This window comes from Brienomyrus brachyistius, chromosome 7 (genome assembly GCF_023856365.1).
Source record: "Brienomyrus brachyistius isolate T26 chromosome 7, BBRACH_0.4, whole genome shotgun sequence".
In the NCBI taxonomy this organism is placed as follows: domain Eukaryota; kingdom Metazoa; phylum Chordata; class Actinopteri; order Osteoglossiformes; family Mormyridae; genus Brienomyrus; species Brienomyrus brachyistius.
The window spans coordinates 20,286,454-20,429,540 of NC_064539.1; the positions used below are offsets into that span (position 1 = coordinate 20,286,454).

General features: G+C 45.9%; 7 protein-coding genes across 8 annotated transcripts; 2 read left to right on the top strand and 5 right to left on the bottom strand.

Annotated features, from left to right (window-relative positions):
* Positions 1–14,613: 14,613 nt before the first annotated feature.
* LOC125746905 (protein crumbs homolog 2-like) lies at positions 14,614–32,061 on the bottom strand. Its single transcript, XM_049021522.1, has 14 exons — positions 31,975–32,061; positions 26,808–27,491; positions 25,496–25,691; positions 25,093–25,232; positions 24,536–24,715; positions 24,322–24,435; positions 22,953–23,897; positions 21,552–22,117; positions 21,255–21,420; positions 20,073–20,934; positions 19,867–19,980; positions 19,555–19,681; positions 18,149–19,281; positions 14,614–14,781 (listed from the first exon to the last, which is right to left on the bottom strand). Exons 1-13 carry the CDS (start codon positions 32,042–32,044, stop codon positions 19,060–19,062), a joined length of 4,386 nt encoding a protein of 1,461 aa, XP_048877479.1. The 5' UTR covers positions 32,045–32,061; the 3' UTR covers positions 14,614–14,781; positions 18,149–19,059.
* Positions 32,062–40,177: 8,116 nt separating this feature from the next.
* On the bottom strand, positions 40,178–56,570 carry LOC125746025 (uncharacterized). The gene is given in 19 exon segments (XM_049019560.1): positions 40,178–40,786; positions 41,604–41,681; positions 42,346–42,648; positions 43,152–43,370; positions 44,275–44,352; positions 44,960–45,262; positions 45,766–45,892; positions 45,894–45,985; positions 47,021–47,098; positions 47,773–48,075; positions 48,579–48,705; positions 48,707–48,798; positions 49,885–49,962; positions 50,692–50,994; positions 51,390–51,539; positions 51,633–51,710; positions 52,778–53,005; positions 53,632–53,658; positions 56,458–56,570. Coding segments are annotated over 19 exon segments (2,856 nt in total). The 5' UTR covers positions 56,477–56,570; the 3' UTR covers positions 40,178–40,613.
* Positions 56,571–58,289: 1,719 nt separating this feature from the next.
* Positions 58,290–60,434, bottom strand: LOC125746027 (tubulin beta-4B chain). Its single transcript, XM_049019563.1, has 4 exons — positions 60,257–60,434; positions 59,779–59,887; positions 59,572–59,682; positions 58,290–59,458 (listed from the first exon to the last, which is right to left on the bottom strand). Exons 1-4 carry the CDS (start codon positions 60,311–60,313, stop codon positions 58,398–58,400), a joined length of 1,338 nt encoding a protein of 445 aa, XP_048875520.1. The 5' UTR covers positions 60,314–60,434; the 3' UTR covers positions 58,290–58,397.
* A 2,979-nt stretch (positions 60,435–63,413) lies between these two features.
* Positions 63,414–67,591, bottom strand: cdk9 (cyclin-dependent kinase 9 (CDC2-related kinase)). The gene is made up of 8 exons (XM_049019564.1): positions 67,503–67,591; positions 67,208–67,321; positions 66,869–66,950; positions 66,580–66,670; positions 66,312–66,478; positions 65,429–65,600; positions 64,757–64,905; positions 63,414–64,418 (listed from the first exon to the last, which is right to left on the bottom strand). Exons 1-8 carry the CDS (start codon positions 67,541–67,543, stop codon positions 64,053–64,055), a joined length of 1,182 nt encoding a protein of 393 aa, XP_048875521.1. The 5' UTR covers positions 67,544–67,591; the 3' UTR covers positions 63,414–64,052.
* A 446-nt stretch (positions 67,592–68,037) lies between these two features.
* On the bottom strand, positions 68,038–75,942 carry fpgs (folylpolyglutamate synthase). Of its 2 annotated transcripts, XM_049019562.1 has the most exons (15): positions 75,687–75,933; positions 74,947–75,075; positions 73,870–73,923; positions 73,713–73,777; positions 73,093–73,207; positions 72,920–72,997; positions 72,464–72,525; positions 71,844–71,946; positions 71,658–71,735; positions 71,393–71,540; positions 71,234–71,317; positions 70,906–71,056; positions 70,694–70,769; positions 70,452–70,518; positions 68,038–70,373 (listed from the first exon to the last, which is right to left on the bottom strand). In XM_049019562.1, exons 1-15 carry the CDS (start codon positions 75,858–75,860, stop codon positions 69,994–69,996), a joined length of 1,764 nt encoding a protein of 587 aa, XP_048875519.1. In that variant the 5' UTR covers positions 75,861–75,933; the 3' UTR covers positions 68,038–69,993. The 2 variants fall into 2 exon arrangements, with proteins under 2 accessions (XP_048875519.1, XP_048875518.1); XM_049019561.1 differs by having other exon boundaries at positions 71,234–71,540; positions 75,687–75,942.
* Positions 75,943–85,163: 9,221 nt separating this feature from the next.
* Positions 85,164–119,637, top strand: LOC125746656 (uncharacterized). Its single transcript, XM_049020915.1, has 24 exons — positions 85,164–85,256; positions 86,119–88,281; positions 88,468–88,494; positions 89,114–89,320; positions 90,504–90,581; positions 90,675–90,824; positions 91,222–91,524; positions 92,386–92,463; positions 95,574–95,729; positions 96,668–96,970; positions 97,652–97,729; positions 98,507–98,662; positions 99,247–99,549; positions 100,231–100,308; positions 101,077–101,232; positions 104,394–104,696; positions 105,378–105,455; positions 106,231–106,386; positions 106,971–107,273; positions 107,955–108,032; positions 108,800–108,955; positions 109,540–109,842; positions 110,524–110,601; positions 119,087–119,637. Exons 3-24 carry the CDS (start codon positions 88,488–88,490, stop codon positions 119,257–119,259), a joined length of 3,681 nt encoding a protein of 1,226 aa, XP_048876872.1. The 5' UTR covers positions 85,164–85,256; positions 86,119–88,281; positions 88,468–88,487; the 3' UTR covers positions 119,260–119,637.
* Positions 119,638–128,611: 8,974 nt separating this feature from the next.
* On the top strand, positions 128,612–131,882 carry zgc:55461 (beta-tubulin family protein). The gene is made up of 4 exons (XM_049020510.1): positions 128,612–128,787; positions 129,158–129,266; positions 129,363–129,473; positions 130,724–131,882. Exons 1-4 carry the CDS (start codon positions 128,731–128,733, stop codon positions 131,782–131,784), a joined length of 1,338 nt encoding a protein of 445 aa, XP_048876467.1. The 5' UTR covers positions 128,612–128,730; the 3' UTR covers positions 131,785–131,882.
* The last annotated feature ends 11,205 nt before the right edge of the window (positions 131,883–143,087 follow it).

The window sequence follows — 143,087 nt, forward strand, 5'->3', positions numbered from 1 at the left end:
ACTGCATTATTTTCCTCGGGAAAACTGAGTTTTTACTGCTTTTGTAGTCATGGGTGTGTGTTTTATAATACCAAAGATAGGAATAACGTCTATTATCTTGGGAGTCAGATTTTATGGCCGAACGGCTCATCCGTTTCCTCTTTCGTATTTTCACTCAGATAATGGAAACGATTTCTCTGGACTGCTAATTTCAGAGCTCTGCATTGTAATTATACGTGGTGGCGCCATTCCCTTCTGCTCTTTCAGTGTATTTACTGTTTTGAATTTATTCTCTGTACGAACTGTGTTAATGTTATGTAAACAAAGTGCCTTTCATTAAGTGTTGCCATGCACTTATTAGACAACCTTTTATTTGAACAGAATGTTTACAAACCGGCAAATTCTGCCTTTAAAAGCCAAGTCTACCTCTTGCTGCCTGGTTATCACTTACGTAAAGGGGAGCGGCGTGGATTGAAGACAGGCGCTGAAATTTGGGCACAGCGATAAAAATAGTTGCTCAAAGGGACCACTAGCATCGCCTCGTTCGTACCAACGAGCTATAAAATAACCAGCATTTTAAAGTAGCACCAATCAAAAAAACTTGTCCACTAATAAATACATTAAGGAAGCGTCTTCGTTGCGTACTGCATTAGAAATTTTATTGGAAAATATATTTTGTGGTTTGCATAGCTGTCCAATTTACCTATTTTGTGTGTTTTGAAATAATCTGCTGTAGTATGGGGCGCCGTTTGTAAAGATAGCAAACATTTTTGTACTTGCCACTTTTTCAACATTTAGTGCAATTTTCTGACATTTAGCTAGAAGTCAATGGTGTTGTGGATCATCAGGTTTTTTTGCTGTGTAAATTATGTTCAAAATTGTTCATCATATGTAAATATAAATGGCTTGTCTATATATAAATATTAAATGTAAATGTTAAATATAAATGTTAAATGTAAATATAAATATAAATGTTAAATATAAATGTTAAATGTAGACTATGTTGAGAACGTATGCAAATTAGCCACGCCCATTTGCGTAAAATGGGCGGGTACCGACGAGAGCGCAGGTTAGGGCTGATGCGGGACAATATGGCGAATTCCGCTCACTTAGAGGCCATAGAATGTGCAGTTTTGGCAGTTGTTCGCGCTGCGTTACATGGTATTGCTACACAGCCGGGAGCAACATCATGTACACCTTCCACTGTGACATCGGGAAGCTATGAATGTATTTTCGCCATATTGTCCCGCATCAGCCCTAACCTGCGCTCTCGTCGGTACCCGCCCATTTTACTGAAATGGGCGTGGCTAATTTGCATACGTTCTCAACATTTAGAGTCTATATTTAACATTTATATTTATATTTACATTTAACATTTATATTTAACATTTACATTTAATATTTATATATAGACAAGCCGTTTATATTTACATATGAACAATTTTGAACATAATTTACACAGCAAAAAAACCTGATGATCCACAACACCATTGATTTCTAGCTAAATGTCAGAAAATTGCACTAAACGTTGAAAAAGTGGCAAGTACAAAAATGTTTGCTATCTTTACAAACGGCGCCCCATACTGTAGCTGCTCAGCATAGCCTACCAGCAGAACCAGGCTTAAACCAAGATGTAGAAATGCAGATTTGAATGGTCTCAAGTTCCCAGAGCTGTTAATTCTGTCAGCTTGGTGAACTACTGAATGAGCAAGTCATGAAGTTACTGATCTGTTCATCACTAATGAACCATTACATCTATCAAGTAGTAACTATTTGTTTGACTTGCGCTATAGTAACAGAAGTTGTGCCTTGTGTAGTTTTAACCCTTCATTTACATTAGGTGTGGACCGATCCACATCAGATTCAATCCAATTCCAATACACATTCACCAATATCGATTGTTGCAAGAACTGATACAGTATGACTTGCATTTTACAGGTGGCACGATGATCTCCCCCCAGTCCATAAACATGCTGAAGCTGATTGGCAACTTACCTGTTGACATGCTTGTGCAAGTGAATGTTATGCAAGTGTCCTGTGATGGGTTGGTACCCCAGCCTAGTTGTACAACCAAAATGTATGCAAAAGATTCCTAGAAACAGACTCATGTACATCTTAAGCATTGTTGGGGTATTTGCAGTTCAACTTGAACATCTTCCAAGAGAATATACCCAAATAGTAAGCATGTTTCCTGCCACCGCACCACTTCATTGCGATTGCAGCCCCATGTGACGAACCATGGCAGGCTCGAATATGCATGTTTTGGTCACTGATCTGAGCCAGATGTGACCCAACCTGGATTTGAAGCAGCTTAAGGATTACAGCAGACACCACACCGAAGAGGAAATGGTATTCAGCAGTTTGCAGGCAATTCGACTCAGGTGGGCAGTTTTGGAACAGTTATGCAAGGTTCTGTAAAAGTGACCACAAATGAATTCAGATTACATTAAACCAGGAAGTCTGCATCCACAATGAAGGACTTCTGCAGTTAAATGGCACAGATCACACACACAAGACAGGGGATGTTCAGGAAAATGTTTAATAGGTTCAAGTTACAATACAGCAGTCCGACACAGCATCTTAAGGAGCTTGGCAGGCGTGCTATGGGCAGGGCGTGCTATGGGCAGGCGTTGCTATGGGCAGGCGTGCTATGGGCAGGCGTGCTATGGGCAGGCTCGAGCGTGCTATGGGCAGGCGTGCTATGGGCAGGCGTGCTATGGGCAGGCGTGCTATGGGCAGGCGTGCTATGGGCAGGCGTGCTATGGGCAGGCTGCTATGGGCAGGCGTGCTATGGGCAGGCGTGCTATGGGCAGGCGTGCTATGGGCAGGCGTGCTATGGGCAGGCGTGCTATGGGCAGGCGTGCTATGGGCAGGCGTGCTATGGGCAGGCGTGCTATGGGCAGCGTGCTATGGGCAGGCGTGCTATGGGCAGGCGTGCTATGGGCAGGCGTGCTATGGGCAGGCGTTGCTATGGGCAGGCGTGCTATGGGCAGGCGTGCTATGGGCAGGCGTGCTATGGGCAGGCGTGCTATGGGCAGGCGTGCTATGGGCAGGCGTGCTATGGGCAGGCGTGCTATGGGCAGGCGTGCTATGGCAGGCGTGCTATGGGCAGGCGTGCTATGGGCAGGCGTGCTATGGGCAGGCGTGCTATGGGCAGGCGTGCTATGGGCAGGCGTGCTATGGGCAGGCGTGCTATGGGCAGGCGTGCTATGGGCAGGCGTGCTATGGGCAGGCGTGCTATGGGCAGGCGTGCTATGGGCAGGCGTGCTATGGGCAGGCGTGCTATGGGCAGGCGTGCTATGGGCAGGCGTGCTATGGGCAGCGGTGCTATGGGCAGGCGTGCTATGGGCAGGCGTGCTATGGGCAGGCGTGCTATGGGCAGGCGTGCTATGGGCAGGCGTGCTATGGCAGGCGTGCTATGGGCAGGCGTGCTATGGGCAGGCGTGCTATGGGCAGGCGTGCTATGGGCAGGCGTGCTATGGGCAGGCGTGCTATGGGCAGGCGTGCTATGGCAGGCGTGCTATGGGCAGGCGTGCTATGGGCAGGCGTGCTATGGGCAGCGTGCTATGGCAGCGTGCTATGGGCAGGCGTGCTATGGGCAGGCGTGCTATGGGCAGGCGTGCTATGGGCAGGCGTGCTATGGGCAGGCGTGCTATGGGCAGGCGTGCTATGGGCAGGCGTGCTATGGGCAGGCGGTGCTATGGGCAGGCTGCTATGGGCAGGCGTGCTATGGGCAGGCGTGCTATGGCAGGCGTGCTATGGGCAGGCGTGCTATGGGCAGGCGTGCTATGGGCAGGCGTGCTATGGGCAGGCGTGCTATGGGCAGGCGTGCTATGGGCAGGCGTGCTATGGGCAGGCGTGCTATGGGCAGGCGTGCTATGGGCAGGCGTGCTATGGGCAGGCGTGCTATGGGCAGGCGTGCTATGGGCAGGCGTGCTATGGGCAGGCGTGCTATGGGCAGGCGTGCTATGGGCAGGCGTGCTATGGGCAGGCGTGCTATGGGCAGGCGTGCTATGGGCAGGCGTGCTATGGGCAGGCGTGCTATGGGCAGGCGTGCTATGGGCAGGCGTGCTATGGGCAGGCGTGCTATGGGCAGGCGTGCTATGGGCAGGCGTGCTATGGGCAGGCGTGCTATGGGCAGGCGTGCTATGGGCAGCGGTGCTATGGGCAGGCGTGCTATGGGCAGGCGTGCTATGGGCAGGCGTGCTATGGGCAGGCGTGCTATGGGCAGGGCGTGCTATGGGCAGGCGTGCTATGGGCAGGCGTGCTATGGGCAGGCGTGCTATGGGCAGGCGTGCTATGGGCAGGCGTGCTATGGGCAGGCGTGCTATGGGCAGGCGTGCTATGGGCAGGCGTGCTATGGGCAGGCGTGCTATGGGCAGGCGTGCTATGGGCAGGCGTGCTATGGGCAGGCGTGCTATGGGCAGGCGTGCTATGGGCAGGCGTGCTATGGGCAGGCGTGCTATGGGCAGGCGTGCTATGGGCAGGCGTGCTATGGGCAGGCGTGCTATGGGCAGGCGTGCTATGGGCAGGCGTGCTATGGGCAGGCGTGCTATGGGCAGGCGTGCTATGGGGCAGGCGTGCTATGGGCAGGCGTGCTATGGGCAGGCGTGCTATGGGCAGGCGTGCTATGGGCAGGCGTGCTATGGGCAGGCGTGCTATGGGCAGGCGTGCTATGGGCAGGCGTGCTATGGGCAGGCGTGCTATGGGCAGGCGTGCTATGGGCAGGCGTGCTATGGGCAGGCGTGCTATGGGCAGGCGTGCTATGGGCAGGCGTGCTATGGGCAGGCGTGCTATGGGCAGGCGTGCTATGGGCAGGCGTGCTATGGGCAGGCGTGCTATGGGCAGGCGTGCTATGGGCAGGCGTGCTATGGGCAGGCGTGCTATGGGCAGGCGTGCTATGGGCAGGCGTTGCTATGGGCAGGCGTGCTATGGGCAGGCGTGCTATGGGCAGGCGTGCTATGGGCAGGCGTGCTATGGGCAGGCGTGCTATGGGCAGGCGTGCTATGGGCAGGCGTGCTATGGGCAGGCGTGCTATGGGCAGGCGTGCTATGGGCAGGCGTGCTATGGGCAGGCGTGCTATGGGGCAGGCGTGCTATGGGCAGGCGTGCTATGGGCAGGCGTGCTATGGGCAGGCGTGCTCTATGCGGCAGGCGTGCTATGGGCAGGCGTGCTATGGGCAGGCGTGCTATGGGCAGGCGTGCTATGGGCAGGCGTGCTATGGGCAGGCGTGCTATGGGCAGGGCGTGCTATGGGCAGGCGTGCTATGGGCAGGCGTGCTATGGGCAGGCGTGCTATGGGCAGGCGTGCTATGGGCAGGCGTGCTATGGGCAGGCGTGCTATGGGCAGGCGTGCTATGGGCAGGCGTGCTATGGGCAGGCGTGCTATGGGCAGGCGTTGCTATGGGCAGGCGTGCTATGGGCAGGCGTGCTATGGGCAGGCGTGCTATGGGCAGGCGTGCTATGGGCAGGCGTGCTATGGGCAGGCGTGCTATGGGCAGGCGTGCTATGGGCAGGCGTGCTATGGGCAGGCGTGCTATGGGCAGGCGTGCTATGGGCAGGCGGTGCTATGGGCAGGCGTGCTATGGGCAGGCGTGCTATGGGCAGGCGTGCTATGGGCAGGGCGTGCTATGGGCAGGCGTGCTATGGCAGGCGTGCTATGGGCAGGCGTGCTATGGGCAGGCGTGCTATGGGCAGGCGTGCTATGGCAGGCGTGCTATGGGCAGGCGTGCTATGGGCAGGCGTGCTATGGGCAGGCGTGCTATGGGCAGGCGTGCTATGGGCAGGCGTGCTATGGGCAGGCGTGCTATGGGCAGGCGTGCTATGGGCAGGCGTGCTATGGGCAGGCGTGCTATGGGCAGGCGTGCTATGGGCAGGCGTGCTATGGGCAGGCGTGCTATGGGCAGGCGTGCTATGGGCAGGCGTGCTATGGGCAGGCGTGCTATGGGCAGGCGTGCTATGGGCAGGCGTGCTATGGGCAGGCGTGCTATGGGCAGGCGTGCTATGGGCAGGCGTGCTATGGGCAGGCGTGCTATGGGCAGGCGTGCTATGGGCAGGCGTGCTATGGGCAGGCGTGCTATGGGCAGGCGTGCTATGGGCAGGCGTGCTATGGGCAGGCGTGCTATGGGCAGGGCTGCTGCTATGGGCAGGCGTATGGGCAGGCGTGCTATGGGCAGGCGTGCTATGGCAGGCGTGCTATGGGCAGGGCGTGCTATGGGCAGGCGTGCTATGGGCAGGCGTGCTATGGGCAGGCGTGCTATGGGCAGGCGTGCTATGGGCAGGCGTGCTATGGGCAGGCGTGCTATGGGCAGGCGTGCTATGGGCAGGCGCTATGCAGCTGCTATGGGCAGGCGTGCTATGGGCAGGCGTGCTATGGGCAGGCGTGCTATGGGCAGGCGTGCTATGGGCAGGCGTGCTATGGGCAGGCGTGCTATGGGCAGGCGTGCTATGGGCAGGCGTGCTATGGGCAGGCGTGCTATGGGCAGGCGTGCTATGGGCAGGCGTGCTATGGGCAGGCGTGCTATGGGCAGGCGTGCTATGGGCAGGCGTGCTATGGGCAGGCGTGCTATGGGCAGGCGCTTGGCTGCGCTATGGGCAGGCGTGCTATGGGCAGGCGTGCTATGGGCAGGCGTGCTATGGGCAGGCGTGCTATGGGCAGGCGTGCTATGGGCAGGCGTGCTATGGGCAGGCGTGCTATGGGCAGGCGTGCTATGGGCAGGCGTGCTATGGGCAGGCGTGCTATGGGCAGGCGTGCTATGGGCAGGCGTGCTATGGGCAGGCGTGCCTATGGGCAGGCGTGCTATGGGCAGGCGTGCTATGGGCAGGCGTGCTATGGGCAGGCGTGCTATGGGCAGGCGTGCTATGGGCAGGCGTGCTATGGGCAGGCGTGCTATGGGCAGGCGTGCTATGGGCAGGCGTGCTATGGGCAGGCGTGCTATGGGCAGGCGTGCTATGGGCAGGCTGCTATGGGCAGGCGTGCTATGGGCAGGCGTGCTATGGGCAGGCGTGCTATGGGCAGGCGTGCTATGGGCAGGCGTGCTATGGGCAGGCGTGCTATGGGCCAGGCGTGCTATGGGGCAGGCGTGCTATGGGCAGGCGTGCTATGGGCAGGCGTGCTATGGGCAGGGCTGCTATGGGCAGGCGTGCTATGGGCAGGCGTGCTATGGGCAGGCGTGCTATGGGCAGGCGTGCTATGGGCAGGCGCTGGCTGCTATGGGCAGGCGTGCTATGGGCAGGCGTTGCTATGGGCAGGCGTGCTATGGCAGCTGCTATGGGCAGGCGTGCTATGGGCAGGCGTGCTATGGGCAGGCGTGCTATGGGCAGGCGTGCTATGGGCAGGCGTGCTATGGGCAGGCGTGCTATGGGCAGGCGTGCTATGGGCAGGCGTGCTATGGGCAGGCGTGCTATGGGCAGGCGTGCTATGGGCAGGCGTGCTATGGGCAGGCGTGCTATGGGGCAGGCGTGCTATGGGCAGGCGTGCTATGGGCAGGCGTGCTATGGGCAGGCGTGCTATGGGCAGGCGTGCTATGGGCAGGCGTTGCTATGGGCAGGCGTGCTATGGGCAGGCGTGCTATGGGCAGGCGTGCTATGGGGCAGGCGTGCTATGGGCAGGCGTGCTATGGGCAGGCGTGCTATGGCAGGCGTGCTATGGGCAGGCGTGCTATGGGCAGGCGTGCTATGGGCAGGCGTGCTATGGGCAGGCGTGCTATGGCCGCTATGAGCGTGCTATGGGCAGGCGTGCTATGGGCAGGCGTGCTATGGGCAGGCGTGCTATGGCCGGCTATGGGCAGGCGTGCTATGGGCAGGCGTGCTATGGGCAGGCGTGCTATGCAGCGTGCTATGGGCAGGCGTGCTATGGGCAGGCGTGCTATGGGCAGGCGTGCTATGGGCAGGCGTGCTATGGGCAGGCGTGCTATGGGCAGGCGTGCTATGGGCAGGCGTGCTATGGGCAGGCGTGCTATGGGCAGGCGTGCTATGGGCAGGCTGCTATGGGCAGGCGTGCTATGGGCAGGCGTGCTATGGCGGCTGCTATGGGCAGGCGTGCTATGGGCAGGCGTGCTATGGGCAGGCGTGCTATGGGCAGGCGTGCTATGCAGGCGCTAGCAGCGTGCTATGGGCAGAGGAGGCGTGCTATGGGCAGGCGTGCTATGGGCAGGCACTAAAGCAGAGCCGTTCCCAGGATAATGTCCTGTGAAGCTAACAGGTGACTGAGGGGCCTGCACTACTGAAGAGGCTACAGCATGCAAAGCATTGGGTGGAACGCTCTCAAGAAGCTCAGCATTGAGGTCATGGAGATTACTACCAACTTCAATATGGCTGCTCTGGTCATGCAGCTCCCACATTCAGGAGAGACCCATGGACCTCAATGTCACTGCTGGCCGAGGCATTTGACGAAGCTTGCTGGACTCATGCACTTTCAGACTCTGGTAGCCACTGGAGCCTTGAGTAGATGCAGGAGGATGCCCTGTTGACTTCAGGGTCCATTTTTGTAGAGCATTTGCATCTGTGCCAGAAGGCCTCAGGAACCCTGTATGATATGGAGTTTGAGATTAATGAGCCAGATAACTTAAAAAAAAAAAAACCATAACAGCATCTTATAAAGCACAACTCATAATTATCTTGCGTGAAACAAGTAACTGAAAATCCACGAAGAGCATTACCTACCTTCATCAAACACAGAGTACAAAATAAAACAAGCAAAAACAAGCGCACTGCCCCTCATTTTCACCATCGACAACCCCCCGCACTGTAGCTCAAACAAAAGATGTTTTCGTATAACAAGAAAGCGTTATTATAAGATTCGCCAAACCGCCTCCTCCCCTATTAACAGCTGAAAAACATATCAACTGATTAAGAAGTAATCTCGTTGCGAGAAGTACTGGGGTGCATGATTCGAATTACGGGGGTACTGTACCCCCCGATCAAATCCCAGACCCCCCCCCCCCCCAACAAAAAGAGAGACAAAAGTACCATTTTCGTGGGTTCTTAACATTTTTCCTAACAGCATAACCTCACTTTGTAGGAAAATTTTATGTAAAACGATTTCAAACACCCCTAATGTGGACCGTACCATTTTAACCACCTCGGCGCTAGAAGCAGCTTAGCCTGTCGGTCGCGTCATTCATTCTCATTGAGTGATCTGTTCATTGTGCTCGTCTGTCATGGTAGTTTGTCGTGCATTGGTAAACGTAAGGAGCCAGCAGAAGTCTAGCCTGTTGAACATATCTTATTTTACAACCATAATTTATTCATTTAAGTGTTGCATCTACTAATGCAATCTGACGTCTTTATAAGTTGAATTACTTACCATTGCCCTTTTGAGGCCGGTACAAGTCAACGTTACTTACGTTAACTAGCAAGATAAGCTTATTTTATGAGGTAAAATCGATCATGGTCATTTTCCAAGGAGATTAACTCCCTATGTTTTCATTCTCATTTTATCATGAATAAATTGTGCGTTTCTGAAATTAATTCGCCACTTAGCCTGTGTGGTTTGTTATTAGGCTAATGTTAATGCGTAAGAAGGTCTTACGCAATGTTCTGGAAAAACATTATTATCAGTGAAACCTATAGGGGCAACGTGAAAAAACTACCTAGCAAATAATAAGCCCTATTATTTGAATTTTAGTGGTACTGATTCCGCATTCCACGATTTCATATTTATGGACATTCTTAGAAGCTTCATCTGATAGCCCAGATTCTGTTTTGTTAAACATAGATTAGATTTTATTCACAGACAAACAATAAGGAAAATGAAACACTGAGACATCAGACATTTTTTTGGTGGTAAAAGAAGAGTAATTAAGAAATACTAGTATTAAGAGCTACAGAACATTACACTAAAAGCATAGGTGCAGTTTTACAAACTGTTAATGTGTATGAAGGAAAGTGATCTGAGAAACAGGGAGTTGTGTCTTGACTCTTACCACCAGAGGAGTATTTTTCGTATATGGATTACTCGTTTAGCCGTACGTAATTGATGACGATTTGGCATGATCCTGGATCTGTTGGTTTTTCGAAACTCTTGCTGGATGTGTCGTCATAGCAGCAGATCCAGATCCTCAAACCTGGGAGGTATTTTCCGTACGTCGCTTAAATATATATATATATATATATATATATATATATATATATATATATATATATATATATATATATATATATATATATATAAAGAATTTCAAGAACTAATATGCACAAGGAGTAACACGGCAAAGCATCCCAAACCAGAAAAGACGACTGTCAAAAAGTGACCGACAAATTAAACGCGGACGTAGTGTTAATTGTACTTACTGAATGCAGCGTTTCATTTCCTATGTGTCAGATGAATTATTATTTAATTCAGTTAAATCCGGCCAGTTATAACGGACTTCAAGGCAAAACAGTCCGTTATATCCAAAGTCCATTATATCCAGAGTTTCTGTATGCCCAGAACACAACAGGACACCATTTACTGCCACACCCCAGCAGACACACTTGTGGTACAGATTAATATATTGTACATGTAGTAATCCAACTTTACCCGACCAGATGTGTGACTATTAATAATCCCGACTAGGTATCTGCGCTGGATATCACCGACACGCCACGCGCCTTGTACCTGGACCTGCATGTCCGTTATAGCGAACAAAACTACAGCTAAAAGCGTTTGTCCGTTATAAGCGAAATTCAGTTATATGCGAGTTCGCTATAACGGGATTTTACTGTATGCCATAATTCCAGATCAAAAATAAGCACAATGAGAGCATGGGAACAGGTTAAAGTGAAGTACAAGAATATACTTCAAACTGGTAAATATATACATACACACACACTCTTAAATATATACGTATATATACTTCGCCTAATTTGACTTTGAATATATGGTGCTAATAAATCTTTGAGGTACAATATTTCCCCTCGGCTGAAGCGGTATCTTTCGCAAAGAATTTCCTCCAGGAGCAATAAAGGATCTTGCCGATCGCGCAAAACCCTCTTTATATGAAATTCTCTTCTTATAATTTGCGCACCGATATCAATCGGTCGCTCATTCATGAATGGCGAATCCATGGCTGATTACATTTCCATGCACGGACAGTGATTACGTGTGCAAGCTAATCCAATTGTTTACGTAGAACAAACCTGCTCCGAGCAGGTTTGAGGATTTGGATGTGCTGCTATAACAACACATTTAGCAAGAGTTTCGAAAAACCGACAAATCCAGGATCATGCCAAATCGTCAACAATTACATCGAGTAAATGCATGGGTAATCCACGTACGAAAAATACCCCCAAGTCTCATCAACAGACTTCTTGTATATTTCCGATTGCTAGTAGTTAAATTTGTGTACGTTAAAATGTATAGGTTGTATCGTCTGTCTTGCTTAGGGGGTCAATTTTTTTAGGGCACCCATGCACTGACAGAAGCATTATTCGGCGCCTGTGTTTTCTAGTAGCAGTATACGTCGAAAATAAAACGTACAATAAAAAAAACATTGTGATTAGTAACTGTCTTGAAATTTTCACAAATTAACGATTAATTGTTAATCAGTTGATATAGTTCGCAGCTGTTATTAGTGGAGGGCGCGGTTTCGCGGATCCTTTATTAACACCTTTGACGCCGTTTTTTTCAATCGTACGAAAACGCTTTTTGTTTGATAGACGGTGTTTGGGCAGCATATAGCAGAAATGATGGGTCGTGTGTTGGTTTTTGCTTGTTTTGTTCTGTATTCGTTGTTTGACGAAGGTGAGTGATATTGTTCTTTGCTAATTTTTGGGTTTGCTATTCATATTGTAACTGACGTTTGTGGCTTCTGTGAAGGCTTTGTCTTCGAATCGGCTTATACTCAGTGTGGTGACCATAGTAATGCCTGTGTCATTCTTGTTGTACAGGGTTCCTGAGGCCTTCTGCCACGGATGGCTTACAAAAACGGACCCTGAAGTCAACAACAGGGCATCCTCCTGCATCTACTCAAGGCTCCAGTGGCTACCAGAGTCTGAAAGTGCATGAGTCCAGCCAAAATGTGTCTGACTCCTCAGCCAGCAGTGACATTGAGGTCCATGGGTCTCTCCTGAATGTGGAGCTGCATGACCAGAGCAGCCATGTTAATATTGATAGTAATATCCATGACCTCAATGCTGAGCTTCCTGAAGATGTTCCACCCGAAGGCTTGAATGCTGTAGCCTCTTCAATAGTGAAGGCCCCTCAGTCACCGGGTGCCATCACAGGAAGTCATCCTGATAACAGCTCCACTCCAGTGCCTGCCCATAGCACAGCTGCCCATAACATGCCTACACAGAGTGTGCATCCCAGTGGGGGCCATGTGTAGCTGTTAAAGCTTTGGGCTAATCTTGCTTTCCAATGACTAATAAAACTTGGTTTGTCCTGAACATTCAGTGTGTCCTGTAATCTGTGCTTGGATGAGGAAATGGAGGAGCTGCATAGCGTCACCTTTCCTGAGTGGTGAGGTGTTGACAATTCACAAGTGTGGTGTCTTGAATTGTTTAAGGGACCCTCTCGTAATGCCAGAAGCTTCGGCTTTCACGGATTGCATCGCCAAGTACTACCCCACTGACTGGTAGCATATGTAACTTCAGTTTTTTCCAGGATTTTAACTCGGTCGCATTTTTTGAGGGTTAGGGCTTGCCTGTTTTTAAATGCCTTAATGTTGTAACGCATATGGTTTCCTAATATTTTCCCGTAGTTTGAGCATTGACAAAGAAATAGATTAATCAATTGTTTGGCGTTGGCAACATGAACAAACACGACGTGTGCAACCCCAGGGGTACTGTGGTCATGTTAGTCACAAAGTCTCTGCACACAGTTTTATTTGTTCAGATGAACAGAACTTCAAAGACAGCAACACACATGCGTGGGGATCTTTATGAACAAGAACTTTGAATTAACATGGATGTGGCTTTGCAACACTGTCACAACTTTTTTTGTTACAATTTTTGTAAGTTCTAAACATACAGATTTCATATTTATGCACCATTCCTTATTGTGTAAGGAGTCGCTGAGCTGGGCAATGTCTCACAATTACGCACTTGTGCATCATTGCACCCGCACCAGTACTGCTGTACTACTGTCCGATCTTTTCCAGCGGTCCTTTTATTTCATGGAAATAAGTCCCGGCATGTCAGACTGCTTGAGAAAAGGTTAATTTAGGCGATTTACAACTCAAATGTTGCTTATTTTCCTTGTTTCTATTGAATACATAGAGATAAAACTGTACAAAAAAACAGAGCGGACACCAATCAGGTTCGAACGAAGTTCATCTTTATTTAGATTTCTGTCTAACTACCCTAATGCCCAGAACAGAACACTTCAGTTTTTTGCTAAATCATTACTGGTTTCAGTGTGCTACCTCCATACTGAACCGACAGAAACCCACCAACAGTAATGGGGGAGAAGGAGAATAAGCAGTAAGAAAAAACAAACAAAAAGAAGAAAACAATAAAAAAAAGAAGGAAATAGCAATCATTTTTACAAGAAGAAAATTAAATATATGAACTTCACCCATCCATCCACCCCTTTTCTGACACCGCGTGTCATATCCCAGAGGCTAAGGCCGCAAGGCAGGGAACAACACAGAGCGGGGCGCCAACCCATCGCAGGAGAAACTTTAATTATATCTCCTTTATATTGGCGATGAAATCACGCAGTAAAGACAGTAAGGGAGAGAGTTACATGGAATGTTTTATTAACTTTCCAGGGTGTTTGGCTTCACGTTTCACCTGGATTCACCTGCTTCTATTACGTTGTGATTCACTCGCACGCGAGCATGATAAGAATGGTGAGGAAAAACTACTAGAGTACCGCACAAAGAGTATGGCGGTATTTTCGAAGACAGAGATAAATTATTGTTCTGTCACAGTGTAACAAAATCTATAAACACACTGAGATGTTATACCTAATAAACGCTTCACGTCATACAACTACTGGCAATGTCTGATAAATGACATTAACGCCGTGCAACAATCGATTGTCCTACAGTCTTAAGATTGTTCGGAAAAAACAGTAGAGTGTCGCCAGAAGTCAGGAGCCTGTCCATAAATTGTCAGGACTTTTGCGTTGCAACATGATCATTCCGATTGTAATACAGACTTAATACGGAAGACTAATTGGTGGCGATTGAGTGAATGTTTCTCTTACTGGATCGGAGGTTGTGGGTTGCTTACGTGTAGTGTTAACATGAAGCACGGTGCAGCAAAGCTCCAGTTCAAGTTTAGCCGCTTCGCCTGCGTCCTTTATTTGATCCGCCCTACGCAACATAAGTTCCAGGCGAATCTAGCCGAACCTGCATGCTTATTTATTCTTTTCATTATTTGTTAACATTTATGTTCATTCCTCAAAACCAGGATCCTAATCCTGGAATTAAAACTGATTTTCTTCTCTAACTAGTGAATATTCCGGTAAAATTTTCTATGAACATCATCTGTATAAGAATCTATGAACACAATCATAGCACATTAAAATTGCATTACAAACATTGCTGTAAATATTTTTAAAAAGGTATGATAATTACGATACTTCATAAGCTCCAATAAAGCTCTCATATATAATGCACTATAGATACCTTCATAATGCAGTACAAAGCACCCGTAATTTTTATACGGACCATTATTATGCATTATGAAGGTATCTATAGTGCATTATAGATGAGAGCATCATTGGAGCTTATGAAGTATCGTAATTAACACTGTAATGTCTCATGACTGTCAATAGCAGATGCTGCAATGCTTTAGTAATTCTTATACTGAACGTTATAATGCATTATGAAGGTATCAATAATGCATTATAAACGACAACTTTAAGTGTTACCTGTCACGATCCGGAAATACTGGAGACGGCGATCGTGCGGGAAACAGGCAAGGGAAACCAGGTACGGGGAATAACGGGGTTTTATTGGAGTAACGGGGACTAGGGAGCATCGGACAGGGACTAACAAACATCCACAATGACGGACAAGGGTAACAGGCAAGACCAGGACTTAAAACAGGACAAGACTAAGCAAAGTAATCAGACAAGGCTGGAGACAATCAGGGACGCACACGCGGGTAATCAGGGGGTGTGGCACACACGAGGAGCCGACGAGCCGGGTCATGACAGAACCCCCCCCCAAAGGCGCGCTTCACCGGGCGCGCCAGGGAGGAGGCGACGAACGGGACACAGGAACCGGGACCGAGAAAAGAACAAAACTAACGAGAGACCGGAAACAGGACAGAGGCACAAAACATAGCGAGAGACAGAACGTAAGACACGACTCGACACAGGACCGGGAAAGCGGAGAGACAGACCAGGAAGGGAGAGACAGGAGGGACAGGCAGGACACTAGGAGCGGGAGTGCAAGGAGGGAACATCGGGAAACGAGGAGCAGGAAAGGGCGGAACAGACGGGCGAGGAACAAAAGCAGACGGGGCAAAGACATGAGGTACGAAGGCAGAGGCATAGGGCGAGAAGGAGGGGGTACCAAGGGGAGCCCGAGGGAGCCCCAGCGGGCGACGGGAGGCAGCCGGAGGGGCCGCAGGCGGCCGGGAGGCCGGAGCCGGAGGGGACCCCGGAGGGGCCGAGGAGACAGGGCGAGGGACCCGCGGAGGGGCCAGGGAGGGAGCAGGAGGGAGCACCAGGGAAGGGGACGAGGGAGTAGGAAGGGGCCAGGGCGAAGGCCCGGAGGAGGGGGGAGCCGCAGCAGGCGGCGACGTCCGGGAAAGGGCCGGAGGTAAGGGCCCCGCAGGCGACCGAGGAGCCGCCGTCGGGGAACCCCCAGGCGACCGACCAGGACCCAGAGAGGGGAGCGAGGCAGGGCGACGAGGCACCGGAGAGGGACCTGCAGGCGACAGCCGACCCGGAGGGCCAGGACCCGCAGGCGCCAATCGAGCCCCAGCGCAGGCGAGGGAGGGCGAGCCAGGGGGCAGGGCGGGCGGGACCCCAGCCCTGCGTCTGTGTCCCCTTCCCCTGCGGGACACAGACAAGCCGACCCTAGTTCGGGGTCGATCTCGCCGGGGCGAGGGACTAGGGGTTACGAGTTCTGTCCCCGAGGGGTCCCATTCCAGCTCCTCCACCTCCGAAGAGGGAGGAGCCAAGATGGAGTTGTCCAGGACCGCCTCGGGGACTAGGACAGGGACTGGAGCTGCTGCAGGCGGAGGGGGCGCCTCTGGAGCTGCTGCAGGCGGAGGGGGCGCCTCTGGAGCTGCTGCAGGCGGAGGGGGCGCCTCTGGAGCTGCTGCAGGCGGAGGGGGCGCCTCTGGAGCTGCTGCAGGCGGAGGGGGCGCCTCTGGAGCTGCTGCAGGCGGAGGGGGCGCCTCTGGAGCTGCTGCAGGCGGAGGGGGCGCCTCTGGAGCTGCTGCAGGCGGAGGGGGCGCCTCTGGAGCTGCTGCAGGCGGAGGGGGCGCCTCTGGAGCTGCTGCAGGCGGAGGGGGCGCCTCTGGAGCTGCTGCATGCCGCCGGGGCGCCGGGACAGGAACACGGTCAGGTCGCCGGGGCGCCGGGACAGGAACACGGTCAGGCCGCGGGGGGGGCGCCTGCCCGGGAACTGGAGCGCGGTCAGGAACTGGAGCGCGGTCAGGAACTGGAGCGCGGTCAGGAACTGGAGCGCGGTCAGGAACTGGAGCGCGGTCAGGAACTGGAGCGCGGTCAGGAACTGGAGCGCGGTCAGGAACTGGAGGTGGCTGCAGTGGGGGCGCCGGCCCGGGAGCTGCAGCAGGCGGCTGCAGAGGGGGCGCCTGCCCTGGAGCTGCAGGTGGCTGCAGTGGGGGCACCTGCCCGGGAGCTGCAGCAGGCGGCTGCAGAGGGGGTGCCTCTGCAGGAACTGGAGCGCGGTCAGGAACTGGAGCGCGGTCAGGAACTGGAGGTGGCTGCAGTGGGGGCGCCGGCCCGGGAGCTGCAGCAGGCGGCTGCAGAGGGGGCGCCTGCCCTGGAGCTGCAGGTGGCTGCAGAGGGGGCACCTGCCCTGGAGCTGCAGCAGGTGGCTGCAGTGGGGGCGCCTGCCCGGGAGCTGCAGCAGGCGGCCGCAGAGGGGGTGCCTCTGCAGGAACTGGAGCACGGTCAGGAACTGGAGGCAGTGGGGGCGCCTGCTCTGGAGCTGCAGGCTGCTGCAGTGGGGGCGCCTGCCCTGGAGCTGCAGGCGGAGGGGGCGCTTCCGGAGCTCTCCGGAGCTTGATCAGCCTCCGGAGGTCTTCAGCCATCCTCTCCAGATCCGAATACGGGGATTCTGGAGTGAAAGAGGCGAAATCCTGCCCCAGTTGCACTGCGAGCTTTTCCCCCTCCGGAGGGCCCTGTGGGGCCGGTTCTCCCATCACCCTCCAATACAGTCCCTGGAGGGTGAAGTACCTGTCAGCGAGGATCATGGGTGGCGGCGGCAGCGAAGACGGCTGCGCAGGCGGCGGCGGCCGCACGGGAACGGGGTCCGCCGGCAATGGCGGCCGCACGGGAGCGGTGTCCGCCGGCAATGGAGGCCGCACGGGAGCGGTGTCCGCCGGCAATGGAGGCCGCACGGGAGCGGTGTCCGCCGGCAATGGCGGCCGCACGGGAGCGGGGTCCGCCGGCAATGACGGAGGGAGGTCCTCCGTACGGGCGATCGCCGTTCTCCTCCGTCTCCCTCGCAGGCGCCTGGCGGTTGCGGGAGGCGGCGCGATGTCCGTAAAAACGGACGGTGGAGAAAAGGCTTCTGGCTCCGGGTAGTGGAAGGGCTCCTCGTCCTCGTCCTCACTTGAGAGCCAGTACTTCCACGCAGGATCGGGGACGCGTGTGGTCGGCCCCCGGGCTGGAGGTAGGGCAGGTACCTCCCTCTCGTCCTCCGCCGGAAGCCAAAGCCTGGAGAGCGAGCAGGCGCCGAGAGAGATCGGCTCTTGAGGGAGCCTCTTCCTTTCTCTCTGCTTCTTCTTTGGGTCCGTCATTCTGTCACGATCCGGAAATACTGGAGACGGCGATCGTGCGGGAAACAGGCAAGGGAAACCAGGTACGGGGAATAACGGGGTTTTATTGGAGTAACGGGGACTAGGGAGCATCGGACAGGGACTAACAAACATCCACAATGACGGACAAGGGTAACAGGCAAGACCAGGACTTAAAACAGGACAAGACTAAGCAAAGTAATCAGACAAGGCTGGAGACAATCAGGGACGCACACGCGGGTAATCAGGGGGTGTGGCACACACGAGGAGCCGACGAGCCGGGTCATGACAGTTACCAGTATTTCTTTTATATGTTTCATTTTTATATGCTGATTGGCAGGCTGATTGTCACTTGAATGTGCACCACATAAATAGTCATGTTTAAGCTGATAACTTCTTATACTTTCCTCATCTGACTATTGCCCTTTCATCCATATTTGCAATTTATCGAAGCTTTACAAAAAAATCACAAATTTGTAAAATGCATATCGAAAAGATCTCTACATTTCTGTAGCAAAACAAAATATACATACAGGCATACAGGATCAGAGGCTAGTAATTTTCAGAAGGGAGAGAGACAAAGAAAGTGAGAGAAATTGTCTGGGTGCCAGAGAATAGTCCTCAAAAATCAAAAACAGAACTCAGAACAGAACACAGAAAGCAGATAACAGATCTCAAAACAGAACTCGGAACATAATACAGAAAATAGAACTCAGAAAACAGAACCTGAGAACACAGAAAAAACTGAAAACAGAACTCAGAGAACAAACCTTAGAACAGAACGCAGAATGCAGAGAATAGAAACAAAAAAAAACAACTGAATTTAGATAATACAACCCAGAGAACTCAGAAAAACAGAACCCAAAGGATAGAACTCGGGTCATGGTGCCACTCCTGTCCTTTTCCAGGAGGCCAGGCAGTGTGAGGCACGCGAGTTGGCTGTCTCTCCAGGGCAGGCTTTAAGGAATGTGTTGTGTGTTCCTTTGTGTTTCTGCTCTAAGAGTCCGTGGCCCAAGTCAAAGGCTGCCGGCTCCTTCTAACGTAGTTCAAATGTCCTCTGTCAGTCTTGCTGGGTACCTGACTAAGCCAGAAAACAGACTGGGGCAGTCTGAACCCCTCTGTACCCCCCTAATCCCCAAACTCCTGCATCCTTTTTAGCAGAGTCATGTGGGCGCTGTTGTGGCTGCACATCCAGGATACTGGGGGCTCAAATGAGGCGCTCCTCCGGGGGCACCTTGAGCACACTGTCCATCTCCAGGCGCGCACCGGCCACCTCCTGCTGGCTGGGGCTATACGCTCCCTCCGACTGGCGCTTCTTGCGGGCCGTCAGCACGGCTAATGTCAGGCCGATGGCGGCCAGCAGGAGGCAGCAGCAGGCCAAGGGGATGGCCACCACCAACCAGGGGATGCGATCCTTCTGCTCCTGCTTCTACAGAGACAAGACAGGCCCCTACCTGAATGTCTTATGCTGTTCTTTGGCCCATAGATCCATTTTTTAATATATTTCATGCTTACATTTTGATCTATTTAGGACTGAATGTGAATGTGAACCAGGGGACAGGTCATCAGGTCTCAGTTACTCACCCTTGGAAGCTCACGTCACACTATAGAAGGCCAGTTGGTAGGATGACCCTGACCACAGTCACCCACACTGGGGGAAGAAGCCTTTCTGAATGGTGACCGAAGTAGAGGAGTGACTTACACTGGTCTCACAGTGGGGGCCCACGAAGCCAGGGACGCAAACGCACAGGAACTTGTTGAGTTGGTCCAAGCAGGAGCCCCCATGCTGGCAGGGGTTTGACTGACACTCATCTATCTCTGTCTTACACCTGGGATGAGGGGTCAAAGGTCGGGATACACACACACACACACACACACATTACAGTGAGTTGAGTTGAGTTCCATGCTTGTCTCCTTGAGGACAACAGCTCTTTGTTTATGTTCCGAGCCTCGATGATTGAGTTCCATTAATGGTCACATTGCTCGGTGATTGATGGGAGGGCGGGCTGCTCACCTCTCTCCTGTGTAGCCAGGGCTGCAGGTACAGTTGGCCCCCCAAAGCCCATCATTGCACTCGCCATGCACACAGATCACATCCGTGTCGCACTGGACTGGTGGGTAGCTCCACCTGCAGGAGAAGCACATTGTGAACACATCATGTCCCTTGTTAACATGCATGTTTGTCTGATCCTAAATCTCCCAGGAGACAGGGACACTCACTCGCACAGAGGTCCCCTGAAGTCGGGCGGGCAGATGCAGGTATAGCTGTTCGCTCTGTCCAGGCAGGTACCTCCATTCTTACAAACGTGTCCCTCACAGTCATCCAGGTCTTTCTCACAGATCTTCCCCCCATATCCTGGTGGGCAACGGCACTCAAAGTCTGCCAGCAGGTCGTGGCAAGTCCCGTGGATGCAGGGTCTGGACGCACAGTCATCCATGTTGTCCTGGCAGTACTGGCCCTCCCAACCGGGTGCGCAGACACAGTAGAACAGCCCAAAGCGGTCCTCGCATGTCCCGCTGTTCAGACAGGGCTGGGACAGGCACACCGGAGGTCCTGAGCATCCAGCCTGGGCGTCTCGACCTCCATGTCTGAGGAAGCGTGACCTCTGGGGCACTTCCAGGACGTCCATAAAAGGCAAGTAGACCCCACCCACCCTCACCTCCCGCAGGCAGCCCACGAAGCTGTCAGCCAGATACACTATGGAGTCGTTCAGGAAATCGAGGCTACCAGAGACTCCCGGGCTGCCGGTATCATTCTGCCGGTCAACGGTGATCACCCAGGGCGATGCTGTGTAACGGGGGTCTGCCATGGCTAGCTGCACGTGGTGCCAGTCGCCGTCCGCGACAGGTGTCTTGCTGGCGAAGCTCAATGGCTGCACACTGTCCCTGCTGTGCATTTCCACAGCCAGAGAGCCATTCTGCAGGCCCAGGCGGAAGAGCTGCGTTCCATTGGATGCTTGCAGCAGAAGGGCATCTTGGGCCCGTGTACGCAACTCCATGGAGATGTCGGTCACTGGGGAGACGAGGGAGCCCCCAGAGCTGTACTGCAAGGCATTGTTTTCAAACGTGGCTTCTGTGAGGCCTAGAAGGGACACATTCTGATTTAGAGACATTTCTCTAAGATCTAGAGGCGACAAAACTGCCTTTGAAAATTTTTTGTGAGGTCTAGAGGAGAGACAACTGCCTTTGACACATTCATGTGAGGTCCGGAGGAGACAAGGAAGGCCTGACTTGTGATTTAAGGCTAAGGTCATTGCTGTTTGTGTAAACCTATGTTATAGGTAAAACTTCTGTTTAAACACAGTGCTTAACTTAAAACAATGGACAGAAGGGTCCAGAAGACGGACTCATAATAATGGGTATGGGTTCTGGCTTATAGCACGGAAGGCCTGCCAAACTCACACTCATATCCATCGGCCATGTCCACACAGCGACTGCCAGTGGCACAGGGCATGCCGGCACACCACAGCCGAGTCTCACAGGTCTTCCCCGTGAAGTTTTCATTGCAGGAGCACACAAAGTCGTTCCACGTCACGAGGCACAAGCCATTGTTGCGACACAGCACCCCCTATGGAACGACAGCCGCATTACTTGACTGCATGACGGAGAGGAAGTGCTCTTATGTTTTTACTGTGATGTAATGGAAACCCACGAAATCCGGAAACACACCCTCCCCAAAAAAACAATGGCCATCTCTACCTGACAGCTGTTGTCACTTGTACAGCCTGGCTCTACATTGACGACATCGCGTGGGAAATAGGTATCTCTGGGGGCAGAATCCAGTGTGCCGTTCCACGTGTCCACCTCCAACCGCGTCCTGTCCAGACGCACGTCCCACAGGCAGCCCTTAAAGTGCCCCCCCCAGGCCTCCACTCCATGCCCCTGAGGCAGGCCCCCAATGTAGGCTACGTCCCCCGCCTCTGCCCACACCGTGGGGACACTCCCCAGGAAGTAGAGTGAGTTAGCATGGTTCAGAAAGACCCGGTCGTGCAGGAAGTCAACGGTGAGCAGCTGCCATTCGCCAGTAGTGATGGTCACCTTGGCGACGGTGGGCGGGGCTGGCGGGACGCTCACGTGCAGCTGGCCATCCCGCAGATATATGGTGAGGTAGGCTCCGCCCTCCCTCTGCAGCTGCAGCACCAGGCCAGCCTGCTTCCTCGAGCGCAGCAGCAACAAGACGGAGAGCCAGGTGCCGTGATTGGACCGGACGTCATAGGAGGCGTAACTCAGCGAGCCCTCATGGCTGAAAGTCCATGGGGAGTACTCTGTGGGGGTGGGGGGACGGGCATGGAGAGACTCAGACAGTGATCACTTAAGAGCAGAGGTGCCATGATAATCCAGGGGATGACATTCAAACCAGGACAGGCTCTGCTGTTGCACCCTTGAACCGGGTACCTGTTTTTGAACCAAGTCCTCAGAGACCCCCAGCCCAATTATATATATATATATACAATTTATCTTTATAAACTGGGATTTGCTATTAGGACTTCCTTTGCCAGCCTAGGAAATTGGGCTCCCCCTTTGGGTCTGGTTCCTCCCAAAGGTTCCTCCTATGCAGTTTTCCTTGCCAATGTCGCCTCTGACTTGCTCACTGGGGACTTTGGGCAGGAACAATGTAAAGCACGTAGAGAAAAGGTAATATTGTGAATATGCACTACATAAATACATTTAAATTGAATTTGAATTGAACTGAAAAATGTGGATTGTCTGGGGGTTGCCGAGGATGCACTGGGCACAGTAAGCACTGGGTAATCTCTCCATATTTCTTGGAGCAGATCCTAGGAAGCAATTCATATAACTGCATGTTTTTGCTTTTGGGGTGCGGGAGAATGTGGGGAGGCCATGCAAAACCCAAACACGCAGGGCCATGTGCTGGGAATCCATAACCCTGGGGCTGTGAGCCCACAGTGCTGCTTACATTTCTTTATTTAGCACAATGTACAAATGACTCAACAGGACCCTGGACTTATTGGGGATTAAGGACTGTTCAAGGGCCCAGCAGTGAAATCACTCAATTGACCAAGGGGTTTGAACCAGCGATGTTCCGATAATAAGCATACATCTCTACCCCACACCTGCGTAATAAATAATCCTTCTTACCCTCTGAGCAGTTGTCTCCATGATAGGGGCTGTAGCAGTCACAGTTGAAGGTGGCCCACATGTCTATACAGCGGCCGTGGCCAAGACAAGGGTCCGAGTGGCACCACTGAGTCCAGCTGCATCCGACCTCCAAGCCGTGGGACCGGTCCGGGGGGATGTTCTGCGGCAGGACAGTTTGCGAGTCAATCCGCAGGTCTTCCATGCAGCCCATGAAGCCCCCATTGCTCGCTGTGTTAACCAGGAGCTCAGGTGGGGCACCGCCCAGGGAGACACTGGAGAAGGAGGGTGGGATGCTGAACAGCCGCCAGGGGGCTTTGTGAAGCTCTGCCACGCAAGGCTCCCTGCTGCAGTTCGAGCTGGTCAGCCTCAGCCACAGCCCCGCCCCCAGGTCCACTCTGGCCTCGTGCCATTGGCCGTCATTGACAGGCCCAGGAAGAACTGCCTCCAACCGCTCAGCTCCACCCACAGCAGCCCTGGCGAGGAGGTCGCCGGTCACAATCTCCAGGGAGAGATAGTCCCGCACGTCACCGAGGTAGAGCATGACCACGTCGGGCAGGGTGGTGCGGAACCGCAGCATCACAGCAGATCCCAGGTCCTTCCGGGTCCCGTTGGCGGGGGTCACATCGATAAGTACAAACTCCGGGGTGGAGAAGGAGAAGGTGGTGGGCACGCTGCAGTGGTCGCCATGGAAACCCACGGGGCAGCGACAGGAGTAGCTGTGTTCCCCGTCCGGCCTGAGCAGGGGCACGCAGGTGGCCCCATTCTGGCACTGGTGCTCCGTGCAGCCCAGGAGCTGGATGTGGCAGTCGTGACCCCCCCAGGCCACACCCCCGGGCTCGGGCTCAGGGCAGAGGCAGCTGTACCCAGCCATGGAGTCCTCACACGACGCGCCATTCTGGCAGGGCTGGTTTTCACACTCGTCAATGTCCACCTGGCACTCTGGGCCTGTGGAGACCAACCTTTTCATTAATGATATGTTCTGAATCGATGAGTGACAGAGGGAGGGGCACCCGGCGAGCCAATCAGCTTTCAGCTGGGGCCAGTGACCTCGTGCTACCAGTCCCCTGCATTTGCAATATAATATAAAGTGCAATCACAAAATCGACAAATCACCACGAAGCCCCACAATCTAGGTACTAAGTTCACGTTCAGAAACTACAGATCCAGACCGAGGTCTTATTTTTATCCCACCAGTAGGAAATAAATAGTCACAGTCACAGAGTACTCAACTGGTTGGCTGAAACAAAGTCTTAGTCTGGATTTGTGCTTCTTGAACCTGAACTTTTCACCCCTGCATTCTGAGGGATATCAGAACAGGAGAAGGTCTGCAGGCCGAAAGCTCACAGAGCCCTGAAGGCGCGTCCCTCACCGGAGAAGCCTGGCTGACACTCGCAGGCATAGCCGTCAATCAGGTCCACGCAGGAGGCTTGGTTCTGGCATGGGTCCGACTCACACTCATCCGTGTCCACTGAGCAATTCTCTCCTGTTAGCAGCAGGGAGGGGGGGGTTGAAAACGGTGGAATTTTAGGAGCTGAAGTGCGGGCAACACTGCACTCTGAACGAGCGGCTCTGAGCGTGTTCACCTGTAAAGCCAGCGAGGCACAGACACTGGTAGCCGGCGGCATCCGCGTAGCTGAACTCCCAGCCGTCTGGCTGCAGCTGGCGGTAGCGCTGGTCGGAGCGCTGGATGCACTCAGCCCCGTTCTCGCACGGCTCCAGCGCGCACTCATCCAGGTCCACTTCACAGCGCTCACCCTCGTAGCCTGCCGCGGAGATGCCATTTTACCCAGAATGCCACATGCACCAACTGCTGCACAGGCAGACTGATAGGCTGTAACGTAACCAGATAAATCTCCCAGAATGCCACCATCACAGAACTAACAGTGAGTGAGTTTTTGAAGGACATCAGGGTGCGGCGAGACAGCAATGGTGTCGAATAACGTGTCATCTTCTGTACACTAGAGGGCAGTGCTGATCATTACAGTAACCTGTATATGCTGCATCTGGTAGTTTCCTGGCCCTACGGACGGACCTTTTATAAAAAATATACATTTATTTGGTTGTATGCAGAGACATTAGAGTGTTTTAAGTTTACAATGTGATTTAAGTAAAGGTGGGAGCCTAAAGATAGAGCCAGTACCAGGCCAACACTGGCAGGTGTAGAGATTTACTCCGTCCAAGCAGGTGGAGTTGTGCTGGCATGGGTTGGAAGCACATTCAGGAATGTTCTCCTCACACCGGGCTCCGGCGAACCCCGTGCCACCGCAGTCGCACTTGTAGCTGGGGGGACGACACAGCCAGGAGAACGGCCTCAAACATAAAGCTCACACTGCCATGATCTGAAGAGCTGAGGTGATTGAATGTCTGTAATCATTATTGGAACAAATATCCTATGAGAGAGACATTTCCATTTTGGGATTTTCATGGTACGTTGGTACACTGTGTAACTGTTTATCCAATCAGGGCTTCATTAATAACATTTATTATAATAATAATAATAATTATTATTATTACTATTATTAGACGATGCCCCTGTCCTGTACCTGTCCACCTGGTCGATGCAGGTGCCCCGGTTGAGACAGGGGCTGCTCTCACACTCATCGACGTCAATCTCGCAGTCCAGACCTTCGTATCCCGGGTGACAATCACATGTGTACAGGCCCAGGTGGTCGTGGCAGGTGGCGCCGTTCTGGCAGGGTCTGGAGGCACACTCGTCTATCTCCAGCTCACAGTTGACTCCTGAAGAATGCATGCACACACAGGGCAGGGATGAGAAGGGCCGACTCCCAGGGCACCATCTGCCACCTGCTGGCCAGCCTGTGGCACTGCAGTTGGGAATTTCACTTCCGAACAAGTTGCTGGTGTAAGACTCCAGAAGGGACCCTGCCAGTGACCCTTTGTGAAAGGTTCTTAACAATTCATTAGAAGTAGCTAAATACAAAACATATGCAAGATGCTATGGATTAAAGGGTCTGCTCTCCTAACGAAATCAGGTCTGCTTAGGAACATCTGCTAGATAAATAAAATATGGCATATAATCAGAATCAGCCTGGCTTAAATACAGCGTGATAAGCATGTGGAGGAGGGCATCATTTACGCCGCCATCCACAGAGAAAGCCGGTGAGCTGGCGGCATGTGGGAGTGACTCCGCCACCCGCTTATGTCCTACTGCTCAGGCACCTGACCAGCTGGGGGCGTGACGCTGACACGACCTTCAGCAGATGTGTCACCAGACAGCAAACTCAGAATGGCTAGAGGTGAGTATTATATAAATCCATCCATTTCTGCAACCCCTTATCCCATTCAGGGTCATGGGGGTTTGGAGACTGTGGGTCCAAGGCAGGGAACAACCCAGGATGGGGGGCCAGCCCATCGCAGGGCACACTCACACACCATTCACTCTCACATGCACACCAACGGGCAATTTAGCAAGTCCAATTAGCCTCAGCATGTTTTTGGACTGTGGGGGGAAACCGGAGTACCCGGAGGAAACCCCACGACGACATGGGGAGAACATGCAAACTCCACACACATGCGACCCAGGCGGAGACTCGAACCTGGGACCCCATGTTATGTAAATGTTATATTGATATGATATAGAGTCTTACCTGTTACGTATTTATACGTGTTATATAGGTGGCAAACAGAAATAGATGTTCTATGAATGCTATGTAAATATTATATAGATGTTATACTACTGTTATGTAAACATTATGTAGATGTTATATGGATGTAACGTGTATGTTATATAGATGTTATGTTAGGTTTTGACAGTGAGGCCGCTTTTACAGTTGGGATAGGAGAGTTATGGACCTTGTGGAAGCTCATGCAGGAGCTCTGGGCCCCGATGCGTACCTGCATATCCCAGCATGCACTGGCACAGGTAGCGGTCCTTCTCATTGACACAGGTGCCATTGTTCCTGCATGGCCTGGAGGCACACTCATTGATGTCAATCTCACAGTTGTAGCCCTGGAAGCCGGGAACGCAGAAGCAGCGATGGGTGCCAACGCCGTCCAGGCAGAGGGCGCCGTTCTGGCAGGGCCCTGACCAGCACTCGTCCACGTCCTCCTCGCAGCGCTCGCCGCGGAAGCCAGGGGCGCAGACGCACTGGAAGCCGTCGGGTACCTGCAGGCAGGAGGCGCCGTGGAGGCACGGCTGGTCAGAGCACTCCTCCACAGGGCTGGAGCAGTCGGCACCCCCCCAGCCACGCGGGCAGTGGCAGGTGTATCCGGCGAGGCGGTCAACGCAGCGTGAGCGGGGCGGCCTGCAGGGGGCGCTCTCGCAGTCGTCCATGTCCACCGAGCAGTCGGCACCGGTCAGGCCGGGGGGGCAGACGCAAGCGTGGCTCTCGGCGCCCGTGCAGTTGGCGCACGGCGGGGACGGGCAGTCATCAAAAAGCCGATCGCAGTCCTTGCCCATGTACAGCGGGGGGGCCCGGGAGCACAGGCAGATGTAGTCATCCTCCGCGTCGACACACGTGCCCCCGTTCTGGCATGGCAATGACCAGCACTTGCTGGACATCTCTGAGTAGCTCATCCCTGTGGAGAAGAGCAGCGGTAACATCAGCCATTTATGGTTATTTATATTCGTATTATATTTACCATCTTTCTGCAGTTTTCACGCTTCTGTATCTTTCACAAGGATGCAACAGGTGGCCCATCTGCTGGGAGCAAAATAGCTAACAGGCAGCAAGCTGCTACATGTCATCTTCATCTCAATCATCTCGTCATCATCGTCCTTATCGTGGCTGTCATGTAACATGTACCGTGTCATGTGACCATCGCCCCCCAATCTTCTCCCACCCTCAGTGGAAGCTGTCATTGTGGAGTCTTCTGTCCTTCTCTGTGTAACTTAAGCCACCATCCTGTTGGCTATGCTGTGTGGCCTTTTTTACGCGTCAAATTAGCCTTTATTGGTCTGAAGATCTTCACACTGTTTTTTTCAGATCCTTCTATTACAGATTATACGGTAGCGCTTCCGCACGTCACTCAGGAAGCAGTGCTCTACTCATATGTACTGTTGCTCAATCGACTGACCTGTCAGAAGTTTGATAAAAGAATCGCTGTCATGGACATAAGTCTCAGATTTTACTGCTGAACTTGCAGCAATGAAGCCATGCCTCCCCCTGGCCCCATATCAGTTATTTATAAGATGAGGTTTAGCCACCGTAGTTGGCTGCAGCCCAGTGCCTAATCATCACCCTCCCCTCCTGACCAGATACAAATCCAGAGAGTCTGCTGGCCTTGAGGGAGCCTTTTATTAATCCCTTCTCCATTGAGGAGTGACGACCCCCACCCCCCCCCCCCCCGATTCATTCATCTCCAAGGACTCCTCTGACACACCTCAACTCTCAAATAACGAATCGAGCCCCCTCATGCTTCACCCTGAATGTCTCACCCACCTGCCCCCCCTGAGTTCCAGGTGAGTTTGGCTGGGGTGGGTGAGGATGGTGGGGGAATGATCGCTCAGGCGCATCCCAGACGAGGCGACCGCCTTTCCAAGCACCCCCCGAGTTGTTTTCCGAATGAAGTACTGCAGATACAGCCTCCTCCCATGGCCCCCTACAGCAGGGTCCGGTGTTCTCCAGGCCAATAGCACCCCCCCACCCCCGCCACCGGAGCCCCCATCATTTCCTACACTCTTTGATCATGGTTCTGTTGAGAGATTTTTAATTCAGGCAGAAGATATTAATGACGGTTGGGAGAGACAGCGAGGAGGAGAGGAATGTGGAGCTACCATTAGCGTGGGGGCACCGTGCCCTCCAGACCCCGCAGGGGCAGCCAGCTCCTCCGCCCTACCCAGCCTCCCCTCCCCACCCCCTCTGCTGTCACATGACTACGGCTTGGAGATGTGACAGGGCTGACTGGAGGGAGGGGGGTTGTTTATGGTCACTCCCATTCACTCGCTACTTCACGTTGTTACTTACAACGGGTTTACGCATTTTTACTGCACTGCCCGGGGGTTTAAAACGGCCCCCCTGCTGCTGTAAATGCCCAGCAATGCACTGGATGGTCTGACCACCCAGAAGGGTCAGGAGGTGGATTATCTCACCATTAGAAAAAGGAGGAGGGACTGCTAAGTGAAACAGGACTCAAACATAGGACCCACCCACACTACTCCTGTGACCCCTGCTTTATCCAGAAAGAGGGATCTCCAGGAGGAGGGAGGATTTGTGTCTTTATTGGATTGCTGACCCCCCTCCTCCATCTAGATGAATTACAATGCAGTAATAAAGCATTTCACGACTTCATGCTTTACACCCACCCATCTTGAGGATCTTCCTCCTGATCGGGATTTTGTGTCTCCCCCTACTGGGCGGTGCCATGGTGCCCTTCAGGTGCACTTCTGAGTGCATGACGGGACTGCAGCCCCCCTTCTGCTGGAGAGCCGCGTTCCCCACCGCAATGGGACACCCCGTGGGAGATCATATGCACCTATGCATCCACCCTCATCTTTACTGTTTTGACCCCATGACCCAAGAGCAGAGAGTGAGGTGGGCAGGTTAAGATGACAGAAGAGCGCTTGGGTCACCCTTGAAGAGAACCTTATCTGTTTAATATGAACACCTCATTGGCCTGGAAGCATCCCCCCCCCAACTGGGCTGGGTGAAAGGTCAGGTGAAAGGTCAGGAGCCCTGACTGTGCTTTCTTTCATTCCTTAACTCTTGCACGCTTCCCTTAATTAAGCAAGAAGATTCTCGCTGTTAGCTGATTTCTCTTAATTTAATTAACAAAAATCACTAAAAACCACTGTTAAAAATGGAAAACTTCTATATAGTGCCATGACAAACATTCTTCATAAGATTAACTTGTAGTTGTTGTCTTGGGGAGGTGTGCTCGCTGTGTTCACCATACGGCCAATCACAGCGGGAGGCAGCCAAGCTGAAGGCAGTCTTGATTCTTGATTGTCCCTGCCCCTTGTCAATCAAAAGTTGCTAAGCAACCAGCAGACCATCAACGAGCGCTATGGCGTGACTCAGAGTTGGACAAAAACACCATCGTGATCAACCTCGGGAGGCCTATCAGCCTGCCTGTCAAAACAGCTGAAACTGGGATGATAGCTGATGTGTGCGAGCCTCATGCCTGAACACAGGATGGCGCCACAGAGGCGAGATGAACGTGCAATGGAGGGGGGGGGGCTGTAAATCCCCAGGTGTCTGTGGAGACAAACCAGACTCACAGGAATGCCCCCGCGTCTATAAGTCTGCTGCCATCGCTCTACCCTGATGGCTGCTCCGGTCTTAGGGGGGTACCATATTAGCAAAATGCCCCGTCCCCATCAAACACCTTTACCATCGTCACCCCATCCTACCTCCTCGGTACAGGTTTTTATTTTGTGCATTCATTCAGTGCATTGTCATTTCATCCATCCATCCATCCATCCATCCATCCATCCATCCATATCTTCCATAACTGCTTACCAGTCCTGGGTCGAGGTCTACCCCAGGAAGCACACACCATAAAGAGGATGTCTCTCGATCGTTGGAAATTTCTCTTCATTTCTTTTCAATTAACATTCAGTTCACAGATTTCTGTGGCCTCTTTTGTTCCATGCACATTACCAAACAATTACAAAATTACAGAGGCTTTGCTGCAGCCAGTAGGAGCTCCCAGCTTGGTTGTCTGTTGGCGCTGTTTAGACCCATAATAATGTGCATTCGGCTGTAAAACTGTTAACTAAGAGTATTTATAATCACGGAGAGAGACGTTTTTGTGCATGAAGGGAAAAAATCTCACCTGACCTCTAACCCCTATGGTGAGCCCTGACCTCTCTGTTGTGATGGGTCTTTACCCCTGCAGTGGCTTTGTGTTTTTCCGAAGGCCCGGTATGAAGTCCCTGAACGTGCGGCACGGCAACACAGATCACATGTCTGGTCATTGGTTTGTGCCAAAACCATTCAGTGGCAAACCAAGCAACCAAGAAAGCCCGCGTTTCAGACAAACAGCAGAATGCAGTTCTGCCCTGAATTATTTGTACTAAATTGTCACTGTAACTTACAGCTTATTCCTGCCAGCGCTTGCATATCTATCCCAGCAGGTGAGTAACGTGCTTAATCACTCCTATTTCAAGGGACACCTTACTAATGCCTCCGAAAGAGCACTAAGTGTTTTTCACATAGATCACGAGTGTTTTATTGTCGTCTGATTTTAACAAATCACATATCTTCTGTTTCCTTTGTCTGTAGTGGCCGGGGAGTGGTGGGACAGTTTGTTCATGCCCTCCGCGCTAGGGTGTTTAAGATAATCACCGTTTGATGGTTATTGTTATCACTCACAGCTGTAACATAAGGCAAGCCTCGCAAATCCAATTCGGCCCCCCGTCTCCATGGCGATAGGCAACAATGGCAACTGCCTCACTGACCATCCACTCAGCCATTCAGACACTCCTCTCAGACTGGGGGGGGCATAGTAGATGAAGGGGGGTGGAATATATTCCCCAACCCCCACCCCCTAAAAGCCTTCAATGTGGACTAATAAACAGCATCTCCCCCCATCAGATCCCAGCCCAGACCCAGGGTCAGTGTTTTAACATTATTTTCCAAATGATTACGGGGGCAGTGGCAGAGTCTGCTGTCACACCGAGAGCTGGAAGGGATCAGCAAGCTGGCCACAAGCGTCCAGCGAAAGAAAAAAGTCAGGGTTCAGGGAAAGAAAGTCAGCAAAAGCCGACGGCTGCGCTCTTGAAGGAAAGGCTAGTTCAGGAATCCAACTGAAGATCTACAAACCAAACGTAGGACATAAACTACGGCGACCTCAACAAGTCATTGGCCGCTGAATTATTGAAGTTCTAGATCTTTTTCTCAATGACTGTGGAGTCATTTCCACAGGAGAAGCAGAGAGAACTTCAGCGTCTGTCCATCAGGACCAGAGCACCTGTCGCTCTCTGGGACGCTCACTGATCCGCAAACCGCTAGCAGTTAACCGTACACGTCGGGGGTCCTTAACTTCACAAGAGCTTTATCCGAATCAGTCCGGCATGGGAAAGCGAAAATGGGGAATCCCGCATGGGACGGTGACTCACCCCACTTGAACAGCATTGCGATGAGCAGCAGCGTCCTGTGGACTGCCCTGACTGTTCTCCTCAGATCCATCGCATGGGGTAACGGGGGAGAAGTTCTCAGCCTGAAGACCGCTGCTCCTTCTGTGTGTTGCCCCCCCCCCCCACCCCGTCGTCAGCCACTCTGGATCCGATCGCCTGTCTCCCCTCAGCTCGGGCTGGTCAGACTCCAGGCTCACCACGGTCTGTGGCTCATGCAAGAGACATTAACTTCCGTGAGGCAGGGGGCTTAGCTTAACTAAGGCACAGTAATCGGCAGGGCAAGGAGGAGGTGTGGTGGGCGGGAAAACCCGGCCCGGACTTCATGACATGGACTTTCTTACCCTGTTTCACTTGGGGACTTTTATCCTATTATCTTGCGCCTTGCTCAGCTTTTATTCTGTGTGGCTTTTGATCCCTGGTTGTGTACAATGCACTTTTTTCCTCAGCAATATCTTTATTTCTTTGAATTCCCTTCAATCTAAAATGGCACAACATGAGCATATACACTGCCCAGCCGAAGAAAAGGTGGCATTTGAATTTATATCAGAAAATACTTATGAAGCCAATGACTGGATCATTATTACAGCTCAGCAACATTATGCAGCAATAAAGTGAAGTCAGCTGAGTACCTGAATCTACTGATTGGCCAGGTTACACCTCCGTCCATCATCAGTGGGTTTTTCTCTTCCCTGTTGGCACGGACATATTCCAGGACAAGGATGCCAAGATTCATTGGGTTTGAATTGTCAAAGGGCGGTTTAGGGGGCGTGAGGAATCATCATCACGCATGATTTGGTCACCAAAATAAAGGGTGCGATGTTGCATAATCAAAGCTAAAGGCGGCCCAACGAAAAATTCAAATGGCGATGTCTCTTTTGACTAGGCAGTGTACAAAAGTCAAAACAAACGTTTAAAAAGTGTTCGTCACTTTCTATCAGTCCGATCCATTTTTAAATAAAACAAACTAAAGTAGCATAGGTAACTCAATAAACAATTTAATCACTGAATAGCTACCATGTATACCCCGTATGTACCGTGTATACCCCATATGTATCATGTATACCCTGTATGTGCCATGTATACCCCGTATGTACCATGTATACCCCATATGTATCATGTATACCCTGTATGTGCCATGTATACCCCATATGTATCACGTATACCTCATATGTATCATGTATACCCTGTATGTATCATGTATATCCCATATGTATCATGTATACCACGTATGTGCCATGTATACCCCATATGTATCATGTATACCCCATATGTACCATGTATATCTTGTGTATACTGTAAAACCTCCAGATTGAGGAACAACTTCTTCCCAGAAGCTGTGACTCTGATAAACTCTGCATCTCAGAAAATCAATTATTAATAGGACTGCAATCACATTACTCACCAGGGCATCGCTGCAATTGTTGAATTCTATGCTTTGGCACTTTCTGTGAGTTCTGTGAATTCTCATCCGTGGTACAACACACCGCTATAAATCATCAGTTTCACATGCCAGGGCATTGCTGCAATAGTTAACTTCACTGCTGCACTCTATTACTGTGAATTTCTACGCTCGCGTTGCTGCTTCTACAGCCAGTGATGCACTGACTTTCCACAGACCTCAATACTTTTTTCTACAATTAACTTTATATTGTAATTTGGAGATATTCTCCAAATGTTATTATTTATCTAATGTTACTGTTGTAGGGGCGGCATGGTGGTGCAGTGGTTAGCACTGTTGCCTCACACCTCTGGGACCCGGGTTCGAGTCTCCGCCTGGGTCACATGTGTGTGGAGTTTGCATGTTCTCTCCGTGTCGTCGTGGGGTTTCCTCTGGGTACTCCGGTTTCCCCCTACGGTCCAAAAACATGCTGAGGCTACTTGGAGTTGCTAAATTGCCCGTAGGTGTGCATGTGAGAGTGACTGGTGTGTGAGTGTGCCCTGCAATGGGCTGGCCCCCCATCCTGGGTTGTTCCCTGCCTCGTGCCCATTGCTTCCGGGATAGGCTCCGGACCCCCCGCGACCCAATAGGATAAGCGGTTTGGAAAATGGATGGATGGATGGATGTTACTGTTGTTTGTTTTATCTTATGTTATTCACTGCATTATTATTTTGGATTTCATTTCTGTTTTGTCATTGCTACCTATAGCGGTACCTGAGCACCTGATTTCGTTCCCGTCATGTACAACATTTTGTAATGATAACGAAACATCCTTTATCATTTACGTACTTTTTTAATGACAATTTGATCCTGGTGGATATAACTGTTACCTGGGAAGTTACCTGGGTCGGCCTCTATACTCCAGTTTCTTCCACAGTTAATAGACATGCAGTTTAAGTGAACTGATGGTCGTTACATTAATATTACATTTGTAAATCTAGGCATGTGCAAGACTCTTATGAGAGGTGACCAGTCCTAATGTTCCACTCCCCCAGGAATAAGGTACAGGATAATAAAACACTGATTGGCTCATGGATGGATCATCTGACAGGATGCAGGGTAAGATTTAAGTGCCACAAACTATGTTGGAAAAACTTAAATGTGTGTGTGTGGGGGGGGGGGACAAGTCTTTCTTGTGGTTGTGTAACATTTTTGTTGCTCAGCAGAATGTTGGGGAACCTACATGGGCCAAATGATGGCGTCTTCTTCTAGGAAACCAGCTCTAGGTGGGAGCTCAGTCTGTAGCACACACTAAATAGGGAATCCACAGGTGGGGGAAAGTTCTGGGGTTTTTGAGCCGATCCAAGCCAGCCTGATTTCTTTGGGCTGGACTCGGGAACGAAAGTCCAGGCCAGGTTTTGGAAGGATTGCCATTAGGCATCTTAACGGCTCGTGGAGCCCTTTGTGAGCCCAAGACTTAGCATCCCAGCCACACAGCACCTAGCATTGCTGCTGCGCTCCACCTGTGCCCTACACCCACCCCAGCCACCCCACCCAGCCTCAGCCCACGGATCAGGTTTGGAAGGAGTTTAATTAAACTCCTAAGCACTGCCAGCGCAGCAGGGGGCCCCAGGATTGGACGGCCAGCGCGTCTGCCCAGATGGCAGGGATAAGCCCTCAAGGTGCTTGGATCACCAATCCTGCAGAGCCTCTGAACACGAGGACAACATGACTGGTACGTTGTTTTCTTAAACCGCAGAACTGGCCAGGCGCTGACACACGCGACTGGACATGCTGGAATACAGATCCCAGAGGAGCACCCCTGTCATCAGCCACGCCACCTGCAGTTCAGACTAGGTAATTCACTGGAAGTGAAGCAGGTTTGGACCTGCCCAGTACCTGGATGGGAGACCAAGTAGGAAAGCTGGAGTGCTGCTTGAAGAGGTGTTGGTGTGGCCACCAGGTTAGCCTGTCCTGTGGTCAGAGTGGATCCCAGTGCAGTGATAAGGACACTATGCTGTAAAAATGGTGCCGTCTTTCAGATGAGATGTAAAACTGAGGTTCTGATTGTCTGACATCATATAAGATCCCTGGTGGCTCCCTGTTGCTTCGGTAAAGTGCCTTAGGAGTTGAGAAAAGTGCTACATAAATGCAACACTCATTCATCCTGCAGTAGTACACACTCATTCATCCTGCAGTAGTACACACTCAATCATCCTGCAGTAGTACACACTCATTCATCCTGCAGTAGTACACACTCAATCATCCTGCAGTAGTACACACTCAATCATCCTGCAGTAGTACACACTCAATCATCCTGCAGTAGTACACACTCATTCATCGTGCAGTAGTACACACTCAATCATCCTGCAGTAGTACACACTCATTCATCGTGCAGTAGTACACACTCAATCATCATCTGCAGCTGCATTTGCCACACGAAGTCAGAAGCTGAATTGCCTTTAGGAGTGAGAGAGAAGATACCAGCATCACAGATGACAAAATCTATATATTGTCAATTTTTACCCAAAGAGTTTTACAATTAAACTCTTTATCACTTTAGGAGTACATCAGTGTTAATTACATCTCTTGGGGTAAATGATAAATGTTTGATCTCTCCTGGGAACAAGCAAATTTGATTACTGGAGCAACTTATCCCCATCATGAATTGAAACTACAATTAACTATTAGGCACAAATCAGTTCAGCTGTGTCATGATGAGAGAGAGAGAGGTTACCAAGAATTATGGGAGGAGCTTAAAGGGGTGTGTGTTATAACAACGCTATAGCTTATGGGCTGTGAAAGAAATGAAGAATTGTGTCCTGCTCTGTGCGAATCCCTTGTTCCCTTTTCCAAACCAGCATGGGAAAAACCCCCAAAGTTTCAGAAAGGAGGTGAGAGAAGCAGGAACCGATGTCAGGCAAAGATACTGTAGCCAACCAACCTACATTCAAATCCGAAGATTGTCTGCTTTGGTACAAACTTGAAACTGATTCTGTAATCGTACGAGACAATGGGATTTTGGAACAGAATTCCATCTGTGTTTAAAGTTAAAGGAAAACAGCCGACAGTTATGACAATGACCATGGAGATGAAAAGTGATTAAGGTGGAAGACACCCCAAGGCAGATCTAGGGAGCTTCAGAGAGATCTGCTTTGCTCTAGATGGATGGATGGATGAACGGACATGGTGTGAGTCAATCGGAACATAGCAGTCTGGTGATTTTTGGAGAAGACGTTTGCAGGTTGACATGCAACAAGGGAGTGACCATCATGCCCTCTATAGGACATTAAATACAATAAACTCTGAAGAACAATTCAGCTGGATAAGTGGGTAAAATTACAAGTTTAGATGACCTGAGTTTCTATGATGTTTTTCAAAGGATGCCCGTCATTTAAATAATGAGACGTTGTTGAGAGGGGTGTTCCCCAATTTACCCGCAATTTCCACTGCAGCAATTAAAATCGCACAGAGCCCCCACATAAATGCTCAATGGGTGGGTAATCACGCATACCCAGTGGGATACGAGCAGAGGGTCGGGTCAGTGCCGGCCTTTCGCACACCAATAACACCCTAATGACCATTCATTCTTAGCTGCCAAGCCATTTTATGGCTGCGATTAGGACCGATCTCTGATTTTTCTGGCACCGTTGACCATACAGGCCCGGACGGGTCGTGTCAGCGTGGGACCGGACTGAGTTACACTCAGTGTGCATCGGAAGAGCCGGCTCCCACGTAACAGGGTGGGGTTGGGGGGTAAAGGGGAGGAGGGCATTTGTGACCTGGAATCCTCTTAACAATGACATGAAATGACTGGCAGGATTACGTGCTTTGGTCACGCCATCTGTACGGCCCGCGGGCTTCGGCATCAGACTGGATCTCAGTTCTGGCTGCTGAGGACCAGAAAGCTCTGCTGAAGTCAGCAAAGACAATGTACAACAGAGGGCTAATTTCATAAGGGCTCCAACAATGCATTACATCAAGTGAACTTCCTCACAAACACACAAACCTGGTGAGACTGGATATAACATTTACATTTTTTTTATCAGATGCTTTAGTCCAAAAGTGATGTGCAAGTCAGACAAACAGCACATTACAAACATACGGCTGTCAGGGAGGCGATCAGGCAGGAGTGCAGCTCGGCTGATCCTCCAGTGAAAGTCCAGGTACACGTGTAAGCAGTATGGGAGCAGGAGCTGCACAACAGCTTCTAACCAAGCAAGAACCTAATAAGACTATTCACTGAGCAGAAAGGGTGACATAAAAGATTATTCTGGAAATATGGAGTGGAACGGGGCGAGTGGAGGTATTCCTGGAACAGATGGGTCTTCAGGTGTTTCTTGAAAGTCTGACTGCTTCTGTCACACTAACACTCTACACAGGAGGAGAAAATATGATTTACTCAAGGGCCCGATGTGCTGGGCTGAGTTGTGGTGGAACGGGGCGAGCCTGACAAGCAAATGGGTTGGTAATTTAGTAAATACTAATATGCTATGTGCAGTGAACAGACTCCTTTTCGGAGGAATTCTGAGATTAACAAGAGAACAAAGGAGGCTTCTACTTTCAGTAGTCAGTTTTCACTGCGAACATGTCTCTCCAAGTACGATTTCATCATTTCAGTACTAAACAAGATCGAAAACATTGTAAATAATTCAGTGTTTGCAAGAAATTCAAAGTTGCAGAGCAATAGAAACTACCCAGGTTATGTGGTTTTTCTCAGAAATTTGGGAAACATTAGGGGTTTTAATTCTGAGACGGATCTTAAGTGGAAGATTAAATTACTTGAAATTTACTTCAAAAATTCACACAGTCGTCCATTAATGGACATATCAAAATTACTAAAGATGATGAAAAAATGAATTTGAATCCCATCCATCCATCCATCCATCCATTTACCAAAAATGTACTGAATATGTAGGTCCAAGAAATAATAATAAAGAAAAGACTATTATTAATATTAATTTTAAAGTTAAGTCCTCTGCTAGGACTAAGGCTATGTCCACCGTCTCCCGAAAAATAACGGGACACCAGGCAGCGTGGCTATGACGCCCCCTAGCGGACAGGCGACTCGCACAAAAAGTGGTACTTGGGACGTTCAAGAATTGAAAAAAATTATATTATTAAATATTACATTTTACAAGATACAATATTAGAACAGTTAAAGATGCAAATGGTATTAAAATATGCCAGATAAGTGAATATTTTTTATGCAGTGTATATGTTTAACGTAGTTCATTCGGTGTGGAAGTAGCTTAAACCCGAAGTTTTGACGTTAATGTCTATGTGGGCTGCTGAGAAGCGATTGCCTGCATAGCACTGCGCTTCTCATCTGTGAAGATATTCGTTCTAAACATATCTCACAACGCGTTACATTGTGTCATTCATACAGATACACTGAAGTATAATTAAAAACAGAAAGAGTATTGCAGTATAGAATATAACTCGATGATCTATAGAAGGACAGAGACATGTCAAACCTTAGTATTATGGCGCCACCTGGTGGACGACAACGGGTGACTCAACTGAAGCCACCAGATGGATTTTTCAACTGAAAAATCTTTAGGGTGAGAAATTACTGTAAGTAGGTGGTACTGCACGTAAAATGTGTACTTGTCGCCAAGGGTTTTGGTTAGTAGATAATAATGACACATAGGCTAAAAAATTATTTCGGTTAGAATTCACGCTTGGTTCGTCCATCCAGCACATGTTTAGACTTCTATCATTAACTAAATTAAACAGTTAACTTAAGAATAACCGAACTGTCATCGTGTAATTTGTCTCTTGCAATTCTAAAAGTCTTCATTGATCAGTTGATGGGTCATAGCCAGCGTTCCCACACCCTTCAGTACCCCTGTGTTCATTCTCAGCTTCATGGGTTCGCGGATCTGGTTCAGTAACTCCCGACTCCGGAAATCCACGTTAGCGAGTTTTAATTTCCATTTAGGTTTCGTGTTTCATGCCTTTATTTTCATGTTAACTTTTTATTACTCTCTGAGTAATCGTGTGTTTTGGCAAGCTCGTTTCAAGCGGTTTCTCGACATATATCGAGAAAAACAGAACTCAGGCTGACAGTCACAGTCATCCATCATATTGAGGTCCAGAGTTGCTGTCTTTGTTTTCTCTGCAGAACCAAATATCCTGCATGTCAGTAAATGTTTCCCCTTATATTTTGGCAAAGAAGCATTTGAGATGGCTGAAAATCATTTGGATACACAATCATATGCGCATAAACTAGTGTTATTAGTATTGAGGTGACGTAAGAATCACAAATCAGCGAACGAGAAGGAACACGTGGGAATTGAATTTTCCGTAACACCTGTTACTCCAGTTAAGCGCCGTTGGCGCAGTACAATGACGTGTTTGGCTCATTTTGTACGTATGTTTTGTTCGTTGCAAAGTCTGGCAACTTGTTTATGACTATTTACACAAGTCATGAAGTGTTTGCACTTGAAAAAAAAAAACAAAGTACATTTATTTTCTAAAGCATTTTTTGGTATTTGGTGACGGATATGCATCCCTGCGTACTTTATTTTCCCTTGTTGACGGTTAACGAATGTCGACTATGGTTGACAAAAAATACGAAATGGACATCCCTAACTAAATGTAATAATCATTCAGAATATCATTTCATATAAGGAAGTGATACATTTCCAGTGGTGGCAGGAGTGTAGATTCACCTGTGCCTCCTTCCCTGTAACCACAGAAACTCCCGCCCCCTCCCCCGTGAAAATGCATCCCTTATAAATACCGCCCGGAAACAATAAACTTCACCGCAGCCAAAAACATTTGTTAGTTGAAGAACCGTAGTGGCTTTCATATTTTTAGTTTTATTGGGAAGTCCATGTTAAAAATGTAAAAATAGCACGCAAAAATATCAAGCTTTCTAAGTTCCATCACAGCTTTCATAAAGTAACAATGAAATGACAATGAATTTCGTTGGTAAATGTATCTATTATTGTAGCAATACAATGTCGCCATTATAGTATTGTAATGTCGCAAACGCCTGCTGTCCACTGGAGTGGGCATCTGGATGATTTTTAAAATATTACAGAGACAGAAAAATATTAAAATATGTTCTTTTTCCATGAAAAACAAAACAAGAGAGCAAATAAATTTGACTCATAATTCATGCATGAAAGGGTTAATTCTTTTCACCTGGAAGGCAATTACACAGATATTCCAAGTTACCAAGTTGAGAGGACAGATTGTAAGCAGAGCTTTACTAAGAGAGGGACTGAGTAAGTTAGTATGTCCCCTTACTCTGTGGTGGGAGGACATTTCGCTCATAGTAGCCAGGGTTGGTGATGTTCCCCGCTGGCCGGTACCGGGCTACTATAATCACCTTCCCCTTTCCGTCCGTCGCCATGCCGATGCCCATTTCCTGAGAGTCCTTCCAGACCACCTGAGTGAAGTGACCTGTGAGACAGAGAGCGTCAGCATCACCTCCTGAATCCGCACATGGAGTCACAGAGGACCTGCTCCTTCTCTGTCTGTTGTTCTCATTCCTGATTTGGGCAGCAGTTGAGGAATCATGTAACTGCATGATCATACATTTGCATACACTCATAAATCTCAGCCTTGGCTTTGTCAGTAAATAGGACTTTTTTATTCCAGTGATCCAGTGTGAACTGCCAGTATGCCTTAGCGCATGGCAAAACTCGGATGAAAAAACTACCAGATTTTCAATGTGGTCTTACGTATGCCCAAGCACAAATACCCAGTAATAAGTAAAGACAATAAATTTTTTTCTGTTTGCTTTTGTTTTAAAATGCATGTTATTTTGTATTCTTATTTTTGCTTAAATGTGACTTTTAAACAATTGTTGCTATTTAAACACGATGTAATTTAAGCTATTGCAAAAAAGATTCTGCATATGAACATGCAGACAGTTTAGTTATTAGGCCATGTGTGTATATAAAGTCTAGATAAAGGTGGGGGGTCACCAGGGTGATATTGAAACCTGCCCGCCCCTCATGGCACTGAACTTAATTACCTGTGGACCTCAAACAGCCAAGGATTTGGTTTCTGCTACCAAATTATAGTAAAATGGATCAGTGCTACTAGTGAGAGACTGAACACTGTGTGTGTCTGTATGAATGTGTGTGCGTGTGTGTCTGTATGTGTGTGTGTGTGTGTGTGTGTGTGTGTGTGTGTGTGTATGTGTCTGTATGTGTGTGTGTGTGTGTGTGTCTGTATGTGGATGTGTGTGTGTGTGTGTGTGTTTGCACTTCACCTGCTTTTTTCTGAAATCCAGACTTGCTGAAATCATAGTCCTTGATCTCACTGTACCAGGACTCCACTGCGTCTTTTCCTGCAAAATGCCAAAATGGTACCATTAAAATGCACTTAATCCATCAGCTTTTGTACATTCCCAGCTCTGCGCAATAACGTTTCACCATTTCCCTCAATAATAAAGGAAATGATAAGAAATTAAGTATTTCTAACTTATTAATTATTAAATGATATTGGAAATCAATGAGTAACGGAGTGACCTATCGCAATAAATGAATGAAATATACAGCATCTGTTTTCTTTTACTGAAATTCAGATTTTGCAGATTGTGCTACAGCCATAGCTAACATGCTATATAAACTGATATCAAATTAGGGTCACTATTCATGCTGGGTTCATTAGCTTCTTGTTTAATCGGGCAGAGACAAAGAACACAGCAGTTTATCCTGCTATCAGCATGTGGAAGCAGATTTTTCTTTTAGTTCTTTTTCAGTTAATGATTGCATAAAGTGAGCACTGACTAGATTTCATTATTGGATGGAGTTTATTCCATGTTACCCAATCAGGCTTTAGATCTTTTATGAAAGTCAATGTGACACATTAGCCTAACAATCCCACCCAAAGCCATGTCCTCTCTCCCCCCCCCCAGACTTCTGAACCTCCAAAACCACACCCACTGCATCAGAATAGCCCCCCCCCCCCCCCCCCCCAAAAGCACAGTCCCGCCCGCAAACCTGTCTCACCTGATACTGGAGCTTTATTGGATGTCCACTTATTAAAGATGTTCTCGCCCAGGTCAGTGTCGCTATGCTGCAAAGCGTTTTGCTGTACCAGGTGTTCGGCCCACTTCTGCGTCTCCCGGCACAGGCCCAGGTCCAGGCTGAGTGGGGGTGCCCTGTGTTGCTGCCGCCGAGCATTGTGGGCCTCCAGCGCCTCCTTCTGGAAGTTGGCGGTGTTTGCAGAGAGTCCAGTTGTCCCGGTTGGGCTGCTGGTGTCCTTGGTGGTAAGGGTGGGGGGCTTTCTGTCACCTCCGCTCCCTCCTCCTTCTGAAACCCAAGGAGAGGATTCCTTTATTTAGTAAGGACTTGTGGTGGGGGGCAGGTGGGGACCCCGTGAGAGGTTTATTCGAAAACACCCCATGACTGCATAACTGCATGCACATTTTCCCACATTTGCCAACATTTCAAATCACATCCACATCCTATTATGGTCATATGATGTTTAACAATTTTTTGTGGTATTTTTCTCTGTTTTTAACCAAATAAACTTGTATTCATTTACCTACTTTTCAATGGCTGGTGTTTAGTTTGTCACAGTAATTATTTATTTTCTCATTAAGTGACAGGAGTTATTTATTTACTTGTTCATTTATCATATAATATTATATTCAACCTGTGATATTTTCCACTTAGGATGGGTTCATCAGAACAGAACCCCACCCTATTTTGAGGAGCATCTATATAAAGTTCTGTCTTAAATAACTGCAGGTTAAAATGCTTTAATGGACCAACGTAGATGTGCAGATAGGAGAGTAAAATGAGCCATTTACGTCTGTCTTTGATGACCCACTTGTCTGGTTCGGTGGATGCTTGCTTCACACTTGTCCCCTTACTTTGTGGTGGGAGGACATTTCGCTCATAGTAGCCAGGGTTGGTGATGTTCCCCGCTGGCCGGTACCGGGCTACCATAATCACCTTCCCCTTTCCGTCCGTCGCCATGCCGATGCCCATTTCCTGAGAGTCCTTCCAGACCACCTGAGTGAAGTGACCTGTGAGACAGAGAGTGTCAGCATCACCTCCTGAATCGGCACATGGAGTCACAGAGGACCTGCTCCTTCTCTGTCTGTTGTTCTCATTCCTGATTAGGGCAGCAGTTGAGGAATCATGTAACTGCATGATCATACATTTGCATACACTCATAAATCTCAGCCTTGACTTTGTCAGTAAATAGGACTTTTTTATTCCAGTGATCCAGTGTGAACTGCCAGTATGCCTTAGCGCATGGCAAAACTCGAAAGAAAAAACTACCAGATTTTCAATGTGGTCTTACGTATGCCCAAGCACAAATACCCAGTAATAAGTAAAGACAATAGCATTTTTTCTGTTTACTTTTATTTTAAAATGCATGTTATTTCATATTCTTATTTTTGCTTAAATGTGACTTTTAAATAATTGTTGCTATTTAAACACAATGTAATTTAAGCAATTGCAAAACATGACTGCATATGAACATGCAAACAGTTTAGTTATTAGGCCATGTGTGTATATAAAGTCTAGATAAAGATGGGGGGGTCAACAGGGTGGTATTGAAACCTGCCCGCCCCTCATGGCACTGAACTTAATTACCTGTGGACCTCAAACAGCCAAGGATTTGGTTTCTGTTACGAAATTATAATAAGATGGATCAGTGTTACTAGTGAGAGACTGAATACTGTGTGTGTCTGTATAAATGTGTGTGTGTGTGTCTGTATGAGTGTGTGTGTGTCTGTCTGTATGTGTATGTGTGTGTGTTTGGTTTATGTATGTGTGTGTGTGTGTGTGTGTCTGTATGTGTGTGTGTGTGTGTGTGTGTGTGTCTGTATGTGTGTGTGTGTGTGTCTGTATGTGTGTGTGTGTGTCTGTATGTGGATGTGTGTGTGTGTGTGTCTGTATGTGTGTGTGTGTGTCCTTCACCTGTTTTCTCCTGATATCCAGACTTGCTGAAATCATAGTCCTTGATCTCACTGTACCAGGACTCCACTGCGTCTTTTCCTGCAAAATGCCAAAATGGTACCATTAAAATGCACTTAATCCATCAGCTTTTGTACATTCCCAGCTCTGCGCAATAACGTTTCACCATTTCCCTCAATAATAAAGGAAATGATAAGAAATTAAGTATTTCTAACTTATTTATTATTAAATGATATTTTAAATCAATGAGTAACAGAGTGACCTATCGCAATAAATGAATGAAATATACAGCATCTGTTTTCTTTTACTGAAATTCAGATTTTGCAGATTGTGCTACAGCCATAGCTAACATGCTATATAAACTGATATCAAATTAGAGTCACCAATCATGCTGGGTTCATTAGCTTCTTGTTTAATCGGGCAGAGACAAAGAACACAGCAGTTTATCCTGCTATCAGCATGTGGAAGCAGATTTTTCTTTTAGTTCTTTTTCAGTTAATGATTGCATAAAGTGAGCACTGACTAGATTTCATTATTGGATGGAGTTTATTCCATGTTACCCAATCAGGCTTTAGATCTTTTATGAAAGTCAATGTGACACATTAGCCTAACAATCCCACCCAAAGCCATGTCCTCTCCCCCCCCCCCCCAAAAAAAAAGCACAGTCCCGCCCCCAAACCTGTCTCACCTGATACTGGAGCTTTATTGGATGACCACTTATAAAAGATGTTCTCGCCCAGGTCAGTGTCACTATGCTGCAAAGCGTTTTGCTGTACCAGGTGTTCGGCCCACTTCTGCGTCTCCCGGCACAGGCCCAGGTCCAGACTGAGTGGTGGTGCCCTGTGTTGCTGCCGCCGAGCATTGTGGGCCTCCAGCGCCTCCTTCTGGAAGTTGGCGGTGGTGACAGAGAGTCCAGTTGTCCCGGTTGGGCTGCTGGTGTCCTTGGTGGTAGGGGTGGGGGGCTTTCTGTCACCTCCGCTCCCCCCTCCTTCTGAAACCCAAGGAGAGGATTCCTTTATTTAGCAAGGACTTGTGGTGGGGGGCAGGTGGGGACCCCGTGAGAGGTTTATTAGAAAACACCCCATAACTGCATAACTGCATGCACATTTTCCCACATTTGCCAACATTTCAAATCACATCCACATCCCATTATGGTCATATGATGTTTAACAATTTTTTGTGGTATTTTTCTCTGTGTTTAACAAAATAAACTTGTATTCATTTACCTACTTTTCAATGGCTGGTGTTTAGTTAGGCACAGTAATTATTTATTTTCTCATTCAGTGACAGGAGTTATTTATTTACTTGTTCATTTATCATATAATATTATATTCAACCTGTGATATTTTCCACTTAGGATGGGTTCATCAGAACAGAACCCCACCCTATTTTGAGGAGCATCTATATAAAGTTCTGTCTTAAATAACTGCAGGTTAAAATGCTTTAATGGACCAACGTAGATGTGCAGATAGGAGAGTAAAATGAGCCATTTACGTCTGTCTCTGATGACCCCCTTGTCTGGTTCGGTGGATGCTTGCTTCACACTTGTCCCCTTACTTTGTGGTGGGAGGACATTTCGCTCATAGTAGCCAGGGTTGGTGATGTTCCCCGCTGGCCGGTACCCGGGCTACCATAATCACCTTCCCCTTTCCGTCCGTCGCCATGCCGATGCCCATTTCCTGAGAGTCCTTCCAGACCACCTGAGTGAAGTGACCTGTGAGACAGAGAGCGTCAGCATCACCTCCTGAATCCACACATGGAGTCACAGAGGACCTGCTCCTTCTCTGTCTGTTGTTCTCATTCCTGATTTGGGCAGCAGTTAAGGAATCATGTAACTGCATGATCATACATTTGCATACACTCATAAATCTCAGCCTTGACTTTGTCAGTAAATAGGACTTTTTTATTCCAGTGATCCAGTGTGAACTGTCAGTATGCCTTAGCGCATGGCAAAACTCGAATGAAAAAACTACCAGATTTTCAATGTGGTCTTACGTATGCCCAAGCACAAATACCCAGTAATAAGTAAAGACAATAACATATTTCTGTTTGCTTTTGTTTTAAAATGCATGTTATTTCGTATTCTTATTTTTGATTAAATGTGACTTTTAAATAATTGTTGCTATTTAAACACAATGTAATTTGAGCTATTGCAAAAAGTGACTGTATATGAACATGCAAACAGTTTAGTTATTAGGCCATGTGTGTATATAAAGTCTAGATAAAGATGGGGGGGTCACCAGGGTGGTATTGAAACCTGCCCGCCCCTCATGGCACTGAACTTAATTACCTGTGGACCTCAAACAGCCAAGGATTTGGTTTCTGCTACCAAATTATAATAAGATGGATCAGTCTTACTAGTGAGAGACTGAACACTGTGTGTGTCTGTATGAATGTGTGTGTGTGTGTCTGTATGTGTGTGTGTGTCTGTATGAATGTGTGTGTGTGTGTCTGTATGTGGATGTGTGTGTGTATGTGGATGTGTGTGTGTGTATGTGTGTGTGTGTATGTGTGTGTGTGACTGAATGTGGATGTGTGTGTGTATGTGGATGTATGTGTGTGTGTGTATGTGTGTGTGTGTCTGTCTGTTTGTGTGTGTGTCTGTCTGTATGTGTATGTGTGTGTGTTTGTTTTATGTATGTGGGTGTGTGTGTGTGTGTATGTCTGTATGTGGGTGTGTGTGTGTGTGTCTGTATGTGGATGTGTGTGTGTGTGTGTCTGTATGTGTGTGTGTGTGTGTGTCCTTCACCTGTTTTCTCCTGATATCCAGACTTGCTGAAATCATAGTCCTTGATCTCACTGTACCAGGACTCCACTGCGTCTTTTCCTGCAAAATGCCAAAATGGTACCATTAAAATGCAATTAAACCATCAGCTTTTGTACATTCCCAGCTCTGTGCAAAAACATGTCACCAGTTCCCTCAATAATAAAGGAAATAATAAGAAATTAAGTATTTCTAACTTATTTATTATTAAATGATATTTTAAATCAATGAGTAACGGAGTGACCTATCACAATAAATGAATGAAATATACAGCATCTGTTATCTTTTACAGGTTTTACAGGTTTTGCAGATTGGGTACAGTCAAGGCTAACATGCTATATAAACTGATATCAAATTAGGGTCACCATTCATGCTGGGTTCATTAGCTTCTTGTTTAATCAGGCAGAGACAAAGAACACAGCAGTTTATCCTGCTATCAGCATGTGGAAGCAGATTTTTCTTTTAGTTCTTTTTCAGTTAATAATTGCAAAAAGTGAGCACTGACTAGATTTCATTATTGGATGGAGTTTATTCCATGTTACCCAATCAGGCTTTAGATCTTTTATGAAAGTCAATGTGACACATTAGCCTAACAATCCCACCCAAAGCCATGTCCTCTACCCCCCCCCCGCCCCAGACTTCTGAACCTCCAAAACCACACCCACTGTATCAGAATAGCCCCCCCCCCCCCCCCCCCCCCCCCCAAAAGCACAGTCCCGCCCGCAAACCTGTCTCACCTGATACTGGAGCTTTATTGGATGACCACTTATAAAAGATGTTCTCGCCCAGGTCAGTGTCGCTATGCTGCAAAGCGTTTTGCTGTACCAGGTGTTCGGCCCACTTCTGCGTCTCCCGGCACAGGCCCAGGTCCAGGCTGAGTGGTGGTGCCCCGTGTTGCTGCCGCCGAGCATTGTGGGCCTCCAGCGCCTCCTTCTGGAAGTTGGCGGTGGTGACAGAGAGTCCAGTTGTCCCGGTTGGGCTGCTGGTGTCCTTGGTGGTAAGGGTGGGGGGCTTTCTGTCACCTCCGCTCCCTCCTCCTTCTGAAACCCAAGGAGAGGATTCCTTTATTTAATAAGGACTTGTGGTGGGGGGCAGGTGGGGACCCCGTGAGAGGTTTATTAGAAAACACCCCATAACTGCATAACTGCATGCACATTTTCCCACATTTGCCAACATTTCAAATCACATCCACATCCCATTATGGTCATATAATGGTTAACAATTTTTTGTGGTATTTTTCTCTGTGTTTAACCAAAGAAACTTGTATTCATTTACCTACTTTTCAATGACTGGTGTTTAGTTAGTCACGGTAATTATTTATTTACTCATTCAGTGACAGGAGTTATTTATTTACTTCTTCATTTATCATATAATGTTATATTCAACCTGTGATATTTTCCACTTAGGATGGGTTCATCAGAACAGAACACCACCTTATTTTGAGGAGCATCTATATAAAGTTCTGTCTTAAATAACTGCAGGTTAAAACGCTTTAATGGACCAACGTAGATGTGCAGATAGGAGACTAAAATGAGCCATTTACGTCTGTCTCTGATGACCCCCTTGTCTGGTTCGGTGGATGCTTGCTTCACACTTGTCCCCTTACTCTGTGGTGGGAGGACATTTCGCTCATAGTAGCCAGGGTTGGTGATGTTCCCCGCTGGCCGGTACCCGGGCTACCATAATCACCTTCCCCTTTCCGTCCGTCGCCATGCCGATGCCCATTTCCTGAGAGTCCTTCCAGACCACCTGAGTGAAGTGACCTGTGAGACAGAGAGTGTCAGCATCACCTCCTGAATCCGCACATGGAGTCACTGAGGACCTGCTCCTTCTCAGTCTGTTGTTCTCATTCCTGATTTAGGCAGCAGTTGAGGAATCATGTAACTGCATGATCATACATTTGCATACACTCATAAATCTCAGCCTTGACTTCATCAGTAAATAGGACTTTTTTATTCCAGTGATCCAGTGTGAACTGCCAGTATGCCTTAGCGCATGGCAAAACTCGAATGAAAAAACTACCAGATTTTCAATGTGGTCTTACGTATGCCCAAGCACAAATACCCAGTAATAAGTAAAGACAATAACATATTTCTGTTTGCTTTTGTTTTACAATGCATGTTATTTCGTATTCTTATTTTTGATTAAATGTGACTTTTAAATAATTGTTGCTATTTAAACACAATGTAATTTGAGCTATTGCAAAAAGTGACTGTATATGAACATGCAAACAGTTTAGTTATTAGGCCATGTGTGTATATAAAGTCTAGATAAAGATGGGAGGCCACCAGGGTGGTATTGAAACCTGCCCGCCCCTCATGGCACTGAACTTAATTACCTGTGGACCTCAAACAGCCAAGGATTTGGTTTCTGCTACCAAATTATAATAAGATGGATCAGTCTTACTAGTGAGAGACTGAACACTGTGTGTGTCTGTATGAATGTGTGTGTGTGTGTCTGTATGTGTGTGTGTCTGTATGAATGTGTGTGTGTGTGTCTGTATGTGGATGTGTGTGTGTATGTGTGTGTGTGACTGTATGTGGATGTGTGTGTGTATGTGGATGTATGTGTGTGTGTGTATGTGTGTGTGTGTATATGTGTGTATATGTGTGTCTGTATGTGGATGTGTGTGTATGTGTCTGTATGTGGATGTGTGTGTGTGTCTGTCTGTATGTGTGTGTGTGTGTCTGTCTGTATGTGTATGTGTGTGTGTTTGTTTTATGTATGTGGGTGTGTGTGTGTATGTCTGTATGTGGGTGTGTGTGTGTGTGTGTGTGTGTCTGTATGTGGATGTGTGTGTGTGTGTGTGTGTGTGTCTGTATGTGTGTGTGTGTGTGTGTGTCCTTCACCTGTTTTCTCCTGATGTCCAGACTTGCTGAAATCATAGTCCTTGATCTCACTGTACCAGGACTCCACTGCGTCTTTTCCTGCAAAATGCCAAAATGGTACCATTAAAATGCACTTAAACCATCAGCTTTTGTACATTCCCAGCTCTCTGCAATAACATGTCACCAGTTCCCTCAATAATAAAGAAAATAATAAGAAATTAAGTATTTCTAACTTATTTATTATTAAATGATATTGGAAATCAATGAGTTACAGAGTGACCTATCGCAATAAATGAATGAAATATACAGCATCTGTTTTCTTTTATTGAAATTCAGATTTTGCAGATTGTGCTACAGCCAAGGCTAACATGCTATATAAACTGATATCAAATTAGGGTCACTATTCATGCTGGGTTCATTAGCTTCTTGTTTAATCGGGCAGAGACAAAGAACACCGCAGTTTATCCTGCTATCAGCATGTGGAAGCTGATTTTTCTTTTAGTTCTTTTTTAATGATTGCATAAAGTGAGCACTGACTAGATTTCATTATTGGATGGAGTTACCCAATCCCATGTTACCCAATCAGGCTTTAGATCTTTTATGAAAGTCAATGTGACACATTAGCCTAACAATCCCACCCAAAACCATGTCCTCTTCCACCACAAACTTCCCAACCCCCGAAACCACACCCACTGAATCAGAACAGCCCAACCCCCGAGAGCACAGTCCCACCCCCAAGAGCACAGCCCCACCCCCAAGAGCACAGCCCCGCCCCCAGAGCACAGCACCACGCCTAAGAGCACAGTCCCGCCCCCAAGCCCATCTCACCTGATACTGGAGCTTTATTGGAGGACCACTTATAAAAGATGTTCTCGCCCAGGTCAGTGTCGCTATGCTGCAAAGCGTTTTGCTGTACCAGGTGTTCGGCCCACTTTTGCGTCTCCCGGCACAGGTCCAGGTCCAGGCTGAGAGGTGGTGCCCCGTGTTGCTGCCGCCGAGCATTGTGGGCCTCTAGCGCCTCCTTCTCGAAGTTGCCGGTGTTTGCAGAGAGTCCAGTTGTGCCGGTTGGGCTGGTGGTGCCCTTGGTGGTAGGAGTGGGGAGCTTGCTGTCGCTTCCACTAACTTTTCCCGCTAAAAGCCAAGAATGAATTCCTTCATTTAGAAAGGACTTGTGCTGGAGACCCCGTGACAGGTTTATCAGAACACACCCCATAACTGCATATGCAGGCAGGAACTCCCCCGGACACTTATCCTTATCTCCTCCAATTCATGTTTGCCGTCATAATGCATATTCATTTCTTAGTTACTAGCATGGCTACAGTTACGTAAACCAATCAGAGCCTTAGTTTAAATGGTAATAAATACTGAGGCCCAGCTGAGTATAAAGAGACATAGTCACAGAGTACTAAACTGGTTGGTTAAAATACGATTTTTGCTTGGATTTTTGCTTTCTGGACCTGAACTGTCCACCTCTGGTTATTTCTCCATGCAAATATAAGGCAGGACCCCCTGCTTCGCAGAGCTACCTGATGGTAAGACATTCCTCTCAAAATAGCTTTGGACGTTCATGTTTCCTGGAGGCAAATACTGGCCAACCACGAAGATGGTAGTCCCGTCTGTTGCAATGCCCACCCCCAACTCCTTAGTATCCTTCCACACCACCTGGGTGAAATGACCTACGGGGGGTAACATGGGCAGTTACAGTATAGCGCAAAAGTCAAAGTCAGAGAAAATGATGTTCAGACTGGGACCTTCAGGCTGAGCGGTACCTGTGTTGGGTGCAAATCCAGGCCTGCTGAAGTTGTAGTCTTTGATCTCATTGTACCACTTTTCCACTGGCTGCTTCCCTGCAGATGCAAATATTAAAGTTACACCGCTGATAAATAATTGCTGGGAACCATCCAGGACGTTCGCACCTGATAGCCTCAACCCCTTTGGTTGAGCTGATTCAATTTCTCTTTGGTGGGAACATAATTTTTTCGCTAATAGCCAACTGGGGAATTTGAGTAGTGAATGGTGTGAGTGTGCCCTGTGATGAGTTGGCGCCCCATCCTGGGTTGTTCCCAATCTTACACCTGTAGGCCCCGGACCCCTCCTAACTCTGAAATAGGACAAGTAGTTTCAGAAAACTGATGGATTGTTGATTGGATGGATAGATGGATGGATGGATGGATGGATGGTATTTGAGTAAAAAATGTAGTCCAGCATTATATATTTTTTTACTTGCTGGGGAACTGGTGTTAATTTTATTGTACTTGCCCTTTATCCAAGGGCAAGTACAATAAAGACCTCAGGCAAATGAGTGAGTTTCATTTCCAGGCTTGATCTACCTGTAATTCAATAACTATGTATATTATTTTTCTGTACTAATTGCTCTAAAGAAATCTGTATTTATGGATATAAACATTTGAAAAATTATCTGAGGGGTTCAAAATCTTGGAAATGTGGATCTGGATCTCAGTGCATCGCAGGCTGATTCCCCTCCTGGCTTTGAAACAGTTTCTAGTCCCTGATAGTCCTAAGTATGCTGCTAACTGCTGCCCCCTGGTGGAGGTGTCCTTCATAGCTGCATGTTGGAGGATAAGAAAATCTGCAACTAAAAAAAGACTCAAGCGCCGGTTAATCTAGTGGCGAGGAAGTTTACTGGTTTCTACTTTAACCCGTTAATCGCTGGATTAAACGGTTCTGTTACTTCTTCATTACCTGATTTGCTAAGGATGTGTATTCAAGATACTATCAAGATATAACGACACTCATTTTTGCTAATGATCATTTTTAGTATTAATTAGTATTGTATTATTGTACAGTAATAATTGTGAAAAGGATTTTTTTGTTTGCCAAATCATGGCTTTTAGTTCAACATCATCATCTGCCCTTACCCTGCCCACCCACCGACCAAAAGTGGAGGTGTCACCTGAGATCTTCATGGGACTGGAGCTCTGCATACAGAAGATATTCTCGCCCTTGTCTGACTGGGGGTTGTGCTTCAGCATCCTGATGGCAAGCAGGTGATCGGCCCAGCTCTGTGCGGAGACACACAGCTCTCCGCTCAGCGTCAGTGGCGGTGCCCCGTGATCCTGCCGGTAAGCGTTGTGGGCCTCCAGAAACTCCCGCTCAAAGTCTGAGGAGAAGGGGAGTGTGACTGGGGGGGGGGGGGGGGGGGCGGGGCACTGAGTCCCAGTGCTGCCACACTCAAGCACCACTTCATCGCTCTCACCCAGATGGATGTTTCAAACCTCGACACATATTTTTAACTTGCAAACAGTGAAGGACAATGCTTGCTGTGCCTCACATTTCATATGTGCCAGTTAAATTGATTCTGAACTAAACAGAAGTACTTTTTAGAAAGGAACTACCATGGGCTACTAATGGTCAGGGAAGCACACTTGTAATTAAAAGGCTGCAGGTTTGAATGTCTGACCTGCAAGGCACCGTTGAGGTATACTGAGCCAAGTACTGCCCCCAAGCACTGCTCCCTGGGTACTGAATAGGCTGTCCCCATGCTATGTCACATAAGGGTTAAATTAAGAGGACACATTTCATTGTTGTGTGCCATGGTGTGTCAACACTGATCACTAAATCTTTTGAACTTTTCTTGAAATCTATTATAGATTTTTTCAGACACCTTCCTGCAGTCTGAGATCTTCCTGAATGGGACGAGTAGAGATCACGAGAGCAGGTGACTGATGCATCCAAATGTTGGCAGCGGATGAAATCAGAAAGCTGACAATTCAGCTGTTGAATGAACACAGAAGGAGAAGAACTCACCTGTCATATTCTTCCTCATCTTTGTAACTGGAAAACAAATAAAATACATACTTTTACTGAACGTTCACTTCTTCTGGAAAGCTTCTGCCTGCCAGTTTGAGGCGTTATTTTTAAAAACACAAGCTTAAGCAGTGGCTGACAGGGAAGCAGCAGATCCTGCACTGTTGTCATCTTCTCCTGAAACGCTGTTTAACTGCTCCGTGTGATACACACCTGCCCGCCTGTCCAAATGGCCTCCCGTCCACCGCTATGCACCTGTGGTCTGTTGCCGATCCTCTTTGTCTCGCTGTCACAAAGTTATTTATCGAGGCCCGGGAAGCCCCTCCCTCAGGAGCTGTTCACGATTCTCCTCGGCCCCATCCCTCCTTTCTCGCTATCTCTCTCTCACACACATGTGCGGACTGACACACCCCTGTGCATGTGCTCAGAGAACGGCCTGGTGAGCGTCCCCTTCTCAAAACCAGTTCAGCTTCTGAACTTCCAAAGAATCTGGATGCCTTTGTTTTCAATATTGTTTCTCCATGAAGCATTTTGACAGCGGCAAACATGTGTCACTCAGTGATTGATGTGTCATCAGACAGTCAGGAATGTGATGACAACGGTGATATGAACAAGTAGCTATAGCGGTACGGAGCCGAAAGGCCCAGTCAGATGATTTTATTTATCACACGGACCTTAGTGTGCAGCTTAGAGCATCACCTACCAATACCAGAGTAGTAAATAGGTGATGGTGTAAAGGCTACAGGGTGTGAACTACTGTGGTACTACTGACTCTGCACAGAATTTAACGGAAAGAAAACTCAGCCAATACAGAATGTGACTGGTAACTAATGTAAGTAAGCGATTGTGTCACACCTGTCCCTGGTTTGCTGATCAGGGAAGTGAGGATGCTCTGGGCTGGGTTCAATTATAGCCCAAACTTATCATCATTGCCGCATAGGGCTCAGTTGCTTCCTGTTCAGAGGTTTGTCTTATGGGGCTTGGTGGTGACCTGTCTTCTGGCTTTTCTACATGTGTAGTCCTGTTTCTTCTGTGCCTGTCAGTAGCCAGCAGGTACTGGTTTGGTGGTGAGAGTGGCTTGGGGTTCATGGTGCTTGTTGACTGACATTTTCCCTTGGGGATTCTGGTTAGTCTGTTTCTATGTTGGGGGTCCATGATTCCAAGTAGCCAGCGTCCCACAGCTATTGTGCTGTCCTGCTGATGTCCTTCTTTGTGGGTTTTTAGTGTGTTATTGGGTTTGTGGTTTTGCCCCTTTTAGGTTCCCAGGTTCCTGGTCTGGGTTCTGCAGTCTTCTGTGCTTGAGTCTACCTTCTGATCACCTAATCCTGGAGGCTGTCCATCTAGTTAGCAGCCCAAGTCCCCCAGCTTCCCTGTTTCCAGCAGTTTTGGGACTGTTGGTCTCGGGGGTTAGGGGGCAGAAGACCTGGCATGATCAATTTGGCAGTGCAAGTTGAGCCCTGGGGCTGCTGTTAAGTGGCTGTAAACTTTAACACACAGCCACCTGCCAAACAAGAACACGGTAAACGGACACTCCTCAATGAGACCGGCTTCTGTGATTGCATCCTGCCCACACAGACTGACTTTGGCTTAGCCTGGCTTATGGCTATTACAGTTTTTCTCGATTGCTTTTGAGCATTTCTCAAATGACTATTAAGATTTCGCAAAACAACAGTGTAATCCCTACTCCATAATTACATTTCTGCACACAGAACATCATTTCTCAATGCATCACACAAATTTTCAAATGTTACAGTACATATATGGAAATGGTTTTGTACAAATTTCATCGTTTGTCACAGTTTTCAGTTGCCTGAGTACATTCTATAAACTGCAGCGATACAGCATTTTTGTGTTTTTGGTTCATAAATTACATTTTTATTTTCGTTTTGTTGTTCTTGTATTGCTGACAATGAGAATGTTGGAACCGACTATCGTTCAGCATTGTGGAGCTCAGGAGCAGACTTACACTGACACACTGACAATATATCCAAACATTTTGACTCTCATAGTTAAAACGATGCCGATTGTACTTTTCATTTTGGTGTCACTGACTAATTCATTGGTGGAATTATTTGCTATTCAGGCGTTAGTTAATTGTTTTGCATGAGTTATAGGGTTTTGCAACTAAACCATAGTGTTGTGCTAAACGCATGTTTTGAGAAATACTCTGTAGTCTTGAGAATATTTCATGAAATGTGCCAAAGCAATCGAGAAAAACTGTATTATCCTTCAAGAACACTCAATGACTGCAAAGTCTCTACGACAACTGTTAGCTAGTTTTACTTACACGTCTATCCATCATTGTCCTCAATGTGAATCTGGTTGGTAACTTCGATGCTAAGCTGATGGTTTTTGTAAGGCTTCCCGAACATTAAGAAAGACGTCTTGCTGAATAGCTAATGGCAAAACTGTAGCAAACAGTGCTGCAAAAGCAGCTGCAACGCAGCTCATAGCGCATTAGCAGTGGCTGGTAATGCTGCCCTCCTTTTCCAAGAAAGTTTAAAACATGGTCTTTAAGGAAACCTTTAGTAATAATGGGATTTGCCTCAACTGTTAAAAATACTATGACAGGGGGCATAGATAGATAGATAAATGGATGCATACTTAAATATAACTTTGTCAATGGTCAAATACATGTACAAAAACAGTATCATGTGGTTCAGCATCTAACAGAAGTGCAAAGAGTAACACAGGAAGATGAGCAGAAACCATTCGTACCATTTGGGGTTTTTTTTCTCCTGAGGTTCATGCTCTTTCCATACCGCCTTGATCAGACCTGAGAAATAAGACTTCAAACGATCGTGCCGGGTGAGGACTACCACTCACCTGAAATGCGGAAGGCCATGTCGTCACTCCGGTGTAAGATATGCGCCACAGGCCAGCTTTTCGTGAATGCCAATGGAGCTGTCACACAGGAAGTGAACTCTATGGCGAGTTCCTGTCTGCGGCCCCAGATATAGAACCCAGAAGCATGAGAGACAAGAAAAAACAGAACTGCTGCCTGCAGGGAGGCATTGCGCAAGCGTAGCGCGTGCAGAGTCGCGTCAAGATTTAATGATTAATATCAGTGCTAACATAAATCCCTTACCTGGCAGCGCGGGGACTCAGTGAGTCATGCAACTGCAGGGCTATGGGTTTGAATCCCAGATCCAATCCGTGTATGTGTGTGTGTGGAGTGCTCTGTACTCCACTGGTATGTTTGTCTAAGAACATGTGTTTTATGCAAACTAGTGTCTCAATATTGCTCAGTGTGTGACTATGTGTGTATGAGTTTACGCCTTGCAATCCCATCCAGGGTGTCCCCTGTCTTAAAAGATATTTGGAATTAGGTACTTAGTCACATGTCTGTGGGACTGTGAGCAGGGCCCCCTACCCCCAGTTCCAGGGCTGCTGTACACTGGCTGACCCTGTGCTCTGACCCCCCAAGCTTGCTCTCACCAGCATATATGCAGGTGTCTCATGGAGAGCAAGATGGGGTCGGCGAAGAGACACATTCCAATGTACTTGTGCAAATGGTGAATGAAGCACTATTTCATGTTGTGTAACTCCTGCCCCAACTGGAGCTCAGCCTAGTCAACTCCCTGACAGCCATGTTTTTGTAGCATACTATTTGCCTGTCATGTGTATCACTTTGGACAGAAGCATGTGATAAATAAAAGTAAATGTCCTTTGCCTTACGGTCTTTGCTTGGTGGCAGAGGATTCAGATTCAGCTTTGTCTGAAACTTCCTCAAAGGCCCCAAATGTTCACAAAAAAATAAAACAAATCAATGAAAGAGAGTACCGTGTATGTGTGTATATATATATATATATATATATATATATATATATATATATATAGACACACTTCAATAACTGGATTAGATTATGGTGGAGTAAAGAAACCTTCAAAGGTGTAAAACTAATTTGACAGTGTTTGGGTGTTCTTGGGTTAAACTTGACAAGCCTCACACTATTCAGCCATTCTTCTCTGTAGATCCTCTCATGCTTTGTCAGGTTGGATGGAGACTGTCAGTGGACAGCAATCTTCAGGTCTCTCTGGAGATGTATCAGTTCAGGCTCTGAGTCACTCAAGAACTTACAGAGTGGTGCCAAAGCTACACCTGCATTATCATTGCTTTGTGCTTACAGTCATTGTCCTGTTGGAAGGTCTGAGGTCCAGAGCATTCTGGAGCAGGCCGTCTCTGTACTTTGTTATCTTCATCTTTCCCTGAACCCTGACTAAGTGTCCCTGCTACTGAAATAAACCCTTAAAAACTAAATGAAAGATTATGATGTCGCCGCCCTAATTCATCATTGGGAAACTATTGGCCATTTTAATTGCTTCCCCCCCAATGGCAAGACGGGACGTGGAAGCATCAACATACACACCAAGGTCTTTCTCATCGTTAGCTTCTTTCATTCCAGTGGAACCCATAAAACATCTGTATTTTATATTTCTGTTGCCCATATGGATTACCTTGCATTTGTCTACATTAAATTTCATCTACCAGCCCAGTCACTAATTCAATCAAAATCCCACTGTAGTCTGTGCAGCAGATGCTGAACTAGCTGCACACCAATATTTAATTTCAGCATCCACAAACTACTCATTGGATTAAGAAAGTGTAGCAACTGTGCAAGACAAGGTTAAAAACAATTTTTTCAGGATTCACAGACTGAAATGCAATCCATTTTATTAAACTTGTTGAAAAAGGTTGACAGTACATAAAAGGACAGAAATAAATTGGGGGGAAAAAAAAAAAAAAAAACAAAAGCCAGATTCCTTCATGCCAGCTCCTCCTCACCCTCCTCCTCAAACTCCCCTTCCTCCTCAGCAGTGGCATCCTGATACTGCTGATACTCAGATACCAGGTCGTTCATGTTGCTCTCCGCCTCAGTGAACTCCATCTCATCCATTCCCTCGCCAGTGTACCAGTGCAGGAAGGCCTTGCGCCTGAACATGGCGGTGAACTGCTCCGAGATGCGCTTGAAGAGCTCCTGGATGGCCGTGCTGTTGCCGATGAAGGTGGCGGCCATCTTCAGGCCACGGGGGGGGATGTCGCAGACAGCAGTCTTCACGTTATTGGGGATCCACTCCACAAAGTAGCTGCTGTTCTTGTTCTGCACGTTCAGCATCTGCTCATCCACCTCCTTCATGGACATGCGTCCACGGAAGACCGCGGCCACAGTCAGGTACCGACCGTGACGTGGGTCACAGGCCGCCATCATGTTCTTGGCATCGAACATCTGCTGGGTGAGCTCAGGTACGGTGAGGGCGCGGTACTGCTGGCTCCCCCTGCTGGTGAGGGGCGCAAACCCAGGCATGAAGAAATGCAAACGGGGGAATGGGACCATATTGACAGCGAGTTTCCGCAAGTCAGCGTTCAGCTGGCCGGGGAAGCGCAGGCAGGTGGTGACGCCGCTCATGGTGGCCGACACCAGGTGGTTGAGATCCCCATAGGTGGGCGTGGTCAGCTTCAGCGTGCGGAAGCAGATGTCGTAGAGCGCCTCGTTGTCGATACAGTAGGTCTCGTCAGTGTTCTCCACTAGCTGGTGCACGGACAGAGTGGCGTTGTAGGGCTCGACGACAGTGTCCGACACCTTGGGGGAGGGCACCACGCTGAAGGTGTTCATGATGCGGTCGGGGTACTCCTCACGGATCTTGCTGATCAGCAGCGTTCCCATGCCGGAGCCTGTGCCCCCACCCAGGGAGTGGGTGAGCTGGAAGCCCTGGAGACAATCGCAGCTCTCTGCCTCCTTCCTCACCACATCCAGAACTGAATCCACCAGCTCTGCTCCCTCAGTGTAGTGGCCTTTGGCCCAGTTGTTGCCGGCACCACTCTGGCCTGTTAAGGAGCAGGTAGAGGATAACTTACCAGTGTTAAGCCTCTCACATAGATACACGTTGAAAGACTTAGCATGAGGAATACTTGTAATTCCATGACCATGTTCTACTCACCGAAGACAAAGTTGTCCGGTCTGAACACCTGCCCAAAGGGTCCAGACCGAACAGAATCCATTGTGCCCGGCTCCAGATCCACAAGGACGGCACGGGGGACATACTTCCCCCCTGAAAGATAAGGGCAGACGATGGGCAATACAGCCAGGCAAAGTAATGCCAGAAATCCCCCCGCACACGTCCCCGTAAAGAGCAGCGGCCACTCACCGGTGGCCTCGTTGTAATACACATTGATCCTCTCCAGCTGGAGATCGCTGTCGCCGTGGTAAGTGCCGGTGGGGTCTATGCCGTGCTCATCGCTGATCACCTCCCAAAACTGCGGACACAGAATAACCACTTCATCAGTCCGACACGGCAGCGGAGCGACCCGAGCTCATCCCGGCTAAAGGGCAAAGCCGCGCTCCGGTCGCCATGACAGCCAGCAACAAGCGGCTGAGCGGCCGCGCGCACAGCGGTCACCCAGCTGTCCGGCGAGATTAAGGTGCTTTAACAAACTTCCGAAATAGTGCTTCACAAGTATCCTACTTACGCCAGCAGACTCGTCAGCAATGAAGGAAACGGCCGCACGGCCAATAAACAATTAACCTTTTTTAGTCTTAACTTTCTGTAAATAGGTTGAAACCCGATTAAAGGAAATAAATCTCATATTCATATTCTACTGTTTTCGCGGGCTTTATCAACAAACCTTGGCTCCAATTTGGTTTCCACACTGACCAGCCTGCAGATGGACAATCTCCCTCATTTTCAATAGAGAACGGAATTAGGCTTCACTTTAAAAGCGCGTAACACAGATTACCCACTTGCCCACAAGCCGCTCACAGCAAAGCGAACGCACTTCTATAACGGACTAACAGCCGGGGCTCATATACTAGTCTCGTGAGTTTGCCGGTGACAACGGCAAAATGTAACTGGTTAATTATTCTGTCAGTCACACAGCATCAAATATCATTGGCTACGCATACTGCCTGTTCCGAAGACTCCTCACTGGAGTTGAAAGAATTGACAGGGATCGTGGTGCTATTGGTGTTGCCTCGGCAGCGCCAGTACACAACATGGGCAGAGACATGAAACGTTCACCGGCATCCCTGAAACCTTATACGCACGCTAAATTACTGTGCTACATGCAAACACCTAATGATGACTTCTTTACATCGCACTTTACGAAACTGTTGCCTAGCGTTGCGTAGTTGCCTAGAAATACTGGTATTGTCCTGTTGAGACTTGCCCGGTACAACCCGCTTGAAAGTAGATAGGATCTTCGTAATTATAGAAAGTACACTTTTGTTGGGCTACCTATAAACATACAATAGTAGTACTGATGCTACTACATTTTCCGACAATCTTATTAACCAAACAGCCAACTGTTACTTTGCTCTAACATCATTCTGGTACTTTAAGGAAGGACTGTCAATGTGATCAGTTTTCCTTATTGGACAGATTCCCCCCAATACAGTTTAGCCCTGAAAGGCTCCCTAAGGGCAGCTCCTCAGTCTCTTTTCAGCTGTGCAACCCCACACGACAAACTACGTTTTGGCATTTTTGATGGCAACATCCCATATAGTGCACAACACTTCACACGGTACAATGCTGTATTTGACATGGGTGACTTTTTGTAGCAATCCCAGAATGCATTAGAGGAGGGAAGGCGTGTGTGCGTGTGTGCCTGACCCTGATTCTCCACCAATAGTCTGCCTTTTGGCCCTTGCTTAAACTCACCATCCTATACAACAGGTGTGAACACATTTCTTTAAATGAGCAGAATAGTGGGAATCTGGGTACTGACGTGCCATTGGCTCACCTCTACATTCCCTAGGCAACTGCTTTATGCCACAAAAATGCTCATCTGACATACTCCTTATTTTAACCTGTAGGAAAATATATTTAAGGCTTAGATTGGACTGCTAATATTCCTTTAAGCAAGCATAAAATTCAAGCATGATAATGGTTGTAATTTGTTAACTACTTTTTAAGTAATCCATGAAACAATGATGTATTGATCTTTGTCTGAGGTGCACCTACATTCTGAAACACCTTCAAACATTCCATATTTCACAGCATAGTGCAGAGTGACTTTTCGCCCGTGCATATTTGTGCATATGCACGTGTGGGCTGGCATCTAGCCATCCCGCTCTACCCAGGACCAGACAGCCCCAGTGCCGCGAGGCGTGATTGATGAGACTATTCTCCGAATGTTTTTATAGAATTCAGTAGGAGTTTAGTCGCCTTGCGCATTTTAATACCAAACAAAACATTAGTCTCTCAGTCCCGGGGCTCCGTCGTTCTCAGAGGAATCCATTAGTCATCCCTCCACAGCACAGCAGCCTGCTGCGAGGCTTCAGGACACGGAGGGATGGGGGGCAGAACTATTGCCTAATGACTCCATTCCGAGGTTCATCATAACTCAAACCCCTTAGATGATCAAACACAACATAACGTACAGCTACTCAGTACTGTATTCTTTCCCCGTTGTTTGTGCTTCTTTCACTAGTTGATTTATCTGCACTGAGGATCTGAATGCACGTGTTCCAGAGCCGGGCAACTGTGTTGCTGTTTGCATGGAAAATAAACAATACAGATAATGTGGTCTGTTACTTCTGGGTGCATGAAGTGAGGAAAGAATTTTGGGTGCAATTGGGAGGAAATTTTATGAAGACCAATATTGTGACCTCTAGTCACGTGACTGAAGTGCTGCTTTCCTCTCTGAAATTGCTTGCTTATGAATAGGTGCAGCGTTATTTTTTACATTGAGAAAAAAATCACAATTGTCCCTGATGCTGCCAGGACAAAAGCTTGGCCCATTTCACATCACTTTTTCATTATTTGACACAGACAGGGTTTGAATTCAGGGGCTTCATCCATTTAAGGCTGCCGAATGCATCACAGTGGCGCAACAAGGCTGTCCCATTTCGAAGACTCCTTCAAACGAAGTCTAGAAATGCGTCCTTCTTTTCTCACTCCGTACAGGATGCACCTGATGGATCCTTTGCAGCCTAAATTGTCCCAAATCTCTTTAAGTTAAAGAGTGTATCTCAGGTAGGCGATGGAAGCTGTGTTTTGCGAGTCAAGGGTAAGGGAAGGAAGTACTACTTATTGCAAATAAAAAATTATCAGTGGGCCAGACCATCCCATTTGCAAAGCAGTTAGTATTGATTCTTGTGTGTGTTGTATACTGTCAAAGGTTGAATTTTACTCTTACTAGATTTTACATAGCTTAACATAATAGTAGTGGTAGATTATTAGTTCTGTTGTGCTCCCCCCCCCATCTGTCAGTCAGCAGTATGACAACTACGGTCTCGTCCAATCGACGTGATATATTCGTGAACATCCAAGTCGAAAAAGACAGAACACACCTGACAGGACAAAGCGTTAACATTGACACCATTATAACTAAATAACTGGTAAGTAATATTAACACCTTTAAACCGGTGGGAGAAGACATCCATCTTTTACTGCTTTACAGACTCATATGGTGGGACAATGGGAGTACCTCGGTTCACCAGACGGCGCTACTCTGGCTGGGCTAATTGCACAATGGGTGGCATTGACGGGCCCTTAAACTTGCAGCAAACAAGGCCGAAATGACCCCAGGGACCGGATTCACGGGAGCCCATATGTCGGCCTCCTAGTTGTTTAGTCAGTTCCATATTAAATACATAACAGCTTTAAACCATCTAGATAAGTGGACCTGTTTTATATAATTATTAAACTCACAAGAGTGACATTTAGCCACAAGTACTGATGGTGTGGCAGAAACAGATTAGTTCTCCTTTAAAATCTACCTTTTGACAAATGTTAGAGAAGCACACAAAGAAGAAGCCAGCGAGGTGCCGTCAGCCTCCAGCTTCTTTTTGCATATTTTATTTGCATACTGCAATCCATCTTCCATTTCAAAACAATTCTTTTTCAGATGTGGACAACTCTGTACAGCTAAATTTCACCTGCTTCACAACAGGCGACAGTATGCAGTCACTGTCAAATGGTCTCCAATTACACTTTTTAAAACAAAACGTAAAAAAAAAAAAAAAAATGTGTAAAAGCACCCAGGATTGGTAACAAAAGGGAAATGGTTTTCATGAAAAACCAGGAGATGGAAATGTTCTTGGGTCAACAAGGGCCGACTTCAGGTCGGCCGGCCATAAAAACCAGCCGGCTTGGTTTTCTGTCTCCCAACCAGACACTCGACAATCCGTTCCATTGAGATGCTTTGTCTCCAAGCCTAGTAGGCGCCTGTCACTGGACCACAAAGGTCACGACAGAACACTGCTACTCGAACGATGCTTCACAGTTCGTGCCAATGATGCCCCTAAACACTAAACGGGAGGCTCAGGTGGGTACGATTTGGGGAACACAAGAGAGAAACTGACTGCTTCAGTTTCACCTGAAATATCTACCGCCGGGTACAGGACGGTTCTACAGAACCATCCGACAGATACCCACATTTATACTTCCCTCCAAATTGAGTCTGCTAGGGGACCGCCCAATCAAAAAACCCGATCAAACTCAGGCTGACTGGTGGTGGCAGGGTTGCGGTTCTGATTGGCTGGCTGTTGGGGCATGTGGCCCCGCCTCCGGGGCGGAGCTAGGTATTCAAACATGGATGTGTTGTGAGTGGAGAGCATGTTCTTGAGGTCGGAGGGCATGGGATCGGTCCAGAAGAAGTCGTGGTTGAGGGCGTCATCGCTGTCGGTGCGCTGGGCGGGGTCAAGAACGAGGAGCTTATCGATGAGGTCGAGTGCGTAGGGGTCCTTCACATAAGCCTTTAATCTATCTTTCACCTTTCTTTTCTGCCCTTTAGGCAATTCCATTTTTTGATACAGTTCATATTTTTTGTCCACGCCTGGCCAGACCTAGGAGGAAGATGGTACAACCGGGTAAATCATAAAACTGTATTTACAACAACAAATACATCACGAATATTGATTTCTATAGACTCCAAAATGCCTCATTCTAAAAACACACACAGCTACACCTTCGACCCAGTTGAGCAGCACTAGAACATGACAGAAACCTTGAACACACCAAGCCCACTGGGGCAAAGGTACTGAAGATTCCAGCAGCACTGAGCACTGCTGTACCCTACATATCAGTAAAATCACCCACACCTTCTAAGGGTTTAAATACTACTTGCTATGTAATCCAAAGCAGAATTAGCTAATGGGGGGGGGGGGTGTGGCTTTAGCAGGACCTCCGCAGTGATGGAGCCACACAGCTGGCTGATGAGTGTGAGCTGGTGCTGTTCCGTGTTGCCTTGCATGATGGGGCTGCGGGTCCACATCTCAGCCATGATACAGCCGCCACCCCACAGGTCGATGGGGGGGCCATAGTCTCGTTCCCCTGATGGAGAGAACAATACATCTATAAATGACTATTTCTGCGGGGAGGTGGAGGAAGATGGACAGACCCACTTACTTAATGATAGTTACTGGTGTTGCAGGAACAAACCTGACGTTCAGTGTCATTAGCAATGCCGTAGGAAAGACTTATTTGACAGATATTCTTAGATATTTGCGAAGGGCACAAATGCAAAGGTCTGTTTATGGGGGGCAAAGCCAAATCAAATATTGGATGGGTGCACATCCATCTCCAAACTGTCTCAACTGCTTTTTAGACCTTCACAAGTCACAGAAAACATTTCACATTAAGATATCCTAGCAAAGTTTAATATAAAATAATAATAATACTACTGACACTTTATTGATCGTCTTTTTGGCTTCCCCATCTTGCTCTCCACGATACAAAGACACATACGTGGGTGAGAGCAAGCCAGGTAGCAAAGGACAACCACCTGCAGGGGTGGCCATGGAGCCGGGCACAATCTGGGCAAAGACAAAAGGAGTGACATTATAATGCCACTTACCCAGCAGCAGCTCCGGGGGACGGTACCAGAGCGTGACCACGCGGTTGGTGTAGCGATTGCCTTGGCTGTTCTTGGCCAGACTGAAGGCTCTGGCTAGGCCGAAGTCGGCCAGCTTCAGCACCCCGTCGCGTGTGATCAGCACATTGGCAGCTTTCATGTCACGGTGCAGGATCTGAGGGAGCAGAGCATGGGTTACGCTGAAGCTGTGCTGGACGCGTCCATAAAACACAAAGCACTCCATTTCCCATCTGTGCGAATATCCGCGTAAAAACACAACACTTCCATATATCCCTTCCTGGGCAATTCTGTGTCAAATCACCACACTGTGGGACCTCATCGCCACAGATGAGCATGGTGATTTGGTCATAGGAGTGATCCATGAAACTGAAATTGCACGCGTCTTGGATGAATATTACAGGAGATTGTGTCTTTGGCTGTATCTCCCATAACACAAGTTAACAGAAATGGTTCTCTTTTCCAGCTCAATACTATGCATTCTCCAAAATGACAAATTATTATTTTTTGAGACCTGCAAGACTTTTTTTTTTTTTACTAAAGCTAGCTTTTAATGTCATGAACATCTCCAGTAAATTTGGTCTTTGTTTTTTTTTTAAGTCATTGCTGAAATATCATCGCTTATAGGTGCTTGTCATATTACTTCATGTCAAAATGGCTTTGAAAAAGACCTGCTGGCGATATGAAACAACGTGAAGCCACCTATAAACTTCTAGGCAGCATCTCATGGTTTCACATCAACAATGAAAAAAATATCTTGCTTCTTCACTCCAGAGGAGCAGAACCCCATAAGTGTGTGTGGTCAGACATCTTTTTAAATAAAGCTGTTTTTGAATGGACAGTTTGGAGGACACGTCCAATTCCCAACCTTGTTCCTGTGGATGTAGTATAGTCCGTTGAGAAGCATCTGCATGACCTTCTTGATCTCGGCCAAGGTGAACTTGACGTTGGCGTTGCTCAGCAGCCCCGCCAGGTCATGCTCGCAAAAGTCGAACACCAAGTAGATGCTGCCCTTGTACCGATTGAACTGGGTGGCTGGAGGGGCGGGGGAGCACCGGGCGTGTGAGGGTACAGGTGACAGCGATACACGGAGACAGCGCATCTTTGCCGGACAATGCGCAGCTTAGCTGACTCACCTTTGGTCCTGCAGATCTCAATGAGGTTCACCACATTCTCGTGTTTGAGAAGCTGCAGTATCTTTATCTCTCTCAGTGCAGTGATGGGAAACTGGGACAAAAAGGAGAACAAAAGATGTTATAAAAACCTATTAACATTTCAATGCTGGGGGGGGGAAACTGTGAATACTGTCAGCATCAATAGATTACAATATCAAGTATGTTTTAAGGCTAGAGAGATGATATGGGTGGGGGGCATTGTCCAGATAGATACACTAGCAGATAAATAAAAAAATCCATCATCACTCACCCCTTCTTTCTCGTTCTCCATCAGGACTTTTTTCAAAGCCACCTTTTTCCCGGTCTGCCTATGCTTAGCTTTAAACACTTCCCTAAGGGACAAAGAAAAGAGCCGCATTCATTACATACAACGGCCTTCCCGACGCAACAAACGGCAAAGAGGGCCACTGAAGAAATCCATTCGCTCTTTTTTTTAAAATATCGCTTTTAAATACCAAGATAAACGGCTAGTGACTGTATATCCTTGCAATTCGACTAGCTGGGGTTCCCGATCAAACCCCGGGTAAGGCTGCTTATAAGCCTAAGCTATGTAACATTCACTGACATTTGTTCTCAAACTGCCCCTTACCCAAAGGTGCCCTGGCCGATCTTCGCCAGCTTTTCATATTTGGAAAACTCATCGCAGAAAGGGAACTCCACTCCGTCGTAGTACTTGGACATAATGGCAGTCTCCCGGTCAGGCCTGGAAGGAAAGTAAAAGAAACACGTTTTACGAGAGCTCGGCTCACTCACACAAACCGTATAACGATAGGCGCGAGTCACTCATCCTCTCTTGATTCATCAAAGTCATCAGAACAGAATCAAAAAGCCATAACACAAGTCGAGTACACACAGAAAACGTTATATCTGCGAAATATTCATACTTTTCAGCGCCGCCGGAGCTTCCGGTTTTGTCCCGCTGCATCCCTGTTTGTTTGCCGGATACTTATTTTACGGAGCATGCTGGGATATGGAGTTCTTTATGATGACTCAATTCATTGCGCATGCTCATAAAAAACCTACCCCCTCCCCCGTAAGGGCGAAGCAGTGATTACAGCAGTGGTTATACGGAGTGACATAAGACGGGAATAAATAGTCTTATGTGCGGCGAAGAGTATTTTGATCATCCTCTGTATTATATTAAGAATGACTAGGATAGTGTAAATGTTGTACAACACTGAAGGAACATTAAGGATTTTCGCCGTTATCTGGTAGAAAAGAAAAGCTTGCACAATATTATTAGGCGAAAGGCATGCATTTAAGTATGGACGATGAGGACATGTCCCTACAATATACTGTGGCAGTATCCTGTGTGTTTAGAAGGGCGCGGGGTTCAGGGCTGATTTGGTCCCTATCAAAATGTTGAAACCAAACCTACGCCCTAAGATTCTGCAATTAAGAATGATCACAATTAGAAACTGAGGATTTATATTAGGGTTTATTTAGCAGTATTTTTTATCCAAAGCGACATATATTTTGGAGAAAGTAGGGGCAGGCAGTTCCTAGAGCCATTGGAAGTTAAGGACCTTGCTTAGAGGCCCCACAGTAAAATCATCCTCCCAGCCCTGGGATTTGAACAACCATTCAATCACAGTAATGGTGGCCTACTCTTCAGAGTCACACACCACCAGCACATGGAATCCATATCGCTCCAGGTATACAAGGTGAATCTAAAATGGTCACTACATTTTAAGGCAACTTAATCAAAGTTAATCATATTTAGGCAAATTCCCAGGTACATTCAGTTAAAAAATTTCGATTACTTTTCACAATTGATCACAATACTTAAGTGCTGCTGTTGCTAATAATAATAATAATGATAATAAATATGAAATGTGTGTATGGGGGGAGGGGGTCATTTCAAATGTTAAACAGTTAAAATGTTACAACATTTAGCATTAACAAGTTGCACACAGATTTACAGGTTTGACAAGCAAGCAGATCAAATAACAGCATGTATGTGTGGTACGGAAGCCAACTGAGAAAACAGAAACTTCTCGCTTAATGAAAGTTAAAATTGTGAGTCTTAAAGTCTGCTGTCTATTCACTAAATGTAGCCACTATTAGAAAAGATTCAGAAATGCAGTTTAAAGAATGAGTGATTCCTTTAGAGGAATCAGTCATGAATCCAATGCAGAGCTCCTCGGCTTGCCATCAAATCAGCGCATTATATACTAAACGATGCACAATTGAGGTTCGGATCTCATTTAAGAATACATTGCATAGGTGGATGGCACCTGCCAGTTTTCTTCCAGTCAAGAAACATGCAAAACCACAATAGCAGCAGCCCTTTGAGGACCTGAGCAGCCCAACTGTGGCCTGCAGTCCCACTTTAAACTCAAGAACCACCATTAAAACTAGACACGGAAGCTGCATGTTAGTTTGAGTTTGGCTACTATTTGGTACAAAAGGTACGTAAATAGATAAAATGATGCTAAACACAGTAAATCGGTATATGTCACCAACACCAGACAAGAAATATACCAAAATAAATGACAAAGCAGTTAATGAAATAATACCAAGACATTGAAGATATTTAACCTTTCTTGCCTATCCTTATGACCCTGACATTTGCTCTCATGCTTCCCTCTGGCCATCCCAGTGCCAGGAAGGCTGACAACTGCAGTAGATGCAGCTGGATCACTGGAACAAGGCGGCTTTTTGTTGTGCTCTACTGCCGCCATCTGGTATTGTCTGCTTGCACAGTGTGCTTTACATGTGTATGTAAAGTGCTCTCAACTTTATTAAGAAGGGCACTTTAGAAAATTAATTGAACCTTTTAATGCTGCTTCCTGTGTACAGTTAGGCACAATCACAAGACATACAGGACAGTATAAAGGAATAACGGAATAAAAGAAAATCAGGATTTTTTTTTTTCAGGCACTGCTGGTAAAAATAACAGAAGAGTTTTGGTAGGTTTATGCGATTGAGCAGTCCTCCAGAGGGCCTTTTGTGGTTTTAAATTATTTCCGTCCCAAATACTTTAATCAGAAGTAAAGCACACCTTCAGATTTGACATTCCTTGTCAAACAACCAGTGAAAATCCACTCAACCTGTATCTCAATATTACAGGTTACTGCACCTAGGATTTCAACCGCCAGCCTTTACAGTCTCTGCACCTGCTCCCTGGTGAAGAAGAAAAAAAAATGTACATGTATACTTCTTATATACATAAACAGACGCAGAAGAACCAGGAGGACCACATCTCCCTAGTGTTTGTAAACAATTATCACTTCAAGTATAAAAGCTGGGCCTGAAACCCAGTCTGTTGTACTTTAAGGCACTCAGTCAGACAGAAGATGGAGCAAACACAGGCCTCGAGTCACACCCGTGCTCAGGTCCTTGGTGAGGGAGGCAGAGTTTGGGGAACCACGGCTAAGCAGAGGAGGAGGGATCCAGGTGTTTCAAAGCCCCGCCCACCAGGTGCAGACTGCCGGTAATGAGTACATGGACAGCGGCTGCCTCGCGCATAGGTTCCGCCTTCTCCGCTGCATTGGCCGGTGCCATGGAGGTTGGCTGACTGGAGCTGACCAGCACAGGGTCCCTGCCCTGGGCGATCCACCGGAGGGCACTGAGGATGCAGGGGAATACCAAGGCAGAGGCCATCTTCCTCTCCACCACTAGGGGGAGCCCTCCGGGAATGAGAAACTCTGTACCCGGCCTGGTATCCTGCCTTATCAGACTCCTCCAGCTTCTCTGGTTGTCGAGGCAACGGGTCAGTATGCCTTCCAGTGTCACATTGAAATTCTGCTGGTCTGTACCAAGATTTAACACATTGAAACAAACAAAACAACAACAACAAACAGTGCTCAGTACCGTACAGAATTAGTCACCTGCACTGCTGGATGCGGCAGCCTCCGTGATGTTGGGACAGAACACCGCGAGATCGAAGTGGCACGACTGAGAAAGCAGAAACGCAGATACGTGTAAACCAGAGGTGCTCTGCAAGCATGCAGATATGCACATATGAGCTTCTCTACAGCAGATATATCAGGTCTAACTAGGCCTTTCATGGAAAGCTCCCAGCTATAGGGATTTCTGAGGGAAGCTTCTAACCATGTCCAGCTTCACTCACCGCAAGAATTTTGAGCAGGGCGCCCGAGTCTCGTTCTCCTGAGGTGTTGAACAGCAACACCCTGACAACGGGCCCCCTGGTGGACAGAAGCAGAAAGACAAGGAGGTTAAGAACATCTCTTAGGCCTCACCGAGATAATATCACATCTCCTGAGCAGACAGTGTCCCCTGTTGTTCAGGTGCAGCCCCCAGGGACACGTCCAGCTCACTGACCCGGCAGCACGCTCCTGCTGGGCGGCGGCCTCGCGGAACCAGTCCACGCAGGCTAGGATGCTACGAGTGGTGTGAGCCCCATCCAGAAAGTAAGTGAGGGGCCCATGCTGCAGGGTCTGTGTGCGGCCAGGCCACTCCGTGTCCTCCAGCCCTGCAGAGGGAGATAGCAAATCAAAAGTATCATGTCACACATTCAAGTATACAGCACCACCAAGCAACATCAAATCACTACCAAATCATTCATGTATTCATGTTTACAGCACCACCTAGTGGCGCCTCATGTCATACGGCTTAGTGCCATATATAGCAACACCATCCCCATACTGACCCTTGACCATGAAGGTGCTGGGCTGGAAAGACGACGCCTGGGAGATGCTGCCGTTCTCTACAGGAGGCGAGGGCTGCAGGTGACCTGGGAGAATACAAGTCATCTTTAGCAATAAGCCATGGAGGCGGAAGTGGCCACGACGCACTGAGAGACACAGACCAGACTGGCAGCGATGCTGTAGCCAGCAGCGGCTGAGCTGGAGGGCGAGGGAGGCGTTGGAACGCTGATGCCTGCCTGCCAAGCCCAGGCGCAGGGGGCCCACTTCTGGCTGGTACTCCTCCAGGTCAGGGCACATGCTGAGCGAGCACTGACAAGAGGGAGGGAAAGACGGCCGAGGAGACACATAGCCGTCACGTGAAAGTTCAGTGAGGAGGAAGGACATGCCCCCAGTCGCACCTGATAGGCTGCCAAGGTTGTCACTCACCCCAATTTCCATGGCCCTGTCCTGCAGTACAGCCATGGGCCCATCAGGCTGCGTCACTGTGAATGCTGGGACACCTGGCTGTGGGGGGAGGGAGAGAGTAGTTGCTCAGGCCTGCATTCTCAGCCCACAAAACATAGTAACCCAAGACCCCCACAATTCCCCCCCATAGACACACTGCTGGTTCACCTTAAAGATTCCCCCTTTCTGCCAGGCTATCTTCTCAATGGTGTCTCCAAGGATGCTTGTGTGATCAATTCCCAAGGAGGAGACTCCACACACCCAAGGCTTCCTGCCAGGGTCCACACCGACAGACACGGAGAAACGTAACCATCACAAGAACTAAACTGTAATCAGTGATTATCCAAAGCACACTAACCACCATTACAACACTATTTAAAGTCAGAGGTCCAAAGTCTAAGGTCTGCACAGACGCGTCTCTAGGGAAGTTGCAGGAGATCCTGCAGGCACCATCTTATTGGTGGGCATGGTGCCAATGCACGATAGCAGTCTGATGTTACCCTTTGGCCACGGCATGGTAAACAAGGCCGTGTGACCCTTATGCAGTTATTAAAAACACAGAGAAGGGTCCCAGTATACAACCACATGGCTCCCCAGTCACACACCCTGGACAGATCGACAGAGAAGGTGGCAATCGCTGTCTTTGTGCCGGGAAGCACTGTGTGAGAGGAATGGGTGCAACACCCACGAGGGTGGGGAGGGGGGCACTGTACACACTGTCCAAAAACAAATGGGGGGTAGGTCTGAAAGTAACACATATGGTTACTGTTAGTGCCTGTTGTTCCTACCTGATTATGTTTGTGCAATCATAGGCCCCCCCGATGCCAACCTCGATCACGGCTAGATCCACCTGCGTGATGGGAAAAGTGGCTGTTAGGCCCATAAGAACACACATGCAGGTAGGCATGTAAGCAGGCAAGAAGATACAGATTGTGAATCTATATTTTTGTGGAGACTCTCCATTAATTTCTATGGGCAAAACTCTAATCACAACTATGACAACCTCAACCCCTACCCAGCTCTAATTGTAACCATATATACACGTCCATAGACACACGCACATAAGCATACACAATTCAGCCTGATCCATGGCAGTGCCTCCCCCAGGAGCTCACACTGACATGGGGAGAGGGATGGTAGGGCAGGGGGAGGGGAGTGCAAGATGGGCCGGTTACAGTGGCTGTAAGTAGCTCCATTGAATCACAGCCAAACGTGCTGGCTGACAGAGAGACTGGGAGACTCACTTTCTCCTGCAAGAAGACGTGGAAGGCTAAGATGGTGAGGAATCGGAAGTAGGCTGGCATGCTCCCCCCATGGCCATCCTGGGTGGGTGGGGGGGGTGGAAGAGGAGGCACAGTCATAACAGGATCATCAGCTTGACTGCCACGCAAATGATAGGCATCATCGCCAATTCTACCTTTGTCTCGTCCAATTTCCCATACACCTGCCAGAAGTACTTGGTGAACAGCTCTTTGCTGATTGGCTGGCCGTTAATCCGAATCCTCTCCCGGACCTGCACCAAGTGCGGGGAGCTGCAGGGGCAAATTCCAGGATTAATGAGCGTAGAAGAGGCGCTCTCTGCAAGTGTCTGGTTTCACGGTTTATCGTCACATGTGTTCCAAGGAACACAGTAAAATTCTTTTGCTACCGTTGTAGCGTAAGGCCACAACACAGGAGGTAGGAGGACAAACAGCCATCTCCACCTCATGCGTGAGCTGGGTTCTGTTCATATCCCATAAGTAAGTTTCTGGACACAACAGGAGACATAGATGCCTTTAAGAAGGCTTTTCTCATCCGACAGCAGTGTTTCCCAGTCCAGTCCTCGAGGACGCTAAGGCAGTCTGTGGGTCACCGAGGACCAGGTTGGGAAGCGCCGCCCTACTGCGTATAATCTTGATTGCGTAGGTCAAATCCATGCAGCTCATCTAAACAGTAATTTTCCACAGAGAATATAGGACTTAAAAGCTCAGGGGAGAATTTAGCAAAAGGAGTGCACATTTGGTAACTGCCCTCAATTCCTGTCACTAAACCTTTTACCTGTAGAATCCAGTGCGGAAGCCATAATTCCTGAGAATGCGTTCAGTGAATGCACATGTGGATCCCTGACAAGGAACACAGGCAGGACTGTGTAAGAATACGCAGAGCTTTGCACAGCAAATATGATGCGGCGTGACTGAGACCCCCCCACACGCACCTTGCCCTTTGTGCCAGTAACGTGGATGATGTTCAGGCTGTCCAGCTCCTCCACCTGCAGGGCAGAGCCGAGTCAGGATGAGGATGACGGGATGGACATGGCACACGCCACAGTTAAAACATAGGCAGGGTACACATTCTCCCCAAGTGATGAGTATTTAAATACATACACACTGCTCTCTGTATATAAACTCTTGTGTCCAGAGGGGAGTACTGCAAAGCAGGTTTGTTGGCTACTCCTGAGTTTTACATACTATAAATCATGGTCAGTCTTCAAACAGGGTGTATTGTCATGGTGATTTACACCACATGTATAACTCGCTCCAAGCAGGTCTTAGTGCAGACTTTTGGCTTAAACCAGGCACAAAAAACAGCCTTTAACTAAATTGTTGGAATGGGTGATACCACCATCTTTTCTATGCGATACAGATTAAATTAAATGTTTTTATCCCAATACCAGTATTAAGTGCCGGTCCCTTTATGGCTCATTGCACCAGGTTAAAAGTTAACTTACAGAGTTGATAATCACCATTGCAGTAGTTTCACATTGATTACGGCAAATGGGGTTAGTTTACTCAGCTCTACAATTAACTCTAGGTATGTAAAGCTCACTTTGTAGTACAGCCCACTCGTGTCTAAGCCCCCTGTTTCACGCTGTCCTGTATTTTGTACTGCAAGTACTGTGAAAACCTTCTCTTATGTCACCTGCTGCTGAATGCTGCACCGTGATCCTGGGGGATGATATTTTGTGTCACTGTATAGTTGCATATGGATGGTATTTCAATTAAGCCCCTCTGACTTGGGTTTATGATAGCAGTGAACGTAAACTACTGGATTTTTTTTAATACAGTGTAAAAAAACATCTTTTAACAGGGTCTTGCTGTAGAGGTTAAAGATTAACCTCTTGATAAAAATATATTTTAAAAAAAACCTGCCACATGAATGTTAATCATCAGCTTGATCACCCATTAAAGACAATTATGAAAGGTTCATGCATAACTGGCAGCTAACCCGATACAACAGGTGCAGAAGGACTTTGGCTTATTTGGAGTGTTGGGTGGCACAGTGGGGCTGTTACCTCCAAGCCCGACCGCTTGAGGAAGCCCCTCATGGCCTGCAGCTGAAGCTGGGGGTGTCCGCGCTCGCGACGCACTTGCTCCAGTGCACTGGCGTTGGTCTGCAGCGTATTCAGCGCGCACACGGCGTCCTGCGGGGTGTGAACGCGCATGGTTATAATTCATACTCAGAAACGCGTGAAAATGTGCTTCATTACGTACTTCATGCGCTTGGAAACTTACTGAACTGGAACTTGGATTAAAACATATTGCACATCTAACAATTCAATTTAAATATTTAACTGGTGAATATGACCAGGTTGCCAACAAGTTAATACATATAACGCCCAATGACGACAGAAGAAAAGCCTACCTGTCAAACACGTGGACCGAAAGCAGGAGATGAGATCGTGTCAATAACTAACCAGCTAGTCCACTACGTCCAAGATTTGAACATTAGAAATAATTAGAATGACATCACGTACAGACACAGCTATTTTACAGCACATCAGTCACACTATTAACGAGGCAACACCTCTCAAAATTTCAGTCCACATCTGGTAAGCTGATGTAATACTACTCAGCAGTTACAACTGGCCGTCGACTTCAAAACTAAGTTCAAAAGTGGAAATATCTCCATCTTGTCAGCTATATATACTATAAGTATCTCGTGACAGCATTTTCAGAAAAACATTCAAGTTCAGAATAATATCGTGTATATTTTACTGGCCAACATGAGGTTTTATCCGCCGAGATCCCCCACCTGGTACTCCATCCTGGGGAGCCTTGCTGTCTTGGTGCTCGAAGTGCTTGCTGCAGTTAAGGTTGCCCAGCTTCGGCGGCTGAGAAGCGCCGCGAGCACACGCTCCAAAACGCGGGACGGGCGCGCCATCCTCGGGTTGCTCGGCACACAGGAACAGGCCAAATTTGGTCGCATTCCCCCAGCGCGACCTGAACACAACTCGCGTCGCTATTGGCTCATGCTGTGTTTCCTTTGACGTCACTAATTTTTTGAGTGACGGAAAACAAATGCGACGGCGGTATGCTCTCCGCACGTGCGCTGGTGGACCACCTGAGTGAGCGGGCAATTTCTTTTAATTGTATAGTATCGATAATGGGGTTTTGACCCTTGAAATTGGTGTAGATTTTTAACTGAAGCAGAATTGCATTTCAGTTCAGAGAAGTGCGAGCTTTTGCTAATTCAAAATAATTTAGAACGTTTTGTGCATAATATTCCAGTTAAATATTTAGGTGTAACAATCACAGAAGATATTACTGCAAGAGAGCGGTTAATTGTGGGAAGCATTTCTAAAAAAAAGTCAAGTTTTAAATAGTTGGCTACAATGGGACATTGCATTTTTTGGACGAATTATACTACATAAATCAGAACTGCTGTCAAATTTTGTGTATTCTGCATACTCGTTTGTGTCAAAACACTACAGACAATTAATAAAAACATAATTTTATTTGGAGAAAACAAACACCATTACATTAGAAAAGGAGTAGTTTCTTCTCTCTGAATATGGTTTAAACGTAACTGACCTTAATGTAATGAACAGCAGCATCAAAATGAAGTGGCAGCAAATGTTGGGTAATGGACAGTCTGCTTGGTTTAAGATTCTCTGGAAAACATTTGACACAGTTGGTGGTATTGAATATCAATTAAAATGTTATTTTGAAACGTCTAAATTACCAATCCAATTATCTTCCTTTCATAGTTTTAACCCTCTTGGATTGTTGCAACTGACCCAAGGTGTTCTGTTGCACTCACCCACATTTCCTTTGTTAGCTACCTTAAATATGAATGGGTTTGATTTTACAGATAAAAAATGTACCAATAGCAAACTTATGTTTACATTTTCATTTTTTTTTACATAAGAAAAGGTTAAGAAAATAAGAAAGAGATGTTTGGGTTTCCCAGTTTTACCTATACGGCCACAGAGGTATACTATTAGATTATAAATGATGTGTACCCCTGCAAGTTTCCAAACTGCAGATTTAAGATGAATCTGAATAAACGCACTTTTTGTGAAAATCACTCTGAATCTTTGGAACATTTATTTTATGAATGGAAATTCTCTTAGGGGGTGGCATGGTGGTGCAGTGATTAGCACTGTTGCCTCACATCTCTGGGACCCAGGTTCGAGTCTCCGCCTGGGTTACATGTGTGTGGAGTTTGCATGTTCTCCCCATGTCGTCGTGGGGTTTCCTCCGGGTACTCCGGTTTCCCCCCACAGTCCAAAAACATGCTGAGGCTAATTCGACTTGCTAAATTGCCTGTAGGAATGCATGTGAGAGTGAATGGTGTGTGAGTGTGCCCTGCGATGGCCTGGCCCCCCATCCTGGGTTGTTCCCAGCCTCGTGCCCATTGCTTCCGGGATAGGCTCCGGACCCCCCGCGACCCAGTAGGATAAGCGGTTTGGAAAATGGATAGATGGATGGAAATTCTCTTAAATTATTTTAATGGATGGTAAGAAAATAGACTTTTTTTGTCTGAATAATATGATTCTGCTTGCAAAATATTATATAAGATGTATGTACATATATAAGCAGATACATTCATAAGTAGATATCGTATTATTTTTTTAAGCCGTTATTTCGACATAATAATAGGTTACGTTAAGCTTTGCACAAATAATATCTGCCACTAGAGGGCGGAACAACAATCCTTTTGAGTTGTCCTGCTAGTACGCTAAGTATTGGGATGATGTTTGTGTAACTAATCCGTCCGGGGAGCAGTGTGTGGGGATGGTACCTTGCTCAGGGTACTTCAGTGGGATTCAAACTCACAATTCTCCGATCACGGGGTGAATGCCTTAACCACTAGATTACCGATAGGTAAAACATAATGTTATAGAACTGTCAATGTGTAGAGCTCATGTTTTTTAATAAAAAGACAGCTTATACGTAATTTAAAATTTATTTAGCATAAAAAGTATTTAGAAAATTCTAAAGGGTTCACAAACTTCGAAGCCATACCTGTCAAGTATCCCGTTTTGGCCGGGAAAGTCCCGTAATTTACCCTTCTTTCCCGCCGTCCTCCCGTATTAGTATTTTCCCGTAAATCTCCCGTATTTTAACCTGCGTTATTAAAAAAAATAAAAACGTTACCCCCCCCCCTCAAAAAAAATAAAAATAAATCTGAGCTCTGTCACTAGCCTCGCGATAACTACCACCTGCAGTAGCCTACTACGGGGGAAAAAAACACGGGGAAAAAAGAAGAAGAAAACAGACAGATGATGGACGCCAGGACAGAGAAGGAAGGCACTCCTGCCAAAAAACCAAAACCCTCGTGTAAATACCGCGATCAATGGGACAACGAATTAATTTTTCTGAAGAAGAGCAGGGTGGGGGACAGTCACGCGTTTTGTAAAATTTGTAACTGCGACTTTAGCATCGCACACGGGGGAAGGAATGATGTATGCCAGCATGACAAATCCGCCAAGCACAAGCGCGGGCTAAAGGCACAAAAACATGCCCAGGCGATGTCAGCATTCGTGACGAGAAATGCCACTGAGGCAGACCAGGTCACAAGTGCAGAGGTAAAAATGGCAATGCTGTGTGCCAAAAACAACATTCCTTTCTCCTTCCATGATGACTTCAACAAGTGTGTAGCTGACATGTTCCCGGACTCTGCTATTGCACGAAAATACTCAACGGGAAAAACGAAGGCTCCTTTGTTTCCTGTCTGCCATTATTGGACAAACTGAACACCTGGATTAATTAGTTTGTCCAATAATGGCAGACAGGAAACAAAGGAGCTGCCTTTGAAGTTCAGGAAGTAGTGCAGCTGTGCATAAAGCCAATTGTGGTTTGACAAAAGTGGTTGACAAGTGGTGATTAGCTTTCTTGTCACCTGTCTTAAAATGTAAGGGATACTGGAGCTTGGTTGGGGTGGTGGGACTGCTCGCGGCGGGCGCCGGAAAATTTCCCTTATTTTCAAATCCAAAACTTGACAGGTATGTTCGAAGCACCACTGTAGCTACAACAAACGAAAGCCTTCAAGCAGTATTTATCATTAAGCTTGGCTAACTGTAGCTTTCGTTGCCAACTCAAGGTATAAAACACTATTATGGCTGTGGTGGATGCATATGAAAAAAAATAAGAATCATCTAAAATAAAGAATTATGTCATTAGTTTAAATCACTTTTTGCTCAATCATGAGCTTTAACGTGCCTTCTGACACATCTCGATTGCGGAGAAAGTCGTATAACCCATCCTCTTACGCTGCCATGACTGCGATTACCTTACTTAGGTTTACAAGTGTAATCTTTCGCGTTCGCAGCCCACCAACTTTTGTGTTGCGGTCAAATCTGAACGATGTAAATGTGCGCTGTATAGGCAATTAGACACTTTCATCTGCACTGAAAAAAACTGGAGCCACGTCATCTCGTCTCTCTATGTACCTGTACAGTATATAGCAGAGATGACAATAAAGTTTACTTTGACTTTGACCTATTCGTAGGTTTCATGACAGTTTATATTAGCACGGATGATAATAATAATACCACTGAATCACTTTGTCTGTGCACTCTAAACAGCAAGCCAATAATTAGACACACGGGTCAAACTGCACCAATGTAATAACGTGCGACGTAATTCTGTCCTGGTCAATGTTATTCTGATTTTCAGAGTTCGGACATAGATGAATTACTTAAGAAATGTTATGAAATGCTACACACGATAAGTTTTTAGGCGATTTATGACAAACGATAAGAATGATATGTAGCATATTAATGATCTACATAAAGTTGACATCAGTAAGGGTCAGTGTCGCCAGACATACGATAATTATCGTATTTGTACGATAATTTTTACCCTCTGTACGATCAATAATTCCAAAAATCCCATAATGTACGATAATTTTAGCCCTTCATTTTATTAAGTTATTTTTACCGTAAGTTATTTCATTAGTACGACAAGGTACAGATCTCTGTTTTCATCCGGCTGCGCAGACATACTTGGCTTGTTTATGTGCAGTCCCTCACGTGCCTTTACAGCCAATCAACGCACGATGTAACACGTGGTACCGCACAAAGTAAACAATGATGAGCGGTTTAAGCGCGGATTTGCATGGCAAATCCGATAATTTTACAATAATTTTAAGCTGCTGATACTTCAACATTTAAAACCTGGCAACACTGGTAAGGGTTAACTTCATTGGAATGAAAGCACAAACTATCTAAAATTCCCAGATATACATGGGTCGTTAGTGTACCAAGTAAGCTACTGATGTTAACAGAGGGCCAGCATGACTTAATACATTCTTATTCTGCCCTTTCAAAAAACGTGACACTTATTAAGCTTTACCAAACCCGATAATCTAAAAAAAGCAAAGTAGATGTTTAAGTAGCCAATACAGTGCCGTTGTACTGAACACATTTGGCAAAACAGTAATTTCGTATTACATCTGGATGTCTAAAAATGTACTTTGAAAACTTTACCAAAATAACACACATCATTATAATCATAATAACAGTCATTTGTATGTGCAGAAGACTTAAAGTGGGTATTTAGTAATTTCAGCAGCTAGACGAATTGAATGGTTTTATACCTCTTTAAATATTTCTTTCAAAAAGAACAACTGAGATTATAGCCTATCCTAAACTCACAATTTAGCACTTACACTAAGTTTTAGAACCCAAAGATTGCACACAGTGAATTTTACCGTTGAATTTTACCTCAGATATCCTCCCGCCTTTTTCACAGAATTTAAAACCGCGTCTCGCGCCATGTAGCTTGCGGCGAGTCTTTCGTTACTGGTAAAATAGAATCTGGCTGAACTGCGTTCTTGTCATTCTAAATTAGAAAAAAAATATTTCCATAAATATTTATCTAAATTAACCCACTGCAAAATATGTCTATTACGTTACGCTTGTATTTATTAAGGGGGGTGAGTCCTAGAATGGCCCTTGGTGCAAATTATGGTTCTGTGCAAAATATACATGAGGTAGTACAGCCATGGAAAATGTTTTGATCGCGTGTCGGGCGAGCGAGCAGGAAGCGGAGAATCATGATCGGGCAGAAGGGAATCCAGGAAACGGTATTTATTTAGGCAGAAATACCAAAACAGGTACAGAACGGCAAACAACGTCAACGACCGGACTGGGGAAACAGACTTGAACGAGGACTAAATACACAGGACTACTCAAACTGACAGTTGGTCACAATCGGGATAGCACACGTGGTCTGTGGGGGCGGGGGGGCGTGAAACACAAGAGGATTGCACGAGCCGGTCATGACAGAAAAAACAGACCACAGCACAATTTTTTGTTTCATTCATTTCTCAATTTGTGGATGTGTGGCTGTGAATAATATATATATATTCTGCAAACTGAAGCTTTGTTCTTCCCTGTTTATCATTAATAAAGACATTCTTCCTTGCTTTATGGGACTTAAGCCCCTGATACAAGCTATCCTAGCAGTGCACTTCACATCTGCATTTAATGTTTCCCATTCCTTTTGAAAGTTACTTGATGTCATCCTCTGATTCATGAGCAACTGTTGCACAAATTAATGATAATCTCTGGCATTAGAAAATTGCTTCCGCCCTGGCTGGTTTTTGGTCATTCCCAGTGTCTCCAGCTTTACCTTATTCTTGTGTACTGCTGTCTTAGAAATTTTGAACCTGGAAGCAACCTGCTGCTTGGTGTAGCCTTCTGAGCACATTGACATTTCTGAGGATGAAGGTATGGCCAACATGAGGGTGTTTGGTAATTTTAAGATTAAAGATAAAACATTTTTTCATGAGGGAAAGTGTTCCGTTAAGGCATAGTTCTCACTGTATATGATAAAACAACAGAGCTTAAAATACCAAAAATAAAGAATACAATACAATACACAAAATAATAGGGTTCTGTCAGCTATGCTGCTTCGATCCCTAACATAAGGAATATAAGTAAAATCCAATATAGTTGTCATTCCGTATCCGCAGGGGCTTGGTTCGAGAATCCCTCCACAGACACCAAAATCTACAGATGCCAAACCCCTTATATAAAATGACATGGTATATTTGCATATAACCTATGCACATTCTCACATATACTATAAATAATTTCTAGGTTACTTATTGTCACGGGACGCTGGAAGCCGGTAAGGCGAACAGGCAGGCGAGCCAACAGGAAGCAGGCAGACAGGCGAAAGCAGGGCAAACGGGGATTTATTTAGGCAGACGGGAACAGGAAACATCTCACACGAACTAACATCAATGACGGACAAAGGACTCGGGTAAGACACGGACTGAAATACACAGGACTGAGCAAATAAACTAGATACAGCTGGGTACAATCGGGAGAAAACACGTGGGTAATCAGGGGGCGTGGCACACAGGAGGAGCGGACGAGCCGGGCATGACACTTATAATACCTAATACGAGGTAAATGCTATGTAAATATTTGCTATTCTGTATTTTTTGGAGAATAATGACAACTGCAATAGCATAATGCTTTGTGAGCAGCAAATTCAAGTTCTGCATTTTGCGACTTCCTTGAATTTTTCTCTTTCATATTTTTTCGATTTGCGTTTGGTTGAATCCACAGATGTGGAACCCATGGATACGGATGGCTGACTACTAGTATAATGCAAATGTACAGATAAAATGCCTTTTAGTGATGCAGTTACGAATGTGGCTACATGGGATTACAGGATTTGATCTGATGCACACTACAATGCAATGAAATGGTATCTGTTGTGGTGTCATGCTTAAATGAGGTTCCTTGAATATTTTGAACCAGGATGTTTGGTTTGCAAATGGAATGCAGCCACGTCTTCTGCGCTTCATTCCTTCCTTAACTGCAAAGCCTCCTACATCCAGTGCCAGAGGCCAGTACCAATATGTTAGCAGAATAATGGCAGGAAAAGAAATAAACCACATCAGATCCGCAGCACTTTTTTGGGGTTGTTTACACCAAGCTTCAATGGCACTCACAGGTATATCAACTTTTTTTGCCAATGAGTTAAACCGAACTTCTCTGGAAAAAGACACACCTTTTTAAAATTTACTTTCCTTTTTGCTTTTATCTGTATTGTATATGAGAGTTAATCTACTGATCTCTTTTTCGGTATATGGGTCAATGATCAGATGTCTGTTTCAGGTGTCTGGTGGTGGTGATCTTCTCTTTGAAGATGGTGTGGAAGTTATAAATTTCAGATGGACGTAAATAAATTGCCGACACTTTAGGGTGGGAGAAGTATATTGTCTGTGTGCACTGGGGCACCCCGCATGCGACGAAGACGAGCCTCGCTTCACAAATCCACATCCATTTTTATACCTTTTCTACGCATGGCGTCCCTACATGAACTTACCAGATGTTTCACGTTAGCCCGCTCATATATCTTTGTTCATAAACTGTTCCATGTATGATAAATGTGAAAAGGGGAATAAGCATTTCAAAGAAATAAAAGTTAATTTTAAGGAAAAGGGATGGCTGACAAAAGCATATCTGGTTCTTCAGTGAAGTTTCCTAGTGAGCCTGGTGGGTAAAACAAAAATAATATGCCGTTCGGCTGGGTTGATGATAGTAGGTGCGTGGTTTTCATCTGTAATGAGGATTGGAAATGATCAATTTGTCCCCTTCCCTGCCCAGTGAGACAAGGAGTGTGGGAGAAGGAAGTTGGCAGACAGTGCAGTTAGAGTGGCGGTATTCTGTAGGAATCAGAATGTAGGGTGCTGATGTGTAGCAAGGGCAGGAATGAAGTCAGCCTCGTTTCATGAAAATCAGGATATACTGGAACCACATATTATAAAAGCAATGATAGTGGAAAGTTTCTACCTCAGTGGGTGAAAACATAATAATAATAATAGATACTTTATTGATCCCCATAGGGAAATTGTCTTTACGCCTCCCACAACTTGCTCTTTTTTCATAGAGGAAGTTGTCTGCGAAGGGCTGCCACCCGTAGCGGCGCCCAGGGAGCTGGGGGTTAAGGGCCTCGCTCAAGGACCCACAGGCTGAGGCTGGGTTTGAACCTGCGACTTTCTGATTACAGGCTTAGCCCACAGAGCCACAGGCTGCCCTCAAAACATCATCTTGATTCCTTGCTCAGTGGACTTGTGCAGGTAGACTTGCTGGTCATTACACAAGAAGGGTCTTGGTCAGGCACAGAGTGGGACTAAATTTAAGCCCAGGAGTTTTACATTGAATTCCAGCCCATTTTGTCCTCGTTCTGGGGGAGCTTTGATATATGATCCCACAGTTCAAGTCTAATTATCCCGATAAATTCATTACTAATATTTCAAGAAAAAAATAAATAACATATAGCATATTATACTGTTTAAGCAGTCTGACTTTCTCAGCCCAGCCTCGTATATTTATACTGTCCATTATTTGAGAAACTTCCAGTAATTGTGATTAGCAATAGCAAGCGATTAGTTGTGGCACCTCTGCAACGGTGCACTGCGCTCAAACAATCAGACACGTGTGCCACATATTTGCGTGTTTACCAATGCAGAGCAATCATGGTCTATTGTACATGTGAAAACTGGCTGGTTAACATTCTAAAGCACTGTTGTAGAATTTTAAAACATACAATTATTTTGTTTCAGACTGACACAACAGCAAAACGGCCTACTGGGATTTCTCCCGAGTCTCCCAGTTGATCATGTCAGGCCTGGTCTTGACACAATAGATGCTTCTCACAGGACTGATGCCTATGCAGCTGATATATTGATAGGACACAGGGATAAGGCAGCCAGTACAATTAACAAAACAAAGGCAGAGACCACAGCCTAAGATACACCAGCCGATCCATACTGTGCCGTACCATTTTATAACACAGTAATACATTTTTTAAATGGTTTAAATTATTAATTTGATATTAAGGTAAAAACTCAAGTTCAAAGTGTAAAAACCCAGACTAATAAAGTTGTTTTACATTTTTCCTTTATACGCAATAAACGTCTTATGAAACCTAATGAAAAAAAAACCAAAATTTTGATATAACAAAAATGTTATAATGCATATTCATCCCTAGACCGGGCTCGATTTGAATTGTAAAGGGGGTACCAATGAAAATCGTCTTTGAGGGACCTCAGCACGAACAGCAAAAAAAAATGCAAAAAATGTTTAGACCGAAGACAGTTAGTAACATGGGAAAAAAATCAATTACGTTGATTTCAAGATCTTTATCTTTTTTTGGACAACCCCGGTGTCCGGGGTAATGATAAAAACCTTCTAAATGTGTGTGTCAATTGTTTTATTTCTGGTGTATATTTTTGTCACTTCTGTCTCTGATATGTTAGAACACTTCAGTTCATGTGAGTCACCAGGACCGTATTCCGCTGTGTCCCGACACATCTTCAGAAGATTCCTACAAGCAAAGGGACATGACCAAGGTATTTTTTTTGGGTTGGTTCACACAACATTAGAAAAACCAACATTAGAATAACCAAAGTGATGTATTATGTTTCACGATCGCTGACCGGGGATAAGGCGAGCGGGCAAGCGAGCGAGCAGGAAACAGGCAAGGCAAGCGAATTCGGGGGAAAACGGGGGTTTAATTGGGGCAAGGGCAGGACGGAATACAGGCATCGACAAACATCAATGACAGACGAAGGACTCAGGCAAGACATGGACTTAAGACAGGACTGGTTGAAAATAATCAGACACAGCTGGGCACGATCAGGGAAGCACACGTGATAATCAGGGGGGCGTGGCACACACAAGGATCGTGCGAGCCGGGCATGACAGTATGATGGCTGGAATTTTAGTGTTAGTGCTAGTGTTACACGTTCTATGATTCCAGATTTGTTTTTTCATTTTAAGAATTTTCCAGAAATGCTGCATAATCAAATTGCTAATTATTCCCAACTAACAGACAACAATCTTTACAATGACACAGAGAACAGTGGAAAATCAGGCATTGAAATTTAGTAACTAACAGTTGAACAGCTCCCTAAGATACTAATACTAGTTAATTAAAGTTAATACAATTAATGATGAGATCAATAACAAAAGCAGTTACCATGATGATTTTTGTTTTTTACAATGCAATTGTATGCAAGAAAAAGTAACGTAAAACTGCACAGGATATATCGGTAGTACTGTACACAGGTTGCAGGTTAAAACTGATAATCCTTTATTTGATCTTTTTCCATATCTGGCAATGGCCACTGATTCGATGATGGATAATAGGTTCATTAATGAAATTGCCCTCAGTGTCTAAACCCAGGAGTTATGGAATTTTCTTCCGTATAGATGCCTCTTAAGAAGTGGGACGCTGGCTACTTAGAATCATGGATCCCCAACATAGAAACTGACTAACCAGAAGCCCCAAGGCAAAATGTCAGTCAACAAGCACCATGAACCCCAAGCCACTCTCACCACCAAACCAGTACCTGCTGGCTACTGACAGGCACAGAGGAAACAGGACTACACATGTGGAAAAGCCAGAAGACAGGTCACCACCAAGCCCCATAAAACAAACCTCTGAACAGGAAGCAACTGAGCCCTATGCGGCAATGATGATAAGTTTGGGCTATAATTGAACCCAGCCCAGAGCATCCTCACTTCCCTGATTAGCAAACCAGGGACAGGTGTGACACAATCGCTTACTTACATTAGTTACCAGTCACAATCGGTATCGGGCTGACTTTTCTTTCCATTAAATTCTGTACAGAGTCAGTAGCAACACAGTAGTTCACACTCTGTAGCCTTTACGCCATCACTTATTTACTACTCTGGTGTTGGTAGGTGATGCTCTAAGCTACACACTAAGGTCCATGTCATAAATAAAATCATCTGACTGGGCCTTTCGGCTCCGTACCGCTATAGCTACTTGTTCATATCACCATTGTCATCACATTCCTGACTGATAACACATCAATCATTGAGCGACAAATACCGTATGCACTGAAACATTTGGAAATCTGTATGATGCATTGAGAAATGATGTTCTGTTTGCCGAAATGTCATAATGGTGTAGGGAGTACACTTGTTGTTTTGCAAAATCTTAATAGTAATTTGAGAAATGCTCAAAAGCAATCGAGAAAAACTGTAATAACCATGAGCCAGGCTAAGCCAAAGTCAGTCTGTGTGGGCAGGATGCAATCACAGAAGCCGGTCTCATTGAGGAGTGTCCGTTTACCGTGTTCTTGTTTGGCAGGTGGCTGTGTGTTAAAGTTTACAGCCACTTAGCAGCCCCAGGGCTCAACTTGCGCTGCCGAATTGATGATGCCAGGTCTTCTGCCCCCTAATACCCGAGACCAACAGTCCCAACACTGCTGGAAACAGGGAAGCTGGGGGACTTGGGCTGCTAACTAGATGGACAGCCTCCAGGATTAGGTGATCAGAAAGTAGACTCAAGCACAGAAGACTGCAGAACCCAGACCAGGAACCTGGGAACCTAAAAGGGGCAAAACCACAAACCCAATAACACACTAAAAACCCACAAAGAAGGACATCAGCAGGACAGCACAATAGCTGTGGGACGCTGGCTACTTGGAATCATGGATCCCCAACATAGAAACTGACTAATCAGAAGTCCCAAGGCAAAATGTCAGTCAACAAGTACCACCAAACCAGTACCTGCTGGCTACTGACAGGCACAGAGGAAACAGGACTACACATGTAGAAAAGCCAGAAGACAGGTCACCACCAAGCCCCATAAGACAAACCTCTGAACAGGAAGCAACTGAGCCCTATGTGGCAATGATGATAAGTTTGGGCTATAATTGAACCCAGCCCAGAGCATCCTCACTTCCCTGATTAGCAAACCAGGGACAGGTGTGACACAATCGCTTACTTACATTAGTTATCAGTCACATTCTGTGTAGGCTGAGTTTTCTTTCTGTTAAATTCTGTGCAGAGTCCGTAGTACCACAGTAGTTCACACCCTGTAGCCTTTACACCATCACTTATTTACTACTCTGGTGTTGGTAGGTGATGCTCTAAGCTGCACACTAAAGCCCGTGTCATAAATAAAATCACCTGACTGGGCCTTTCGGCTCCATACCGCTATAGCTACTTGTTCATATCACCATTGTCATCACATTCCTGACTGTCTGATGACACATCAATCACTAAGTGACACATATGTTTGCCGCTGTCAAAATGCTTCATGGAGAAACAATATTGAAAACAAAGGCATCCAGATTCTTTGGAAGTTCAGTAGCTGAACTGGTTTTGAGGAGAGGACGCTCACCAGGCCGTTCTCTGAGCACATGCACAGGGGTGTGTTAGTCCGCACATGTGTGAGAGAGAGGGAAAGAACGGATGGGGTCGAGGAGAATATGGAACAGCTCCTGAGGGAGGAGCTTCCCGGGCCTCGATAAATAACTTTGTGGCAGTGAGACAAAGAGGATCAGCAACAGACCACAGGTGCATAGCGGTGGACGGGAGGCCATTTGGACAGGCGGGCAGGTGTGTATCACACGGAGCAGTTAAACAGCGTTTCAGGAGAAGATGACAACAGTGCAGGATCTGCTGCTTCCCTGTCAGCCACTGCTTAAGCTTGTGTTTTTAAAAATAACGCCTCTAACTGGCAGGCAGAAGCTTTCCAGAAGAAGTGAATGTTCAGTAAAAATATGCATTTGGCTTGTTTTCCAGTTATAAAAAAGAGGAAGAATATGGCAGGTGAGTTTTTCTCCTTTCCCCCTTCCATTTCTTACTTGCCTTCTGCTCTTCTGTGTTCATCTCTTAACAGCTGAATTGTCAGCTTTTTGTTTTTATCCGCTGCCAACATGTGGATGCATCAGTCACCTGCTCTCGTGATCTCTACTCATCTCATTCAGGAATATCTCAGGAAACACTGCCGAAAGGAGTCTGAAGAGATCCATAAACGAGCTCAGGAAAAACACAAAAGATGTATAAAAGTCTGACAAGATCTATAAAAGATTTCAAGAAAATTTCAAAAGATTTATAAAAGTCTGAAAAATCAATTAAAGATTTTTAAAAATATATGTCAAACTACCATGAAAGTGGTTGGCCAGTATAAAAATCTGAAAGCTATTTCGAAAGGATTCCATAAACGATCTTTCCTTCATAAAAAGCACTTCTACTTTGTTCAGAGTTAATTTAACTGGCACACATGAAATGTGAGGCACAGCAAACATTGTCCTTCACTGTTAGCAATTAAATAATATGTGCCGAGTTCTGAAACATCCATCTGGGTGAGAGCGATGAAGTGGTGCATGAGTGTGGCAGCACTGGGACTCAGTGCCCCGCCCCCCAGTCACACTCCCCTTCTCCTCAGACTTTGAGCAGGAGTTTCTGGAGGCCCACAACGCGTACCGGCAGGATCACGGGGCACCGCCACTGACGCTGAGCAGGGAGCTGTGTGTCTCCGCACAGAGCTGGGCCGATCACCTGCTCGCCATCCAGATGCTGAAGCACAACCCCCAGTCAGACAAGGGCGAGAATATCTTCTGTATGCAGAGCTCCAGTCCCATGAAGATTTTAGGTGACACCCCCACTTTTTTTTGAGGGGGTGGTGGTGGGGTTGGGGGCACAAGGGCAGGGTTAAGGCAAATATCGAGTTTAAAGCAACTATTTGACAAAAAATATCTGGAGCAAAAGCTTTGCACTTAATACTTGTAAAATTAACTAGTATCTGGAGTACACATCCTTAGCAACTCAATGAAGGTAATGAAATAGTAACCATTTAATCTTAATGAGTTAAAGTAGAAACCAGTAAACTTCCTCGCCACTAGTTTTACCAGCGCTTGATTCTTTTTTTAGTTGCAGATTTTCTTATCCTCCAACATGCAGCTATGAAGGACACCTCCACCAGGGGGCAGCTGTTAGCAGCATACTTAGGACTATCAGGGACTAGAAACTGTTTCAAAGCCAGGAGGGGAATCAGCCTGCGATGCACTGAGATCCAGATCCACATTTCCAAGATTTTGAACCCCTCAGATAATTTAACGAATGTTTATATCCACAAATATCGGATGGCAGCCCTTTGCAGACAACTTCCTCTATGAAAAAAAGAGCAAGTTGTGGGAGGCGTAAAAGACAATTTCCCTACGGGGATCAATAAAAGTGTCAATTATTATTATTATTATTATTATTATTATTATTATTATTATTATTATTATTATATCGTTTTCTTTAGAGCCACTGGAACATCAAACATATTGAATTACAGGTAGATCAAGGCTGGAAATTTAGCTCACCAGTTTGCTTGAGGTGTGAAATTTGGACAAAGGGCAAGTACAAAAAAATGAACACTAGTTCACCAGCTAAAAGAAAATTTACTTTTTACTTTAATTAATAAAGTAAAAGTTAATTTACTCTACATTTTTTACTCAAATACCGTCCATCCATCATCCATCCATTTCCTGAACCCACTTGTCCTATTCGGGGTCATGGGGGATATGGAACCTACAGGTACAAAGCAGGAAACAACCCAGGATGGGGCGCCAACCCATCACACGGCACACTCACACCATTCACTACTCAAATTCCCCAGTTGGCTATTAGCGAAAAAATTATGTTCCACCCCTGAGATACATATGAAAAAACCAACCAAAGAGAAATTGAATCAGCTCAACCAAAGGGGTTGATGCAATCAGGTGGGAACTTCCTGGATGGTTCCCAGCAATTATTTATCAGCGATGTAACTTTAATATTTGCATCTGCAGGGAAGCAGCCAGTGGAAAAGTGGTACAATGAGATCAAAGACTACGACTTCAGCAGGCCTGGATTTACGCCCAACACAGGTACCGCTCAGCCTGAAGGTCCCAGTCTGAACATCATTTTCTCTGACTTTGACTTTTGCCCTATACTGTAACTGCCCATGTTACCCCCCGTAGGTCATTTCACCCAGGTGGTGTGGAAGGATACTAAGGAGTTGGGGGTGGGCATTGCAACCGACGGGACTACCATCTTCGTGGTTGGCCAGTATTTGCCTCCAGGAAACATGAACGTCCAAAGCTATTTTGAGAGGAATGTCTTACCACCAGGTAGCTCTGCGAAGCAGGGGGGTCCTGCCTTATATTTGCATGGAGAAATAACCAGAGGTGGACAGTTCAGGTCCAGAAAGCAAAAATCCAGGCAAAAATCTTATTTTAACCAACCAGTTCAGTACTCTGTGACTATGTCTCTTTATACTCAGCTGGGTCTCAGTATTTATTACCATTTAAACTAAGGCTCTGATTGGTTTACGTAACTGTAGCCATGCTAGTAACTAAGAAATGATTATGCATTATAACTGCAAACATGAATTGGAGGAGATAAGGATAAGTGTCCGGGTGAGTTCCTGCCTGCATATGCAGTTATGGGGTGTGTTCTGATAAACCTGTCACGGGGTCTCCCAGCCCAAGTCCTTACTAAATGAAGGAATTCATTCTTGGCTTTTAGCAGGAAAAGTTAGTGGAAGCGACAGCAAGCCCCCGTCCCCTACCACCAAGGACACCACCAGCCCAACCAGCTCAACTCAACTGTTTGCAAACATCTCAGAGTTCCAGAAGGAGGCGCTGGAGGCCCACAATGCTTGGCGGCAGCAACACGGGGCACCCCCCCTCAGCCTGGACCTGGGCCTGTGCCGGGAGGCGCAGAAGTGGGCCGAACACCTGGCACAGCATAACATGTTGCAGCATAGCGACACTGACCTGGGCCAGAACATTTTGTCAATTTGGTCATCTGATAAAGTTCCAGTGTCAGGTGAGACAGGCTTGGGGGCGGGATTGTACTCTTGGGGGTGGGGCTGTTCTGAGGTAATGGGTGTGATTATGGGGGTTGTTAATTAAGTTTGGGGAGATGAGGGCATGGCTTTGGGTGAGCTTTGTTAGATTATTGTGTCACATTGACTCTCATTAGAGATTGAAAGCCTGATTGGGTAACGGAATAAGCTCCATTCAATAAAGAAATGTAGTCAGTGCTTTAGGAAGAAGCTAATGAATGAATTTATATAGCATCCATTAGCCTTGGCTGTAGCACAATGCAAAATCTGAATTTCACTTCAAGAAAAGAACAGTTGGGGCGGCATGGTGGTGCAGTGGTTAGCACTGTTGCCTCACACCTCTTAGACCCGGGTTTGAGTCTTCCCCAGGGTGCATATGTATGGAGTTTGCATGTTCTCCCTCTGGTATCATGGGGATTCTTCTAGCTATGTTGCCCCTCCCCCCGTCGAAAAACATGCTGTTGCTAATTGGAGTTACTGAACTGCTTGTTGGTGTAAGTGTGCTCTGCATTGGGTTGGTGCTCCATCCTGGGTTGTTCCCTGCCTTGTGCCTGTAGCCTCTGGGATAGGCTTTGGACGCCACTCCATGACCTTGAGTATGTTAAGGAGTTGCAGAAGATAGATGGATGAAAACAGATGCTGTATAACTCATTCATTTATTGCCATGGTTCACTCATGGATTTCCATTATCTTTTAATAATAAATAAATTAGAAATACTTCATTTATTATTATTCATAATTATATCTTTATTTATTACGGAGGGCAATGGGGACATTGGGGTAATGTACAGAAGCAGATGGTTTCAGTGCATTTTAATGGTACCTTTTTGGCATTTTAACAGGAAAATACGCAGTGGAGTTGTTGTACAGAGAGATCAAAGACTACGATTTCAGCAAGCCTGGATATCAGACGAGCACAGGTGACCCCCCCCCCCCACACACACACACACACACACACAGGTCAGGTTGGGGAGCATGTGCTGATACAGCATGTTGCTGCACTCACCACATGGTGAAACTCCTCGCCATCCCAGCTGGCAACCCCCCCAGGCAGACACACGGACCAGTCCCACCCTCCAAAATTAGCCATCTATCTGCCGCAGCCTGGTGCTACTTGGGCGTCTCCTTGGCCTGGTCCAACCACTCGGGTCCTCAGCAACTAGGATCCTGCGAGCCGGATCACCCTTAGGGAAACGTGCCACATAGCCATAGTGCCAAACCTGACAATCCCTCATAATGCATTTGGGGTTCCTCTAGCAACCGCTCGTTCAACACAAAGTCAAACCAGCGTTACCCAAGGATTCAGTTAAGAGACACTGTACCGAAGGAGTCCAGTCTTCATCTCAGCTCACTGGATAGCGTCCATGTCTCACAGCCATACAGCAAGACAGGAAGCACCAGGACTCTAAAGACTTCAACCTTTGTCCTGTTGCAAAGATATTAGGATCATCACACACCCCTTTCCATTGACCTCATGACTCACCATGCTCTCCCAATCGATCTGCTGACTTCATAGGAAGAGACATGAATGTCACTACCGAGGTAAGTGAATCTCTCGACAAGGTTGTCATTCTCCCTGCAGACAGACATACTGCTGATGCCTGCACCTAAAAAGTAATTAATGGCCTGGATCTTGGTTTTTATCCAGGATACTCGGAAACCCAGACACTCAGGCTCCTTGCTCAGTCTCTTGAGAACCCCAATCAGAGTCTTCATTGACTCCATGAAGATTACAGCATGGTCAGTAAAGTTAAGATCAGTAAATATTTCTTCACCAGCAGATGCCCCACAACCACTGGATCCCACAACCCTGCCCAGCACCCAGTCCATGCAAGCATTGAACAGAGTTGGAGCAACAACACACCTCTGGGGAACCCCAGAGTCAACTGGGAAGAACATGGAAGTTCTCCCTCCACTCTGCACAGCACTCACCGTACCAATGTACAAGTCGGCCATGATGTCCAGCAGCTTTGGGGGGATCCCGTGAAATCTAAGGATATCTCACAGGGCAATTCGACTGAGTCAAGCGCTTTACGGAAATCGACAAAGGCTGCAAAGAACCCATGTCGATATTCGTGCTTGTACTCAATGAGAACCCTCAGTGCTAGGATGCAGTCAATGGTAGACTTCTTAGGTGTAAAACCAGACTGCTCTGGTCGCTGACCGGCAAGCAAGTGATCACAGATCCTGTTAAGGATGACCCTAGCAAGGACCTTAACCGGCACTGAGAGCAGTGTTATACCCTGTAGTTGCCGCAATCCAGGTGATCACCCTTCCCTTTCCAGATAGAGACATCAAGTCCCGTTTTTCAGTCAGTTGGGATGATGTCTGACTCCCAAAGGGAAGGAAAGTTTGCCTGCAATGCCAAGAGGACAGCCTTACCACCAGCCTGCAGAAGTTCACCCTGGATACTACAGGTCCCTGTGGCCTTCCCTACTCTTCCCAGAGAGACAAGATGTTCCACACGCCTACCTGGATGGGCCACCACAAATTGGGACCCAAGTGCCGCCATGCAGCAGGCGATGCCTCAGCACCACACCAGCCCTGATCCCCAGCAGGCATGACCCTTTCAGCTCTCAGATAGGGTGACTAGATAATCCATGTCAGGGAGGACACTTTGAGCTACTTCGGGTTTTACAAACTACTTTCAAACTGAAAGGCTCCTGTACTCGGCTAAACAGTTCAGCTTTGACTGGTTTGTTTCCTTGACTGAAAGACTCATCCAGCTGTTTCACATTAGCCTTAGTGACACATACATGATTGTAGGAGACTGACCAATCAGCACACAGCAAGAACTCAGTGCTGAAGTGAAATCCAGATCCATTTAATTGAAATGGTAATTTATAGTTCCTGCCCTAGCTCAGAGTGTCCTCTCTGACATGGATTATCTGGCCACCCTACTCTCAGACAGTTTCAATTCTTCCAAAGATGAGGCTGCCGAAGGCTATCCCACATCCCCTTCAAGATGCGTCCAGCCTTCCTGCGGCTGGCTGCAGCAGAGTTACTCTTGCAGAGAGCAGAAGAGTATCGTGGCTGTTTAAACTGAGCTGCTGTGAATTGTTTTACAGTGCCTGGAGTGCCAATTCCGCCACCAACCCCCAAAATTTTTCCCTGCAAATTGGAGGACTTCTTGCAGGGCTGGATGCAGTTTAACGTCATGCCCACACACACAAATGTTTCTAATTATATCTTTGTGGGGACTCTCCATTCATTTCTACGGGGAAAACTCTAATCCCAACAATGATGACCGTAATCCCAACCCTAACCTTAACCATAATTAACAAAAAAAATTCAAGACTTTCGGCGTGTTTAGATTTTGATTGCATTCACAGATTTTTGTGGGGACCTGAAAAGGGTTCCCCACAATGTCAAAATAACAGATTTTAATTACATTTTGGGGCACATTTGGTCCCCACAATGCAAAGTAAAATGAAGCCACACACACGCAGAGATGTTCACGGACACACAAACATGGACACACATGCGTGTGCAGACACAAACACATGCGCATACACACACACACTCACTCTTCGGTCTTTCAGTAGTAGCACTGACCCACCCTGTTATAATTTGGTAGCAGAAAAGAAATCCTTGTTCATATGCAATATTTTTTGCAGTTTCTTATATTACGTTGCGCATGAATAGAACCAGTTATTTAAAAGTTACATTTAAGCAAAAATAAGAAAACTATATAAAATGCTTTTTAAAATAAAAGCAAACAATCAATGTTACTTGTGTTTGGACGAATGTGAGACCACTTTGAAAATCTGTTTTTTTTTTTTGTTTGATCTGCGTTTTGCGCTAAGGCATACTAGCGTTTCACACTGGATCACTGGAATAAAACAGTCCTATTTACTGATGAAGTCAAGGTTGAGATTTATGAGTGTATGCAAATGTATCATCATGCAGTTACATGATTCCTTAACTGCTGCCCAAATCAGGAATGGGAACAACAGACAGAGAAGGAGCAGGTCCTCTGTGACTCCATGTGCGGATTCAGGAGGTGATGCTGACGCTCTCTGTCTCACAGGTCACTTCACTCAGGTGGTCTGGAAGGACTCTCAGGAAATGGGCATCGACATGGCGACGGACAGCATGGGGAAGGTGATAGTGGTAGCCCACTACCGGCCAGCGGGTAACAATATCAAGCCTGGCTACTATGAGCGAAATGTCCTCCCACCACAGGGTAAGAGTCCAGTTTGCAGCAAGCGTGCACCGAACCAGACAAGGGGGTCATTAGTAACAGCCATAAATGGCTCGTTTTACTCTCCTATCTGCACATCTACGTAGACCTAGTGAAGGATATTTACCTGCAGTTATGCAGGACACTGCCAATAGGGGGTAGTATTTAACACACAAATCCATGTTTGTTCTCTTCGACTTTTGATGAACCCATTGTTACTAGAAAATATTGTTGAATATGATATATGACAAACAAAGCAATTAATAACTATTGTCATTGAGTAAGTAATTCAATAATTACTGTGAATAACTAAATACTAGTAATTTAAACACAGATAAATGAATACAAGTTAATTAGTTAAACACAGAAAAAATCAACATACAACAAGTTGTTAAAGATTGTATGACCATGATGTAATGTTGATGTGATTTGGAAATGTAGGCAAATACGGGAAAATGTGCAGTGATGCAGTTATGGGGTGTTTTATAATAAATCTGGGGTCTCCACCTAGGGGGCGGCATGGTGGTGCAGTGGTTAGCACTGTTGCCTGTTGGTTAGCACACCTCTGGGACCCGGTTTTGAGTCTCCGCCTGGGTCATATGTGTGCGGAGTTTGCATGTTCTCCCCATGTTGTCGGGGGGTTTCCTCCGGGTACACCGGTTTCCCCCCACAGTCCAAAGACATGCTGAGGCTAATTGGACTTGCTAAATTGCCCGTAAGTCTGCATGTGTGAGTGAATGGAGTGTGAGTGTACCCTGTGATGGGCTGGCCCCCCATCCAGGGTTGTTCCCTGCCTCATGCCCATTGCTTCCGGGATAGGCTCTGGACCCCCCGCGACCCAGTAGGATAAGCGGCTTGGAAAATGGATGGATGGATGGGGTCCCCACCTGCCCCCCACCACAACTCCTTACTAAATAAAGGAATGTGTCCTTGGGTTTCAGAAGAAGGAGGGCGTGGGAGCGACAACAAGACCCCGACCCCTACCACCAAGGACACCACCAGCCCAACCGGCCCAACTGAACTCTCTGCAAACACAGCCGACTTCCAGAAGGAGGCGCTAGAGGCCCACAATGCTCGGCGGCAGCAACACGGGGCACCACCACTCAGCCTGGACCTGGACCTGTGCCGGGAGACGCAAAAGTGGGCCGAACACCTGGTACAGCAAAACGCTTTGCAGCATAGCGACACTGACCTGGGCGAGAACATCTTTTATAAGTGGACATCCGATAAAGCTCCAGTATCAGGTGAGATGGGCTTGGGGGCGGGACTGTGCTCTTGGGGGCGGGGCTGTGCTCTTGGGGGTGGGGCTGTCTTAATGCAGTGGGTGTGGTTTTGGGGGTTGGGAAGTTTGGGGGCGATGAGGATGTGGCATTGGGTAGGATTGTTAGGCTAATGTGTCACATTGACTTTCATAAGAGTTCTAAAGCCTGATTGGGTAACATGGAATAAACTCCATCCAATAATGAAATCTAGTCAGTGCTCACTTTTTGCAATTATTAACTAAAAAGAACTAAAAGAAAAATCAACTTCCGCATGCTGACAGCAGGATAAACTGCGGTGTTCTTTGTCTCTGCCCGATTAAACAAGAAGCTAATGAACCCAGCATGAATGGTGACCCTAATTTGATATCAGTTTATATAGCATGTTAGCCTTGGCTGTAGCACAATCTGCAAAACCTGTAAAACCTGTAAAAGAAAACAGATGCTGTTTATTTCATTCATTTATTGTTATAGGTCACTCCGTTACTCCGTTACTCATTGATTTCCAATGTCATTTAATAATAAATTAATTCGAAATGCTTAATTTTTTATTATTTCCTTTATTATTGAGGGAAATGGTGACACGTTATTGCAGAGAGCTGGGAATGTACAAAAGCTGATGGATTAAGTGCATTTTAATGGTAATTAAATTTTGGCATTTTGCAGGAAAAGACGCGGTGGAGTCCTGGTACAGTGAGATCAAGGACTATGATTTCAGCAAGTCTGGACATCAGGAGAAAACAGGTGAAGGACACACACACACACACACACACACACACACACACACACAGACACACAGTCGTCAGTCTCCCACTCGCAGCACTGGTCCATCTTATTATAATCTGGTAGCAGAAACCAAATCCTTGGTTGTCTGAGGTCCACAGGTAGTAAAGTTCAGTACCATGGGGTGTGGGCTTGTTTAAGTACCACTCAGGCGACCCTCCCACCTTCATCCAGACTTTACATACACACACATAACCCTAATAACTGAAATATCTGTTTCAACAAGGTGAACAATACTTTCAGCACAAATGGCCTAATAACTAAACTGTTTGCATGTTCATATGCCGTCATTTTTGCAATAGCTTAAATTATATTGTGCTTAAATAGCAACAGTTATTTAAAAGTTACATTTAAGCAAAAATAAGAATACAAAATAACATGCATTTTAAAATAAAAGCAAACAGAAAAAAATGTTATTGTCTTTACTTATTACTGGGTACTTGTACTTGGGCATACGTAAGACCACATTCAAATTCTGGTAATTTTTTCATCCGAGTTTTGCCATGCGCTAAGGCATACTAGCAGTTCACACTGGATCACTGGAATAAAAAAAGTCCTATTTACTGATGAAGTCAAGGTTGAGATTTATGAGTGTATGCAAATGTATGATCATGCAGTTACATGATTCCTCAACTGCTGCCCAAATCAGGAATGAGAACAACAGACAGAGAAGGAGCAGGTCCTCTGTGACTCCATGTGCCGATTCAGGAGGTGATGCTGACACTCTCTGTCTCACAGGTCACTTCACTCAGGTGGTCTGGAAGGACTCTCAGGAAATGGGCATCGGCATGGCGACGGACGGCAAGGGGAAGGTGTTCGTGGTGGCCCAGTACCGGCCAGCGGGGAACATCACCAACCCTGGCTACTATGAGCGAAATGTCCTCCCACCACAGGGTAAGCGGACAAGTGTGCAGCAAGCATCCACCGAACCAGACAAGGGGGTCATCAGAGACATGGGTCTTTTTTGCTTTCTTATCTGCACATTTACGTTGGTCCATTAAAGGATTTTTGGCTGCAGTTATCCTGGTCACTGCCTGTAGGGGGCAGTACTTTAGATACAAGATTATATAGGTGGTCCTTGGCATAAGATGTGGTTACACTCCAATGAACCCGATGTAAGTGGAAAATATTGCAAGTTGAAAACGATTTATATGCTAAAAAAAAGTATATATGTAACTCCTGTCACTGAATAAGTAAATCAATAATTACTGTGACTAAGTAAATACTAGCAAATGAAAAGTAGAAAAATTAATGCAAGTTTATTTTGTTAAACACAGAAACAAACACCACACGACACATTGGTAAACATCGTATCAACATGATGTGATGTGGATATGATTTGGAAATTTTTTGTAAATGCGGGAAAACGTGCAGTCATGCAGTTATGGGGTGTTTTCTAATAAACCTCTCACGGGGTCCCTACCTGCCCCCCAGCACAAGTCCTTATTAAATAAAGGAATCCTCTCCTTGGGTTTCAGAAGGAGGAGGGAGCGGAGGTGAGAACAAGCCCCCCACCCCTACCACCAAGGACACCACCAGCCCAATTGACCCAAATGGACTCTCTGCAAACACTGCCGACTTCCAGAAGGAGGCGCTAGAGGCCCACAATGCTCGGCGGCAGCAACACGGGGCACCACCACTCAGCCTGGACCTGGACCTGTGCCGGGAGACACAAAAGTGGGCCGAACACCTGGCACAGCAAAACGCTTTTCAGCATAGCGACACTGACCTGGGCGAGAACATCTTTTATAAGTGGACATCCGATAAAGCTCCAGTATCAGGTGAGATGGGCTTGGGGGCGGGACTGTGCTCTTGGGGGCGGGGCTGTGCTCTTGGGGGTGGGGCTGTCTTAATGCAGTGGGTGTGGTTTTGGGGGTTGGGAAGTTTGGGGGCGATGAGGATGTGGCATTGGGTAGGATTGTTAGGCTAATGTGTCACATTGACTTTCATAAGAGTTCTAAAGCCTGATTGGGTAACATGGAATAAACTCCATCCAATAATGAAATCTAGTCAGTGCTCACTTTTTGCAATTATTAACTAAAAAGAACTAAAAGAAAAATCAACTTCCGCATGCTGACAGCAGGATAAACTGCGGTGTTCTTTGTCTCTGCCCGATTAAACAAGAAGCTAATGAACCCAGCATGAATGGTGACCCTAATTTGATATCAGTTTATATAGCATGTTAGCCTTGGCTGTAGCACAATCTGCAAAACCTGTAAAACCTGTAAAAGAAAACAGATGCTGTTTATTTCATTCATTTATTGTTATAGGTCACTCCGTTACTCCGTTACTCATTGATTTCCAATGTCATTTAATAATAAATTAATTCGAAATGCTTAATTTTTTATTATTTCCTTTATTATTGAGGGAAATGGTGACACGTTATTGCAGAGAGCTGGGAATGTACAAAAGCTGATGGATTAAGTGCATTTTAATGGTATTTAAATTTTGGCATTTTGCAGGAAAAGACGCGGTGGAGTCCTGGTACAGTGAGATCAAGGACTATGATTTCAGCAAGTCTGGCCATCAGGAGAAAACAGGTGAAGGACACACACACACACACACACACACACACACAGACACACAGTCGTCAGTCTCCCACTCGCAGCACTGGTCCATCTTATTATAATCTGGTAGCAGAAACCAAATCCTTGGTTGTCTGAGGTCCACAGGTAGTAAAGTTCAGTACCATGGGGTGTGGGCTTGTTTAAGTACCACTCAGGCGACCCTCCCACCTTCATCCAGACTTTACATACACACACATAACCCTAATAACTGAAATATCTGTTTCAACAAGGTGAACAATACTTTCAGCACAAATGGCCTAATAACTAAACTGTTTGCATGTTCATATGCCGTCATTTTTGCAATAGCTTAAATTATATTGTGCTTAAATAGCAACAGTTATTTAAAAGTTACATTTAAGCAAAAATAAGAATACAAAATAACATGCATTTTAAAATAAAAGCAAACAGAAAAAAATGTTATTGTCTTTACTTATTACTGGGTACTTGTGCTTGGGCATACGTAAGACCACATTCAAATTCTGGTAATTTTTTCATCCGAGTTTTGCCATGCGCTAAGGCATACTAGCAGTTCACACTGGATCACTGGAATAAAAAAGTCCTATTTACTGATGAAGTCAAGGTTGAGATTTATGAGTGTATGCAAATGTATGATCATGCAGTTACATGATTCCTCAACTGCTGCCCAAATCAGGAATGAGAACAACAGACAGAGAAGGAGCAGGTCCTCTGTGACTCCATGTGCCGATTCAGGAGGTGATGCTGACACTCTCTGTCTCACAGGTCACTTCACTCAGGTGGTCTGGAAGGACTCTCAGGAAATGGGCATCGGCATGGCGACGGACGGCAAGGGGACGGTGTTCGTGGTGGCCCAGTACCGGCCAGCGGGGAACATCACCAACCCTGGCTACTATGAGCGAAATGTCCTCCCACCACAGGGTAAGCGGACAAGTGTGCAGCAAGCATCCACCGAACCAGACAAGGGGGTCATCAGAGACATGGGTCTTTTTTGCTTTCTTATCTGCACATTTACGTTGGTCCATTAAAGGATTTTTGGCTGCAGTTATCCTGGTCACTGCCTGTAGGGGGCAGTACTTTAGATACAAGATTATATAGGTGGTCCTTGGCATAAGATGCGGTTACACTCCAATGAACCCGATGTAAGTGGAAAATATTGCAAGTTGAAAACGATTTATATGCTAAAAAAAAGTATATATGTAACTCCTGTCACTGAATAAGTAAATCAATAATTACTGTGACTAAGTAAATACTAGCAAATGAAAAGTAGAAAAATTAATGCAAGTTTATTTTGTTAAACACAGAAACAAACACCACACGACACATTGGTAAACATCGTATCAACATGATGTGATGTGGATATGATTTGGAAATTTTTTGTAAATGCGGGAAAACGTGCAGTCATGCAGTTATGGGGTGTTTTCTAATAAACCTCTCACGGGGTCCCTACCTGCCCCCCAGCACAAGTCCTTATTAAATAAAGGAATCCTCTCCTTGGGTTTCAGAAGGAGGAGGGAGCGGAGGTGAGAACAAGCCCCCCACCCCTACCACCAAGGACACCACCAGCCCAATTGACCCAAATGGACTCTCTGCAAACACTGCCGACTTCCAGAAGGAGGCGCTAGAGGCCCACAATGCTCGGCGGCAGCAACACGGGGCACCACCACTCAGCCTGGACCTGGACCTGTGCCGGGAGACGCAAAAGTGGGCCGAACACCTGGCACAGCAAAACGCTTTTCAGCATAGCGACACTGACCTGGGCGAGAACATCTTTTATAAGTGGACATCCGATAAAGCTCCAGTATCAGGTGAGATGGGCTTGGGGGCGGGACTGTGCTCTTGGGGGCGGGGCTGTGCTCTTGGGGGTGGGGCTATCTTAATGCAGTGGGTGTGGTTTTGGGGGTTGGGAAGTTTGGGGGCGATGAGGATGTGGCATTGGGTAGGATTGTTAGGCTAATGTGTCACATTGACTTTCATAAGAGTTCTAAAGCCTGATTGGGTAACATGGAATAAACTCCATCCAATAATGAAATCTAGTCATTGCTCACTTTTTGCAATTATTAACTAAAAAGAACTAAAAGAAAAATCAACTTCCGCATGCTGACAGCAGGATAAACTGCGGTGTTCTTTGTCTCTGCCCGATTAAACAAGAAGCTAATGAACCCAGCATGAATGGTGACCCTAATTTGATATCAGTTTATATAGCATGTTAGCCTTGGCTGTAGCACAATCTGCAAAACCTGTAAAACCTGTAAAAGAAAACAGATGCTGTTTATTTCATTCATTTATTGTTATAGGTCACTCCGTTACTCCGTTACTCATTGATTTCCAATGTCATTTAATAATAAATTAATTCGAAATGCTTAATTTTTTATTATTTCCTTTATTATTGAGGGAAATGGTGACACGTTATTGCAGAGAGCTGGGAATGTACAAAAGCTGATGGATTAAGTGCATTTTAATGGTAATTAAATTTTGGCATTTTGCAGGAAAAGACGCGGTGGAGTCCTGGTACAGTGAGATCAAGGACTATGATTTCAGCAAGTCTGGCCATCAGGAGAAAACAGGTGAAGGACACACACACACACACACACACACACACACACACACACAGACACACAGTCGTCAGTCTCCCACTCGCAGCACTGGTCCATCTTATTATAATCTGGTAGCAGAAACCAAATCCTTGGTTGTCTGAGGTCCACAGGTAGTAAAGTTCAGTACCATGGGGTGTGGGCTTGTTTAAGTACCACTCAGGCGACCCTCCCACCTTCATCCAGACTTTACATACACACACATAACCCTAATAACTGAAATATCTGTTTCAACAAGGTGAACAATACTTTCAGCACAAATGGCCTAATAACTAAACTGTTTGCATGTTCATATGCCGTCATTTTTGCAATAGCTTAAATTATATTGTGCTTAAATAGCAACAGTTATTTAAAAGTTACATTTAAGCAAAAATAAGAATACAAAATAACATGCATTTTAAAATAAAAGCAAACAGAAAAAAATGTTATTGTCTTTACTTATTACTGGGTACTTGTGCTTGGGCATACGTAAGACCACATTCAAATTCTGGTAATTTTTTCATCCGAGTTTTGCCATGCGCTAAGGCATACTAGCAGTTCACACTGGATCACTGGAATAAAAAAAGTCCTATTTACTGATGAAGTCAAGGTTGAGATTTATGAGTGTATGCAAATGTATGATCATGCAGTTACATGATTCCTCAACTGCTGCCCAAATCAGGAATGAGAACAACAGACAGAGAAGGAGCAGGTCCTCTGTGACTCCATGTGCCGATTCAGGAGGTGATGCTGACACTCTGTCTCACAGGTCACTTCACTCAGGTGGTCTGGAAAGACTCTCAGGAAATGGGCATCGGCATGGCGACGGACGGCAAGGGGACGGTGTTCGTGGTGGCCCAGTACCGGCCAGCGGGGAACATCACCAACCCTGGCTACTATGAGCGAAATGTCCTCCCACCACAGGGTAAGCGGACAAGTGTGCAGCAAGCATCCACCGAACCAGACAAGGGGGTCATCAGAGACATGGGTCTTTTTTGCTTTCTTATCTGCACATTTACGTTGGTCCATTAAAGGATTTTTGGCTGCAGTTATCCTGGTCACTGCCTGTAGGGGGCAGTACTTTAGATACAAGATTATATAGGTGGTCCTTGGCATAAGATGCGGTTACACTCCAATGAACCCGATGTAAGTGGAAAATATTGCAAGTTGAAAACGATTTATATGCTAAAAAAAAGTATATATGTAACTCCTGTCACTGAATAAGTAAATCAATAATTACTGTGACTAAGTAAATACTAGCAAATGAAAAGTAGAAAAATTAATGCAAGTTTATTTTGTTAAACACAGAAACAAACACCACACGACACATTGGTAAACATCGTATCAACATGATGTGATGTGGATATGATTTGGAAATTTTTTGTAAATGCGGGAAAACGTGCAGTCATGCAGTTATGGGGTGTTTTCTAATAAACCTCTCACGGGGTCCCTACCTGCCCCCCAGCACAAGTCCTTATTAAATAAAGGAATCCTCTCCTTGGGTTTCAGAAGGAGGAGGGAGCGGAGGTGAGAACAAGCCCCCCACCCCTACCACCAAGGACACCACCAGCCCAATTGACCCAAATGGACTCTCTGCAAACACTGCCGACTTCCAGAAGGAGGCGCTAGAGGCCCACAATGCTCGGCGGCAGCAACACGGGGCACCACCACTCAGCCTGGACCTGGACCTGTGCCGGGAGACGCAAAAGTGGGCCGAACACCTGGCACAGCAAAACGCTTTTCAGCATAGCGACACTGACCTGGGCGAGAACATCTTTTATAAGTGGACATCCGATAAAGCTCCAGTATCAGGTGAGATGGGCTTGGGGGCGGGACTGTGCTCTTGGGGGCGGGGCTGTGCTCTTGGGGGTGGGGCTGTCTTAATGCAGTGGGTGTGGTTTTGGGGGTTGGGAAGTTTGGGGGCGATGAGGATGTGGCATTGGGTAGGATTGTTAGGCTAATGTGTCACATTGACTTTCATAAGAGTTCTAAAGCCTGATTGGGTAACATGGAATAAACTCCATCCAATAATGAAATCTAGTCAGTGCTCACTTTTTGCAATTATTAACTAAAAAGAACTAAAAGAAAAATCAACTTCCGCATGCTGACAGCAGGATAAACTGCGGTGTTCTTTGTCTCTGCCCGATTAAACAAGAAGCTAATGAACCCAGCATGAATGGTGACCCTAATTTGATATCAGTTTATATAGCATGTTAGCCTTGGCTGTAGCACAATCTGCAAAACCTGTAAAACCTGTAAAAGAAAACAGATGCTGTTTATTTCATTCATTTATTGTTATAGGTCACTCCGTTACTCCGTTACTCATTGATTTCCAATGTCATTTAATAATAAATTAATTCGAAATGCTTAATTTTTTATTATTTCCTTTATTATTGAGGGAAATGGTGACACGTTATTGCAGAGAGCTGGGAATGTACAAAAGCTGATGGATTAAGTGCATTTTAATGGTAATTAAATTTTGGCATTTTGCAGGAAAAGACGCGGTGGAGTCCTGGTACAGTGAGATCAAGGACTATGATTTCAGCAAGTCTGGCCATCAGGAGAAAACAGGTGAAGGACACACACACACACACACACACACACACACACACACACAGACACACAGTCGTCAGTCTCCCACTCGCAGCACTGGTCCATCTTATTATAATCTGGTAGCAGAAACCAAATCCTTGGTTGTCTGAGGTCCACAGGTAGTAAAGTTCAGTACCATGGGGTGTGGGCTTGTTTAAGTACCACTCAGGCGACCCTCCCACCTTCATCCAGACTTTACATACACACACATAACCCTAATAACTGAAATATCTGTTTCAACAAGGTGAACAATACTTTCAGCACAAATGGCCTAATAACTAAACTGTTTGCATGTTCATATGCCGTCATTTTTGCAATAGCTTAAATTATATTGTGCTTAAATAGCAACAGTTATTTAAAAGTTACATTTAAGCAAAAATAAGAATACAAAATAACATGCATTTTAAAATAAAAGCAAACAGAAAAAAATGTTATTGTCTTTACTTATTACTGGGTACTTGTGCTTGGGCATACGTAAGACCACATTCAAATTCTGGTAATTTTTTCATCCGAGTTTTGCCATGCGCTAAGGCATACTAGCAGTTCACACTGGATCACTGGAATAAAAAAAGTCCTATTTACTGATGAAGTCAAGGTTGAGATTTATGAGTGTATGCAAATGTATGATCATGCAGTTACATGATTCCTCAACTGCTGCCCAAATCAGGAATGAGAACAACAGACAGAGAAGGAGCAGGTCCTCTGTGACTCCATGTGCCGATTCAGGAGGTGATGCTGACACTCTGTCTCACAGGTCACTTCACTCAGGTGGTCTGGAAGGACTCTCAGGAAATGGGCATCGGCATGGCGACGGACGGCAAGGGGACGGTGTTCGTGGTGGCCCAGTACCGGCCAGCGGGGAACATCACCAACCCTGGCTACTATGAGCGAAATGTCCTCCCACCACAGGGTAAGCGGACAAGTGTGCAGCAAGCATCCACCGAACCAGACAAGGGGGTCATCAGAGACATGGGTCTTTTTTGCTTTCTTATCTGCACATTTACGTTGGTCCATTAAAGGATTTTTGGCTGCAGTTATCCTGGTCACTGCCTGTAGGGGGCAGTACTTTAGATACAAGATTATATAGGTGGTCCTTGGCATAAGATGCGGTTACACTCCAATGAACCCGATGTAAGTGGAAAATATTGCAAGTTGAAAACGATTTATATGCTAAAAAAAAGTATATATGTAACTCCTGTCACTGAATAAGTAAATCAATAATTACTGTGACTAAGTAAATACTAGCAAATGAAAAGTAGAAAAATTAATGCAAGTTTATTTTGTTAAACACAGAAACAAACACCACACGACACATTGGTAAACATCGTATCAACATGATGTGATGTGGATATGATTTGGAAATTTTTTGTAAATGCGGGAAAACGTGCAGTCATGCAGTTATGGGGTGTTTTCTAATAAACCTCTCACGGGGTCCCTACCTGCCCCCCAGCACAAGTCCTTATTAAATAAAGGAATCCTCTCCTTGGGTTTCAGAAGGAGGAGGGAGCGGAGGTGAGAACAAGCCCCCCACCCCTACCACCAAGGACACCACCAGCCCAATTGACCCAAATGGACTCTCTGCAAACACTGCCGACTTCCAGAAGGAGGCGCTAGAGGCCCACAATGCTCGGCGGCAGCAACACGGGGCACCACCACTCAGCCTGGACCTGGACCTGTGCCGGGAGACGCAAAAGTGGGCCGAACACCTGGCACAGCAAAACGCTTTTCAGCATAGCGACACTGACCTGGGCGAGAACATCTTTTATAAGTGGACATCCGATAAAGCTCCAGTATCAGGTGAGATGGGCTTGGGGGCGGGACTGTGCTCTTGGGGGCGGGGCTGTGCTCTTGGGGGTGGGGCTGTCTTAATGCAGTGGGTGTGGTTTTGGGGGTTGGGAAGTTTGGGGGCGATGAGGATGTGGCATTGGGTAGGATTGTTAGGCTAATGTGTCACATTGACTTTCATAAGAGTTCTAAAGCCTGATTGGGTAACATGGAATAAACTCCATCCAATAATGAAATCTAGTCAGTGCTCACTTTTTGCAATTATTAACTAAAAAGAACTAAAAGAAAAATCAACTTCCGCATGCTGACAGCAGGATAAACTGCGGTGTTCTTTGTCTCTGCCCGATTAAACAAGAAGCTAATGAACCCAGCATGAATGGTGACCCTAATTTGATATCAGTTTATATAGCATGTTAGCCTTGGCTGTAGCACAATCTGCAAAACCTGTAAAACCTGTAAAAGAAAACAGATGCTGTTTATTTCATTCATTTATTGTTATAGGTCACTCCGTTACTCCGTTACTCATTGATTTCCAATGTCATTTAATAATAAATTAATTCGAAATGCTTAATTTTTTATTATTTCCTTTATTATTGAGGGAAATGGTGACACGTTATTGCAGAGAGCTGGGAATGTACAAAAGCTGATGGATTAAGTGCATTTTAATGGTATTTAAATTTTGGCATTTTGCAGGAAAAGACGCGGTGGAGTCCTGGTACAGTGAGATCAAGGACTATGATTTCAGCAAGTCTGGCCATCAGGAGAAAACAGGTGAAGGACACACACACACACACACACACACACACAGACACACAGTCGTCAGTCTCCCACTCGCAGCACTGGTCCATCTTATTATAATCTGGTAGCAGAAACCAAATCCTTGGTTGTCTGAGGTCCACAGGTAGTAAAGTTCAGTACCATGGGGTGTGGGCTTGTTTAAGTACCACTCAGGCGACCCTCCCACCTTCATCCAGACTTTACATACACACACATAACCCTAATAACTGAAATATCTGTTTCAACAAGGTGAACAATACTTTCAGCACAAATGGCCTAATAACTAAACTGTTTGCATGTTCATATGCCGTCATTTTTGCAATAGCTTAAATTATATTGTGCTTAAATAGCAACAGTTATTTAAAAGTTACATTTAAGCAAAAATAAGAATACAAAATAACATGCATTTTAAAATAAAAGCAAACAGAAAAAAATGTTATTGTCTTTACTTATTACTGGGTACTTGTACTTGGGCATACGTAAGACCACATTCAAATTCTGGTAATTTTTTCATCCGAGTTTTGCCATGCGCTAAGGCATACTAGCAGTTCACACTGGATCACTGGAATAAAAAAAGTCCTATTTACTGATGAAGTCAAGGTTGAGATTTATGAGTGTATGCAAATGTATGATCATGCAGTTACATGATTCCTCAACTGCTGCCCAAATCAGGAATGAGAACAACAGACAGAGAAGGAGCAGGTCCTCTGTGACTCCATGTGCCGATTCAGGAGGTGATGCTGACACTCTCTGTCTCACAGGTCACTTCACTCAGGTGGTCTGGAAGGACTCTCAGGAAATGGGCATCGGCATGGCGACGGACGGCAAGGGGAAGGTGTTCGTGGTGGCCCAGTACCGGCCAGCGGGGAACATCACCAACCCTGGCTACTATGAGCGAAATGTCCTCCCACCACAGGGTAAGCGGACAAGTGTGCAGCAAGCATCCACCGAACCAGACAAGGGGGTCATCAGAGACATGGGTCTTTTTTGCTTTCTTATCTGCACATTTACGTTGGTCCATTAAAGGATTTTTGGCTGCAGTTATCCTGGTCACTGCCTGTAGGGGGCAGTACTTTAGATACAAGATTATATAGGTGGTCCTTGGCATAAGATGTGGTTACACTCCAATGAACCCGATGTAAGTGGAAAATATTGCAAGTTGAAAACGATTTATATGCTAAAAAAAAGTATATATGTAACTCCTGTCACTGAATAAGTAAATCAATAATTACTGTGACTAAGTAAATACTAGCAAATGAAAAGTAGAAAAATTAATGCAAGTTTATTTTGTTAAACACAGAAACAAACACCACACGACACATTGGTAAACATCGTATCAACATGATGTGATGTGGATATGATTTGGAAATTTTTTGTAAATGCGGGAAAACGTGCAGTCATGCAGTTATGGGGTGTTTTCTAATAAACCTCTCACGGGGTCCCTACCTGCCCCCCAGCACAAGTCCTTATTAAATAAAGGAATCCTCTCCTTGGGTTTCAGAAGGAGGAGGGAGCGGAGGTGAGAACAAGCCCCCCACCCCTACCACCAAGGACACCACCAGCCCAATTGACCCAAATGGACTCTCTGCAAACACTGCCGACTTCCAGAAGGAGGCGCTAGAGGCCCACAATGCTCGGCGGCAGCAACACGGGGCACCACCACTCAGCCTGGACCTGGACCTGTGCCGGGAGACACAAAAGTGGGCCGAACACCTGGCACAGCAAAACGCTTTTCAGCATAGCGACACTGACCTGGGCGAGAACATCTTTTATAAGTGGACATCCGATAAAGCTCCAGTATCAGGTGAGATGGGCTTGGGGGCGGGACTGTGCTCTTGGGGGCGGGGCTGTGCTCTTGGGGGTGGGGCTGTCTTAATGCAGTGGGTGTGGTTTTGGGGGTTGGGAAGTTTGGGGGCGATGAGGATGTGGCATTGGGTAGGATTGTTAGGCTAATGTGTCACATTGACTTTCATAAGAGTTCTAAAGCCTGATTGGGTAACATGGAATAAACTCCATCCAATAATGAAATCTAGTCAGTGCTCACTTTTTGCAATTATTAACTAAAAAGAACTAAAAGAAAAATCAACTTCCGCATGCTGACAGCAGGATAAACTGCGGTGTTCTTTGTCTCTGCCCGATTAAACAAGAAGCTAATGAACCCAGCATGAATGGTGACCCTAATTTGATATCAGTTTATATAGCATGTTAGCCTTGGCTGTAGCACAATCTGCAAAACCTGTAAAACCTGTAAAAGAAAACAGATGCTGTTTATTTCATTCATTTATTGTTATAGGTCACTCCGTTACTCCGTTACTCATTGATTTCCAATGTCATTTAATAATAAATTAATTCGAAATGCTTAATTTTTTATTATTTCCTTTATTATTGAGGGAAATGGTGACACGTTATTGCAGAGAGCTGGGAATGTACAAAAGCTGATGGATTAAGTGCATTTTAATGGTATTTAAATTTTGGCATTTTGCAGGAAAAGACGCGGTGGAGTCCTGGTACAGTGAGATCAAGGACTATGATTTCAGCAAGTCTGGCCATCAGGAGAAAACAGGTGAAGGACACACACACACACACACACACACACACACAGACACACAGTCGTCAGTCTCCCACTCGCAGCACTGGTCCATCTTATTATAATCTGGTAGCAGAAACCAAATCCTTGGTTGTCTGAGGTCCACAGGTAGTAAAGTTCAGTACCATGGGGTGTGGGCTTGTTTAAGTACCACTCAGGCGACCCTCCCACCTTCATCCAGACTTTACATACACACACATAACCCTAATAACTGAAATATCTGTTTCAACAAGGTGAACAATACTTTCAGCACAAATGGCCTAATAACTAAACTGTTTGCATGTTCATATGCCGTCATTTTTGCAATAGCTTAAATTATATTGTGCTTAAATAGCAACAGTTATTTAAAAGTTACATTTAAGCAAAAATAAGAATACAAAATAACATGCATTTTAAAATAAAAGCAAACAGAAAAAAATGTTATTGTCTTTACTTATTACTGGGTACTTGTGCTTGGGCATACGTAAGACCACATTCAAATTCTGGTAATTTTTTCATCCGAGTTTTGCCATGCGCTAAGGCATACTAGCAGTTCACACTGGATCACTGGAATAAAAAAGTCCTATTTACTGATGAAGTCAAGGTTGAGATTTATGAGTGTATGCAAATGTATGATCATGCAGTTACATGATTCCTCAACTGCTGCCCAAATCAGGAATGAGAACAACAGACAGAGAAGGAGCAGGTCCTCTGTGACTCCATGTGCCGATTCAGGAGGTGATGCTGACACTCTCTGTCTCACAGGTCACTTCACTCAGGTGGTCTGGAAGGACTCTCAGGAAATGGGCATCGGCATGGCGACGGACGGCAAGGGGACGGTGTTCGTGGTGGCCCAGTACCGGCCAGCGGGGAACATCACCAACCCTGGCTACTATGAGCGAAATGTCCTCCCACCACAGGGTAAGCGGACAAGTGTGCAGCAAGCATCCACCGAACCAGACAAGGGGGTCATCAGAGACATGGGTCTTTTTTGCTTTCTTATCTGCACATTTACGTTGGTCCATTAAAGGATTTTTGGCTGCAGTTATCCTGGTCACTGCCTGTAGGGGGCAGTACTTTAGATACAAGATTATATAGGTGGTCCTTGGCATAAGATGCGGTTACACTCCAATGAACCCGATGTAAGTGGAAAATATTGCAAGTTGAAAACGATTTATATGCTAAAAAAAAGTATATATGTAACTCCTGTCACTGAATAAGTAAATCAATAATTACTGTGACTAAGTAAATACTAGCAAATGAAAAGTAGAAAAATTAATGCAAGTTTATTTTGTTAAACACAGAAACAAACACCACACGACACATTGGTAAACATCGTATCAACATGATGTGATGTGGATATGATTTGGAAATTTTTTGTAAATGCGGGAAAACGTGCAGTCATGCAGTTATGGGGTGTTTTCTAATAAACCTCTCACGGGGTCCCTACCTGCCCCCCAGCACAAGTCCTTATTAAATAAAGGAATCCTCTCCTTGGGTTTCAGAAGGAGGAGGGAGCGGAGGTGAGAACAAGCCCCCCACCCCTACCACCAAGGACACCACCAGCCCAATTGACCCAAATGGACTCTCTGCAAACACTGCCGACTTCCAGAAGGAGGCGCTAGAGGCCCACAATGCTCGGCGGCAGCAACACGGGGCACCACCACTCAGCCTGGACCTGGACCTGTGCCGGGAGACGCAAAAGTGGGCCGAACACCTGGCACAGCAAAACGCTTTTCAGCATAGCGACACTGACCTGGGCGAGAACATCTTTTATAAGTGGACATCCGATAAAGCTCCAGTATCAGGTGAGATGGGCTTGGGGGCGGGACTGTGCTCTTGGGGGCGGGGCTGTGCTCTTGGGGGTGGGGCTATCTTAATGCAGTGGGTGTGGTTTTGGGGGTTGGGAAGTTTGGGGGCGATGAGGATGTGGCATTGGGTAGGATTGTTAGGCTAATGTGTCACATTGACTTTCATAAGAGTTCTAAAGCCTGATTGGGTAACATGGAATAAACTCCATCCAATAATGAAATCTAGTCATTGCTCACTTTTTGCAATTATTAACTAAAAAGAACTAAAAGAAAAATCAACTTCCGCATGCTGACAGCAGGATAAACTGCGGTGTTCTTTGTCTCTGCCCGATTAAACAAGAAGCTAATGAACCCAGCATGAATGGTGACCCTAATTTGATATCAGTTTATATAGCATGTTAGCCTTGGCTGTAGCACAATCTGCAAAACCTGTAAAACCTGTAAAAGAAAACAGATGCTGTTTATTTCATTCATTTATTGTTATAGGTCACTCCGTTACTCCGTTACTCATTGATTTCCAATGTCATTTAATAATAAATTAATTCGAAATGCTTAATTTTTTATTATTTCCTTTATTATTGAGGGAAATGGTGACACGTTATTGCAGAGAGCTGGGAATGTACAAAAGCTGATGGATTAAGTGCATTTTAATGGTAATTAAATTTTGGCATTTTGCAGGAAAAGACGCGGTGGAGTCCTGGTACAGTGAGATCAAGGACTATGATTTCAGCAAGTCTGGCCATCAGGAGAAAACAGGTGAAGGACACACACACACACACACACACACACACACACACACACACAGACACACAGTCGTCAGTCTCCCACTCGCAGCACTGGTCCATCTTATTATAATCTGGTAGCAGAAACCAAATCCTTGGTTGTCTGAGGTCCACAGGTAGTAAAGTTCAGTACCATGGGGTGTGGGCTTGTTTAAGTACCACTCAGGCGACCCTCCCACCTTCATCCAGACTTTACATACACACACATAACCCTAATAACTGAAATATCTGTTTCAACAAGGTGAACAATACTTTCAGCACAAATGGCCTAATAACTAAACTGTTTGCATGTTCATATGCCGTCATTTTTGCAATAGCTTAAATTATATTGTGCTTAAATAGCAACAGTTATTTAAAAGTTACATTTAAGCAAAAATAAGAATACAAAATAACATGCATTTTAAAATAAAAGCAAACAGAAAAAAATGTTATTGTCTTTACTTATTACTGGGTACTTGTGCTTGGGCATACGTAAGACCACATTCAAATTCTGGTAATTTTTTCATCCGAGTTTTGCCATGCGCTAAGGCATACTAGCAGTTCACACTGGATCACTGGAATAAAAAAAGTCCTATTTACTGATGAAGTCAAGGTTGAGATTTATGAGTGTATGCAAATGTATGATCATGCAGTTACATGATTCCTCAACTGCTGCCCAAATCAGGAATGAGAACAACAGACAGAGAAGGAGCAGGTCCTCTGTGACTCCATGTGCCGATTCAGGAGGTGATGCTGACACTCTGTCTCACAGGTCACTTCACTCAGGTGGTCTGGAAAGACTCTCAGGAAATGGGCATCGGCATGGCGACGGACGGCAAGGGGACGGTGTTCGTGGTGGCCCAGTACCGGCCAGCGGGGAACATCACCAACCCTGGCTACTATGAGCGAAATGTCCTCCCACCACAGGGTAAGCGGACAAGTGTGCAGCAAGCATCCACCGAACCAGACAAGGGGGTCATCAGAGACATGGGTCTTTTTTGCTTTCTTATCTGCACATTTACGTTGGTCCATTAAAGGATTTTTGGCTGCAGTTATCCTGGTCACTGCCTGTAGGGGGCAGTACTTTAGATACAAGATTATATAGGTGGTCCTTGGCATAAGATGCGGTTACACTCCAATGAACCCGATGTAAGTGGAAAATATTGCAAGTTGAAAACGATTTATATGCTAAAAAAAAGTATATATGTAACTCCTGTCACTGAATAAGTAAATCAATAATTACTGTGACTAAGTAAATACTAGCAAATGAAAAGTAGAAAAATTAATGCAAGTTTATTTTGTTAAACACAGAAACAAACACCACACGACACATTGGTAAACATCGTATCAACATGATGTGATGTGGATATGATTTGGAAATTTTTTGTAAATGCGGGAAAACGTGCAGTCATGCAGTTATGGGGTGTTTTCTAATAAACCTCTCACGGGGTCCCTACCTGCCCCCCAGCACAAGTCCTTATTAAATAAAGGAATCCTCTCCTTGGGTTTCAGAAGGAGGAGGGAGCGGAGGTGAGAACAAGCCCCCCACCCCTACCACCAAGGACACCACCAGCCCAATTGACCCAAATGGACTCTCTGCAAACACTGCCGACTTCCAGAAGGAGGCGCTAGAGGCCCACAATGCTCGGCGGCAGCAACACGGGGCACCACCACTCAGCCTGGACCTGGACCTGTGCCGGGAGACGCAAAAGTGGGCCGAACACCTGGCACAGCAAAACGCTTTTCAGCATAGCGACACTGACCTGGGCGAGAACATCTTTTATAAGTGGACATCCGATAAAGCTCCAGTATCAGGTGAGATGGGCTTGGGGGCGGGACTGTGCTCTTGGGGGCGGGGCTGTGCTCTTGGGGGTGGGGCTGTCTTAATGCAGTGGGTGTGGTTTTGGGGGTTGGGAAGTTTGGGGGCGATGAGGATGTGGCATTGGGTAGGATTGTTAGGCTAATGTGTCACATTGACTTTCATAAGAGTTCTAAAGCCTGATTGGGTAACATGGAATAAACTCCATCCAATAATGAAATCTAGTCAGTGCTCACTTTTTGCAATTATTAACTAAAAAGAACTAAAAGAAAAATCAACTTCCGCATGCTGACAGCAGGATAAACTGCGGTGTTCTTTGTCTCTGCCCGATTAAACAAGAAGCTAATGAACCCAGCATGAATGGTGACCCTAATTTGATATCAGTTTATATAGCATGTTAGCCTTGGCTGTAGCACAATCTGCAAAACCTGTAAAACCTGTAAAAGAAAACAGATGCTGTTTATTTCATTCATTTATTGTTATAGGTCACTCCGTTACTCCGTTACTCATTGATTTCCAATGTCATTTAATAATAAATTAATTCGAAATGCTTAATTTTTTATTATTTCCTTTATTATTGAGGGAAATGGTGACACGTTATTGCAGAGAGCTGGGAATGTACAAAAGCTGATGGATTAAGTGCATTTTAATGGTAATTAAATTTTGGCATTTTGCAGGAAAAGACGCGGTGGAGTCCTGGTACAGTGAGATCAAGGACTATGATTTCAGCAAGTCTGGCCATCAGGAGAAAACAGGTGAAGGACACACACACACACACACACACACACACACACACACACAGACACACAGTCGTCAGTCTCCCACTCGCAGCACTGGTCCATCTTATTATAATCTGGTAGCAGAAACCAAATCCTTGGTTGTCTGAGGTCCACAGGTAGTAAAGTTCAGTACCATGGGGTGTGGGCTTGTTTAAGTACCACTCAGGCGACCCTCCCACCTTCATCCAGACTTTACATACACACACATAACCCTAATAACTGAAATATCTGTTTCAACAAGGTGAACAATACTTTCAGCACAAATGGCCTAATAACTAAACTGTTTGCATGTTCATATGCCGTCATTTTTGCAATAGCTTAAATTATATTGTGCTTAAATAGCAACAGTTATTTAAAAGTTACATTTAAGCAAAAATAAGAATACAAAATAACATGCATTTTAAAATAAAAGCAAACAGAAAAAAATGTTATTGTCTTTACTTATTACTGGGTACTTGTGCTTGGGCATACGTAAGACCACATTCAAATTCTGGTAATTTTTTCATCCGAGTTTTGCCATGCGCTAAGGCATACTAGCAGTTCACACTGGATCACTGGAATAAAAAAAGTCCTATTTACTGATGAAGTCAAGGTTGAGATTTATGAGTGTATGCAAATGTATGATCATGCAGTTACATGATTCCTCAACTGCTGCCCAAATCAGGAATGAGAACAACAGACAGAGAAGGAGCAGGTCCTCTGTGACTCCATGTGCCGATTCAGGAGGTGATGCTGACACTCTGTCTCACAGGTCACTTCACTCAGGTGGTCTGGAAGGACTCTCAGGAAATGGGCATCGGCATGGCGACGGACGGCAAGGGGACGGTGTTCGTGGTGGCCCAGTACCGGCCAGCGGGGAACATCACCAACCCTGGCTACTATGAGCGAAATGTCCTCCCACCACAGGGTAAGCGGACAAGTGTGCAGCAAGCATCCACCGAACCAGACAAGGGGGTCATCAGAGACATGGGTCTTTTTTGCTTTCTTATCTGCACATTTACGTTGGTCCATTAAAGGATTTTTGGCTGCAGTTATCCTGGTCACTGCCTGTAGGGGGCAGTACTTTAGATACAAGATTATATAGGTGGTCCTTGGCATAAGATGCGGTTACACTCCAATGAACCCGATGTAAGTGGAAAATATTGCAAGTTGAAAACGATTTATATGCTAAAAAAAAGTATATATGTAACTCCTGTCACTGAATAAGTAAATCAATAATTACTGTGACTAAGTAAATACTAGCAAATGAAAAGTAGAAAAATTAATGCAAGTTTATTTTGTTAAACACAGAAACAAACACCACACGACACATTGGTAAACATCGTATCAACATGATGTGATGTGGATATGATTTGGAAATTTTTTGTAAATGCGGGAAAACGTGCAGTCATGCAGTTATGGGGTGTTTTCTAATAAACCTCTCACGGGGTCCCTACCTGCCCCCCAGCACAAGTCCTTATTAAATAAAGGAATCCTCTCCTTGGGTTTCAGAAGGAGGAGGGAGCGGAGGTGAGAACAAGCCCCCCACCCCTACCACCAAGGACACCACCAGCCCAATTGACCCAAATGGACTCTCTGCAAACACTGCCGACTTCCAGAAGGAGGCGCTAGAGGCCCACAATGCTCGGCGGCAGCAACACGGGGCACCACCACTCAGCCTGGACCTGGACCTGTGCCGGGAGACGCAAAAGTGGGCCGAACACCTGGCACAGCAAAACGCTTTTCAGCATAGCGACACTGACCTGGGCGAGAACATCTTTTATAAGTGGACATCCGATAAAGCTCCAGTATCAGGTGAGATGGGCTTGGGGGCGGGACTGTGCTCTTGGGGGCGGGGCTGTGCTCTTGGGGGTGGGGCTGTCTTAATGCAGTGGGTGTGGTTTTGGGGGTTGGGAAGTTTGGGGGCGATGAGGATGTGGCATTGGGTAGGATTGTTAGGCTAATGTGTCACATTGACTTTCATAAGAGTTCTAAAGCCTGATTGGGTAACATGGAATAAACTCCATCCAATAATGAAATCTAGTCAGTGCTCACTTTTTGCAATTATTAACTAAAAAGAACTAAAAGAAAAATCAACTTCCGCATGCTGACAGCAGGATAAACTGCGGTGTTCTTTGTCTCTGCCCGATTAAACAAGAAGCTAATGAACCCAGCATGAATGGTGACCCTAATTTGATATCAGTTTATATAGCATGTTAGCCTTGGCTGTAGCACAATCTGCAAAACCTGTAAAACCTGTAAAAGAAAACAGATGCTGTTTATTTCATTCATTTATTGTTATAGGTCACTCCGTTACTCCGTTACTCATTGATTTCCAATGTCATTTAATAATAAATTAATTCGAAATGCTTAATTTTTTATTATTTCCTTTATTATTGAGGGAAATGGTGACACGTTATTGCAGAGAGCTGGGAATGTACAAAAGCTGATGGATTAAGTGCATTTTAATGGTATTTAAATTTTGGCATTTTGCAGGAAAAGACGCGGTGGAGTCCTGGTACAGTGAGATCAAGGACTATGATTTCAGCAAGTCTGGCCATCAGGAGAAAACAGGTGAAGGACACACACACACACACACACAGACACACAGTCGTCAGTCTCCCACTCGCAGCACTGGTCCATCTTATTATAATCTGGTAGCAGAAACCAAATCCTTGGTTGTCTGAGGTCCACAGGTAGTAAAGTTCAGTACCATGGGGTGTGGGCTTGTTTAAGTACCACTCAGGCGACCCTCCCACCTTCATCCAGACTTTACATACACACACATAACCCTAATAACTGAAATATCTGTTTCAACAAGGTGAACAATACTTTCAGCACAAATGGCCTAATAACTAAACTGTTTGCATGTTCATATGCCGTCATTTTTGCAATAGCTTAAATTATATTGTGCTTAAATAGCAACAGTTATTTAAAAGTTACATTTAAGCAAAAATAAGAATACAAAATAACATGCATTTTAAAATAAAAGCAAACAGAAAAAAATGTTATTGTCTTTACTTATTACTGGGTACTTGTGCTTGGGCATACGTAAGACCACATTCAAATTCTGGTAATTTTTTCATCCGAGTTTTGCCATGCGCTAAGGCATACTAGCAGTTCACACTGGATCACTGGAATAAAAAAAGTCCTATTTACTGATGAAGTCAAGGTTGAGATTTATGAGTGTATGCAAATGTATGATCATGCAGTTACATGATTCCTCAACTGCTGCCCAAATCAGGAATGAGAACAACAGACAGAGAAGGAGCAGGTCCTCTGTGACTCCATGTGCCGATTCAGGAGGTGATGCTGACACTCTCTGTCTCACAGGTCACTTCACTCAGGTGGTCTGGAAGGACTCTCAGGAAATGGGCATCGGCATGGCGACGGACGGCAAGGGGACGGTGTTCGTGGTGGCCCAGTACCGGCCAGCGGGGAACATCACCAACCCTGGCTACTATGAGCGAAATGTCCTCCCACCACAGAGTAAGGGGACATACTAACATACTCAGTCCCTCTCTTAGTAAAGCACTGCTTACAATCTGTCCTCTCAACTTGGTAACTTGGAATATCTGTGTTATTGGCTCCCAGCTGAAAAGAATTAACCCTTTCATGTATGAATTATGAGCCATTTTCCCTCATTCTCTTCTTTCAAGGAAAAAAGCATTTTAAAGTTTTTTTCTAACTCTGTAATATTCATTCAGATGCCCACTCCAGTGGACAGCAGGCATTTGCGACAATACTATAATGGCAACATTATATTGCTACATTAATAGATACATTTACGAATTAAATAAACACAATCACAATCAAATATATAAATTGAAATTGTATTCAGAACACAACAATTAATGCACTGAAAATTAATAACGATTAAAGCAATCTTGCGCCATTTTCCCTCATTCTCTTCTTTCAAGGAAAAAAGCATTTTAAAGTTTTTTTCTAACTCTGTAATATTCATTCAGATGCCCACTCCAGTGGACAGCAGGCATTTGCGACAATACTATAATGGCAACATTATATTGCTACATTAATAGATACATTTACGAATTAAATAAACACAATCACAATCAAATATATAAATTGAAATTGTATTCAGAACACAACAATTAATGCACTGAAAATTAATAACGATTAAAGCAATCTTGAAATATAAACAATGTAAGTGGTTTCATTGTTACTTTTAATGTTACTATATTTATTAGTCAACAAAATATCAAATTGTATAAAAAAAAGTCACAAGAAAGTCAGAATTTAAATACATTACAACTTAAAAAAATTCTTACAGCTCTTCCGATGAATTCATAATATGAAAATCCCAATGGTTTCAATCCTCTGTTCTTTTTCTGGAAAATTTTCAAAAAGCACCCAGGGGTCGAGGCTCAGGGCTCTGCATGCAGGTGCACTTTGCTTTTCTTGTTCATTTTACATTTTCCCAAGTATATCACACAAAATATATTTTAAAAAATGAAATGTTACATATATCTGAATTCTGCACAAATTCATCTTTTAAATCATGGATCTTTTTTAACTTTTGTTTTACAAAAAACTGGGATCAGTCATAAAAAAAAAAAACCTGATATATGTGTGTTACTACTGTTGCTGTTTTACTATGGACATCGGGCAGCTCCTCCCAGTAAAACTAAAAATATGAAAGCTACAACTATTCTTGGACCAACAAATGTTTTTTAGCTGTAAGTTTACAGCCAAGTTAATTGTTTTTGGGCAGTGTTTATTGGGGATGCATTTTCATCGCGGTGTCCCTCTGTGACCGTCCACTCAAACACTGCAGAACATGAATGAAGGTATCGCTGAATCTTTAGCATCTTTGAAAAGGGTATAAAATTGTGTCTAACAGTGTTTCTCAAACCAGTCCACGGCGACCTCCAGACAGTCCACATTTTTGCTCTCACCCAATTTCCTGGGAGCTGGGAGAGCAAAAATTTGGATTTTCTGGGGGTCCCTGAGACCTTGTTGAGAAAGGTGTAGAATATTACTTTCACATATTATTGCTCCATATGAGCCAGTTTTGAATGGTGTCGGGATGCACCTACGCATGATAGTATCTACATGTATTCTGCCGAAATATTTAGGTGATATAAATCAACCAGATGAAAAATATGCAAGCCACATCTCACGTTTAAATAATATATGACCCCCCTGTCTTCCGCTGACACACGGCACTCGTTTCCTGTGAGCTTTCAAAGAGTGGGCGGTGACGTTCTAACGTCCATATATATGGCTATAGATCGCTGTAAACCAGGGGTGGGCAATCCAGTGTGTATGCAGGATTTTGGGATAACCTTTAGGTCAGCTGTTCAAACCCAGGTGTGATGACTCTTCAGCCAATCAGTGCAGTATTCTATCCCTGGCCACCTCCTCCAGACTGACACACTTGGAGCCAACAGCAGACTCAGTCTTCCTAGTTAGTCTAAATCAGTCTACTGGCTTCCTTTGCTTTGAAGCCTGCTCCCCAACACACGACAGCAGAGAAAGTGGTGCTACAACAGACGGACAAAATATCAGGAGCATTCTTCTGGATACGTCGAAGGACCAGAGCATCCTCAGGAAATAAAACCGGTTCAGGCCCTTCTTCTAGACAACCTCTGTGTTGGTGGACCACTCCAGTTGAACGCCCAAGTACCTGTATGATGTCAGATGACAGATGCAGATGACATGACTCGGTGCAGCACTTAAAGTCTGCAGTGTAGGTGGTGAAAAGGGAGGGAGATTTCCTGGGGGGGGGGGGCGATATTATTTATCAGGTGCTCAGACACACAGCTCTATAGTCTCACAAACTGTGGCCTGCCCATGTGACCAGGGGAGCCTCCACCTGCATGTCCTACATTTTAGCCATCAGTAGTCTGGGCTGGATGGTATTGAAGGCACTGGAGAAGTCAAAGAACATGATGCGAAATGTGGCGTTGGGTCTGTCCAGGGAGTATGCGAACTGCAGTAGATGTATTATTGCATCCTCCACACCCACATGGGGCTGGTATGCAAACTGCAAAGGGTCTTGTGATTTGCACCTCTGGTCTGAGGTATGACATATATGACGACATATATATGTATATATATATATATATTGGATGATGCAGGATTGCCTGCAAACCCTGATGTGACGTGGATGTGATAAAGAAATTTAAACTAACATGAATCTTGCATTTTCAGCTATAGCATGATAGCTTTCTCCAATGAAACATGCTGAGATTAGTTATGGGGGGAACCAACACTGCATGAAAAAGGGGCACGTCGAAAAAATCTGTCTCTATTTTAAAGTTAATCATCTTAAAATGTGTTGTTTGCATGACAATATAATTAGATGAAAGATCTAATTCCAGTCACCAGTCTCTGCTGGGGGCTCAGAACCAGTACCTCAAGCGTCATGGGGCAGAACCACTGGTGCTGATCCCTGCCCTCAGCAAGGAGGCACTGCAATGGGCAATCCAGCTGGTGTCTCCGAAGAGGAGCACCAAGACCTACAGCCAGAGCGCATGGTACTGCTGGGGCTCCGGTCTGGCTACACCCACAGGGACCCTTGGCTCCTCCCCCTGGGCCATGTTGAGACAAAACAGCGAAACACAGGGGAAAGCAGATTGTGACTGACCCTAGCTGGCTGTTGCAGGTGTTGAGGTGGCCGACCCCTGGCATAAAGAAAGTGAGGTGAGCAGCTTCTCTTCTCCAGGCTATAGGAAAGGCACAGGTACAGCTTCCCCCTCCCTTGCCCCCTCCCCATTCAGATGTATAGATGTCACTGTAGCTTTGACCCATCGCTCTACCAGGAATCTGGTCAGTCATAAGGCTTGGAAGTCCTCTAAGAAGCTGGGTGTCGGCCTGGTCACTGCATGGCCTTCTTCGACCCGCCCGGCAACGTCACGAAATGGGGTTTCCATGACAACATCTCAGCGAAAGTGACGCAGGAGTAGACCCTGTGGGCTGATGGATACTGAATCAGCCTCTGGCGCTTGGGATTGTGGGTTAATGTCCCATTTACGTAAAAAACAATATCATTTATTTGGAGTTGCTAGTGGTTTTGGCCTCTGCATAGAAGGTTCCAGAATTCTATTTTTACCTGTCTTTATCTATATATTACTTAACTTTTGACAAAAGTGTCCGCTAAATAAAATAAATGTAAATGTGATATCTGAGACGCCAGCCTGCAATGTCATATGTTAATCGTGCCTCGATTAAACCACTAGGTTAAAATTCTGTTCTTCATTCCTTTTAGTCTCGAAATGCTTCTTTACCGATTATTTCTTTAATCTGTTAACTTTTCGGGGGTGGCATGGTGGTGCAGTGGTTAGCACTGTTGCCTCACACCTCTGGGACCCAGGTTCGAGTCTCCGCCTGGGTCACATGTGTGTGGAGTTTGCATGTTCTCCCCATGTCGTCGTGGGGTTTCCTCCGGGTACTCCGGTTTCCCCCCACAGTCCAAAAACATGCTGAGGCTAATTGGAGTTACTAAATTGCCCGTAGATGTGCATGTGTGAGTGAATGGTGTGTGAGTGTGTGCTGCGATGGGCTGGTCCCCCATCTTGGGTTGTTCCCTACCTCGTGCCCATTGCCTCCGGGATAGGCTCCGGACCCCCCGCGACCCAGTAGGATAAGCGGTTTGGAAAATGGATAGATAGATGGATGTTAACTTTTCCCGCTATTCTGCCAGGTCTCCAGGGCAGCCACTGGGTGGCGGCGATGAGTATTTTTTTAATAGCCGCCAGGTACCTTTTATCGGAAGAATGCGTGAGTTTCCAGCGAACAGAGCGCAAATGTTTCCCCATCTGACTGCAGGAGTATTTGCATCGGAATTATGATATAAAAAGTGAAGTACACGGTTTGCTTTATTATATCAAATGGGATATGTATTTCAGAGTTATCAAATGATTATCAATCGCTCATTTGCCTTTTTGAAAGAGACTTTTGTATAAATTGCGAATAAGGCTCGTTATCTGTTTGACTGTCATCATTATGAAAAGTTCCGGGAGCTAAAACTTCAGTTAGTTTCCTGCTGTACTCGTTGACCTTCAGCTGTGATCATACATGTAATTTTCTGTACCATTCCTGTTTTACTTTATGTATTTAAAAAGTCACTATGTTTATTGTGTAACTAGACCGCGAGGGATGGAGCCAGTTCTAAAGTGAAGTAGGAACAAATCAAATCAAGTCAAACCAAATAAAGAAGTACTGTTAATTGTGCATTTTTATTAGACTTTTGAGATTTAGCTTGTACTTTGTGCTCATGTACTTTGTACTATGAATAGGCATTATTATTCAGATCGTTTAGTAGCTAAAATATCATTTATCATTTAACATTGTATCTAAAAGTCTGGTATGAGCAGATGTAATGCTCTCTCTCTCTCTCTCTCTCTCTCTCTCTCTGTCCAGTGACTAATGCAGGAATCCTGCTGGCCATGGAGGACTGTAACAGCTGGTAGTGACCACAGAGACTTATGAGAAGGGGCTGCCCTTCTGTCACCCATTAACCCCTCCAGGGGCCCCGGGTGCAAGATCACGCTGCCACATCTTTCTGATTGGTTCCCATTTTAAACAACACACGCCCATTGGACAGGCCCACTGTTTGAACCAGTGTCTCTTCTGTTAATCACTCAGCAAAAAAGCCGGACTTGTTCTAAACCTGTGCATGACTGCAAAGCTCTTAAAAATCACTGTTTTTGTGAAATACTCTCAAGCAGATCTTTTTGCTTAACATAGAAATTCTTTCAGAGAATAAGTCCAGGAGCCAAAATCTATATGAGCAGTTATTGGCCGGTGAGATGTAAACTATCATCCGAAACAAGACCAGAATAACTTCAGACAGTATGATTTGGCCTTCTTGTTTTCATGACATGTAACAGTAAACCGAGGCGCAGAATTTGCTCTTGAGTACGTAGTTAGGAAATATATCCGCTTCATCTGAGTCTGGGTGTTTTTTTCAGCGGTGCACTTTATATCCAACCCCCAAAAAAGTCAGCTGTGGATATGGAGAGCAGGGTTATAAAGGGACAAGCCCAGGGGGATTAGTGTCCATCCTGTCATCCATGCATGGGCCAGGACAGTTGGGGATTTGTCTCATCAAGCAGAAAATCAATACACAATTCAGAAATTAGTGCCAGAAGTGCTTCTAAAATGTCACCTGCATCTGTGCCTTTCTGTAGCTGCTCATAAAACTGGCCTCTAGCTAAGACACGCTAACCCCACCTCTGCATCCCCACATAACCTTAGAAAATACCACCCTGGGCCCTTTTCCCAGCCGTTCTTGGTGAGGGTTGGGGGGGGAAGGGCTACTCCACTAGTCTACTTTCCGCCCTTGTGTGTCTAATTCTGGGGGAGTCACTCGTATCAGTCACTGCTTCTCTGTGGCACTCAAGTAGATAGAAACATGAGTTTTCTGATAGTCCCGACAAACTGGCTCCATTTTACTGCTAACAATGATTTTTACTGTTTTTATTTAATCTCGGTGTGACTGTGTGTGTGATTGGTATGTGTGCCCTGTGATGGGTTGGCACCCCTCCTGGGTTAGTCCCTGCCTTGCAGCCATAGCCTGAAGGATAGGCTCTGGACCCCACGACACTGCAGAGGACAAGCAGGTATAAAACACTGATGGATGATTTAACCTTTTTAATGAAAGGACTTTGCTGCTGTTTCACATTATATGACTATTATTATGTATTATTATGTATTGATTAAAAATAAGCATGACTGTCTCTGCTGAGATACATGATCTGTTAAACATCCTCATGTTAATTTCATGTCAAGACTGAGAATGACATTAGTTTTAATGGTGCGATAATATCAGGTATGTAACATGATGACATCGTCTAAATTAAGGCATTGTGCACTGAAATATACCCTCCAGCCGCACCTCCCCCCCCATCTCCTCCTCAATTTAATCATGCCCCTGATCAGTGTCCAGCTGATGTGGCCTCTGTCCCACACTCATACCCCCTCCCCCAACTCTCTTGGGCTCAGCTTTTGAAACAGTGTGTTTTTCCCATCTGCTGCTGTGTCAGGCTGGTTCACACACAGAGCCCGACCAATCAGCACTGATCCCCCGTCCATGGGGACAGCCAGCATGGGGGATGGATACAGTGATGAGATGTGATGAGGCAAACAGGGTGGATTATGGGTAATATAGGTAGTGGTGAAATGCTGGTGAAGTAATATTTTAACAGGTACTTAACCCAGTGCCTGCAGCAAGAACATCCAGAGGAATAAATGACTAAATTTTTAAATCATGTTACATTAAAATAGCCAAGCAATAAAATAGTAATTGAGGTATTGCTGGTGCTGGAGGCCTCTGTCTACTATCCAGCCACACTGTCTCATTGTCCCTTGCAGCATTAATGAGGAAACGCTACACCCCCCACCCCAATTCAGAAATTCTGTAAGAGACAAAGGATGGGAGGCATCTCCCTGGAGATCAAATGAAACTGGGGGAGGGGCATTCTGGATACAGAGGAACATTCTGTGTGCTTAAAACTCTCCAGTATGGTTTCCATTCCTGTTACAGTGCAGTAGTGAAAATCCCTTCTTGTTCGACCTTCAACGTAACACAAACAGGCAGAAAAGCCCCAAGGTCAGGCAACACAAGTGTGTGTTAGAAGATCGGAATCCCCATGTAATTCCAGATTCCGTGTCTCATTGAGAGCTGGCTGCTGTGTCCCTGGCCGTGTGTGTGCCTTTCCTTTTACACAATGAAATCGGAGATCATCTCGAAGGCACATGCAAATTCCCTTTGTCAGTCCGTGCTTTCCGTGCTTGGAGTTTCCGTGTAGTTAGCATCTTCATTAAAACCTGAGACTCTGGTCCACCAGATGGTGTCTAATGGGTGTTGGGGGGCGGGGGGGGGGGGGGGGGGGGGGGTCAGTGAAGTGGCAGGTGGCACGTGGACATGATGGTGATCAGGCCAGTGATATGTCACTCAGTGCTGGAATTTATCAGTGACAAGCACATGGTTACTTGTCATATTCATACTTGTAACACTGCAGGGAGCTCAGTCATCTGCAGAAGCAGTTGGCAACGTGGTCGCTACAATATGCCTGATACTTCAGAAACATCCCTATTTCCACATCTGCAAACTTTCACGATATTACTTTCCAGCTGCCACACTGAGATATAGCCATCATATGCAGTAACATGTCAGGGAGTACTAGACACAGAACAATAGATGAGGTGCTTTCAGATTTAATAATAATAATAACAAATACTTCATTAATCCCTGGGGAGAAATTGTCTTTTTTTATACCTCCCTCAACTTGCTCTTTGTAAACTGTCCATGAAGGGCAGCCACCTGTTGGGGCACCCAGGGAGCTGGGGGTTAAGGGCCTTGCTCAAGGACATGCTGAGGTTAGGTTTAAACCAGTAACCCTCTGATTACAGGAACACAGGTTCAGCTCACTGAGCCACATGCTGCTCCAATTTCCAGGCTTTGTCGCATGAGCACTATGTCTTGTATTAAAATGAACTTCTGTCATAAAATTCATTTCAAAAAGGACATCTAGCCTTAGTGCTGGTCATCATGGGAGAACCAAAATGGTGATTTCCATCAACCGTCAGGGAACCTGCTCCTTCATACTATAATCACCACTGTAAAAGGCATTATATTTAAAAAGAAAATAACATAAAATCATATTTTTTTGTTTATATTTTTAGATCATATCATATTCAGTGTAAAGTAGGAGCCAATATTTCAGGGATGAACGCATTACCGTCGTCTCTCCCTTCTGCTGATACACTGACGTTTAAAATAAAGACACACGGGTGATTAATTCCCACATATTTACACATTTAGGAAATCTAAACCTGGCAAAAAACACCGTATTTATTGAACTGAATGTGTGCTTTCATCTGTGCATGGATCATCGTCCAGGGTGTAACCATGCCACGTCCCCGCCCCTTACAGTACAAGCGATCGCCATGGAAACAAACAGCCTGGCAACGACGCTGCTCGGTTGAGTGGCAAAAAACGCTGCTAATGTCCCCCTAATTTCTAAAGTGACATTTTGACCTGGGGCTCTCAGCTCAAGACTGGATGAAGATTCTAGCATATCAAATGAATTACTTATCCTTTATTGTTATTAGAGCTCTGGGGAAACTGTTCACAATTAAGGAAATATTGCTTCGTGTAAAAATCCTAGGTAACACAACGAGGGGTGAAACTTACTAGCTTTTATAACATCACTTTACTATATAAAGTCCTGTTAAGTAGGCACGTTACCACGCAGAAAAACTACGTGTTAAACACCCCTCCCCACCCCGAAATTTTCTTTGCTGAACCCAATATATATAAATAAATAAATAATAACTAATAAATACTCATTTGCAATAGCAAATGGGTCAAGCTATTTTTTTTCATGATACTTTGCCGTATATCCAGTCATAGTAACCATCGTTAACAAAACGTAGCCGAGTCACAATATACTCAGGGTAGTCCAACAAAAATGCACTTTATATAATCATGATAATCCTAACTACGTTCAAGCAGGTTGGAAAAGGCAAGTCCCGACAGGACAATGCCAGTATTTCTAGGCAACTACGCAACGCCAGGCAACAATTGCGTGAAGCGCGGTGTAAAGAAGTCATCATTAGGTGTTTGCATGTAGCACAGTAATTTAGCGTGCGTATAAGGTTTCAGGTATGCAGATAAACGTTTCATGTCTCTGCCAATGTTGTGTACTGGCGCTGCCGAGGCAACACCAATAGCACCACGATCCCTGTCAATTCCTTCAACTCCAGTGTGGAGTCTTCGGAACAGGCAGTGTGCGTAGCCAATGAAATTTGATTCTGTGTGACTGACAGAATAATGAACCAGTTATATCTTGCCGTCGTCACCGGCAAACTCACGAGACCGGTATATGAGCCCCGGCTGTTAGTCCGTTATAGAAGTGCGTTCGCTTTGCTGTGAGCGGCTTGTGGGCAAGTGGGTGGTCTGTGTTACGCGGTTTTAAAGTGAAGCCTAATTCCGTTCTCTATTGAAAATGAGGGAGATTGTCCATCTGCAGGCTGGTCAGTGTGGAAACCAAATTGGAGCCAAGGTTTGTTTGATAAAGCCCGCGAAAACAGTAGAATATGAATATGAGATTTATTTCTTTTAATCGGGTTTCAACCTAATTACAGAAAGTTAAGACTAAAAAAGGTTAATTGTTTATTGGCCGTGCGGCCGTTTCCTTCATTGCTGACGAGTCTGCTGGCGTAAGTAGGATACTTGTGAAGCACTATTTCGGAAGTTTGTGAAAGCGCCTTAATCTCGCCGGACAGCTGGGTGACCGCTGTGCGCGCTGCCGCTCAGCCGCTTGTTGCTGGCTGTCATGGCGACCGGAGCGCGGCTTTGCCCTTTAGCCGGGATGAGCTCGGGTCGCTCCGCTGCTGTGTCGGACTGATGAAGTGGTTATTCTGTGTCCGCAGTTTTGGGAGGTGATCAGCGATGAGCACGGCATAGACCCCACCGGCACTTACCACGGCGACAGCGATCTCCAGCTGGAGAGGATCAATGTGTATTACAACGAGGCCACCGGTGAGTGGCCGCTGCTGTTTACGGGGACGTGTGCGGGGGGATTTCTGGCATTACTTTGCCTGGCTGTATTGCCCATCGTCTGCCCTTATCTTTCAGGGGGGAAGTATGTCCCCCGTGCTGTCCTTGTGGATCTGGAGCCGGGCACAATGGATTCTGTTCGGTCTGGACCCTTTGGGCAGGTGTTCAGACCGGACAACTTCGTCTTCGGTGAGTAAAACGCGTTCTGGAGTTAGGGGTGGGCGGTGCACCGGTACCATAATCATAACCGGTGTGGTTGTGCGCCTCGATATAGATTGGGGGGGGGAGACAGTGGAGCCCAGGACCAGTATATTTAAGCTGGAGGAGACTACACTCAGGAATCGATAAAAATTAATAAAATACTCAGTTATGCATCTTTCATAATTATACACGTTAAATAAAAATAACTTGGCTATACAGCAACAAATTAAAAAGTTAAACATTCACTAAATCAGCGTGTGTGTATGTGTGTGTGTATATATATATATATATATATATATATATATATATATATATATATATATATATATATATATATATATATATATATATATATATATATATATATATATATATATATATAATCTACCGCCGCCATCATACAAGGTCCGTGGGAAAACTGCCCAATTACCGCCGGGTGACTTTCTGCCAAATGTAGCCCCTAGGTATAGACCAATAGAGTTAAAGTTTGGGAAAGTGGAATAAAAGACATGAGTGGAATGTCTGCCACCCAAGGTATCAACAGAAAATGAGACTTTCGTTCCAAAAAGGGGGCTCATCTCTTATTTGGGACTGGTTCAGCTTCATTGGAGCACGGGAAAATTAATATTAAGATCTTCAGGCTTTTGCAAAGTAAATGTCATTGATAGTCTCCCAATTAAAAATGATACATTGCATGTACTTGATTATATTATGAAAACTTGGAATGAAGTAATATTGTGATGTAATACCATCACAATCCAAGTGGGATGGCATGGTGGTGCAGTGATTAGCGCTGTTGCCTCACAGCAAGAAGGTCCTGGGTTCGGTCCTGTGGAGTTTGCACGCTCTCCCCGTTTTCACATGGGTTTACGCCAGGGGCTCCGGTTTCCTCCCACAACCTAAAAGCGCACAGAGTAGGTTGATTGGCAAGTCTTAATTGGCCCTGTGAGTGTGTGGCCCTGTGGTGTGTTGGCAACTGTTCAGGGTTGGTTCCTGCCTGCTCCCATTGTCCCCGGGATAGGCTCTGGTCCCCCCGCGACCCCAGTTGAGTTTTAGCGGTTTCAGAAGATGGCTGGCTGACCATCCAAGAAGTGAAAAATACCATGGTAATTTTAGTTCAAGTTGCCCACCCCTAGTCTGAGTTACAAATATGCCACATGCTAAGTCTCTTGGTGTCCGTTTGCATGCATGCGAGAAGCTTAACACTGGTAAGTTATCCTGTACCTGCTGTTTAACAGGCCAGAGTGGTGCCGGCAACAACTGGGCCAAGGGCCACTACACTGAGGGAGCAGAGCTGGTGGATTCAGTTCTGGATGTGGTGAGGAAGGAGGCAGAGAGCTGCGATTGTCTCCAGGGCTTCCAGCTCACCCACTCCCTGGGTGGGGGCACAGGCTCCGGCATGGGAACGCTGCTGATCAGCAAGATCCGTGAGGAGTACCCCGACCGCATCATGAACACCTTCAGCGTGGTGCCCTCCCCCAAGGTGTCGGACACTGTCGTCGAGCCCTACAACGCCACTCTGTCCGTGCACCAGCTAGTGGAGAACACTGACGAGACCTACTGTATCGACAACGAGGCGCTCTACGACATCTGCTTCCGCACGCTGAAGCTGACCACGCCCACCTATGGGGATCTCAACCACCTGGTGTCGGCCACCATGAGCGGCGTCACCACCTGCCTGCGCTTCCCCGGCCAGCTGAACGCTGACTTGCGGAAACTCGCTGTCAATATGGTCCCATTCCCCCGTTTGCATTTCTTCATGCCTGGGTTTGCGCCCCTCACCAGCAGGGGGAGCCAGCAGTACCGCGCCCTCACCGTACCTGAGCTCACCCAGCAGATGTTCGATGCCAAGAACATGATGGCGGCCTGTGACCCACGTCACGGTCGGTACCTGACTGTGGCCGCGGTCTTCCGTGGACGCATGTCCATGAAGGAGGTGGATGAGCAGATGCTGAACGTGCAGAACAAGAACAGCAGCTACTTTGTGGAGTGGATCCCCAATAACGTGAAGACTGCTGTCTGCGACATCCCCCCCCGTGGCCTGAAGATGGCCGCCACCTTCATCGGCAACAGCACAGCCATCCAGGAGCTCTTCAAGCGCATCTCGGAGCAGTTCACCGCCATGTTCAGGCGCAAGGCCTTCCTGCACTGGTACACTGGCGAGGGAATGGATGAGATGGAGTTCACTGAGGCGGAGAGCAACATGAACGACCTGGTATCTGAGTATCAGCAGTATCAGGATGCCACTGCTGAGGAGGAAGGGGAGTTTGAGGAGGAGGGTGAGGAGGAGCTGGCATGAAGGAATCTGGCTTTTGAGTGTTTTGGAAAAAAAAAAAACTTTCTGTTCTTGAAAAATGTTGACAGCATATAAAGTTTAATAAAATGTATTGCATAGCAGCCTGTGAATTCATAATTGGTTACTGTGTAGTGATTTGTTGACTTTGAATAAGATCAGCCATGTGTAACATTGGCAGCTGGGCTTGAGTCTCTCTCATACAGCTCAGTTTTTCCTTTCAACATAAAAGCATTCGCTTGCAGTGGATGAGGTTGTGCAGGAATCTGGTATTTGGTTCTAGATTCTCTTCATGGCAGAAAACCAATGACATGAACCAACTTCTTACACAGACTTTCTTTTTAAGGACAAGTGCCTTGAATTCTCTTGCCTCCTTTTTTTTGGTTCTTGGAAAAATTGTTTTTAACCTTGTTTTGCACAGCTGACACATTTTCTTCATCCCCGTACCTTGCTTCCTTGCCTGCCCTTGTGCTCACCCACGCTACTTCGCATTACCAGTGACAGAATGACGGACCAAAACTAAGGCAAGACATGCTGAAATTAAATGTTTGCCACCGTAAATTCATGGTGAGGTGAGTTCAAGCTAGTATTTCATCGATGATGTATGAACAAAATAAGACCCGTGTCACACAAAACGGGACGAAAGGTGCCCTTCCCAGCTGGCTGAATGGAGTATGTCTGCCATCTAGTGGTAGGTAGAAAGTAAAATGACTGAAATACTACGTAGCAGTTTTCCAACCGCACATTATTAATACACGGTTTTAAATAGTTACACTGATTCTTGTAGTATAATTCAAAGGTGGAATGCTTGGTGTTAAGTTTTTGTTTGGTCACAAACTAGTAAAATACTTTAGTATATGTTGTTAATACCCAATCATTTTTCTTTTATAACAATTTAGATTACTGATTTATTGAAAGGGTAGGAATGCTTGTTATTACTCCTTAACTGATGAATGAAGACTGTTAGTCTTGCCGGAGCAAATAAATTAAGCAGTGACATGGAAGTAATTCTGTCATCACTATTTGAATTTTATATGCCACTGAAATTCTAACATTGAATATGCATTGGAAATATGCATGTTTTTTTTGCTATAATGCAGTTTCACTGCTATTTTTCCATGTTCACGAATTCACGATAAAACAAATTCAGGGTTTAAAGATACAAATTACAAAAAAATCAAAAATCAGTTTCAAAAATTCAAAAAGAACATTTCAAAGTTGCTCCAATTCGATGGTCCGAATTCACATGCAAAAATAGGAGGTTAAAAATACGAGTTACACATCCGGGATACCGAGGCAAAGCAATCGAATTTGTGGCTGCGTTCGATTTGGGCTTACTGTAGGTCTGTCTGCAGCTGACGTGACGCGGAGCGCCATCTGCCGGCGTCTGCAGGGGTGAATTTGTTTTATCGTGAATTCGTGAACATGGAAAAATAGCAGTGAACCTGCATTATAGAAAATTTGAAGACTAATTCAGAAGCGAAAAAAAAAAAACAGATGCACATTTCAAATGCATAAATATTCAATGTTAGAATTGCAGTGGCATATAAAATTCAAATTGCGATGATACTGATTTACTTCCATACTGACAGTTCAGGTATTCTTAACCTATATCAAGTATTTCATACAGTTATTTATAGCGAGGGTGGGGTAGTATAGTGGTTAGCACTATTACCTCGCATCTTTGTTATCTGAGTTACGTGTGTATGGAGATTGGGTGTTCTCTTAGGGTTTCCTTGGGGTACTCTGGTTTCCTCCCACCAAAAAAATAAATAAAAAAATGCCGAGGTTGATTGGTGTTACCAAATTGTCTGCAGGTGTGCTTGTGTGAGCGTGTCCTGTGATGGGTTGGTGTTCCATCCTGGGTTGTTCCCTGCCTTGCACTCGTAGCATCTGGAATAGGTTCTGGGCTGCCCTTGACCCTCAACAGGACAAGCAGTTAACGACAATGGATGTATTGAAATATTTGATATAGAAATATTTGTAGTCAGCTTGCTCTTACCAACAGAGAGCAAGCTGGAGGAGGTGTCTCCTGGGCTTCCATGGCAAAGAATAAAAAAGTGTCGTCTTATTTTTCTGCCATTGGGTTGGTGCTCCATCCTGGGTTGTTCCCTGCCTTGTGCCCATAGCCTCCAGGATAGGCTCCGAACCCCACGTGACCCTGAATAGGATAAGCGATTTCAGAAAATTGATTATTATTATTTATGGGCTGGATTGATAATCCATGATAATCAATCATGAATTCTAACCGAAGCCATCTTTTTGCCTGTGTGTCATTATGGACTACTAAACAAACCGTTAACAGCAAGTACACATTTTACCTCGAGTGCAACCTACTTACGTTAATTTCACACCCTATCTGGCAGCTTCGGTTAAACCACCTATTATTGTCCATCAGGTGGCACCATAATACTAAGGTTTGACTTGTCCCTGTGTTCTGTTGGTAAGAAAGAGAGGTCGTCGAGTATTATTCTGTACTTTTATTTACTTTAATACAACATGCGAATGGGACAATGTAAGGCTTTGTGAGAGATGTTTAGAACAATGAAGCAGGTGAATCATTATATCCTCAAAGACAATTCCATAGGTACTGGTTATTGGCATTTTGAAGGTTTTTGCTGAAAGAGGGAATAGATGTTTTTGATTGGCAAATGCCCCACCAAGAGCCCAGGAGGCATTTTAAATGTATGCCTGTGATTGATCCTGGATTGGCCTACGTTGGATTTACTGTTTTATATGTGAAACAGACACGCAATGTTAAATGGATGTTTATGTAAAACGCCACTGAATAAAGATGAAAAATATATACTTAAAATAGGAATGTTGATCATCTTTAGGTGTAGTGCTATTTTTAGAACAATGAGGCTTGGTTTTTTGGATATTTTATATACTGCGATGTAAGAACTCTGACTGAAATTCTCGGTAGGTTTGTCGTGTAATGGTCAATAGGGGGCGGAAATATTTGAATGTGTGTTATTGACAAGCCTCAGTGTATGAGAAAGCAAACTGAAGCGAAATGGCACTTTAATGAGTTTTAACGCCAAAGCAGCAACAATCGCCATGGCAACCGAGCACTTTTCATATTAACCCGCGTGATTTATATTGTGGGGTGTTTTTTAAATGTGTGAAGGCAAGGCTAATTTTAGGAATACGATTAACAATCCCCAGATCAGTCATCATATCCTGAATGTAAACATCTGGTGTGTGAAGATTTTGACAGATAACGTTTGGGAAGATGTTGAAAGATGTCAAAATACAACTGACTTCTCTCTATACGTAATGCTGTTGCTTTATGGTTTTATTCTTATTTTAAATTATTACACCCAAGGTGGTCCTCTAGCTGCACATAGTTGCATAGACCGTGATCTTACATTTGTAAGTTTTCATTACCAGATCCTGAGGAGCAAGAGAAACCTTAATTAAACTAAGAACTTAAACCCAGTATCTGCTGAAAACACATAGAATTGCACCAAGGGCGGGTCTCCGAGGCAGCACGGATTTCATTAATTAAAGAGACAAGGGCATCCGGTTCAATTTCATGGATCATTTACAGTGCGCTATTGAATAGGCAGCAAAGAAGGAGAGCTGTTAATTGAGCCGATAACCTGTGCTCTGTACTGGTGACGGTGGATGGAGAGCCACGTCACAAGAGCAAAATCTGTCTGCTTACTGACAAAAGGTACTCAGAGCACTGGCTCTTGGAAAGGAGTGTGTGATCAGTGTAAACGACAGCTGTAACATGGCACACTGGCTTCCGACAATCGTTTGCGAACCATATAGCTTGCCTGACCTCATTATCTGCATTTAAGCAGCGCCGGGAAACCCACTTACTGCTCAAGGTTACAGCTGTAGTACCCTGTGTGGGAGTCGCAACCTGCAAGATTCTGATTACCGGCTCACTTTTTACACCCTGGAAATTGCAATCATAACATCGTTTTGTGGAAGAGAGGTTTTAAATTTGCCAGGGGGTTCTGGGGCAGAGGACTCTGGGAAACCGCAGCTCATGACCCCCTCCTCCTACCCGCCACCTTGCGCCCAACAACTCATTAATTAAAAATTCAACCCACAACTGATATACTTAGCAGTGAGGGAGAGCTAGAACGAGGGAGAACGGATAAGACAGAGCAGTCAGCTGATACGATTAATTTAATAGATGAAGATTGATTTAATTTACACAGAATTCCCATAGCAATAAAATGCTCATGTTCCCTAAATGGATCATGCTTGTGACAGCTGATGCGATCTAAGAGGGGAAGCAGAAATGTAAGTCATCTTTCTTACTGTCTCATATTCTCTCACCACCATCCTCTATTTCCCCGATAACAAACTTTCAGTATCCCTCACCACTTCCATCCCAACTGGTGACATCTGTGCCTTCTAGCCACGTATACAAGCACCTAGCATGCCGATATGAGTGTCATCATGAGTTTTGCAATCTGCAGGTGGGGAGAGAGCACCCCCTGCAGGTATGGGGATGTCACTGCATGGGTAATGAACAATAATGGCAACGATGTCTGCTGCATAACAGCTACCAGCATGTTTCCACCAAGGCAAAATAACACACAGTGTGTGGGATTCTGCAGCTCATTGTTCCAAGGCATTGCTCATAACATTATAAAATAGGCAAAAAATAGTGACGTGAAATGGGTGGACCTTTCGTGTGAGCAGCATTCAGGACAAAAGTGATTTTTTTTTCAATGGGAAGAATAACAATGCACCTGTTCAATAGCGAGCAATATCAGAGGGTGAAACAAGCATTTGTCACGTGACTAGAGGTCATTCTTCACAATATTGGTCTTCATAAAATTCCCTCCCAATTGCACACAAAATTCTTTCCTGACTTCATGCACCCAGAAGTAACAGACCACATTATCTGTATCGTTTATTTTCCGTGCAAACAGCAACACAGTTGCCCGGCTCTGGAACACGTGCATTCAGATCCTCAGTGTAGATAAATCAACTAGTGAAAGAAGCACAAACAACGGGGAAAGAATACAGTACTGAGTAGCTGTACGTTATGTTGTGTTTGATCATCTAAGGGGTTTGAGTTATGATGAACCTCGGAATGGAGTCATTAGGCAATAGTTCCGCCCCCCATCCCTCCGTGTCCTGAAGCCTCGCAGCAGGCTGCTGTGCTGTGGAGGGATGACTAATGGATTCCTCCGAGAACGACGGAGCCCCGGGACTGAGAGACTAATGTTTTGTTTGGTATTAAAATGCGCAAGGCGACTAAACTCCTACTGAATTCTATAAAAACATTCGGAGAATGGTCTCATCAATCACGCCTCGCGGCACTGGGGCTGTCTGGTCCTGGGTAGAGCGGGATGGCTAGATGCCAGCCCACACGTGCATATGCACAAACATGCACGGGCGAAAAGTCACTCTGCACTGTGCTGTGAAATATGGAACGTTTGAAGGTGTTTCAGAATGTAGGTGCACCTCAGACAAAGATCAATACATCGTTGTTTCATGGATTACTTAAAAAGTAGTTAACAAATTACAGCCATTATCATGCTTGAATTTTATGCTCTCTTAAAGGAATATTAGCAGTCCAATCTAAGCCTTGAATATATTTTCCTACAGGTTAAAATAAGGAGTATGTCAGATGAGCATTTTTGTGGCATAAAGCAGTTGCCTAGGGAATGTAGAGGTGAGCCAATGGCAGGTCAGTACCCAGATTCCCACTATTCTGCTCATTTAAAGAAATGTGTTCACACCTGTTGTAGAGGATAGTGAGTTTAAGCAAGGGCCAAAAGGCAGACTATTGGTGGAGAATCAGGGTCAGGCAGGGTTGATTGAGTTAAATACATGTGTTGACATTCGGGCAATAAGGACATTAATTGCTTTTCGTTTGATACGTCTGAGGTGTTAAAAGGTCCTGGCTGCTCAGATGTTAATCCCAACAGTTTTGCAGTCATTTTCTGTGCCTCATCACTTAGATAATAAGTGATAAGTCAGAAAGCCATCTCAAGTCTAATTACCCAAGCAGCAATACTTCAGCTCAAGCTTGACATATTGCCCTGGAGAATTCACACTGGGGTTTGAGTGATGGGTCTGTTTCTGCTGGTACTGTTTCACTGCACCCCCCCCCCCCCCACACACACACACACACACACACACAAACAAACACACACCAGCACACAGCCTTTTCTCCGCTGATGCATTCTGGGATTGCTACAAACAGCCAACCATGTCAAATACAGCATTGTACCGCGTATCGCGTCCCTAATTTAACACACCTGACACATGTAATCAGCTATGTTCACATGAAATGAGAAGCCCTGCACTACAATATTGTATGTATTGTAGTGTTGCATAGCCAGTATATTGTGTTGGGGAACAAGGATTGGGTTAGAATCTGTTCAGCACAGCCCTGCCTGATTCTCAGAGCCCCCCCTGCCACACATCCACTACCAACCCTGCAGTCAGGGTGCATTCTTGTGGAACGTGCCATCTGCCCCAAGAGATGAGTGGCAATCCTCCCTCTGATCTGACCCCTGTTCTTTCACCTCCCTCTCAGCCACAAGCCATGTAGGAGGAGTGACAAGGGGAAATGACCCGTTCCGTTTTCATAAACGGAAATGAGTGGTGGGTCACAGGGGCTTGCACCCCTACCTATGTTTTCACGTCACATAGGAGCTGAGCACAGGTACATGGCCTCCCCACTTATTTTCAGACTTGATTTAGAACATCCTGTGGAACTGGAAATGTTAGTCGGAGTGAGAGTTCCGCTCAAGGCTACCTGACAAGACAGAAAATAAAACTAAGGTTTTAAAAGAAGCACTGACGATAGTTTCGCGGTTGAGGGGATGGACTTACAACCTTGAGAAGGTCAAGGTGAGGCAAAAGCTAAACCGAAACCGATTTTTTTTTTGTTTTTAACTTTCCTGAGGTATGTGCTGCAGTTGGAGATGGCCAGCGGGGGGCGGTAGTAGGCAGCGAGAGTAAATGAGCGATGAGTGTGTGTATGTGTGTGTGAGACAGAGAGAGAGAGAGAGAGAGAGAGAGAGAGAGAGAGAGAGAGAGATGGCTAATTTTGTTAGTGAGGACCTCATCTGATTTAAAACCAATCCGAAAGGGACACCAGATGGAGTTTGTAAATCCAAATCCATCAAACCGACTCTTAATGAACGCATTTCAGCTTCATTAAAACTGTCAGTTCTGAAGTAAAATTAATATTTTTTGTTGCTGCTATGTAGTTGATTCCATTTCAGTGAACCAGATGGAGACATTAATTACAAAAAAGGACAAACTTAGAATTTACTTTAACAAAGTTTTTTTTTATATTTATTTATTTTTTTTAATTGGCATGCTGTCTGGTAGTTGCCTGAGTCATTGTATTATTTCATTTACACCGCGATCTTATATAGGAACTTAAATTCAGTGAGGGAACTAAAGGTAGCTGGTCAGTCTTAGTAATATACTGATACATTTCCAGTGTGATATGAGCTGGATTTTTATTGCTGTTAAATAATGAATTTAATTATGATCGTTATATAATATTATATATTATGTAATATATATAGCCTAATATTTTTTTCCTGGACGCCCAAAGGTGGTATGCACAAATTACAGATGAGAAGATGCAGTTATTTTCACGCAACGCACTTAACCTCCTGAATCTCCTCATTAATATTTCCGGCCGTTTATGCATCTAATTGGAGAATTAAGACCTTCCGCTACCGAAAACTAAAATGAAACAATTTCTTCCAGCTGTAGATGATAAGATTTCATTTCAACATTCTTACTCATAGATCATGCGCGTCTCCAGCCAGTCCCGAAAGCATCCCAGCGGCCGAATGGAAATGTCAGGTGAGATAGTATCTGAGCGCCATCGGGAGGGGGCCGGACAGCGGCCAAAGAGACGCCCGGGCGCCGGACCGAGTCCCCCACCCACCTCAGAACGGCGCCGATCGAGTAGTCACGGGGCTGAGAAAAGGAGCGGTGTCTCCAAACCGGATAAAACATAATTATCCCGGTTCATTAATCCAGTTAATAATACATCATTAACGGTGTATGTGGTCAGTTCCAACTCAATAACAAATACTACACGGAAAGAGGCTTTTCTGACGCAGGGCTTATAAAACACAATCAGACATTAACACAAACTGGGCAATACGAGAAGATCCATTTGAATAACATTTATCAATACTTATACGTATTATGGTCCTCATTTTACTATAGTATTTCAGTCAAGAGAAAACTTCAGAGAGGGGGAACGGCGTAAGTACGGAGTAAGGACAGAGGGAAGGAGAAAAGTACAAGGGAGGGAAGAAAGTGGCTAAAACGGGCGAATAGGAGTTAAAAAGTGAAAAGGGAAGAATGAATGGGAAAAATAAGCAAGGGGCTGAGAAGAGGAAGCGAAAACCAGAGAGTGACTTTATCGTCTCAATCTCTGCCCTCCATCTTTGTTTGGTTTCCGCACAATGCCACAACTCCGGTGCTGATTATTTCTCTGGAAACCCCTTTGGTACAGAAATAATTCAGATAGGTTTTTCATTTCCTGCGTCTGAGCACGCAGAAATCAACTGAAAAAAAAATAAGTAAACGTGTCCGCATGCGTGTACGCGCTTGCGCGCACGTATGTATGAATGGATATGTATAGGGACACAAGCATGCCGCTTTGGCAGTGGATTTTTGTTAGTGTATTTGAGTGTCGATTTCTGCATAACAAACTTCGATACTGATCTGAAATACTCCACCAGCCCCTGTTGCAAACGCAGGCCTGGGATAAATGAACGGGGATTGTGCCCATATATACAGTTCATGTTTATTCATTTGTAATCTGTGACCGTTGTTGTTTCAGGCATGTTCAGAAATGTCCCTGGAAATATTTCGGTTCAGTTTGTTCTTGCAAATGCACCACACTGCTGCGCATTAAATCTCTGATTGAATATTGATCTGGCACTATTCTTAGAGCAGGCCATTATTATTTTGTATTGTGCAGAAGTGTCGGATAAGCAAATACAGTAATTCGTTTTGGGATTGAATCAGATTATCAGATTTCATAATAATTATCTTTATTCTTTTTGACATTTAATTCAAAGTACACATGTATTAAACAGTGCCGTTTTAGCATAGCAGAGCTGTCTCTGTTTATTCAGAGAGTGACTCAATATTGAACTGAAACTCCTATTGACCATCTTAGGACATGCATCTGTTCTGTCTTGACCCTGCTGTCGATCTAGCAGGTTTCGTTTTTACTCATGATTCTGAAGTACATCTGACACACCCCACCAGAACAGGGGAGGACAGTAAGTAATGATGGTGTGACTATGACTGTAGTGTGGAATGGTCCAAGACAGGTTGGGTGGCCTGGGAAGGGTGACCATGGAAGTGGCTGCATCCAGGGAATATACATCATGTGAAGTGGCTGCATCCGCGGGTCACATCATGTGACTATGGAAGTGGCCGAGTAAAGGGATATGTCGTTTTGACCGGGGAGGAAGCCGCATCCAAGGGATATGTCATGTGACCAGGGAAATGGCCATATCCCTTGGATATGTCATGTGACCAGGGAAATGGCCCTATCCAAGGGATATGTCACGTGACCAGGGAAATGGCCATATCCCTTGGATATGTCACGTGACCAGGGAAATGGCCCTATCCAAGGGATATGTCATGTGACCAGGGAAATGGCCATATCTAAGGGATATGTCACGTGACCAGGGAAATGGCCATATCCAAGGGATATGTCATGTGACCAGGGAAATGGCCATATCTAAGGGATATGTCACGTGACCATGGAAATGGCCATATCCAAGGGATATGTCACGTGACCAGGGAAATGGCCCTATCCAAGGGATATGTCACGTGACCAGGGAAATGGCCATATCCAAGGGATATGTCATGTGACCAGGGAAATGGCCATATCTAAGGGATATGTCATGTGACCAGGGAAATGGCCCTATCCAAGGGATATGTCATGTGACCAGGGAAGTGGTCCCATCCCAGGGATATGTCATGTGACCAGGTTAGGGCTCACATCTGAAGGTTAAGTCAAATGACCAGGGAAGGAGCCCCATCCGAGGTATGCATCATGTGACCTGGGACGCGGGCCTGCCTAGGGGATGTGGCATGTGACAAGGTTGGTGCAAAGCTTCCTGTTTGGCTGAAGGTGCAGGCTAGCAGCATGGATATGGATAGAGGGTTTCTCTGCACCAATAGAGGGTTTCTCTGCACCAAATCTGAGGAGTGATAGGGAGACGATAATTCCACGTGGCAGCTACAACCTGGCCATGGGATCTGAGCGGCATGTGTGGGGGAACAACAGGTGCGAAGTCGTTGCCGTTCACATCACTGGCGGCCTGCCTGTATGCACGCAGCCTGCTCTGCTCTGCACATCCATGCTGCTCACAGCAACATCCGCACTTCTCCTGAAGTGCTGCAGATCCAGGACCTCACTTAAGGGTCCAACAGCTGCAATTTGAACAGATTTTAGCCTTGTAGTGCTACATTAGGAAGGGCACTATGTAAAAATAAATTGTACTGAAAGATTCTGGGAATCGTGACAATTTATTTCTCAACTACATTGTTATTTATTTGATCCCACCCTTCATTCCCCCCCCCCCCCCCCTCTCGCCATTGAATCTTCCAGCGTTCCTTATCTGATGGTATGCAGCCTCGTCTAATGCTCTTAAAGGACATTTTGCTTTCTATAGATGCACTCTCAGGTGAATTATACTCATCGAACCATTTCCTAATATAAGCTTGTGGCTATTAATCGCCATCGAGCCCAACATTTGGTTAACATAATTTTTGGGAGGATAATAGAATAAGCAGTTCAGTCATGTTAATTGTCCTGGTGTCAAACAGTTATTCTAATTTGTCTTTGGAAAGACAGACATAATACATCATCATGTAACAAAGACTGTAACATGGTACTGACTGTTTGGAATGTGTGTGTGTGTATGGGAGTGTAGGATGGTGTGTGTGTGTGTGTGTGTTTGCCTGTTGTGAGATGCTGGGTTTGTATAGACGTGTAGCGGGTTTTGTGTGTGTTTGTGAATGTGCTGCTGGAGTCTGATTTCATGTCCGTCTTTAGCTGCTGTGGGATTCTGGGATAGCCTGCGTGTAGAAGGAGCGTCCTGCTTCTCGACTCCTGAGCCCGGACCCCAATGGTCCCCTTAAGCTCCTTTCTACTGCCAACACCACACCGTCATCCCCTATCACAGCTACTAATTATGCAAATTAGCCTCAGCCCACCCACTCCACTTCCGCGAGAGAGGGATAAAAGGTGTGATGAGGCTGAGAACTCGACCCTGGTGTGATGTAAGCCTTCCATATTACCACACTCACTCCAAATCCCT

Excerpts from the sequence above, each read along its gene's own strand:
- LOC125746027 (XM_049019563.1), bottom strand. The coding sequence starts at position 60,313 with ATGAGGGAGATTGTCCATCTGCAGGCTGGTCAGTGTGGAAACCAAATT. Across the intron at positions 59,888-60,256 it reads GAAACCAAATTGGAGCCAAG|TTTTGGGAGGTGATCAGCGA; the intron begins GTTTGTTGATAA and ends CTGTGTCCGCAG. Across the intron at positions 59,459-59,571 it reads ACCGGACAACTTTGTCTTCG|GCCAGAGTGGTGCCGGCAAC; the intron begins GTGAGTAGAACA and ends GCTCCTTAACAG.
- fpgs (XM_049019561.1), bottom strand. The coding sequence starts at position 75,860 with ATGCGACCAAATTTGGCCTGTTCCTGTGTGCCGAGCAACCCGAGGATG. Across the intron at positions 75,076-75,686 it reads TCCCCAGGATGGAGTACCAG|GACGCCGTGTGCGCGCTGAA; the intron begins GTGGGGGATCTC and ends CACACCCCGCAG. Across the intron at positions 72,998-73,092 it reads GGAAATTGGACGAGACAAAG|GATGGCCATGGGGGGAGCAT; the intron begins GTAGAATTGGCG and ends CCACCCACCCAG.
- zgc:55461 (XM_049020510.1), top strand. The coding sequence starts at position 128,731 with ATGAGGGAGATTGTCCATCTGCAGGCTGGTCAGTGTGGAAACCAAATT. Across the intron at positions 128,788-129,157 it reads GAAACCAAATTGGAGCCAAG|TTTTGGGAGGTGATCAGCGA; the intron begins GTTTGTTTGATA and ends CTGTGTCCGCAG. Across the intron at positions 129,474-130,723 it reads ACCGGACAACTTCGTCTTCG|GCCAGAGTGGTGCCGGCAAC; the intron begins GTGAGTAAAACG and ends GCTGTTTAACAG.
- LOC125746905 (XM_049021522.1), bottom strand. The coding sequence starts at position 32,044 with ATGGATCTGAGGAGAACAGTCAGGGCAGTCCACAGGACGCTGCTGCTC. Across the intron at positions 27,492-31,974 it reads CGCAATGCTGTTCAAGTGGG|GGATGAGCTACTCAGAGATG; the intron begins GTGAGTCACCGT and ends TCTTCTCCACAG. Across the intron at positions 25,692-26,807 it reads GTGCATGCTGGGATATGCAG|GAGTCAACTGTGAGCTGGAG; the intron begins GTACGCATCGGG and ends TGCATTCTTCAG.
- LOC125746656 (XM_049020915.1), top strand. Across the intron at positions 106,387-106,970 it reads AAATGTCCTCCCACCACAGG|AAGGAGGAGGGAGCGGAGGT; the intron begins GTAAGCGGACAA and ends CTTGGGTTTCAG. Across the intron at positions 108,033-108,799 it reads TGGCCATCAGGAGAAAACAG|GTCACTTCACTCAGGTGGTC; the intron begins GTGAAGGACACA and ends TCTGTCTCACAG.
- cdk9 (XM_049019564.1), bottom strand. The coding sequence starts at position 67,543 with ATGCAGCGGGACAAAACCGGAAGCTCCGGCGGCGCTGAAAA. Across the intron at positions 65,601-66,311 it reads ACTACATCCACAGGAACAAG|ATCCTGCACCGTGACATGAA; the intron begins GTTGGGAATTGG and ends CTGCTCCCTCAG. Across the intron at positions 64,906-65,428 it reads TCCCCCGGAGCTGCTGCTGG|GGGAACGAGACTATGGCCCC; the intron begins GTAAGTGGCATT and ends TCTCTCCATCAG.